Genomic DNA, 121,896 nt, shown 5'->3' on the forward strand with positions numbered 1-121,896 from the left:
GTTTCTTCTCAGAGACAGCTCAACTCTATGGGGAGCATAAGTGAGGCCTGACTGACCAGTGTGACAGCATAAAATGTATGTGATTCGCAAAAACAGCAGGTACTATTTTCTCTTAATTGGGTGACCACACGGGGAGGAGAGCGGAGAAGGAAACCACCATTTCTTGAGCGCTCACCATTGGTCAGACCTGTGCTGTAGCACTTGTTTCTCACCTTCCAGGTCATAGTGGACAGAGGCTCAGAGAGGTGGTGACACACAGTGCCAGGTGTATCTGACTCCAGTGCCCAGGGACAGTCCACAGTAACACCTCAGGCGCCAGGTAGAAAGAAGGCACAGGGGGAAACCGGGGTGCATTAGCACAGAAGCCCTCAAGCCCTAGGTGAACAGCTAAGATGCCATGAGCAGGGTCCAGCCTCCTGTCCTCCCTAAGGGAAGCCCCGGGTGCCAGCTCACAGAGGATTCCATGAGAGACACATGAATGCTTTTCTTTGCCTCCCAAGCCCTTTCCTCACAGAGGTCAAATTAACTATGAGTAGGATGCCAGGGAAATGATTCAATGTAGGTAAATGAGAGTGTGGACTCTGACCTCATGGTTTTAATTACTGGATGATGGAAACACTTTTAAAAGGTACCATGCAACTATTCATCAAGGGATGAATGGATGAGCAAGATGTGGTAGATCCTTACAATGGAATATTACTCGGCCTTGAAAAAGGCAATTCTGACACCTGCTACAACATGGATGAAGCTTGAAGACATCCTGCTTCAAGTGAAATAAGCCAGTCACAAAGGGACAAATACTGTATAATTCCACTCACATGAGTTACATAGAGTAGTCAGGTTCACAGAGACAGAAAATAGGATGGTGGTGGCCAGGGGCTGGGGGAGCGGGGCATAAGATGGGCAGTGGTGATGGTTGCACAACAGTATGAAGGGACTTAATAACACTGAAATGCACACTTAAAATGATGGAGATAGTCAATTTAATGTTATGTGTATTTCACCACCATTTTTTTTAATTAGAAGGGAAAAAAGGGTATATGCAAGTCAGGGCCTGTGCTGTTTCCCAGACCTCCTGGGCAACCACCCAAGTCCAGGAATCCCCAGTGGAACTTACATTTCTGGAACAAGTCCGGTGAGGCTGCAGAACCTGAGGGCAGGTGCCAGCCTGTCTGAATTTCTTCCTCACCCTACAGAAATGCATCTTTAATGAATGCTGAGCCCTCCATTTGGGCTTTACCTGGGACAGTTTATCCTGTACAAGCTCAGGGCCACAGGGTCCAGGGCAGATTTCCAACTAGTGGAACCACTACTGTGGGGACTGTGCTTGGCTGCCCCTGATTTCACTGTCCCCACCCCCCCCACCCCCACCTTCCCCAGGCTCCTGTCACTACCGGTCAGTTGCCCTTCTCATTTTTAGAGACAGACCCAAATTTGATGCACATTGTACGTGGCGCTGTGACTACACAAATCACATACATACGTCGCACTGTGGAATAACGTAGGCTGTCTCCTCCTCTCTCTCTCACACACAGTTAACCCCTCAGTCAACTTCATTAGTCCCTTCCTTCCAGACAGCACCCTGTCATCTTCAGCTTCCCTACTGCCCCTATCACTGCTAGTCCTCAAAGTAATCATCCAAAGGCTTTATCTACAAAAAAAAAAAAAAAAAAAAAAATCTCCTGGGAACACTTGTTGAAAATACAGAATTCTGAGCCTCATCCCAGGAGACTATACTTTTCTGTAAGCCTGGGGCCAGGAGTACACAGTCCCCACTCACAGTTTACGGAGGGTGAGTGAGTAGCACGGGGATCACCGCCTTCCTCGCCCCTGACCCTGAGAAAGTGTTCTCTCCCTGCGCTCCAAGTGTGGAGTTGTTCTTGATACTTGAAGGTGTTGGAAAGTTGGTCTCTGACTATTTGAGGTTCTGCTGTTCTTTAAAGCACCACTACATGTGATTCCCATCAGTCATGGGACGACAAATCATTAAAGAGTGTCACCATGTGGAACTGGTATTGTAGACCACTTTCGACTTAATGACTCGCCCAACCAGTTCTGTGGCATCCTACACTCACACTCCCTCCCTGCAGGATGTCACCCAGGAAGACCCTCCATCAGGAGATCTGTTATTAACCCCACTGTCTTCCTATGGGCAACACATGCCCTTTTTTTCAGACTTTCTGTAATTCAAACTCCCTTCCCATATCCAGTGGCCCAGATTGTGGTTTTTTATGTTAACCAGCATTATTTGACCGCAATCCAGGATCACAGCTGTACCACAATATCTGCCCAGTTTAGATGTTTTCAATTCCAAGTAACAGACAACTCAGATTCAAACTGGTTTTAAAATATGAACATTGATTACTTCCTATAATAGGGTGCCCAGGTTGGGCACTGGTTTCTCAATTCAATGGTGTCTTCAAGGATTGTGCTCCGCTGTCCACAGTCAATTTCATTATAACACTGGTCTCCAGGAAGTTGAAAGATGGTGGCCAGCAGCAGCTGTCCATCAAACAGGTGGGCTGGAAGGTAGACTCCTTATCTTGCAAGAGAGAGAACCCTTCCTCCCTCTGTGGACTCTGGAACTTTCCTCATATTGGCCAGCACAGTTCGTATGCTCCCACCTCAACTCACCTCAACCACCAGGGGACGCTACACACAGATTCCCCTGTCACACTTCCTGCTTCCCACAGCTGTCCCTGGGGCGTGGAGGAAGAGGGACTGGATGCTGGGTAGACAGCCCTAAGAGCCACTGCAGCTGCTATGTCATTGGCTCTTTCAACACAAATGCTGGACCAGACCCTCCTGACAGACACGTGATAAGAAGCCAGCACCTGCTCTGGGTGACATTTCTCTCCAGAAAGATAGCGTGGGGAGTGTCATAAGCTGTCCAAGGCAAAGCCAGCCTCCTCCATCACAGGACCCTTCATCAGTCTTATGGATTTGCAGGAGTTTTTAAAGTGCTTTGCTCTAAGCACCTGATTAAACATTAATAAAAGGTCAAGGTTATGGTCCTAGGGACCTCCTGACAAAATCACTCTTTATCTCTCTTCCTCATGAATCCTCCTGTTGCAATACTTATCTCTTCCCTACCTCCCTGCAAACCCCATGACTATTTAAGGGCTGAGGGACCCAGAGAACAAACTACCTTTGGTTCATTCAGAGGGAGCATTTCTAAAGCCTTGGCTTGAAGGAACATTGTCAGGACTGCGGGTGTTTGTGGCTCTAGTTTGGAGAGTTTTGCTTCCCTACAAAGCACTTACAGAACAGAAGAAACAGCGGGTCAACATGATGGGATTTCTGCATTCAAGGCCATCTTTCCTATAGGTTAGTGTCATTGATTACCTGCACCTCAGGCCCTGACAGGTAATCAATAGACCCTCTGACCCAGATATGTGAGTTGGCCTGTGGGGGGTTGAAAAACAAGAAGTGAACATGGCAACTCTGGTTCATGCTTTGCATACATGAGAATTACATTTTTTCCCCAGAGTAGCAAAGCCATTTCTGCTCAAATTACCCCAGCCATCTCAGGAGCGCATAATCAGAGGGTCCTGTTCATTTTTCCTGCTGGAGAAGAGTTCTGCAACCAACCCCAAGCCATTAAAAGCAAAAGTTTGGAAAAATCTTTTTATGCCTCCAGAGAGCTAGGACTCTTTAGGAAGGGCCACCTAACCTTCTCTGTAAGGGATATAGGGAAACGGTGACTCTTACGGGGGCAGGAGAACAGGAAGGGGTTCGATCACCTGCCAGGGAAAGAGGATGGACTCTAGGAGCCACTGATGTTGCAACTCTCAAAAACAGAAGGATCTTGGCTGATGATAATGACACTGATCCTCAGGATATGGATTTAATGGGATGGGGTCCAGGGGTGCAAACAGTGAAAGACTCTCAAAGACACATAGAAGACAAAAAATAGTCTACAACTATTTCTGGTGTCACTTCCTCCAGGAAGTCAGCCCTGACACAACTTGGTACCCCATTTAGACCAGGAGCCGCCTCTGCAGTGGGCCCAGACTTTCCTGGACATGTCTGTAACACTTTCTGTGGGTCTATATGCATATTGCCATGCCCTCAAGGCTGTGAGTCAATTGAGGTTGGGGGTAAGAATCATAACCTGGTCACATCTCAATCTCAGCCCCAAGCAAAACCCAGCACCTAACAGCATCTCAACAAAGCCTGTTGAATAGGTGAATGAATGAATGAGTGAATAAATTTATAAATGAGTGCGTGTGTGAGTGAGGGAGTAAACTAATGAAAATATAGCATCCAACCAAAGAAAGAACATCAAGGTACTAAGTCCCCAAGGATAATAGCCCTAAGGAAAGGGGCGCCTTTCATCCCTTTCCTGGAAATTTTGCAAAGGAAAAGTGGTTAGATACAATAAAAAGAAGATTGACTTTTACATCCAGAGTTGGGTCCAAATCTTGGCTCCACTAGCAAAGTGAGTTCAGGCAAGGTATTTAGCCTCTTTGTCCCTCAAAGTTATCATTGAGAATAAGACCTACCTTATGAAGCTGTGCTGAGAATCAGAGAAAAGATATGCTCAGTGCCTGGTACACGGTTAGCACTCACTAAGTTGTAGTCACTACCAACATTAACCAAGCCCTGCCATGGAGTGGCATGGCCAAAGCTGGGGCATATGTTATCAAGCCAGAAAGGTAACCACACAAAGTAGGCCAAGGTCATTCTAAGATATCAGACCACTGGACTGAGTGGCCAAAAACAGACCACAACTTCTCTCTTCCAAATTTTGCAAAGGACAATAAATTCTGACCATCCAATAGGCCATCAGTAAAACTTCTCTCAAGGAATGTAAATTGATAAACCATGAAAGGCAAAGACATTGCCTCTGTGTAAGTGAAGTTATGGCAAATATTAAGTTGCCAAAAATTCCAACATTATGTATCAGTCAGGGAATGCTAGGTTGTGCTGCAGTAACAAACAGCTCCAAAATCTCAATGAGTTAAAAATCATGTCACATATCCTTTGCAGGTCAGCAAGGGGACTCTTCTTGGAGATCCAGGCTTACTGAACAATCAGTATTTCAAATGGTGGTGATCACCAATGCCAGGAAGAAAGTGAGCTCTGGAGGGTCTCATACTGTCAATGAAATGTCCCCTCTGTGGGTGTCATGGTCCATGAACAACCATTAGCCTGAACTAATCACTTGGCACCACCTAATCACGGGGGGGGGGGGGGGGTTTGGCCAGGAGGTGCAATCCCAGCATGTGCCCAGACTAGGAAGAAAGGGAAATATTTTGTGGATCATGCTAATGAGCACAATACACTGCAAGAGAAGGAGATGCCTAGGAAGCTCCATCCAAACCAGCCCTGGACAGTGGTGACAAAGACGACTGGAAGGCAAAAGCATCAAGTCCTTCCCAATATCTACAAGTTCAGAGTGGAAGGGGATAAGTGCAGAAGACAGCTTGATTTTCCATTTAGCATGGCCATCATCGAAAAGTATACAAATAATAAATGCTGGAAAGGGTGTGGAGAAAAGAGAACCCTCCTACCGTGTTGGTGGGAATGTAAATTGGTGCAGCCACTATGAAGAAAACTATGGAGGTTCCTTAAAAAACTAAAAATAGAGTTATCATATGACCCAGCAATCCCACTCTTGGGTATATACCTGGAAGAAAATGAAAATTCTAATTCAAAAAGATATATGCACCCCAATGTTCCATAGCAGCACTATTTACAATAGCTAAGACATGAAAATAACCCAAGTGCACATCAACAGACAACTGGCTTAAGAAGATGTGAGATAGATAGATAGATAGATAGATAGATAGATAGATAGATAGATATACACATATATACACACATATAATGGAATACTACTCAGCCATAAAACAAATGAAATTTTGCCATTTGCAGTAACCTGGATGGACCTAGAGATTATCATACTAAGTGAAGTAAGTCAGATACAGAAAGACAAATATTATATGATAACACTTATATGTGGAATCTAAAAAATAATACAACTGAATCTATATACAAAACAGAAACAGACTTACAGACATAGAAAAACAGACTTATGGTTACCAAAGGGAAAAGAGATGGGGGGAGGGATAAATTAGGAGTATGGGATTAACAGATACAAACTACTATACATAAAATAGATAAGCAACAAGATTTACTATATAGCACGGGGAACTATATTCAATATCTTGTGATAACTTATAATGGTAAATAATCTGAAATATATATGTATACACTGAATCATTTTGCTGTACATCTGAAACTAACGCAATATTGTAAATCAACTATACTTCAATTTGAAAAAAAGGCCGCTATTTTGCATTTAGGAAAGTGTGGGCAGCTCCGGATTTGCTCACTGCTCTCTTTAAAAATCAACTGTATTCATATTTTAAAGAAAGAATGTATATATATGTATAACTGAATCACTTTGTTGTACAGCATAAATTAACACAACATTGTAAATCAACTATACTTCAATAAAAAAATGGAAAAAGGAATCAACTGTACTCATACTAATGAGCGTGCACGCCATACCTCAATACCGCCTGTGTTGGGCAAGAAGAGGACAAAACGGCTCAGAGAATTTGGATTCTTGCACGGGGGTGACAAAGTGTTTCTTTCCCTAATTTGGAAGTGAGTTTAAAATGTGCAAAGAAGCAGAAATTCCTCTCGGCACATTCCTCTGCTGGGTATGGCTGTGAGTTCCCAGTAGCAACAAGAGTCCCAGCGCTGCCAGGCTCACACGGGACCCGGGAAAGGCCCTCACTTTCCAGGTCAAGATCATTAGGGAGTTTAATTAGCACCTTGGTTCCAGAATCTATACGTAGATTCAGAATATATATGTCCTCTGAGGCCCACATAAAATTGGCTGGGGACCCCTGTTCCTTGCCAGCTGGAAAGTTCAGTGCTCCCCAAATGTCTTTGGACTCTTGGGGCTTACATTCACAGGGGCCCCCCATTGTGCTGCTTCCTCTCTCCCCTGCTCTTCATCCCACCGCTAAAGGGAAATAGAAACAGGGTGCCAAGGTGGGGAAGTTCCTGGTGTGATGGTAGCAGCAAGGGTCGTGGTGCCACAGAACAAGACATAGCGTGAGAAGAACCCGGGGAGCAGGCTGGAGGCTGTGTCCCAGAGTCTCAGAACCAGAGATGGAGGCTGGATGTTATACAGCCCTTGATGGGAAGGCAGGCAGGGATTTAAGCAAGGAGTGAATGTGATCAGACATGCACTTTAGATGGATCACGGGCAACTGTATCTCTAGAAATTGGTGAGGAAGTAAACAAAAATGGAGAGCTAGTCCAGAGAGGAGGCTCCTGCAGGAGTCCTGGGGAGAGAGAGGTAGGCATCTGACCTGGAAGATGAATGATCAAGTGAAGGGAATAAGGAGACCTGTTAGACAGCCCTTGCCAAAGTTTAGGGAAGACATGTGAGGGGCTGGATGAGGGAGGAGGGAACAGAAAAGACGGGAACGCCCATGACTGCTGAAAGATGGAAACACTATGGATCTCGGTAACTAGTGGATGATGAGAAGTGTAGAAAAGAAAGATCAAGGAGATTATTCCAAGGTTTGGAGCCCAAATGACTGAGAGGGACCTAAAAGCCTTTGAAAAGGAAATTATGTGGATCTGTCATTGTCATCATAAGCATCATCACCATTGTTAGTTTGGGTATTTAGTACAGGTTTCCTTTTTAAAAATATCTTCTCAAAATTGGTGTCTTATGATTTCACTTAAAGGGGTTTCCAAACTTGTCATTTCAATGATTGAAACAGCCAAAGCATGTCTTGTTACACTAAAAAGTTTCCATTTTCCTGTCTTGCTTTCTAAAATGCTTGTAATCATCCTTGAGCATTTGAGGAACTTGAAGCAGGCATGGCCTCTTTCAAAGGTCAAATGAGGAAGATAAAATCCTTTCCAGCAGCATCTTGTAGCACTTTAACCGAGTATGTGTTAACCAAGGAGGTAGCTCACACGCACGCATGCACACAGGCACAGAGGCGCCCACTAGAACTCCCAGCTGAGATAAAATTGCAAGTATGGCATTGATTGACCCATCAACACTTTGGAGCTGAGCAGAGAGAAAGAAACCCAGCTGGACACAGGGAGGAAGATGCAGGGGGTGTTGACAGAGTCTCCTGTAGAGGATTCTTGAATCAGATGGTCCTCTTCCGTTGGACATCACAGGCAGCATATGTATATGCCTTCGCCAAGCTCAAGATACAGCCAAACGCTTGGCACAAGCTGAGGTTGGCCCCCTGGATCAGGCACAAAGAAATCCATTTGCACACTCTCTTTGCCTCCCCTTCAAGGGGCCACGGAAACACAGAGGGAATTCGAGGTTTACTCGAAAAGTGGACAAAATTCAGATTGTAGGTCTGCCACCAAATGAATGCACTCTCCTACACACAGTTATTTCAAGGTGAAGGAAAGGCCAAAACAGAATAACAGGGCAGGTCATTTTGCCCCTTATCTTATTCACTGATACCTCCACCTACCTTTTCGGGCGGTACCAATTGAGAGCTTCCATGATGATCCCCCCACGTTATTAAGACACGTCTCTCTTGCACTGGAGTTTTATCTGGGGACCTGTGGTCAATCACTTTCTCAACAGGCACATACTAAGTGCCATCTGCCAGCTCCACTGGCCTGTGAGCAGGAGGTGACCCTGGAAAGACGCCACTGAGACCCTTCATGCTCCATAAGCTGGGCTGCCTGGGGAAAATTAAGTCGTCTGTCTTTCCCACTGGATCAGTGGTTCTCAAGCAGGGCAACCGGGTCACCCAGGGACACTGGGGAAAGTCTGAAGATATTTCTTCATTGTCAAAACTGTGGAGAGAAGGGAGTTGCTACTGGCTTCTACCAGATAGAGGCCAGGGATGCCGCTAAATACCTTCCAGGGCACAGGAGGCCCCATCACAAAGACTCATCCAGCCCCAAGCTTGAGTAATGTCGAGATTGAGAAACCCTGGTCCAGGTTATCACTCCATCCAGGCAGGCACTGGGCCTTTCCTTGTTCACTCTTTTGTGCCCAGTGCCTAAGACACAGTGACTGGTTCACAGATGGTGTAGAAGGTGGGAAGGGAAGCAGGCAAGGAAAGAAGAGAGGCAGGAAGGGAGGTGGGGAGAGAAGGAGGTATCGCACATTCTCTGGAGAAACTTAAACGTTGGTTAAAGGGCCATTACTAATTTTGGCTCAACAAACGTGCTGTAGTCTTCTATCCAAGAGTTTGAACTCTTCCACAATTTCACCAATCCAAGCCCATTGATGCTATCAGACCAGACACCTCCCCCGCCCCAGCCCCAGTACCTTGGGCAGTATCACTCCTAACTGGGAGCCCCTTCTCCCCAGTCAGAGAGCTGAGCAAGAGGAATCTTTCTTCTCCGCACCGGGTGCACACTCACGGGGGCCCAGGAGAGAACTTCACCCTCATCCCTAGAACCCACACAGCTCTGACCGCCGCACAGCCTATGCACACACACATACACATGCACACACACGTGTGTGCACACACGGAAACTAATGTACAAGGCCACTTGACTCTAGTGCCCTGCCCTAGAGCTGGTGACCTAGAATGGTCTCATTCCCAGTTGTAAACAAAACCTGGTAAGTTCTGAACTCTCACATTCCAGAGTGTGTACAATTTTTTCTTCTCCTCCCAAGTTGCCATCAGAAAACACAGAAACTCCAGTGAGACACAATGCAATGCACAGTCACCATGCCACCCTCTTCTGGAGGGGTCATCGTTTCCTGGGCATCACCAGCCCGTCCGAGGCTGGCATCCTTGGTGGCCACCCTGGTGATGAGTGTGCAAGAAAATGATGAAAGAGAGGCTCTCCACGGGGCATCTGTGAGCACTGCTCTGCCTGCCGAGATTTGTGCCATGCTGGAAGTATCTCTATTCGAATGAAAAGTCCAGCCTTTCTGCAGTCACCCAGGAAGTTTTTATTTGTGGCTGTGAAATATGCATTCTAGAAGATCACAAACACACGCCATGGCCTTGAGGGACCAGAGCACAGCCTGGCTGGGTGGGATCCCCAAAGTCAGACCTTCCTCCTTCCTGGGGATAGAAGATGCCTATATTGACTGTGTCATTTATCCTCTGTTTTCTGATGCCCTGACATCTTGGGCCTTGCTGACCCTGGAAGGACTGCCCCTTCCAGGGTTAACCATTTCCTACAGATAGTTAAGCAATTCCGTGACACGGAGAATGCCTTTCTCATGCAGACCGGCCAATCCAGAACCCACACTCCCAGCCAGCTCCTGTATCAGGCTCTACACTCAGACCCACTCTCTGCCTGCCCTAGGGCCAGGCATCAGACAACCAGGGACAGCCCCATGTGCCCCAGAGCTCTGAAATTACTCAAACCAGCCCATCCCAAGGCTGTGTACCCTGCCTCAATCATTCCTTCCTTGGAAACCACAGTAAAGGCTTGTATCCACATTTCCCCCGCTCCCTCTGCCTCCTGACCCACCCAGTGCTTCCTCTTTGGCCCAGGGTGGAGTCCTATGCCTTCTGTTCCTAGAAAACTGTGAGTATGATCAAATTCTTCTTCAGGACAGCCATCACCTCGGTTTCTGGATGTCTTACTATACCACATTCATAACAAGTCCTGGGTACCCCACAAACAATGCCAAACAGCAAAAGTCAACAATGCCAGGGCAGTGGGAGTTTATAGACACCTGTGCCCACTCAGGCCTGGATGCAGGCGGCACACCCAGCACCTGGGCCTTCTGTTAGGTCTCTCCCTGTCCCCCTGCCAGGGGAGTGAGCAGAAAAGGCAGCCAGGAGGCAGGAGGGGGGAAAGGGCACCGCACTTTGAAGGCACCAACTGTGGGCAGACACGATGCCCATTACACACATTCTCTGTCATTGCTACAAACTTTGAACAGTGAAGAGGCTCTGGAGTACTTAAAGCCCTACATTAGTCAGATATAGAACCAAGATTTGAACTCAAGACTCAAACGTGGGCTCTCCTTCCACGTCCCCAGGCCACCTTCCCAGTGGACACTTTAAAGCATCAAAACAGATGTCTTTTATCTTTCCTGGGACTGGCAAGGACCATGCAGCAAAGGCTGCCCACAAGGATGTCACTGCTGCAGCCCAGAGCCCCTGTGCCCCTGTGCCCCAGCACTCCACGATCCCTCCCCCAGGGACACTCAGGTACCGGGTCATCCCTGGTAGCCCATGGCCGGTAATAGCTTCTTGGGGTGTGAGCATTTTGGCCGCTCTCCAAGTGTTCCCACCAAACCCCTGCCATTTGTGGCATAACACACACTGGAGTGTTTTCAAAACTATGCAGTGACACCACCAAGGAGGGAAAAGGTAGATGGTTCCCTGCCTGGATCTGCTCCTTGGGGAGGACTGGCAGTAAGTCCAGAGGAAACGGCGTTTGGGAAGCGTGGGAGCCGCCGGCATCACTCACGCCTGAAGCCGGGCCTTCCTGTTGGAGGCTCAACGAGGTCTGACAACCACAGCTGAGAAGAAGAATGTTCTCTTTAGAGCCCACATTGGAAAAGAGCCAGCTCCTGAGGCAACAGCATTTGCACAGATCCCATGGAAGCAAAGAAAAACAGAAGAAGGCGCTAAGAGAAGGTGCTCAAGGAAGGTTCTGACTTTAAATTTGCCTCCAGATGTTACACCTGAGAAGGAACAGCAACGGTACTCCATGCTTCAAACACGTCAATGTAATTTAAAAAAAGAAATGTGGAAACACTTAGGGTTAAAAGCCCATGCCATGTGTAACAACCTCAAATGGCTCAGACAAAAAATCACACACAGAACAAATCTGGGCAAAGGACACAGGGGTGCTCCTTGTACTATTTGCATTTTTGCAACTCTTGTAAATTTTCTAATTAATTCCAAATAAAAAGTTGATGTTTAAATCTGATCTTGAGCCTCTGCAGGCTCAAGTCATTAGAGTATTAGTTGGTAACAAGGTGTGATCGGGCAGGGGTGGGACCAGTGTGGGGCCCAGGAGAGGACCAATTCCAATCTTCTCCAGTACCCACTGGGTTCCAGCATCTTCCTTAGGCCCGAGCACAGTGGGGATTGAAACGGACAGTGTCATGGAGCTTACGGAGTAAAGAGGAGCCAAATGGCAAACCAGAGAGCACACAAGTAGATTCATCATCACGAACTGTTGAAAGTTCTAAGGGAGAAGTCCAGAAAGATATAAGAAAGTAAAATGGGGACCCTGTGAGGATGTAAAATCGGAAACCTAAATTTGATCATGTCTCAGTCTTCCCTGGGACAGACCCCCTGCCCCACGTCCTCCACCTGCCTCTTGTCTGTAGAAAAACTTTAGCCTCCTAGGCCTTCCCCAAATTCCAAAGAATAAATTTAATCAGAGAAGTGAGAAAATGCAGAAAAAAAGGAAAACAGTCGAGCAAGACAAAACAGTAATAGTTCAGCCATTAAACAAAGTCAAGGACTTTAATTCCTCCTCAAGGGCTATAGAGAACATTCTTAGCCAGGTCCTTTGGGCAGTTATGCAGATACTGAATCCCCCACCAGGTGGAAGAAGTTAACTGTATGCTGCCCATAAGCATGTAGACCACAGACCGGTTGGAACCAGAAGGTTGATGAGATTGACTCCCGATTACCTCACCACCAACCAATCAAGAGAATGTCCACGAGCTGATCACACACCCCATAATCCCCCTCCCTCACCCTGTCTTTAGAAACCGTTCCCTGAAAGCCTTTGGGGAGTTCAGGCCTTTTGAGCACTAGCTGCCTGGACTCCTTGCTTGGTGCCTGCAATAAACACTGCACTTTCCTTCACTACAACCCGGTGTCAGTAGATTGGCTTTACTGCACAAGGGTGAACAGACCCGACTTCTGTTCAGTAACCCTCAGGAGGCGTGAGGGGCTAGGCATTTGGGGGTGGTCCTGACAGTCTCATGGTTGTGTTTGCTCTGAGGCAGAAGCCAGGGTGGGGCATGGGCTTGAGCAGTTAGGTGAAGGGGTGCCACCCACCAAGCTGAGACCACCTCAGGCTCCCGTGGACATGCCTGGCTCTGGCGGACTGCTTGCCCTGATCTGGGGGTTTCCACTTGCCCTCACCTGGTCTTGCCCCTGCACCTGTGGACCAGGTTCTCTTCTTGAGAAGAAGCCTCATTCTTTTTTTTTTTTTTTTTTGGGAGGGGTATGCGGGCCTCTCACTGCTGTGGCCTCTCCCATTGCAGAGCACAGGCTCCGGACGCGCAGGCTCAGCGGCCATGGCTCACGGGCCCAGCCGCTCCACGGCATGTGGGATCCTCCCAGACCAGGGCACGAACCCGTGTCCCCTGCATCGGCAGGCGGACTCTCAACCACTGCGCCACCAGGGAAGCCCAAGAAGAAGCCTCATTCTAAAGCTGCAGCTTCATCAATGCCTCTGCAGCACAGCCTTTCAGGGGCCTGAGCCCTCTAAAAGAACCTCCCTGGTGGAACCAAAGCTGTGCATTTTGGGAGCTGATATGGCTCCTCAGGCAACCTCAGGACCTTGGAGCTGATCTGGGGGAGAAGGTGGGCCTCCAGCAGAGCAATGTCACCCCACAGCGCTGGGGCCCTCTGGCTCCTCTTTGGCCCTGATGCCAGTGAGAAGAGGTGAATCCCAAGAGGCCCCAATAGGGCCAGCCCCTCCCTCAGTCAGGAGGCAGCTTCCAGGGACCACTCCTAGAGGCCAAGGGCCACCAGCCTTGTGACCAGGAAGCTCTGGAATCGGAGAGCCTAGTGGTGAATCCTGCCTCTGCTCTTCTTTGTGGTGTGGCCTGACTCACCTCTCTGTGCCTCTATCTCCCCACCTGTAAACTGGGACACAGCACTTTCTCCTTCATGGGGTGGGGTGGGAAAACCACAGGCAGTAGTTCTTTTTGAACAGCGCCCTGCACATGGTATGCATTTTATTGTCACTGCTGCTGTTGTGTTTATTACCGTTACAGCCTCATCCTCCAAGGAGACCGCCACGTCCTGGGGGGGGGGGGGGTCGCTGGACGTGGCCCCTCTGCCACCCTGCAATCGCGTGCAGTTCTCGGGCGCTGAGGCTGTCCTGGGCTCTGACCGCCCCAGCCCCACCCCCGCGCGCCCAATCGGCCCTAAACCGGTCCCAGCCTGGCCTTGCCTGCCCTCCCTCGGCCCCCCATCCACCACAGGCCCACTCATGCACGTGCCCGGGCCCCATATCCTCACATCCGGCAGGTCCTTCTTTATCTGCGGGGTCTTCCACAGGGCCCCTGCCAACCTACGGTGTTTTTGCTTTTACTCCCTGTCATGGTTGAATTGATGCACAGACACACAAAAGAACAAGAAGAATGCGCTCAGATTAGAGGTCTCCCCAGAGAAGAAAATAGCCTGTCGCCACTTTTATGAGCGCTCTTCCACCCGACTGATATTAGGGCCTGTGACCAGAACTCTACCAGCGCAGGGGAGCCGTGCTGTGCGTGGGGATAGAGACCAGTAAAGTCCTAAAGGGATTTGCAGCTCCAGTCCCACAGTCCGCGTTCCCTCTGGTCAAAGCCTCCTGGCTGCATATCATGTCCTGGACATCTTAGTGAAACAGGCCTTGGCTCACAGAGGCTCGTTGTTATTTCACTTCGGGGGCCCTGGTGGGAACCGAGGAAGCCGGGAGGGAGCCCGCAGGAAAGTGCAACAGCGCCATCTAGTGGCCGTGTGGGGCAGCCGCGGAGATCCGCGCGCTGTGAGCCGGGATCTTCCCTTCCAGGGAAAATGTGGATCCGTCGCCACAGAACAGTGATACCTCCTCCGGAGCTTCTTAGACAACACGAGTGGCTACCGATGCCACATCATTAAGAGAATTAAAGGCCAAAATGTACACAAGGATGGACCTATTCGGTTTGGGTGCTGATGAAGGACCTAAAGGGGTCGCTGGAGTGGGATTCCCCGGACTCCCCAGCACCTGGAACCTCGTGCGAGACCTCTCAGGTTCTCAGGGACTGCTTCCCTAGGCTAGAGCCGGCCAGCCTGGGGCCTGTATGCTGGGTCTGCAGGTAGGTTAGCAAAGCTGTCATGGGAAGGCCTCCTCCAAATAAAACTGTTCTTTCAAGAAGAGATCATAGCAAGGCACAGGTTCTCAACCTGAGCGTGCATCAATGTCACCTGGAGGGCTTGCTAAAACAAGGATTCCTGGGCCACATCCGGAGTCTCTGAGAACCTGCATTTCTATCATGTTCTCTTGGTGACCGTCGATGTTGCTGGTCTAGGGCCCCACTCTGGGACCCGCTGTTTAAGCTTAATAGTTATTTACGCTGAACCGCTTCCTCCTAACATTTGGAAAGCTCCCGTGGTCTGCACTTATCTCGCTCCAGTTATACTGACAGAGTTCCAGGGCCTCGGTATGGGAACTCTTTTAGGAAAAGCCGAGGAGGAGCTGGGGGGACATGGGAGAGGAGATAAGATAGAGCAGAACATCAGGACTATCTTTCCCACCCCCATGCCCTTGCAGGCTGGAATCCACTGGGAGACAAAGTTGGTCCCAGCCCCAGACCTGCCACGCCGTGAAGGCCCTTGGTTCTAATCACAGCATCCAGACAGTCAATGAAGTTAGGATACCTACAACCAACTTTCAGGGACAAATTTAGGTCATCTCTGCATAATGAATGTTCCTGGGTTTTCCATAACCTTTACAGAAAGACTTGTATTGGGGACATTTTAAGCTAGAGATTTATTGACACAGATGGGGAGCTTCTGTGCTGGTACAACCAGCATGATGCCATGACAGTGTGGTTTTTTTCAGCCTGCAGTCTTGAGCCACTATTTGCATTCAGCCAATCAGAAGTGAGCAGTGCTCTTAGTACCAGCCTATCACATTCTAGTAAATCAGACCAAGTGTATTCAGCCAATCAAAAGTGAGCATTACCCTAAGCCCCACCCCATCACAGTCAAGCCAATCACACCACAAATGCATTCAGCCAATCAGAAGTGAGCCAGAGATCTGTGCGCCACCACAACACCCACCCTCCCCATCGCAGTAAATCTGACCACAAATGAATTGACCCAATCAGAAGTGGTCAATGGTCTGAGCCCCTACCCACCAGAATCCACAACATTGCTTATACCTGTAAATCAAGAAATGGATCTCAGTTGATATGGCTCTTAATTGCATCATACATCAATTGAAAAAGCAACTTGCTTATAACTAGAAACTATCTGTTCATTACAAATGTATGCCCACAACAAAAATGTATACAAGCAGGAGAAAAGCTCACCCCCTTAGAGGTGACTTATCCATCAGCACAGTAGGCACCATGCCTAGGGCCCAAGGAAATGTTCTGATTTATTTTTAACTAAGAAAAAAAAAATGAATACAATCTGTCCTGGTTTAGATTCATCTTTATGCTAACACAGTAGCAAAATGGGCTTTTTGGTTTGGTTTTTCATGGAAGAAGGGGCCCACAGAGGCAAAAGTGACAGGTCCCATGAAAGTCATGTGTCAGACAAATGGGCAGAATTAGATGGTCCTGAAGGCCTGTAGAAAACTAACCATCTGTAGTTCCATGTAACCTTCCTTTTCCTTCCATTATTACAAAAGACAGAAAATTGGAGAAAAAGAATGTATCAGTCTGGACTCTTGGAAGGAAGGAAAGCAAAGAAAGGAAAGAAAGAAGGGAGGGAGGGAGGGAGGGATGGAAGGTAGAAGGAAGGAAGGGGGAGAAAACTCAAACTGGATTAGGCAACAGAGGGGGATTTTTAACTCTTGCAACTGAACACTCTAGGGATGGAGCTGGCTGGATTCAGGGACTCAATCACTGGGATCTGGTGTCTCTCCCACTCTTAGCTCCAATTCTATCTTCTGGCCCTCCTCTGTAGCCACAGTACGGCAGCAGTCTTCCCACACATTTCCCACCAGCCTCTTTTTAGTCTGTTTAGACTGATTCTATCTCAACCAGCTCCTGCTCTGACTGGCTTAGGCCTGGGTCACCCACCACACTCAAACTGCATGGGGCGTCCTGCACTCAGCACAGCCAGTGTGGCAACCCAGTTGCACACGCCTTACAGCTGAGAAGCCTCCGCATACATCAGCTTATCCGACCGCCCAACAAACCCTGGGAACCAGGATCTCATTATCCCCATTTCCCAGATGAGGAGACTGAGGCCCAGAGAGGCTAAACTCGCCCAAGACCACCTGCATGCAGAATGGCACAGTCAGAACACAAAGCCAAATCTTCAGACTCCGGGTACGTGTCCTGCCATTTTACTGCTATCTCCTTGCAGTGTAAGAATTGAGGAGAAAAAATTATCACAGACCCAAGAGAGATGTAAGGGAGAAAAACAGGAAGGACGGAAAATCCCTACCAAAGTTGTACCGTGGCCCTTGCTGGTCAGTTCACTGCTAGGAGTTTAAGAAACTTCCTTCCAGGGTGAGTCTTCCTGATGTTTTCCAGCTGTATTTATATCCATATCACCCTTGCAGTTTTGCCACTTGTATTATTGCTTACTTATTTTTCTTAAGTCAACTCACCTCTTATACATAGATTTTAAACATCACCTTCATATCACAATTGTAAATCAAAACAGTATCACTTGCCTCAAATAAAAATCAACCCGGAACTATTAAACTTAAAAATGGTCATCAGCACACCAATCCAAACATCTCACATTCCAAGCAGGGTCCACAGGCTCTCTTGGGGGAATCAGAGCCGGCTGGTCACACCAGAACGCGGGCAACCACTGTGCTATATTCTGCTACAGCTCTTTCCAGTGTGCCCGCAATCTCCCAAAGACCCTGGGATCCAGGTGAGGGAAGTCAGCCTCCTCTGGAGCAGGAGCCATGGACAACCTACCCCGAATTGTGCCGCCAGCTTACCCTCCTCACAAGGCTGCTGGTTCTGCCACAGCATCTGGGAGAGCTAATTTTATGTGTCAACTTGACTGGATCGTGGGGTGCCCAGATATCTGGCTAAACATTATTTTGGGGTGTGTTTGTGGGGGTGTTTCCAGGTGAGATTAGCGTCGGAATCAGTGGTCTGAGTAGAGCAGATTGCTCTCCCCAGTGGTAGGGCATCATCCAATCCACTGAGGGGGAAGGGAGGATATTCTTTCTCTCCTCACCCCCACCCCCAGCCCCCTGCCTAACTGCATGAGCTGGGTCCTCACTCTTCCGCCCTTGCATTGGGACTTACACCATCTTCACTCCTGGTTCTCAGGGCTTCAGACTCGGACTGCAATATACACCATCACCTTCCCTGGGTCTCCAGCTTGCAGATGGCAGATCTCGGGATTTCTCAGCCTCCAGAACCGCAGGAGCCAATTCCTCACGGTAAATCTTTCTAGAGATAGAAAGGTAAGTAAGCAAGTATCAATAGATAGGGTAGGTAGATAAATATCCCATTGGTCTGTTTCTCTGGAGAACCCTGACTCATACAGCACCCTTAGCCTCCTGCCCTCACTGATACAAGATCTTATTCAGGAGCCACTAGGCCCTCGGTGGCTTCCAGCATCTTCTTTCCTGGCCATTTACTCATTAGATCCCTAACTTCTTCCATGACTATCGCTGGTTTGGTGCCCTGGGCAGAGGAAGGTAAGCTTGCACGTGGGCCCGGGCAGCCAGGCAGCCCTGGGGTGAGCCACAGTCCCACCTGCATCTTTGTCCACTGTCACTCTGGCCAGCTGTTTCTCAGGTGTATGCTGGTGGCCAGTCTCCATGGGGAGACAGGAGCCACTAACTCCAAGAACTGGAAGTGCCTTAAGAGCACCCAGAGGGAGGCCCTCACTGCTGGGACAAGAAAGCCAGTCCAAGGGACCGTGTCTTCCCATCTCACTCGCCAGCTCAGGGCAGAGATGGGCTAGGTCACAGCCCCCCAGCTCTTGGTACAATTTTCCCTCTTACTTGATCAAGAATATTCCCACCCCAAATTAAACTGGGTCAATTAAGTTTCCTACCTCCAAGGAACCTCAGTGTGCCTCAGCGGAAGAATCTAGAGTCTCTGTGGTACAGCCATGTAGCCACGAGGACATTGTCTCACCTAGGAGGGTACCGTGGACCACGCACTGGTCACCTTGTAGGAAGAGAAACCAGAGGCTGGGCCATCAATGTAGCCCGAACAGTCCCCATGCCACCCTCACCCCAAAGCTCCAAGATTCCCCATCCTGTGGATGGGGATGCCCTTGCGGGACTGCATGGTTAGAACCATATTTATGGGCTAAATTTCATCTTTCTTGGGCAACAATACAGAAACGGCATGTCTGCCAGGAAGCAGGCATGGTCTGTGCCCTCTTCTCTTGCAACTGGACGTCTCTGCTCCACGGTTCTGAGCGCTGCCTCACAGCTGAGCGTCAGTCCAGTCCGTGCCTCTCCTCTCCCTGTGCTTCCCATCCACCCAGGAGGAGAGCTCAGAGCTGGGGGTCCCAGGCAGAGAGAGGCTGACGGGGGAAGGGGGTAGACTCTTAAAGCCAAAGCTTGTGCCAAGGAAACAGAATCCCCAGGAAGGGTGGCCTTGGGAGGAAAGGGTCTCAGAGATATTGGAAATCCTCCCCAACCAAATACATCTCCCCTATCTCCACGCTTTGCTTTTATTCCTTTGGATAAGATCTCTACATTTGGCAGATAGTTCTTTATAATAGCTAAAACCAGGAAGCAGCCTAAATATCCAAGAGGAGGAATGTGGTCGTGTAAATTATGGTATTCCAGGAGATCTTGGGCAGTCTTAAGTATGATGGTTAAAACACTGGGGTAAAACAACTCAGGTAATTTAAAAAGCAAGAAGCAAATTGCATGTACAATATGATCACTACTCTGGTCTTTTAAAGAAAAAGATCTAGAAGTATAAACACCAAGAAATTGCAGTGTACCTCTGGGCCAGGTAGAAACGTAGCAGGATATGACTCCCTTAAAGGCAAGGGCACCTGTTCCCACGCAGAGCCTCAGGGCTGCTGGGTCACCCAGCCCTGCCCTGCAGGCCCCACAGAGCTGTCGCCTGGAGCACAGGCCTCCTAACCTGGGTGTGTGCCCACCCACCCAGCCCAAGGGCTTCTCCACAGGGGACACCCACCAGATTTGACAGCATCCAAGTTCTCTGGGCTTTCTTTCCATCTATTCTGGCTGTCAATTGATAGCCACAGACCAGAGCCGACTGCCTCAGTGCTGTAGGGTCAGGAGCCTCCACCATGAATTCAGGGAGCTGGCAATCAAGGTGAACATCCAAGTGGACTTTCGCTTCCAGGCTGCTCCTTTAGCATCATAACAGAAAGTCCAGGGTGGCCAAACAATGCCACCAGCCACTGCCACAGACCTTATCCACCACGCCCCAAATCCTCCTCTGCTTCCTCCCCCCTCCTTCCTGCCTCCCCCTCCCTCCTTCCCTCCCTTTCTCTGCCCCTCCCTCCTCCCCCTTCCCCTCCCCTTCTCCCCTCCCTCCCCCTTCCCTTTCTCTGTCCCTGCCCCTCCCTCCTCCCCCTCTCCCTCCCTCTCTCTCTTTCTCTCTTTCTCTCCCTCCTTCCCTTCTCCCCACCCCCACCCCACCAGCAGCACCCTCTTCAGAAATCCCCCCCCCCACCTCTCTGCATTCACCTCACTGGCTGTACTTGTATCTGGCCCTTGAAGCCCAGAGCAGTGGGAGGACGATTCCCCCCTCCCCCTTCCGTCTTCATCTGCGACAGGCTCTGTGCTTATTCTCCCAAAGGAGCTCTTTTACCAGCACTTTTTAATGTCATGTGTCACATGCTGATTATTCAGGCCAGGAGGAAACCAGAACCCCTGTCCCCATTACCATCATTGCTTTTTGCAATAATAGCAGCTGCTACTCACACTGGCCAGAACGTTCCAGGAGGGGAGGGGCCACGGCTCCACGTGCATGAGGCTGTCCCGGCCTCAGCTCAGCGCCTGGCCCACAGAGGGGATGAACGCACACGCACTGTTTCATCCCAGGAACAAGGACCCCCAGAGGCAGAAAGCATGCTGTCCCCGTGTGGAACGCTGGCGCTGGGCGGGCTCGGCTCCTCTGGGAGCTGGCCCAGCTTGGCTTAACTTGGGGGTGGGTGTCAGCCAGAAGGGTGTCCCCACCCGTCCCACCCGACCTGAGGGCCAGACTTGCTCCCCATCTCACCCCCACACATCTCTCCCTCCATGGGGTAGACGGCCAGGCAGCAGCTCTGCTTGCTATTCTGCCTCCCCTCTTCTCACCCCCAAGTCCATTTTTCTCAGCATTACAGCCATGGCCACCAGGACCTGGGCATCCCTGTATATAGGGCATTTAACCTTAAGCCTCTCAGTGAATCCTGCAAGGGGGACACTATTCCCATTTTATAAATGAGCAAAACTGGCCCCAAAATGTTTTAGATGCTGCTGCTGAGAAAAGGCCGAGTAGCATATCAGAAAACTAAAGGTGAAAATGGGGCCACACTGATGACACAGAACAGAAGGGAGTCCAGATCACAGCTGGATGGTGACCTGCTTCTAGGAGCACGGGCCCCAGGGCTTCCTGAACCCCTCCTCCAGGGAGGATGCTGAAGGGCCGGGGAGCTGAGAGCAGGGACGGGCAGGGGCTGCACAGGAGCACAAAGGACCCCACATGTGTTCCTCCCCAGAACCCTGCTCTGGGTGTGGGGGGGTCAATGCACACTTACCCAGAGGTAGGCATCGCACAACCCCACCCCCACCTCCCTGCAACACAGTGGTGCACAAAAGGAAGGGAACAGGTTGCATAAGAAAAATAAAATGGGGACTTCCCTGGTGGTGCAGTAATTAGGAGTCCTCCTGCCAACGCAGGGGACACAGGTTCGACCCCTGGTCCAGGAAGATCCCATATGCCACAGAGCAACTGAGCCCAAGCGCCACAACTACTGAGCCTCCGCTCTGGAGCCCGTGCTCGGCAACAAGAGAAGCCACCGCAATGAGAAGCCCGCGCACCACAACGAAGAGTAGCCCCCGCTCGGAGCAACTAGAGGAAGCCTGAGCGCAGCAACGAAGACCCAGCGCAGCCAAAAATAAATAAAATTCAAAATAAATAGTCATTTTTTAAAAAAAAAAAAGAAAGAAAAGAAAAATAAAATGCCATCAAATGCAAAAAATGAGTCTGACTGAAAGAGTCCTGCTCTGGGAGGTACCATTAAAGAGAAAGAATCGAAATCAGGATTTTTTCAAAATTTATTTGATTGAAGTATAGTTGATTTACAATGTTGTAGATCTCTGCACCCCATGTTCACTACAGCATTTCTCACAATAGCCAAGACATGGAAACAACCTAAATGTCCAATGACAGATGAGCAGATTTTTAAAAAGTGATATATATATGCAATGGAATTCTTTTTAACATCTTTATTGGAGTATAATTGCTTTACACTGGTCTGTTAGTTTCTGCTTTATAACATAGTGAATCAGCTATACATATATATGTATCCCCGTATCTCCTCCCTCCTGTGTCTCCCTCCCCGCCTCCCTATCCCGCCCCTCTAGGTGGTCACAAAGCACCGGGCTGATCTCGCTGTGCTATGCGGCTGCTTCCCACTAGCTATCTATTTTACATTTGGTAGTATATATAAGTCCATGCCACTCTCTCACTTCATCCCAGCTTAACCTTCCCCCTCCCCATGTCCTCAAATCCATTCTCTACGTCTGCGTCTTTATTCCTGTCCTGCCCCTAAGTTCTTCAAAACCTTTTTTTTCTTTTTTTAGATTGCACATATATGTGTTAGCATACGGTATTTATTTTTCTCATTCTGACTTACTTCACTCTGTATGACAGACTCTAGGTCCATCCACCTCACTACAAATAACTCAGTTTCATTTCTTTTTATGGCTGAGTAATATTCCATTGTATATATGTACCACATCTTCTTTATCCTTTCATCTGTCGATGGGCACTTAAGTTGCTTCCATACCCTAGCAATTGTAAATAGAGCTGCAATGAACATTGTGGCACATGACTCTTTTTGAATTATGGTTTTCTCAGGGTATATGCCCAGTAATGGGATTGCTGGGTAATATGGTAGCTCTATTTTTAGTTTTTTAAGGAACCTCCATACTGTTCTCCATAGTGGCTGTATCAATTCACATTCCCACCAACACTGCAAGAGGGTTCCCTTTTCTCCACACCCTCTCCAGCATTTATTGTTTCTAGATTTTTTGATGATGGCCATCCTGACTGGTGTGGGGTGATACCTCATTGTAGTTTTGATTTGCATTTCTCTAATTATTAGTGATGTTGAGCATCCTTTCATGTGTTTGTTGGCAATCTGTATATCTTCATTGGAGAAATGTCTGTTTAGGTGTTCTGCCCATTTTTGGATTGGGTTGTTTGTTTTGTTGATATTGAGCTACATAAGCTGCTTTTAAATTTTGGAGATTAATCATCTATCAGTTGCTTCATTTGCAAATATTTTCTCCCATTCTGAGGGTTGTCTTTTCATCTTGTTTATGGTTTCTTTTGCTGTGAAAAAGCTTTTAAGTTTCATTCGGTCCCATTTGTTTATTCTTATTTCCATTTCTCTAAGAGGTGGGTCAAAAAGGATCTTGGTGTGATTTATGTCATGAAGTGTTCTGCCTATGTTTTCCTCTAAGAGTTTTATAGTCTGGCCTTACATTTAGGTCTTCAATCCATTTTGGGTTTATTTTTGTGTATGGTGTTAGCAGGTGTTCTAATTTCATTCTTCTACATGTAGCTGTTCTTCCAGCACCACTTATTGAAGAGGCTCTCTTTTCTCCATTGTATATTCTTGCCTCCTTTATCAAAAATAAGGTGAGCATTTGTGCGTGGGTTTATCTCTGGGCTTTCTATCCTGTTCCATTGATCTATATTTCTGTTTTTGTGCCAGTACCATACTGTCTTCATTACTGTAGCTTTGTAATATAGTCTGAAGTCAGGGAGCATGACTCCTCCAGCTCCATTTATCTTTCTTAAGATTGTTTTGGCTATTCGGGGTTCTTTGTGTTTCCATACAAATTGTGAAATTTTTTGTTCTAGCTCTGTGAAAAATGCCATTGGTAATTTGATAGGGATTGCATTGAATCTGTAGATTGCTTTGGCTAGTACAGTCATGTTCACAATGTTGATTCCTCCAATCCAAAAACATGGTATATCTCTCCATCTGTTTGTATCATCTTTAATTTCTTTCATCAGTGTCATATAGTTTTCTGAGTACAGGTCTTTTGTCTCCTCAGGTAGGTTTATTCCTAGGTATTTTATTCTTTTTGTTGCAATGGCAAATGGGAGTGTTTTCTTAATTTCACTTTCACATTTTTCACCATTAGTGTCTAGGAATGCAAGAGATTTCTGTGCATTAATTTTGTATCCTGCTACTTTACCAAATTCACTGATTAGCTCTAGTAGTTTTCTGGTAGCATCTTTAGGATTTTCTGTGTATAGTATCATGTCATCTGCAAACAGTGACAGCTTTATTTCTTCTTTTCTGATTTGGATTCCTTTTATTTCTTTTTCTTCTCTGATTGCTGTGGCTAAAACTTCCAAAACTATGTTGAATAACAGTGCTGAGAGTGGGCAACCTTGTCTCCTTCCTGATCTTAGTGGATATGGTTTCAGTTTTTCACCATTGAGAACGATGTTGGCTGTGGGTTTGTCATATATGGCCTTTATTATGTTGAGGTAAGTTCCCTCTCTGCCTGCTTTGTGGAGGGTTTTTACCATAAATCGGTGTTGAATTTTGTCAAAAGCTTTTTCCACATCTATTGAGATAATCATATGGTTTTTATCCTTCAATTTGTTAATATGGTGTATCACATTGATTGATTTGTGTATATTGAACAATCTGTGCATTCCTGGGATAAACCCCACGTGATCATGGTGTATGATCCTTTTAATGTGCTGCTGGATTCTGTTTGCTAGTATTCTGTTGAGGATTCTTGCATCTGTTTTCAGTGATATTGCCTGTAGTTTTCTCTCTTTGTGACATCCCTGTCTGCTTTTGGTATCAGGATGATGGTGGTCTCATAGAATGAGTTTGGAAGTGTTCCTCCCTCTGCTATATTTTGGAAGAGTTTGAGAAGGATAGGTGTTAGCTCTTCTCTAAATATTTGATAGAATTCGCCTGTGAAGCCATCTGGTCCTGGGTTTTTGTTTGTTGGAAGATTTTTAATCACAGTCTCAATTTCAGTGCTTGTGATTGGTCTGTTTATATTTTCTATTTCTTCCTGGTTCTGTGTCAGAAGGTTTTGCTTTTCTAAGAATTTGTCCATTACTTCCAGGTTGTCCATTTTATTGGCATAGAGTTGCTTGTAGTATTCTCTCATGATCCTTTGTATTTCTCCAGTGTCAGTTGTTACCTTTCCTTTTTCATTTCTAATTCTATTGATTTGAGTCTTCTCCCTTTTTTTCTTGATGAGTCTGGCTAATGGTTTATCAATTTTGTTTATCTTCTCAAAGAACCAGCTTTTAGTTTTATTGATCTTTGCTATTGTTTCTTTCATTTCTTTTTCATTTATTTCTGATCTGATCTTTCTGATTTCTTTCCTTCTGCTAACTGTGGGGGTTTTTTGTTCTTCTTTCTCTAATGGCTTTAAGTGTAAGGTTAGGTTGTTTATTTGAGATGTTTTCTGTTTCTTGAGGTAGGATTGTGTTGCTATAAACTTCCCTCTTAGAACTGCTTTTGCTGCATCCCATATGTTTTGGGTCGTCGTGTTTTCATTGTCATTTGTTTCTAGGTATTTTTTTTATTTCATTTTTGATTTCTTCAGTCATCTCATGGTTATTATGTAGTGTATTGTTTAGCCTCCATGTGTTTTTATTTTTTACAGATTTTTTCCTGTAATTGATATCTAGTCTCATAGTGTTGTAGTCAGAAAAGGCACTTGATACGATTTCAGTTTTCTTAAATTTACCAAGACTTGATTTGTGACCCAAGATATGATCTATCCTGGAGAATGTTCCATGAGCACTTGAGAAGAAATTGTATTCTGTTGTTTTTGGATGGAAAGTCCTATAAATATCAATTAAATATATCTGGTCTATTGTGTAATTTAAAGCGTGTGTTTCCTTATTTATTTTCATTTTGGATGATCTGTCCATTGGTGAAAGTGGGGCATTAAAGTCCCCTACTATTATTGTGTTACTGTCGATTTCCCCTTTTATGGATGTTAGCATTCGCCTTATGTATTGAGGTGCTCCTATGTTGGGTGCATATATATTTACAATCATTATATCTTCTTCTTGGATTGATCCCTTGATCATTAGGTAGTGTCCTTCTTTGTCTCTTGTAATAGTCGTTATTTTAAAGTCTATTTTGTCTGATGTGAGAATTGCTACTCCAGCTTTCTTTTGATTTCCATTTGCATGGAATATCTTTTTCCATCCCCTCACTTTCAGTCTGTATGTGTCCCTAGGTCTGAAGTGGGTCTCTTGTAGACAGCAAATATATGGGTCTTGTTTCTGTATCCATTCAGCCAGTCTATGTCTTTTGGTTGGAGCATTTAATCCATTTACATTTAAGGTAATTATCGATATGTATGTTCCTATTACCATTTTCTCAATTGTTTGGGGTTTGTTATTGTAGGTCTTTTCCTTCTCTTGTGTTTCCTGCCTAGAGAAGTTCCTTTTGCATTTGTTGTAGTGCTGGTTTGGTGGTGCTGAATTCTCTTAGCTTTTGCTTGTCTGTAAAGCTTTTGATTTCTCTGTCAAATCTGAATGAGATCCTTCCTGGGTGGAGTAATCTTTGTTGTAGGGTTTTCCCTTTCATCACTTTAAATATGTCTTGCCACTCCCTTCTGGCTTGCAGAGTTTCTGCTGAAAGATCAGCTGTTAAACTTATGGGGATTCCCTTGTATGTTATTTGTTGTTTTTCCCTTGCTGCTTTTAATATTTTTTCTTTGTATTTAATTTTTGATAGTTTGATTAATATGTGTCTTGTCATGTTTCTCTTTGGATTTATCCTGTATGGGACTCTCTGTGCTTCCTGGACTTGACTATTTCCTTTCCCCTATTAGGGAAGTTTTCAATTATAATGTCCTAAAATATTTCCTCAGTCCCTTTCTTTTTCTCTTCTTCTTCTGGGACCTCTATCATTTGAATGTTGGTATGTTTAATATTGTCCCAGAGGTCTCTGAGACTGTCCTCAATTCTTTTCATTGCTTTTTCTTAATCTGCCCTGTGTTAGTTATTTCCACTGTTTTATCTTCCAGGTCACTTCTCCGTCCTTCTGCCTCAGTTATTCTGCTATTGATTCCTTCTACAGAATTTTTAATTTCATTTATTTTGTTGTTCATCTTTATTTGTTTGCTCTTTAGTTCTTCTAGGTCCATTTTAAACGTTTCTTGTATTTTCTCCAATCTAATTCCAAAATTTGGCATCATCTTTATATCATTACTCTGAATTCTTTTTCAAGTAGACTTCCTAATTCCTCTTCATTTGTTTGGTCTGGTGGGTTTTTACCTTGCTCCTTCATCTGCTGTGTGTTTCTCTGTCTTCTCATTTTACTTAACTTGCTGTGTTTGGGGTCTCCTATTCGCAGGCTGCAGGTTCATAGTTCCTGTTGTTTTCGGTGTCTGCCCCCAGTGGCTAAGGTTGGTTCAGTGGGTTGTTTAGGCTTCCTGGTGGAGGGGACTGGTGCCTGTGTTCTGGTAGATGAGGCTGGATATTGTCTTTCTGGTGGGCAGGACCGTGGCCGGTGGTATGTTTTGGGGTGTCTGTGACCTTATTATGATTTTAGGTAGCCTCTCTGCTAATGGGTGGGGTTGTGTTCCTGTCTTGCTAATTGTTTGGCATAGGGTGTCCAGAGCTATAGCTTGCTGGTTGTTGAGTGGAGCTGGGTCTTAGCGTTGAGATGGAGATCTATGGGAGAGCTTTCGCCGTTTGATATTATGTGGAGCCAGGAGGTCTCTGGTGGACCAATGTCCTGAACTTAGCTCTCCCACCTCAGAAACACAGGCCTGACATCCGGTCGGAGGACCAAGACCCTGTCAGCCACATGGCTCAGAAGAAAAGGGAGAAAAAAAGAAAGAAAGAAAAAAAAAGGAAATAAATTTATTAAAATAAAAAATTATTAAAAATAAAAAATTAAAAAGTAATAAAAAAAGAAAAAGACAGGAAGAAGAGAGCAGCCAAACCAAAAACAAATCCACCAATGATAACAAGCGCTAAAAACTATACTAAAAAAAAAAAGACAGACAGAACCCTAGGACAAATGGTAAAAGCAAAGCTATACAGACAAAATCACACAAAGAAACATACATATACACACTCACAAAAAGAGAAAAAGGAAAAAATATATATATATCATTGCTCCCAAAGTCCACCGCCTCAATTTTGGGATGATTCATTGTCTATTCAGGTATTCCACAGACGCAGGGTACGTCAAGTTGATTGTGGAGATTTAATCCGCTGCTCCTGAGGCTGCTGGGAGAAATTTCCCTGTCTCTTCTTTGTTTGCACAGCTCCCAGGGTTCAGCTTTGGATTGGCCCCACCTCTGTGTGTAGGTTGCCTGAGGGCATCTGTTCCCACCCAGACAGGACGGGAGTTAAAGGAGAAGCTGATTCGGGGGCTCTGGGTCACTCATGCTGGGGGTAGGGAGGGGTACAGTGTGCAGGACGAGCCTGCGGTGGCAGAGGTTGGCGTGACATTGCAACAGCCTGAGGTGTGACATGTGTTCTCCTGGGGAAGTTGTCCCTGGATCACGGGACCCTTGCAGTGGTGGGCTGAACAGGCTCCTGGGAGGGGAGGTGTGGACAGTGACCTGTGCTTGCACACAGGCTTCTTGGTGGCTGCAGCAGCAGCCTTAGCATTTCATTCCCATGTCTGTTGTCCACACTGATAGCCGCAGCTCATGCCCATCTCTGGAGCTCATTTAGGCCATGCTCTGAATCCCCTCTCCTGGCTCACCCCGAAACATTGGTCTCTTGCCTCTTAGGCAGCTCCAGACTTTTTCCTGGACTCCCTCCCAGCTAGCTGTGGCACACTAGCCCGCTTCAGGCTGTGTTCACGCAGCCATCCCCAGTCCTCTCCCTGGGATCTGACTTCCGAAGCCCGAGCCTCAGCTCCAGCCCCCACCCGTCCCCGCAGGTGAGCCGACAAGCCTCTCAGGCTGGTGAGTGCCGGTCAGCACCGATCCTCTGTACAGGAATCTCTGCTTTGCCCTCCGCACCCCTGTTGCTGTGCTCTCCTCCATGGCTCCGAAGCTTCCCTCCACCCCACCATACCCCCGACCATCTCCGACGGCGAAGCGGCTTCCTAGTGTGTGGAAACCTTTCCTCCTTCACAACTCCCTCCCACTGGTGCAGGTCCCGTTCTTATCCTTTTATCTCTGTCTTTTCTTTTTTCTTTTGCCCTACCCAGGTACGTGGGGAGTTTCTTGCCTTTTGGGAAGTCTGGGGTCTTCTGCCAGCGTTCAGTAGGTGTTCTGTAGGAGGTGTTCCACATATCGATGTATTTCTGAGGTATTTGTGGGGAGGAAGGGGATCTCCACGTCTTACTCTTCCGCCATCTTGCAGGTCTCTCCATGCAATGGAATATTCTTCAGCCTTGAAAAAGAAGGAAATCCTGCCATTGGTGACAACACGGATGAAACTGGAGAACATTACGCTGAGTGAAATAAGCTGGACACAGAATGAAAAATATTGCATGATTCCACTTACATGAGGTACCTAAAATAGTCAAACTCATAGAAGTAGAAAATTGAATGGTGGTTACCAGGGGCCAGGGGAGTGGGGGATGCAGGAGCTGTTGTTCAATTGATATAAAGTTTCAGTTACATAAGATGAACACATTCCAGAGAGCTAACGTGCAGCAGCGCCTGCAGTCATGACTAGCGTATTATGCACTTAAAAATTGATGAAGAGGGCGTATCTCCTGTTAAATCTTCTTACCCCTCCCCCAAAAAAAGGGACACAGGAAATGTTTGGAGGTGATGGACATGTCCATTACCTTGATATGGTGGTGACGGCTTCACGGGTGTGTGCATATGTCCAAACTAACCGAATTATATACAATAAGTATGTGCAGTTTACTGTATATCAATTATATCTCAGTAAGCTGTTTTTTTTTTTAAAAGAGAGCTTGATGGAATGATCTCCCTGTTTCTCTGCACCCAGTGCTGATGGGAACAGTGTGAATCCCACATGCGGGTGCATGGAAACCGAGAGGGAACAATTCCCTTTGCTGGGAGCACACCAGACCTCCACAGATGGTTCAGTGTTCACCCAACATTTTTTTCTTCTTTTTTTTGCGGTATGTGGGCCTCTCACTGTTGTGGCCTCTTCCGTTGTGCAGCACAGGCTCCGGACGTGCACGCTCAACGGCCATGGCTCACGGGCCCAGCCGCTCTGTGGCATGTGGGATCTCCCTGGACCGGGGCACGAACCCACGTTCCCTGCATAGGCAGGCGGACTCTCAACCATTGCGCTACCAGGGAAGCCCCACCCAACATTTTTCATTCTCTCCCTTTAACCGCAGCATCGCCCAAACGCTCACCCTGTGAGCTACCCGGGGAGCAGGTGAGCCTCACAGCCTCCTCTTTCAACCTGTGGCGGAGGGAGGTAGGGTGAATTTTAGTGGGTTGGCAGCTCCAGGTCCTATTTTTTTGCTGGCAGGCCTACCGGGTGAGTGAAGAAATTAGGAAACTTTGAAATCTGTCTGCACTCCTGGACTCACAATGAAAGATAAACATTTTTTCCTTAAAAGAAAGAAAGGAATAGAGATTTGAGCTCTCTCAAGAATAAGTCTAACTTATTATCCGTCTTGTTGCACACTGAAATGCCAGAGAGGCGGAGCGGGGTAGGGGGAGGGGGGAACTAGTTCCATACTGAAACCGATCAACAGAGGCAGGCATGAGCAGTTTGCACGGCTGTTTCTTTCCCTTGTAAAGCACCGAGTTTCCAGCTGCGATTAAAGATGCCCACCCAGGCTGGGCGTCCGCGGATTCTACAGGAGGCAGGCTGGGTCCACTGCCTGGGGACACACACCAAGGGCTGCCTGCCGCCTGGGCTGAGCGGGCTTTGGTTTGTGCAAGGCTGCCATCGTGTGGCCGCCGTGGGTATCTCCCTGGGAAAACTGCCCACGCTCTCTGGAAATCTAAGATCACCGTTTTCTGCCACCAGCCAGAAGGAGGGCTCAGGACATCGATTACGAGGAAAATCAAGTTCTAAGGTTCCCATCCAGGTCTGAATCTTCTCAAAAATACCCGATGCTGAGGCAGCCTAAAACTCTGAGGGAAAATCTGTCTGAGGTCCAGTGCATAGCAATAAGTGTCACCACCGCTGCCAGACACTGAACCCCTAAGGCAAGCTTCTGCATGACCCTGGGTCCCCAACGTCCTCTGCCCACCTTGCATCTGGTTTTCTTTACTGAGCAGGATTTTAAGGTTCATCCATGTTGTAGCATGTATTAGCACTTCATTCCTTTTTATAGCTGAAGAATATTCCATTGTATGGCTATACCACATTTTGTCTATCCCCACTGCCAGTTGATGGATTTTTTAGTTGATTTCAGTTTTTGGTTATTATCAACAATGCTGCTATGAACATACGTGTACAAGTTTTTATGTGGACATATGCCTTCAGTTCTCTTGCATATATACCCAAGAGTGGGATTTCTGGATCTTATGCTAAGTTTGGGGTAGAGCAGCCCACAGGGCACGGGCCCAGGATCTGGGCATAGCTTTCTTCCAAGTAATGACTTCCCTGTGAATTTTTCTATATATATTCATTGTAGAGTCAAATAACTTCCTCCCCGTTAACTCCCTTTAGATGGGAATATAAGGACATGCATTTATAAAACACAACTATTACTACTGCAACACAGAAAGCCACCAAAGGAAAAGCAGATAAACTGGACTTCATCAAAATGTTGCACTTCAAATTACATCACCAAGAAAGTGAAAAGACAACCCATGGAATGGGAGAAAATATCAATATTTGCAAATGATGTATGTGATAAGAGACTTGTATCCAGAATATATAAAGAACTATTACAACTCAAAAATAAAAAGACAATCCACTTAAGAAATGGGCAAAGGAACTGAATAAATGTTCCTCCAAAGAAGACATAAAAAGGGCTGACAAGCACATGGAAAGTTGCTCCACGTCACTAGTCATCAAGGAAATGCACGTGAAAACCATTACAAGATACTAGTTCTCAAGCATTAGGGTGGGGCCATAATCACAAAGATCAAAAGCAAAGAGTGCTGGCTGGGATGGGGAGAAACTGGAACACTCCCCTATTGCTGGAGGAAACGTAAAATGGTGTATCACTTTGAAAAATAATTTGGCAGTTCCTCAAAATGTTAAAAATAGAGTTACCATATGACCTGAAATTCCACACTTGGGTATAGACCCAAGAGAATTGAAGGCATATGTCCACATAAAAACACAATGTTCATAGCAGCATTATTGATGGTTGCGAAAAACTGACATCAACCCAAAAGTCCATCAATCAAGAAATGGATTTTTAAAAAGTGGTATATCCATACAGTGGAATATTCTTCAGTTATTCTGATACATGCTACGACATGGATGAACCTTAAAAACATTATACTAAATGAAAAAAAGAAAAAGATGCAAATGACCACACGTTGTATGATCCCACTTCTATGACATGTCCACAACAGGCAATTCTGGAGAGAGAAACTAGAATTTGTGGTTGCCTAGGGCTGGGTGGTAGGTGGAAAGGGAGAGGCTGCTAACGGGTACAGGGTTTCTTTTTGAGGTACTGACTGTGGTAGTGGTTGCACAACTCTGTAAACATACTAGAAACCACAACAGTATATACTTTAAAATAAACTTGATGGATTGTAAATTATATCTCAACAGAGCTGTTATATAATAACAGGCAAGAACATGGAGGAATGGAATAATAAATTTTAAAACGGTGATTTAATAAAACAACACACCAGAGAAGCAGAGTCAAGATGGCGGAGTGGGAGGACGCAGAGTTCACGTCTCCCCACAACTAGGGCATCTACCAGGTGGGGACTCCGATGCCCAAGGAAAAAGGAGGAACCCCCGAGTGACCAGGTAGGATGTGGGGGGGAGTGAGGGGGGAGGAGAAGTGGAGATCAGACAGGACCGGCACCCCTGACGGGTGGCTGGGAGAAGGGAGGGGTTACCACACCTGGGGGGACCCTCAGAGGCTCAGAGGATCAGGGGGTGTGTGGCTAGCGTTTCTCCTGCCCACTCGGGCCCTGAGAAGCCTGCAGGGGCCCCGGGCCTGGTCCTCCACCCTCCGAGACCCCCTCTGGCAGCATGGGTCCTAGGGGCATAGGAGGGACAGAGGAGGGGGAAGAGGAGGAGAGGCAGATGAGGTGGGGGTACCCACCAGGACCAGAGGATCAGGGAAAGTGCAGCTGGTGTTTCCCCCGCCCACTCAGGCCGTGGGAAGCCTGCTGGGCTCCCAGGTCAGGTCCTCCGCCCTCCAAGGTACCCTACAGCCGTGTGGGTCCTAGGGTTGTGGAGGTGTGCAGGGAGAAGAGAAGCGGCGACCGGGGAGGGACCCTCCAGGTCGGAGGATCAAGGGAGATGCAACTAGTTTCCCCTGCCCACTCAGGCCCCAGGAAGCTTGCTGGGGTCCCAGGCCGGGTCCTCCGCCTTCCAGGGCCCCCTCCAGCCCCATTGGTCCTAGGGGCATGGGGGGTGGGGAGGAAGAAGAGGAGAGGCAGATGGAGAGGAGCCCTCTGGGATTGGAGGATCAGGGGGGAATGCGCCTAGCATTTCCCCTGGCCACTCAGGCCTAGGGAGCCAGCTGGGGTCCAGGACCTGATCCTCAGCCCTCTGAGGCCAGAGGCACTTGTGGGCCCCACTGGCTGTGCTGAGCCTAAGCCCCGCCCCTCACCCCCACCCCCACCCCCAGGGCCTTTTCCTGCATGTGGGTCCTAAGCTTAGACCTCGCCCACCACCAAAGCCCTGCCCCCCACAGCCAAGGCCTTTTCCAGCTTTTTTTTGCTTTCCTCTTTTTTGCTATTGTGGTTCTGTTTTACCTTCTGGTTGTTGTTTCATCTATATTTATTTTTTCTAACATAACTGTTAGTCTTCTAATCTTATTTTATTTTTTACTCTGTTATTGTTCTGCTTTTTTTTTGGCCGCCCTATGCGGCTTGCAGGATCTTGGTTCACAAGACGGGGGTCAGGCCTGAGCTCTGGCAGTGGGACCTCTGAGTCTGAACCAAACCACTGGACTAAAAGAGAACCACAGACCCCATGGAATATTCATCACAGTGAGGTCTCCTGGAGGTCCTCATCTCGGCACCAAGACCCAGCTCTACCGAACAGCCTACAAACTCCAGTGCTGGAAGCCTCAGGCCAAACAACCAGTAAGATAGAAACACAATCCCACCCAACAACAACAAAAAAATTAGATGACAAAAAAATATGTTACAGATGAAGAAGCAAGGTAAAAACCTACAACCAAATAAAAGAAGAGGAAATAGGCAACCCACCTGAAAAAGAATTCAGAGTAATGATAGTAAAGATGATCCAGAATCTCAGAAATAGAATGGAGGCACAGATTGAGCAAATACAAGAAATGTTTAACAAAGATCTAGAAGAACTAAAGAACAAACAGAGATGAACAACACAATAACTGAAATGAAAAATACACTAGAAGGAATCAATAACAGAATAACTGAGTCAAAAGAACGAATAAGTGAGCTGGAAGACAAAATGGTGGAAATAACTGCCAAGGAGCAGAATAAAGAAAAAAGAGTGAAAAGAATTGAAGACAATCGCAGAAACCACTGGGACAACACTAAACGCACCAACATTCAAATTATAGGGTTCCAGAAGAAAAATAGAAAAAAAAAAAGTGTCTGAGAAAATATTCGAAGAGATTATAGTAGAAAACTTCCCTAATGTGGGAAAGGAAACAGCCACCAAAGCCCAGGAAGCGCAGAGAGTCCCAGGCAGGATAATCCCTAGGATAAACACACCAAGACACATATTAATCAAACTAACATTATATTCAAAGAAAAAACATTAAAAGCAGCAAAGGAAAAGCAAAAAAATAACATACAAGGGAATCCCCATAAGGTTATCAGCTGATTTTTCAGCAGAAACTCTGCAGGCCAGAAGGGAGCGGCAGGATATACTTAAAGTGATGAAGAAGAAAAACCTACAACCAAGATTACTCTACCCAGCAAGGATTTCATTCATATTTGACATAAAAATCAAAAGCTTTACAGACAAGCAAAAGCTAAGAGAATTCAGCACCACCAAACCAGCTTTACAACAAATGCTAAAGGAACTTCTCTAAGCGGGAAACACAAGAGAAGGAAAAGACCCATAAAAACAAACCCAAAACAATTGAGAAAATGGTAATAGGAACATAACGATAATCACCTTGAATGTAAATGGATTAAATGCTCCAACAAAAAGACACGGACAGGCTGAATGGATACAAAAACAAGACCCATACATATGCTGTCTACAAGAGACCCACTTCAGACCTAGGGACACATACAGACTGAAAGTGAGGGGATGGAAAAAGATATTCCATGCAAATGGAAATGAAAAGAAAGCTGGAGTAGCAATACTCGTATCAGATAAAACAGACTTTATTTAAAATAAAGACTGTTACAAGAGATAAGGAAGGACACTACATAATAATCAGGGATCAATCCAAGAAGAAGATATAACAATTATAAATATTTATGTCCCCAGCATAGGAGCAGCTTAATACATAAGGCAAATGCTAACAACCATAAAAGGGGAAATCAACAGTAACACAATAGTAAGGGACTTTAACACCCCGATTACACCAATGGACAGATCATCCAAACAGAAAATAAATAAATAAACACAAGCTTTAAATGACACAACAGATCAGATAGATTTAATTGATATTTATAGGCCATTCCACCCCAAAGTGGCAGAATACACTTTCTTCTCAAGTGCACACAGAACATTCTCCAGGATAGATCACATCTTGGGTCACAAATCAAGCCTCAGAAAATTTAAGAAAACTGAAATTGTATCAAGCATCTTTTCTGACCACAACACTATAAGATTAGAAATCAATTACAGGAAAAAAAACTGTAAAAAACACAAATACATGGAAACTGAACAGTGCGCTACTAAATAATCAAGAGATCACTGAAGAAATCAAAGAGGAAATTAAAAAACACATAGAAACAAATGACAACCCAAAACCTATAGGATGCAACAAAAGCAGTTCTAAGAGGGAATTTTATAGCAATTCAATCTCACCTCAAGAACAAGAAAAATCTCAAATAAACAATCAAATCTTACACCTAAAGCAACTAGAGAAAGAAGAACAAAGAAAATACAAAATTAATGCACAGAAATCAGTAGAAGGAAAGAAATCATAACGATATCAGAAATAAATGAAATAGAAAACAAGAAAACAATAGCAAAGATCAACAAAACTAAAAGTTGGTTCCTTGAGAAGATGAACAAAATTGATAAACATTTAGCCAGACTCATCAAGAACAAAAGGGAGAGGACACAAATCAATAAAATTAGAAATGAAAAAGGAGAAATCACAACTGACACCGCAGAAATACAAAGGATTATAAGTGATTATTACAGGCAACTGTATGCCAATAAAATGGACAACCTGGAAGAAATGGACAAATTCTTGAAAAGGTACAATCTCTCAAGACTGAACCAGGAAGAATTAGAAAATATAAACAGACCTATCACAAGTAATGAAATTGAAACTGTAATTAAAAAATCTTCCAACAAACAAAAGTCCAGGACCAGATGGCTTCACAGGTGAATTCTATCCAACATTTAGAGGAGAGCTAACACCTGTCCTTCTGAAACTTCTCCAAAAAATTGCAGAGGGAGGAACACTCCCAAATTCGTTCTACAAGGCCACCATCACCCTGATACCAAAACCAGATAATGATATCACAAAAAAAGAATATTCCAGACAAATATCACTGATGAACATAGACACAAAAATCCTCAATAAAATACTAGCAAACAGAATCCAACAACACATTAAAAGGATCATACAACATGATCAGGTGGGATTTATCCCAGGAATGCAAGGATTCTTCCATATATGCAAATCAACCAATGTGACACACCATATAAACAAATTAAGGAATAAAAAACATATGATCATCTCAATAGATGCAGAAAAAGCTTTTGACAAAATTCAACACCAATTCATGATAAAAACTCTCCAGAAAATGGGCATAGAGGGAACCTACCTCAACATAATAAAGGTCTTATACGACAAACCCACAGCAAACATCATTCTCAATGCTGAAAAACTGAAAGCATTTCCACTAAGATCAGGAAGAAGACAAGGATGTCCACTCTCACCACTATTATTCAACATAGTTTTGGAAGTTTTAGCCACAGCAATCAGAGAAGAAAAAGAAATAAAAGGAATCCAAATTGGAAAAGAAATAGTAAAACTGTCACTGTTTGCAGATGACATGATACTATACATAGAAAATCCTAAGGATGCCACCAGAAAACTACTAGAACTAATCAATGAATTTGGTAAGGTTGCAGGATACAAAATTAATGCACAGAAATCTCTTGCATTCCTATACATTAACAACGAAAAATCAGAAAGAGAAATTAAGGAAATAATCCCATTTACCATCACAACAAAAAGAATAAAATACTTAGGAATAAACCTACCTAAGGAGGCAAAAATCTATATTCAGAAAACTATAAAACACTGATGAAAGAAATCAAAGATGACATAAACAGATGGAGAAATATACCATGTTCTTGGATTGAAAGTATCAATATTGTGAAAATGAAAATACTACCCAAAGCAATCTACAGATTCAATGCAATCCCTATCAAATTACCAATGGAATTCTTCATAGAATTAGAACAAAAAAAATTTTACAATTTGTATGAAAACACAAAAGACCCCGAATAGCCAAAGCAATCTTGAGAAAGAAACACGGAGCTGGAGGAATCAGACTCCCTGACTTCAAACTATACTACAAACCTACAGTAATCAAGACTGTATGGTACTGGCATAAAAACAGAAATATAGATCAATGGTACAGGATAGAAAGCCCAGAGATAAACCCACGCACATATGGTCATCTAATTTATGACAAAGGAGGCAAGAACATACAATGGAGAAAAGACAGCCTCTTCAATAAGTGGTGCTGGGAAAACTGGACAGCTACATATAAAAGAATAAAATTAGAGCACTACCTAACACTGTACACAAAAATAAACTCAAAATGGATTAAAGACCTAAATGTAAGACTGGACACTATAAAACTCTTAGAGGAAAACATAGGAAAAACACTCTTTGACATAAACCACAGCAAGATCTTTTTGACCCACATCCTAGAGTAATGGAAATAAAGACAAAAATAAACAAATGGGACTTAATTAAACTTAAAAGCTTTTGCACAGCAAAGGAAACCATAAACAAGACAAAAAGACAATCCTCAGAATGGGAGAAAATATTTGCAAATGAAGCAACTGACAAAGGATTAATCTCCAAAATATACAAACAGTTCATGGAGCTCAATATCAAAAAATCAAACAACCCAATTAAAAGATGGGCAGAAGACCTAAATAGACATGTCACCAAAGAAGACATACAGATGGCCAAGAGGCACATGAAAAGATGCTCAACATCACTAATTATTAGAGAAATGCAAATCAAAACTACAATGAGGTATCACCTCACACCAGTCAGAATGGCCATCATCAAAAAATCTACAGGGCTTCCCTGGTGGCGCAGTGGTTGAGAGTCTGCCTGCCAATGCAGGGGACATGGGTTCGTGCCCTGGTCCGGGAAGATCCCACATGCCATGGAGCGGCTGGGCCCATGAGCCATCGCCGCTGAGCCTGGGCATTCGGAGCCTGTGCTCCACAACGGGAGAGGCCACAACAGTGAGAGGCCTGCGTACCGACAGAAAAAAAAACAACTCTACAAACAGTAAATGCTAGAGAGGGTGTGGAGAAAAGGGAACCCTCTTGCATTGTTGGTGGAAATGTAAATTGATACAGCCACTATGGAGAACAGTATGGAGGTTCCTTAAAAAACTAAAAATAGAACTATCATATGACCCAGCAACCCACTACTGGGCATATACCCTGAGAAAACCATAATTCAAAATTCAAAAGGACATATGTACCCCAATGTTCATTGTAGCACTATTTACAATAGTCAGGACATGGAAACAACCTAAGTGTCCATCAACATATGAATGGATAAAGAAGATGTGGTACATATATGCAATGGAATATTACTTAGCCATAAAAAAGAACGAAATTGGGTCATTTGTAGAGATGTGGTGGACCTAGAGTCTGTCATACAGAGCAAAGTAAGCCAGAAAGAGAAAAACAAATATTGTATATTAACGCATATATGTGGAATCTAGAAAAACGGTACAGATGAACCTATTTGCAGGGTAGAAATAGAGATACAGACGTAGAGAACGGACGTGTGGACACAGGGTGGGAAGGGGAGGGTGGGACAAATTGGGAGATTAGGATTGACATATATACACTACCATGTGTAAAACTGATAGCTAGCGAGAACATGCTATAAAGCACAGGAAGCTCAGCTTGGTGCTCTGTGACAATCTAGATGGGTGGGATGGGGGAGGGAGGGGAGATCCAAGGTCCAAGAAGGAGAGGATATAGGTATACATATAGCTGATTCACTTCATTGTATAGCAGAAACTAAAACAACATTGTAAAGCAATTATACTCCAATAAAAAAATAAATAAATTTTTAAAAAATAAAAATAAAACACACCACGCACACAGCCTATCTGACAGTCTTCATGCACCCCTGCCACTTGGAAGGAACCCTGCACAGAGCCCCACACCGACAGGGCTGTGTGCTGCCAGGGAGAGGCTGCTCTGAGCTCCACGTTTCTCTCTAACGCCACGTGGTTTGTTCGTACATCTTTTTTTTTTTTTTTTTCGGTAGGCGGGCCTCTCACTGTTGTGGCCTCTCCCGTTGTGGAGCGCAGGCTCAGCGGCCATGGCTCACGGACCCAGCCACTCCGTGGCATGTGGGATCTTCCCGGACTGGGGCACGAACCCGTGTCCCCTGCATTGGCAGGTGGACTCTCAACCACTGCGCCACCAGGGAAGCCCTGTTCGTACATCTTTAAATGAATTACATCAACACATCAGTTTTTCTTCCTTGGGAGGATTCTCTTATTGATAGTAACTTCATCAAACCCCTGAGCCACTTTGATCAGTTCATTTCCTCATAAACAGAAAGTACCAGTGATTTGTCTCAAACAGTGAAATGTTCACAGCTCACATCTACACCACGTGTGAAAGGTTACGTCTGACGTCACACACAGCAGCCCCTCCACTACAGACTTGAGACCACTGTGCCTCCTTCCCAGAGAGCCTACATGCACTGGGGGACTTTACGTCTCCGTACGGAGCTCTAAACTTTCTGTTCAGTTGGACTCATCCCTCTTTCTAACGAATGTAAGAGAGACAAGCGTATTGGAAGATTCCAGGAGGGACCCTTCCAGAAAAGTTTCCTTGAGTCCAGGGACCATGCTTCACTTATCTGTATGTCCCCTGTGCCCAGCACAGGGCTTGGCCCTGAGCAAGCATACTGAATGTCTATTGTACAGCAGGATGGATAGATGGATGGATGGATGGATGGATGGATGTGAACAAATGGGTAAATTCGTGGGTGGGAAGATGAGCGGAGAGATGGAGGGAGAGAGCAAGAGAGGGACAGGGAAATGGATGGGTGGGAGGATGGATGGATGGATGGACACATGGGTGAGTAAATAAGTAACAGAGGTCCCACCCCATGTACCCTTTAACCACTCAGGGAAGCAGCAAGTAAGTATCTTGCCAGCACTCGGCACCGGTCGTCTTCTTCCCACCCCCAGCCTCCAGGATGGACTTCACTAAATCCCTAAAAGGTTGAAACTGTCCTTCCACCCACCTCTCCAGGGTCTAGCAGCAGAGGAACAGAAGGAAGGTGTCACCCCTCACTCCTGAGGTGACATGTCACCATCCACCCCCCACCAGTTACCAAGGGCCAGGTCGGAGCTGACACTCAGCCACCCCAGGCTGACCCTGGTGGAGGCTCAGGGAGGCCCAGCGAGTGACGAGTGCTTAGAGGCCATGTGGGAAAGAGAGGACACCTGAGCTGAAACCAGATGTGTAAGCAGGAATGAGCCTGACTAACGTGTGTGTGTGTGTGTGTGTGTGTGTGCGCGCGCGCGCGCGCGCACATGCATGCGTGCAGGAGGGAGTGGTGAGGGCAGGGAAGGCAAAGACCCCCAGCAGACCCTAAGTGAGACCCTGGTGTGTCTGAGGATGGAGAGGCCCAGGCAGCCAGGCAACAGAAGACAGGGCGGGCGAGCCCAGAGGCAGGTGCGGCGTCAGCGGGGCCCTCTGTGACAGGCCCTGAGTGCTGCAAAGACAGTGTCGAGCCACAGAGGGGGTGGGGTGTCCTTGGTGATACAATCAGGTTTGCACTCCCCAGAAGTCAAGGCGGCACTTGGGTTGCCCGCCCCAGGACGACCTGACCAGCCTTCCCTGGAAAGAATCCTGCTGATCCTGGGAGAGCCCATGCTGACTGCGGAGAAAGCCCATCCCGATCTCAGGAGACAGGCTCTGAGACCTCGTGAAGCTGCCTGGACTGTGCCTTGCCCTGTGAACAGGCTTCAGCACTTGCCACGGCCAGCCTCGCCTGTCCTCACTGAGGTCTGGGGGGGCAGGAACCCTGACGGCGGCTGGGCACGTGCTGGAGCAGGGCTGTGTAGGTATGTAGAAAGGGGGGCTGCTGTCACATGCAGGCCAGGATGTCACCTTTACAGTCACCTTTATTAGCACAAGCCTGTCCGCTGAAGGCACCAATACTATAGAAGGGCCATCAGCCTGAAGTCCCCTCTGGTGGTTCCCTTGGGAAGTAGGTGCTGCTACGATCCTGGTGCCCGCCTGGAGTCCACTCTGAGCGCCTCCTGCACCAGCCAGACGTGAGCCAGAGGCCTGGGTGTGCACCAGGCAGCCTGGTCCTGACCTCAGGGATCTTCCGACGTGGCTGAAGCTTCTCCAGAAAGAAACATGTCTCCTTGGAAACCCCTCTGGTGTCTGGGGTCTCGCAGTTACAGCAGAGCTGTGGGCAAACCCCAGAGGGATTTCTGCAGTGTGGACGGGGCAGCCCTGGGCTTCCTTGTGCTGAAGAAAGAGGCGTAGTCATGTGGTTCCAGTGCAGTCTTCACAAATTCATCCTGAGCAAGAGAAACCATGTTAGGTTTAATGAATGGGCTTCTGAAATCTGAGCGTGGGAAAATGATTACTTGCCCCTGTACAGCACCTTCGGATTAAATGGGGGGCTTCTCAGGCTTCCCATCACCTGAGCCCACACATCAAGCCTGAGGTAGGAAGGTCTGTGTGGTCATTTGCTCCTCAAATGACAGCACAGCAAGGACAGAGGCCAGCTCCCAGCGGCAGGAGCATGGAGTGGCAGGTAGCTCTCAAACCCACGTCCCCTGGAGCCTAGGCAAGCCTCTCGGTGGACTCAGCTCAGCCTCTGCGAGTTAGGGGTTAGGAGCTGGGACGCATGTGCTTCCGCCACGACCCTGGGGGCAGCCCAGCATCCACCGCCGTCCTCTTGGCTTCCTTCCCCTCCTGCTCAGCCCAGCATGCTCTCGCAAGCCACCCAGCTGCTTCTGTCACTGCGCAATCTTGATCTTTCTTCTCCACTTCTTCTCCACTGATCCTCTCCTGAAACCAGAAAAGAATCAACAGAGCATCCCAATTAACACAGGCCTGGCTGCGCCCCGCACCGCGAGCTCAGAGTCAGAGCAGGCGAGCCAGGTTCACACACCAGGCCGGCCGCGGGGACACTGTATTCTGTACATAAGATGCTCTGAGCACAGATTTACTGATGGGAACATATATTTAGTGGTGGGACATGAAGTCCTGGCCCGGGGAGATCCAAGAGAGAACAAGGCAAGGAGGCACTACTATAAAAGTGGGGAAGCGCAGACTTCCCCAGACACACGCCCGCAGGCGTCAGGTCACACTGGACACCTCCTGCTTCCTCTAACGGCCTTCAACGTTTAAAAGGAGAGTCAGAGATTAGCACAGAGGCAAAGCACACGCTCGGTTCAGTAGCCTGACAGCCCATCTTTCCACTGTGACCCAAGGAACAGGAAGGCCCTCCTCTGCCAGATGGCTAGAACTGATGTCAGACACTAGTCAGCTTTTCTAAGATAATCCGGCACTTTCTGAGATGTTTTATGCCTTTGATGTTGAGTCTTCTATCCCAGAACCATCTGTTTTCCAATATAAGCAGCATTCCCCACAAAATGCATTTGTAAGTTTTGGAGTTTAATGTCATTATCGTTTCTTTAGGGATTCCAGAGCAAAGGCCCTTCCACGCCAGCAAATGGATGTCAGCACAATCACCTTGTGTGGACAAGTGTCTGGCTTGGCCTCAGGAAAATACTCATGGAATCGTATCACTCCAAAATCTTATAAACTACTGACGACAACAGGCCAGCAAGGAATATTCAGGAACCATCCTTACCCGCGGTTCTGTCTACCATTGCTCTGAACCATCTCATAACCTAATGCCCTATTCCATTTTCTAGCATCTGGGCTTGAGGGGCGGGGAAGGAAAGAAAGATAAATTTGTCCACACATTAGTTCTGCTTGAAAGATACTGGTCCATCACAGAATCTGAAATTCAGATTTTTCAGTATTTCCTTAACAATGCAAAATTACGGCTCATTCCCATGTGTTCTCTGTTTAGTTTTGGCTTTGTCAGAGCTTGTCTAGCTTAGAGAAGAGGACCGTGAAAAGTCTAATTGCAATGGCCTCTCCTTCCACTGCAGCTCGGAGATTCTGAGCGTAAATCAAGGACCTACTGCCCCAGAGGAGCCCAGAGCAGAGGTGTTTAGGAAACTTCATGAGCATGACACAATGACTAGTCCTAGAATGACACACATTTGTCACTGTACCTTGTTGTCTTCTCCATTATGGGATATTCCGGGTCCACCGTCTTGAGAAGTGCACCCAAGAGCAGTCACTTCCTCCTTGGAATTTCCTGGGTGAGCTGCCCTCCCCAAGCAAGAGAGTGGGGTGAGCAAATAGGGTGACTCCCAAGGGACTGGACAGTCAAAAGATTAATAATATAATGGGGACACTTCCAAAAGCAAGGAACCCCACGACCCAGTTCTATCCTTTTGACCTTCACCCTGACACCTGCTACATGCCCCCCAAGGACAGGAAAACCTTCCAGGTATTGGGAGAGTGGTTCTATTCAAGCATTTCTGAGCTGGAATTTTGATCTATTCTCCCAACTATTCAGGCATTAAATGCAGTCAGATCTCCCATTCTATTCCTTGGCCCCCCTCTTTGCTCACTGGAATTCTTACTCACAAGAGAGACCATAATCACACATGTTAATTCAGCCTCTCTCCCCGCTCCTACCAAATCAGTACCAACTTGGAAGGGGGTGACTTTCTTATCCTACTGTGCACCTCCCCACACCCCAAAATCCATATGTGGAGGTGTGGTGAGGGGTTCAGATCCTTTAAGAAACAAATATGCAGTTTTCCATTTGAGCTGAAAATACAAATGAAACACATGAAAATACAAATGAAACACATTTTTCGAATAAAGAATATTACTTGTTACCTATATAAGTAAATGTTTAAAGTTTATTTCCAGACTCTATAAATGAGGAAAATTTGGTTTGGCAAAATTGAATCATAAGCATCTAAAAATGCCAGCCCTCTTTAGCCTTCTCTGATATGTAAGATTTTATATAATACAGTAGTAGCTGCCCATGTACTTTCCTTCACAAAAACCATAAGCTCATAAATGAGCTCAGATACTTCTCAGCCAGCCTCATTGACTACTGTATCCGGATCACCTGGACACTTCCCAGTGCTGAGAAATGCTCTGTTAACAGTAATCAACTGAATGAGTGAGTGAATGAATGAATGAGAGAATGAAGTAGATAACCCATTATCAACTTTCTTCCTTTCCTGATGTGTGAAACTTTGGTGTCATGTGTTATGGATGGAAGTATGTTAATAGCTATCAAACTTTCCCTTGTACTTTATTCCTAAGCAATGAAGGTGCAATACTTTTTTTTTAATTAATGATAATTTGGACTCACGAGGATGAGAATCTGAGAAGCAGTCACACAGGTAGGTCAAAGGCAGATGCCTATGATTTACCATCCGATGCTGCAGCAGATAACAGTGGCCACTAGAGGGAGCCACACAACCTTTCAAAGAGCAGCATTAGACCAAAAAGCCCATCCAGCGTGGTGGTTCTGTTCTCTGCCCTTCCCAGCCTGGCTCACCCCCATATGCTTGCTCTTGCTACTGCTCTGTGTAATGCCTGACTCTCCAGAACAAGCTGAAACAAGTTAGAGCTGCAGTCTGCTAAGCATCAGGCTTTTAGAAAAATGACCCCACTTCCTCAGCTCAAATATTTCACATCTCTTTATGTACATTCCCTCCAGCTTTAAAAATTAAATACAAACAGAAGAAAAGTATTTTCCCCATGGATGACAGCTGAATCTATTAAAACTTCACCTGGAAAGAAAGCAAAAATATAACCTAAAAATGAAAAAAAAATTCTTTTTTAATCTGTGTGCAATTACTTCCTGCCTCCAGCAACTTTTTCCGTTAACAACAACAAAAAAAAAATCGACTGTTGACGTATTCAATTTCATCCCCCCCCCGCCAGTAAAGAAACTTAGGCATGTGCAAGCTAATGGGGAAGTCACATCGGACAGAATTCTGATCCTATTGGTCAAGTTTCAAAGGCTTCATATGTAACTGAGTATAGGAAGAAAAAAGTTTCCCACAAACTCCTTCTCTCAAAAGGTCTGAATAACCCTGTAAATATTTTCAGGGCCTTTATAAGCCACAGATGTTATCAACACTCAGGACCGTGCAAACTCTAAAATCCCCAGTCCACAAATGACACTGCTTCAAAAACAGATTTTAAAACATTTGAAAGGAGAAGTTAATTTCCCGCTGAAATGTTGTGGAATATTGTAATATGTCCACACCTTAGTTAGAATGTGAAAAGCAACGGGCCCCACCGGGCTTCTGGCTTATAGTTCTATTTCTGTGGCCCATGAAATTGTAGGAAACCTCCTAAATAATAGTCAGAAATAAAGGGACAAAAGATAGAATTTGAAAAACAGAACAATTCAAGAAAGCAACTCTAAGAATAACTGATTAAAACTAAAATTAAAATAAGTGGCCTCGTGACATTTCCAAGGAAGAGAAGATTCCAGAATCTGCATTGTTTGGTGATGGGTGGGAAAACCCAGTGGGCTAACATTTGCTGATTTCCGTGAGGAGAGAATCAGACCAAAAACAGAGAAACTGCTGAGCATCTGGGCTAATCTGTGATCGCATCTGTGGCCCCCACTAGCCGGCCGGCCTGGAAAAAACCTGAATGTCAGCGTCGACTGACAAAATTGTTACAAAATGAAGCTGGTTGGCGGAAAACCTTCACGAGTGAATTAAAATCCTGACTGCTGGCCCTGGGGGGATACAGGAGGTGTGGGTGAAACTGGGAACTAGCCATGATTTACACAGGGAGTGAAAAGACCACAACTTAGAATTTTTCAAAAAATTATAGTCTCGGTAATCTAATTATATCCCTAATTATAATGATGACCCTTCTTCCTTCAAGGGACTCAAGCATGCTTCTGGAACCTTCTCTGTGAAAGTCCCCTCATTTGCCGTTTTAAGGAGAGAGTTGGTGCATCTCAGAGTGAGTTAAAGTGACAGGGCTGGCATCTGAATTCTAGCTCATTTCCTCTGACCAGACCACACCAACTCTCTCAGCTCTTGAAATAACCCCCAGTGGAATTCTCCTCAGAGGAAGCCATCTCCCCAATTATGCAAAAACGTCCTCCCCTGCAAACCCCCTCCAGCCCATGCAATTTCCACATGATTTCCACATTCTGATGGGCAAACCATTTTGTTTTCCATTTCCAGCCAAGGAAATGCAACATCCAAGCCACAAAGGCCAGGAGGCATGGGGGCTGCAGGATCCTTTGTGAAGCCCAGTGAGAAACTCACACGGCTGGTCGGCCAAGGGCCTGGGACCCTGGCTGGCTTCCCATCATTTCCAACTTTCTACGCCACAGGGCAAGTCACTTAACTGCTTCATTAGGATCACAGTCACAGCCCTGCCACAGCCTCCTTCCCAGGTGCCCGGTCACCCCATTAATATCTGTAAAGACCCATTAAGCCTCCTAGCGGAAAGGCACCAGAGGAGCAAAACCTATCACCATCATCATCAATAAACTCCCAGGCACTCTCCCCTGTCACCACCTCAGGGGAATCAGTCACCATGGGAAGAGAAAGCCTGGCACCTCAGCCTGCCCATGCATCCCCTAATGAGCTGCCTGCAGCCTCGGAAGTGGCACTCGACCCTGAAGGTACCTCAGCCATGCTTTCATCGTGGCCGGTGAATCTAAAGAGACGCTCCCTCGCCCCCATCTCCCCTGCAGCCCTGCCCCCAGCTGCACCTCCAGCTGCAGCTGAGGCCATCCTCCCCTACCTGGGAGAGGTGGAGGGAACGCGGACAGAAAGCAGCCTGGAGACCTAAAGACAATGTGTGTCTGCCACCCTGTTTGCCCCTCCGGCCCTCAGACCCACCACCTGGGCACAGACACCATCCATCAAAAACCCGCCACAGGGCTTCCCTGGTGGCGTAGTGGTTGAGAGTCCGCCTGCCGATGCAGGGGACATGGGTTCGTGCCCCAGTCTGGGAAGATCCCACGTGCCGCGGAGCAGCTAGGCCCGTGAGCCATGGCCACTGAGCCTGCGCGTCCGGAGCCTGTGCTCCGCAACGGGAGAGGCCACAACAGTGAGAGGCCCGCCTACCGGAAAAAAAAAAAAAAAAAAAACTCGCCACAAACTCGCTGAAGACGGCCTGTGTGTCTGTAACAGGGCTGCCTCACACCCACGTGAACCCTCCCCGGAGGAGAAGGGACAGAGCTCGCTCTTCCAGCAAACCCTCGTGTGTCTTAGAATTTTTACCAGATGCACACATTGCCTACGGGAAACAATGCTTTCCAGGGACCTTCTGCTAGACAGAGGCAATTAATCCTCTTGCATGTTTCAATGACCCTTTCCGACTGGAAACAGGGAACCCTTAGTCCCAGGCAGTCTCTGATTTGGCTAAAGTGGGGGAGATCTATTTGAGCAAGAGGGTCTGGAAGGTGTGGTTCGTTCAGGATGGGAGGTGGAGGAAGGCCAGGATGCCACCTCCCGGGTTTCACCCCCTCCTCTATTCCTGCACCAGCAACAAACAGAACGTCTGCGCAGCCTGACTCGATCCGCACCAGTGAATCTGTGCTTCCGTTACCGACACTGGAAAAAACCAGACCAAAGGGCATGCTTTCACCCCGACTCACAATCTGGACGCCTTGCCTGTTGAAGCTGAACCTTCAGCCAGATGTTGACTCGCTGGCCCCAGGCTCCTGGGGGCTCCGCCTCCCACAGGCGCCCCCGCTCCTCTGGATGCGCCGCCAGGAACTTCCTACAGACTGAGGGGAAGTTGCACACAGGAGTCAGGGAGGCCCACGCAGCCCTGGTGCACACACGCCGTCCCTCGTCTGCGTCCCCAGGCACGGCCACTTCCGTCCTTCCTGCAGCCTGGCCCGGCCCACTCCCAGCTCTCTGCTCTGCCGCTGGCCCACGCCAACCCCCACCACCCCACCCACCATCCTCCTCACCTGCCTCCCACTTTCATCCATCCCATTAAGCCTGCTCAGGCGGCCACAACAAAACACCACACACCCAGGGCCTTAAACAATAGACATTTATTGCCTCGCAGCTCTGGAGGCTGGAAGTCTGAGATCGAGGTGTTGGCAGGCTTGCCTTCTCCTGAGACCTCTCTCCTCAGCTTGGAGATGGTACCTTCTTACTGTGTCTTCACACCGTCTTCCTTCCGTACCCATCTGTGTCCTAGTCTCCTCCTCTTACTGGGACCTCCTCTTACCAGTCCTATGGGATCAGGGCCCACCCTTATGACCTCATCTAACCTCACACTCAGTTACCTCCTTATAGACCCCATCTCCACATACAGTCCCCTTGGGGGTTAGAATTTGGGGGGGATCCAATTCAGCCCATAACGGCACCCCACTCGGTCCTCTCCACAGGCACTGTCCTTCCTCTTTCTGAGCTTCCACAGCCCTCTTCTCCCAGGGAGCCTTCCAGCTCATCCACAGACACCTTGACTCCAGAACCCCCTCAAGGTTGTAGACTTTTATGTTCACAGCATTTCCACGTGGCAGGGCCCCGAATCCAGCCGAATGGGAAGCTGCTCCTGGTAGTGCAGGTGCTGGGGGCTCCATCAGGCCCAGGGCAAGAGCACAGATGGAGACCCACAGAGCATGATGCTAAGTACTCAAAAGGCGTAAGCCAAGCTAGCCGAGTGCTAGAGAGAATGTTCTGCTCTCCTGTCTTGACAAATATAACTTCTTAACAGCAGGAAAAGCCAGTTTCAAATTTAGAATTCTTAGACTCCTTGGAGTTTTGCACCTGAATGTGGCGATGCCAAGAGAGCTGGCCCCCAGCTGGCAGCCCACCCCCTCCTCCCATCCCAGCTCCCAGCCCATGGCAAGGGGCCTGTGCATGCAAATATGGACACCACGCCCACGCTCCACCTACACCCCACCAGTAGCTGTCCCAGGGCCTAAGGATGTGCAAATTGGTGGCATCCTCTGCTCTTGGGGGCACAGATCCAGGACAGAGTCCACTTGGGCCCTTGGCAGCCCCTGACAGGAACCCTGGGGTTCTGGTAGCCTGACCTGCTTTAGGAGTGGCCTGCACCCAGGCGAGAACATCCTCTTGGACCCGCAGATTCCTCATCCCGTGGAGAGAGGCGCAGCTTCAACAGGGTGCTAAAGCGTGGGGCCCTGGGCGGGAGGCCCTCCGGGCCATTCCAAGGGCAGGACTGTACTGGATAAAAGGCGGTCAGTGAAGCCTGAAGCAGCCACATCCGGCCCGGCCTTGAGCCTCCAGCTGCTGCTTTGTCCTGCTTTGTCCACACTCTGCCTGCTCACGCATGAGCCCAGGCACAATCAGGGTGACGTAGAAGCTCAAGGCCCCAGCACCCTTGGCTGGGCCACTGAGACCCCAAGTGTGATTCAGAATCAGTACCTTCAGATCTTCTTTCTCTACCAGGTGGAGATACAGGCCCCTGCGAGGGTCTCTGCAGTGCTGGCCTGGGGGTGGCCCCCGCCCTTTGGAGCCTGCTCGTCGCCAGGGGAGACCTAGGTGGCTGCCCTGGGGGCCAACACACTCAAACAAAGTCTCAGAGCTGAAATGAGAATGAGGGGAGGGATAGACAGCAGGTGGGCATGGACAGAGAACCAGTGCCGGAGTTCCAGAACTTTCCAAGACCTCCAAGTGAGCAAACCAGTGCAGCAAGCCTCCAGTATTCTTTGCACAAATTCAGGATCTTCAGAGTTTCGTGAGAGATGGAGAGTTTGAAAATACAAAGAAATGACCAAACCCACTTGAGGAAAATATGTTTTCGCCTGGTTTTCTTATGACTTCCGAGCAACAGAAGTTTCCTTGCCTTTCGCAGCTTTTCTCTCCTATCTGTTGTTCTCACACCATAAGGACACTGGAAACTCAATAGTAAGGGTCCAAAAGTATCTGTTTGACAAGAAGTGAGGCAGGGCCCAGTGTGGGGTGGATGTGCTTCATGGGGGACCGTGGATCCTGGGAGATGCTCCCCAGTATCTCCCACCCTTGCTGATTTGGAGTGAAACATTTAGGATAAGGGTTTTCTGAATTTCCTCTGGCAAATACATATTAAGATTTCTTTTCCAGAACCTGGAGAAGGATTGTGGTAGTTCATGTTATACGTCAACTTGAGTGGGCCAGGGGTATCCAGACATTTCGTCATACATTATTCTGGGTGTGTCTGTGAGGGTGTTTTTGGATGAGATTCACATTTTTAATTAATTATTTATTTATTTATGGCTGCATTGGGTCTTCGTTGCTGTGTGAGGGCTTTCTCTAGTTGTGGCGAGCAGGGGCTACTCTTCATTGCGGTGAGCGGGCTTCTCATTGTGGTGGCTTCTCTTTTTTGCAGAGCATGGGCCCTAGGCGTGCAGGCTTCAGCAGTTGTGGCACATGGGCTCAGTAGTTGTGGCACATGGGCTTAGTAGTTGTGGCTCATGGGCTCTAGAGCATAGGCTCAGTAGTTGTGGCACACGGGCTTAACTGCTCTGCAGCATGTGGAATCTTCCCACACCAGGGGTTAAACCCATGTCCCCTGCATTGGCAGGCAGATTCTTAACCACTGCGCCACCAGGGAAGTCCCAGGATTCACATTTGAATCTTAGACGGAGTAAAGCAGATTGCCCTCCCCATTGTGGGTGGACCTCAGCCAATCAGTTGAGGGCCTGACTACAAAACAAAAAGTCTGACCCTCCCACAAGTGAGAGGAACTCCTCCTGCCTGACTGACTGAGCTGGGACATTGGTCTTTTCCTATCTTTGGACTCAAACTGAAACACTGGCTTTTCTTGGGTCTCAAGCCTGTTGGCATTTGGACTGGAACCACACCATCAGTCCTCCTGAGCTTCCAGCTTGCTGACTGTAATCTTAGGATATCTCAATCTCCACGTTGTCTGAGCCAATTTCTTATAATAAATCTCTTCTCTCTCTTTCCCTCTCTCTCTTTCCCTCTCTCTCTTTCTCTCTCTCTCTCTCTCTCTCCCCCCTCCCCCTCCCCCTCCCCCTCCCCCCTCCCTCCCTCCCTCCCTCCCTCTCTCCCTCTCTCTCTCTCTCTCTCTCTCTCTATATATATATATATATATCCTACCAGTTCTGTTTCTCTGGAGAAGCCTGACTAATACATGGACTCGGTAGGACAAGAGCAGATGTGGGGAGCCATCTTCTGTAGTAAGAGCTACACAGGTGCCCAGGGCTCAGTGCATTTGGAGCTTGCCTTCCCTCAGCTCCTGGTCCCCCTGGGGCTCCGAGTTGGAAAGGCAAAGTGATGACTAGCATCTTCCCGTGCAAGAGCAAAGGCCCTCTGAGGCCCAGCAACAACCAGCAGCACAGTGGGTTCCCTGGATTCTGCTTCTCTCTGACGCTGTGTTGATTTGGTTCTTATTACTTCTAAATCCAATTCTTCTCAGGGACTGGGAAAGGTTTGCCCCTTGTGATCAAGCTTAAAGTCTCAGTGCTGAAGCAACAGGAGATTTCTCAGAGGAAAGAGACAACTCACAGGTGTGTCATGGTGCCAGCGGCTCTGAGGGACCTCCCACCCCAGAATCATCGGGAACGCATATGAGTTACCCATCCCCGTCACCCAAGCGCTCCTCCCGATGCAGTGATTACCTTGGTACATGGCAGGGGAGATGGGCCAGCTGATGCCCAGGGCCTCGTCCTCTCGGAACGTCTGGCAGAAGTCCCTCAGCATGGCCAGGCCCAGGCCCTGGCGGCGATGGCTCCTCCGGACAAACACGGTGTCTAAGACAGGCAGCAGGTAGCACACACCCGTGCCATCACCACACAGGCTGCCTGCGGGGAAAGCAAGAGACACGTGCTGTCCCCTGGGCTGGACTAGCCTGCCAGGACCCGGCGGGACTCCCACTTGCCAGGTCACTGGTACCATCCGGAAGCAGTGCAGCCTCACAAACTAAACCACTAAAGACCAAACAGCAGATCACCCTAAACCACCAGCTCTCCAGCTTACTGGGCAGCCCACACATTGTCAATTACTGTGAGCAAGGCCACTAGGCTATTGCCCTGGAATGAAATGCAAACCCAGTGACTGAGCAGAGCGAGGCCGTCGCGCACCCATACTCCTCACACCCCTCCCTCACTGTGCACAGTTCAGAGACCCCCAAAACGAAGGAGGAACATCTGGGCAACATCAAAGTTCTCCGTGATGTGGGCTTGGAGACCCAGCCAACGCATCTCCATGGCATGGACTTGTTCAGAGTTCACCATGGCCAATTATGGCAAAGCACGCCTGACCCAAACAGCCTAAGTCCTGTTTCCCATAGAACATCAATGACCCTGCTATTGCAGAGCAAGAGAGGCTACAGCTGGCACCGCTCCCACTTTTCTACCCTGAATTTAACTTTACCGCAACCAGCACTAACAGCAGCAAAGTTGCTGCTTCTGCAACAGGAACCTACCCTTGCAGTCAGTCACCTCTGTTGTCACCCTAGCTAGAAATGCCACACACACCCAACTATATCACCTTCCTCACTTCCCAGCTGCACAGCTGCCTGTGCTCTAGATGCACTGGAATCCAGGAAAAGAAATATGTCGCATAGTCAGCTCCTATTGGAAGAGGTGGTATTTGTGTCTGCAAAGATTCAAAGGTGAGTAATTTCCCAAATAAACAAAAAAATGATTCTGAGTCTAATTAGCCAAGCTGAATTGCAGAGCTACATGCTACTGTAGTGAACTGTTTGAAAAATGGCCACAGTTATTCCCTGTCCTATATCCACACACCTTTGCATGTGATTTTGAAGGTCCTCCCATCAAGATATGGGGTCTACTTCCTCTCCCCTTCAATCTTGCTGGCCTGGTGACTCACTTTGAGCAACAGAATGAAGCTGGCAAGAGCACACCAGTTCCGAGCCTAGGCCTCTCGGGGTCCAGGGCCCCTCCATTCTTTCACAGATCCCTATCACTCAACACAAGAACAAACCCAGGCTAGCCTGCCACCAGGAGAGAAACATGGCCCAGGCACCCTCGTGGTCCCAGCCAACATCTAGCTGGTCTTAAGAAACAGGTGGGCAGGTGACCACAGACGCATAGGCCAGCCCAGCCTAGAGCAGAAAACCACCCAGCTGAGCCTCAGCAAAATCGCCAACCAAAAGAATGGTGAGCTAAATAAATAGTTGGTTTTGTGCCCAATATGAATGAATAAATAAATAATCTGTGACCAACGAGCAACTCCAATTCACTTGAGATGGTAATTGTAAAGAATTTGGAATTTACCCTAAATGTGCCTGAAATAACAGCACCAACTGGGTTGCAATTATATAACTTCCAATTTTATAGACAACAAGAACAATGGTCCCCAAACAGTGAAGTCCTTCAAAGCTAAGAATGTTTAAAATTAAATAAAGATACAATTCCACTCACAACAGCATTAAAAAGTAAATACTCAGGAATATATTTAACAAAAGAAGCATAAGCCTTAAATACTGAAAAGCACAAAACATAGTTGAGGGAAATTAAAGAAGATCTAAATAAATGAAGAGAAATTCCATGTTCATGGATTGGATCAGGGTCCCCAACCTCCAAGCCACAGACCAGTACCGGTCCATGGCCTGTTAGGAACCAGGCCACACAGCAGGAGTTGAGCAGCGGGCGAGCGAGCGAAGCTTCATCTGTATTTACAGCCGCTCCCCAACACTCGTATTACCGCCAGAGTTCCATCTCCTGTCAGATCAGTGGCGGCATTAGATTCTCACAGGAGCACTAACCCTACTGTGTACTGTGCATGAGAGGATGTAGGTTGCACCCTCCTTATGAGAATCTAATGCCTGATGATCTGAGGTGGAGCTGAGGCAGTGATGCTAGCACTGGGGAGCGGCTGCAAATACAGATTATCATTAGCAGAGAGGTTTGACTGCACAGAGATCATAATAAATCAATTGCTCGCAGAATCATATCAAAACCCTATCAGTGAGTGGCAAGTGACAATTAAGCTGCATCTTACATAATAGACTGGACATAAGCAACACACTTCAGGTGTCACTGTCTCCCATCACCCCCAGATGGGACCATCTAGTTGCAGGAAAACAAGCTCAGGGCTCCCACTGATTCTGCATTATGGTGAGTTGTATAATTATTTCATTATATATTAAAATGTAATATTAATAGAAATAAAGTGCACAACAAATGTAATGCGCTTGAATCATCCCCAAACCATACCCCACCACGGAAAAACTGTCTTCCACGAAACCAGTCCCTGGTGCCAAAAAGGTTGGGGACTGCTGGATTGGATGACTCAATACTGTTAAGTTGCCAATTCTTCCCAAACTGACCTGTAAGTTTAACAACAGTCCTATCAAAATCCCAGCAGGCTCTTTTGTGGAAATTGACAAGCTGAGAGTAAAATTCATGTGAAATGCAAAGTCTCTAGGATAAAAAAAACAGAAAAAAAAAAGAAGAAGAACAAAGTTGGAGGTTTTATATGAACCAATTTCAAAGCTTCTTATAAAATCAAGGTAATCAGACAGTGTGATAATGGTGCAAAAGTGGGCATATAGATCAATGGAGCAGAAGCGAGAGTCCAGAAGTAAACTCTTACACTCCGAATTTCTACAAAATGCCATGGTAACTCAGTGGGGGAAAAGACAGACTTTTCAACAAACTGTGGTGGAATGACTGGACATCCATAAGCCAAAAATTAATTAATTAATTAAAAATGAACAAATTAATGAATGAAGCTGCAACAGAACAGAGCCCAGAATGAGACCCACACAAACACAGTCAACTTATCTCTGACAAAGGAGCAAAGCAAAGTGAATAGAGGAAGGACAGTCTTTTCAACAAGTGATGCTGGGACAGTTGGACATCCACACGCAAAACCATGAATCTAGACACAGACCTTAAACCCTTCACAAAACATAGCTCAAAATGGATCACAGACACAAATGTACAATGCAAAACTACAGAACTAGAAGATAACATAGGAGAAAATCTAGATGACCTTGGGTTTGGCAATAAACTTGTACATACAGCATCAAAGGCATGATCCATGAAAGAAAAAATTGAGAGTTGAATTTCATTAAAATCAAATTTTTCTGCTCTGTGAAGAACACTGTCAAGAGAATGAGAAGCCACAAACTGGGGGAAAAATATATTCAAAAGACATATCTGATAAAGAACTATTATCCAAAATATACAAAGAGCTCATAAAACTCAACAATAAAAAAACAAACAACTTGATTAAAAAGTGGGCCAAAGACCTTAATAGACACCTCACCAAAGAAGCTGTACAGATGACAAGTAACATAAGAAGATGTGCCACATCATATATCATCAGGGAAATAAAAATTTTTAAAAAGTCAGATACTACCATACACCTATTAGAATGGCCAAAATCCAGAACACTGAAAACACCAAAGTGCTGTTGAAGATGTGGAGCAAAAGGAACTCTCTTTCATTGTTGGTGGGAATGCAAAATGGTACAGCCACTCTGGATGACAGCTTAGTGGTTTCTTTTCTTTCTTTTTTTTTTTTTTAATTTTTGGCTGCATGGAGTCTTCATTGCTGCATGCAGGCTTTCTCTAGTTGTGGCGAGCGGGGGCTACTCTTTGTTGTGGTGCACGGGGCTTCACATTGCAGTGGCTTCTCTTGTTGTGGAGCATGGGCTCTAGGCGCACGGGCTTCAGCAGTTGTGGCACACAGGCTAAGAAGTTGTGGCTCACAGGCTCTAGAGAGCAGGCTCAGTAGTTGTGGTGCATGGGCTTAGCTGCTCCGCAGCATGTGGTATCTTCCCCAACCAGGGATCGAACTCGTGTCCCCTGAATTGGCATTCTTAACCACTGCGCCACCAGGGAAGTCCCAGCTTGGTGGTTTCTTACAGAACTAAACCTACTCTTACCATAGGATCCAGCAATTGTGCTCATTTATATTTACCTGAAGGAGCTGAAAACTTATGTCTACTCAAAAACCGGCACACAAATGTTTGTAATGCCTATATTCATAATTACCAAAACTTGGAAGCAACCAATATATGCTTCAATGGGAGACTGGATAAATAAATTATGGTACATCCAGATAATGGAATACTAGTCAGTGTTAAAAGGAAATGAGCTATCGTGCCATAAAAGGATATAGAGAAACCTTACAGCACATTACTAAGTAAAAGAAGCCAATCCACAAAGGCTACATAGCATACAATTACAATTCTATCTTCTGGAAAAGGCAAAACTACGAAGGCAGTAAAAATATTAGTGGTTGCCAAGGGGTAGGGGAGAGCAAGGGATGAATAGGTGGAACACAGGATTTTTAGGGCAGTGAAGCTACTCTGTATGATGGTACAATGATAGAACATGTCTTTATACATTTGTCGAAACCCACAAAACATACAACACAAAGAATGAACCCTAATGTAAACTATGGACTTTAGTTAATAATAATGTATTCTTATGGACTGAATTGTGTCTCCCCAAACCCTCAGTACATCAGAATGTGTCTGTATTTGGAGACAGGGCCTTTAAGAGGTGATGAACTCAAAATGAGGTCTTTAGATGGGCTCTAATCCAATCCAGTTGGTGTCCTTATAAGAAGAGGAAATTTGGACACACAGAGGGACACCAAGAATGCACACAACACACAGGAAAACCGTGAGAGGACACACTGAGCAGACGGCCAAACTTGCCTACACCCTGACCTTGGAATTCCAGCCTCCAGAACCGTGTGAAAATTAATTTCTGTTGTTTAAGCCACCCAATGTGTGCTGCTCTGTTACGGGAGCCCTAGTCAACTAATACATGCATCAATATTGGTTTATGAATTATAATAAATGTACCACACTAATGCAATATATTAATAATAGAGGAAACTGTGTGTGTGGAGGGGGATGAGAACTCTCTGCACTTTCTGCTCAATTTTTCTATAAACCTAAAACTGCTGTAAAAGGTAAAATCTGCTAATTTTTTAATGTATAAGATATTTTTAAAAATGAAGCTGGACCCTTACTTCACATCATTTAAAAAATTAATTCAAGATGTATCTAGACATAAATATAAGAGTTAAAACTGTAAAGCTTTTAGAAGAAAACACAGAAGGAAATCTTCACAACCTTGGGTTAGGCAAAGAGTTCTTAGCTTTGACATCAATGGACACAACCAACTGGTAAATCTGACTTCATCAAAATTAACTTGGTACTTCAAAAGACACCACAAAAAAAAATAAAAAGACAAGCCACAGACTGTAAGAAAATGTTGCAAATCACATTCCTGATAAAAGACATATCCAGACTATATAAAGAACTCTTATAATTCAACAAAAAGAAAACCAACAACCAATTAAAAACGGACAGATGATCTGAACAGACATTTCTTCAAAGAAGACACACAAATGGTTAATAATCAGTGAAAAGATACTCAACACCATTAGTCATTTAAAAATGCAAATTAAAACCACAATGAAATGCCACTTTTGACCTACTAAATGGCTATAATCAAAAAGACAAGCGCTGACAAGATGTGGAGAAATTGGAACCCTCATATATTGCTGCTGGGAATACATAATGGTACAGAAACTTTGTCAAATAATTTGGCAGTTTCTTGAGAAGTTAAAACATATGCTAACCAAAGACCCACCAGTTCTGCTCCTAGGAACCCACTTAAGAGAAACAAAAACATGTCCATACAAAGACATGTATGCAAGCATTTATACCAGCACTATTCATAACAGCCAAAAACTGGAAACCATACTGGTAAATGCATAAACAAAATGTGGTACAGTCATACCATGGAACATTACTCAGCAATAAAAAGGAATAAAATACTAATATATGCTGTAATTTGGATGAACCTCAAAAACACCAAGCTGAGTGAAAGAAGCCAGACACAGAAGACCACATACTGTATCTTTCCATTTATATGAAACATCCAGGAAAGGCAAATTGATGGAGACAGAGAGCAGAGCAGTCGTTCTCTAGAGCTGAGATGGAAAGAGACTGACACCAAAAAAAGGCAACTTTTTGGGGTGATGGAAATATCTAAAATCTGGATTGTGGTGCTGGTCATACAACTCTCTAAATTTGCTGAAAAACAAGTCACTGAATGGTACACTTAAAATTGGCAACTTTTATGGGATGTAAAATTATACTTCAAAAAAACTGATTTGAAAAGATACAATGAATTGTATTAAATTGTATTAGAAAGATACAATTAAATAAGGAAAGGGAAAAATAATAACTTTATAGTATAGAAAGGGGGTAGACACCCCCTTGAGTGATCAGGGTGAATATCACCAGTAGTAACGTTGGCATCTTGTACCCCACACCTGATATGACCACGTGAGAAGAAGCATGCTTCACTGTGCCCCAAACCCATAACCTTGGTAAATAATGAGATAATATCATACAAATCTAAATTAATGGACATTCCATAAATCTCCTGACCAGTACTCCTCAAAAGTGTCTAGGTCATGAAAGACAAGGAAAACCAAGAAATGGTCCCAAATTGGTAGGGGAGGCTAAGAAGACCTGAAGATTAAAGACAACAAAGACTCCTGATCAGATCCTACAAGAGAAGGACACTGCTGGAAGATCAGCCAGTGTTAGTTTCTCAGTTTTGACCACTGTGCCATGGTTATGTACGATGCTAACATTAGGGCAAGGTGAGTGAGGGTATAACAGGAACTCTCTGTCCTATCTTTGCAACTCTTCTGTAAAACTAAAATTATTTCAAAGTAAAAGTATGGGGTGGGGCAGAGGAACACTGCACCAGCCCTTCCTAAAGGCTCATCATACTTTCAAGTTGGTCAAATAAAACCCATCTCAATTCACAAAGCAACAAATTGGCCTCTTAAGAATATTAATGAACTGTAATAAGAATATTGCAGCCTGATTGTGAACGGGGCTGAGAGAGTAAGCTGGTTGCACACAAATGGACTCCCCATTCATAATCAGAACATAAAATCCTAGGAAACCTTCCCACATACAATAGCACAGAACAGTTGGTAGGAACCCTAGCCATGATCTCATCCACTCTACCCATTTTATAGACATGGCAGCTGACAGGGGCAAGAAAGGTTAAAAACATAGGACTTGGCTCCTTTTTGTCAGTAACAGCTGCCCAACTGGCTTTCATCAGCTCATGGGGAGTGTTGATACCACAGCAAAGAAGTTAAAGGGAAGGAGACAAAAAGGATAGAAATGAATTAAAACAAAAACAAAGATACAACATAAAGTATTTTTTTTTAAATTCAAGAGTTGCTAAAGCCAGAAAGAAGACAATTCATAAAGCACATTAGGAATTAAAATAGATATATCACTATAGATGTGGCAGAAATTTAAAAGGTAAGAGAATACTGTAAATAACCGTAGGCCAATAGATTTGAACAGATGAAAAGGCCAAATTCCTAAGATAATACAACCCACCAAAACTGACTCACAGAAAAACAGAAAAACTAAACTATCCTATGACCATGGAAATCTGAACGCAGTAGTTTAAATCCCTCCCACACTGAACACGCCAGGTCAGGTGACTTTAGAGATAAGTTCTGCCAACTTTCCCAGGAAAGCCTTCCAGAGCACAGAAAAAGAGACATTAGTCCATGACTCAGCCTATGAGCACAGTGTAACCTTTTCAGAGAAAAAGATAAAAAGCAAATGAAGATCAGATAATTAAGCAAATAACAGTAGTTCCTGAACATAAGACAAAAAACTTAAACCAACAGTAGCAAACCGAACTCAACAAAGTTACTCCACTGGTAACTGGTTTCTCTGCTCATGCCCCAGGCTGTTCTGGGGGAGATACAAACGATCAATAAGGTATCCAGGGTGAAACTACCACCCCCAGGCATGAACTAACACCACACAGAGGTCTTTTCCATCAACAGCCTGGGAGGACCTGAAGAAGGAAGATCTGTGAGGATAAGATGAAGCCCACCAAAGAGTAAAGGAGGGGGCACCAGCAGGCTATCCCCCTAACAATACGTACCCCAACAGATCAAAGACAAAGAGGAAGACAGTTACTCTAGGAAGAGAGGAATATATTCTTAGGACACCTAAGACAGACGGTGCACCATAGGGCAGTGATAGCAGCAGACAGCCAGGAAGTAGCGGAATAAAGAGTATCTGCTTCAAAAAGATTTGTCAGAAGGAAGACGACATAAGAGACAAGTGGGCAAGACAAATGCCATAGTGTATTTCCACTGCCCGGATGTCTTGACACTCAAGACCCGGGCACCAGGAAAGTTAAGGTGTGGGTCCACAGAACTCAAAAGAGCCAAGCGCCCGGCCAAAGCTCTCTTCACACTTCCTTTTGCAAAGCTGCATTTGTTTTGGCTGTGAGCACCTGTCCGGGTTTGTACTGCTAATGCCCAAAGGCAATACGCTGACAGTAGCTGCTGCAGACACTTGGCTCTGTGGAGCATTTTAAGTATAATTGCTCTAAAAATCCAAATGCAGGCCAAATAGTCACAGTTGCTAGTCCAAGAGATTAAGTGCAAACTATAAAGATATTTGGGATACTCTTAAACCTGGGAAACTCAAAACAGTAGTAGCTAAAAGTGTTAACTTTTGCTAACCATTGACACTATCTTTTCATGACAATCATACTGCATGTCTGTCATGAGCCCACTTCACAAGGTTAGAGCCACACTCCCTGGGCACCTGGGGCAGCTGAGCATCTATTGACAATACCACTAAATGGTCTGGATGTTCCCAAATTCTCCCCACCGAGGAGCATTACTAACATCAATTTGGATAAAATCTTTTTTTTTTAATATGAGACATTTAAACTGTATTCTCTAGAACAGGGGCTGGCAAACTATTTCTGTAAGGGTCAGGTAGAAAATACTTTAGGCTTTGGGGACAACCACTCACCCCTGCAGTTGTAGAGCAAAATCAGCCATGAACAATACGAATGCGCGAAGCTGTGTTTCAATAAAATTTTATTTACAAAAACGAACGATAGGCAGAATTTGGTCTATGGGCCATAGCTGCCAACACCTGCTCCAGAAAAACATCACTTTTGGGGGCTTCCCTGGTGGCGCAGTGGTTGAGAGTCCGCCTGCCGATGCAGAGGACATGGGTTCGTGCCCCAGTCTAGGAAGATCCCACATGCCGCGGAGCAGCTGGGCCCGTGAGCCATGGCCGCTGAGCCTGCGCGTCCGGAGCCTGTGCTCCGCAACGGGAGACGCCGCGACAGTGAGAGGCCCGTGTACCGCAAAAAAAAAAAAAATCACTTTTAACAAGCAAGACTAAGTGTTCAGAATCCTATTTGTATAATAATCATCTTTTCTCAAAAACAACTGAAAATAATGCATTAACATGAACCACCCCAAAACAAGATATACTGGGAGATAAGCTTTAGTTATATTGTTTCCTCTTTGAAAAGTATCATTTCTTTCTATATGTTTGATTATTATAACAGGAATTTATTTATAAGGTGCCATAAAATTAGATTCATTTTTAAAATATTGAAGAAAAACTTATTTGCTTAAAGGAAATAACCTTGGCCAAGTTGGATTTATCCCGGGTGGTTTAACATAAGAAAATTTGTACCAGTAATTCATCTCATTTGTCAATTACAGTAGAAAGAACTGCTTCAGTTTAATATAACACTGGACTCTGCACATTATCCAGTTCATATGACACAGAACATAGAAAAAAATTTTTTAAGCAAAAGAAACTACCACTGAAAATGCATGCCTTAGGTGAGTGGGTCTCAAACTCTAGAATGAAACATGAGAATCACCTGGAGGGCTTGTTAAAACATAAATTGTTGGGCCCCATTCCAGTGCCGGTGTCTGGTGCCGGGGGTCTGGGGCACAGCCCAAGAACTCCTGTGGCCCAGGACAGAGAAGCAGCACAGAGTGTGCTGCTGGAACATTCTATCCATTAGGCATTATGCAGCAATGAAGGGCTGCCTGATGGTCCTGACTGGAGGTGTTCCAGCCCAGGCTGAGACTTCATCAACTGGATCCTCCCACGGATGATTATGGGGTGTCTGCTCAGCCACGGTATTTCTTTAAAACTGCCCCTACCACAGCCCCAGTTAAAGAGCTGAGGCTAGGTGGCCATATCGGAAGCACGAAAGCCTGCCCACCAAGGTGGACCCATGATCCACAAGAACTCAATCTGCAGGCCAGCTGGATCAACCTGATTCTTTCAAGAGGTTTTGAATGAAGTGAAACTGGCACTATAATAGGTCTCAGCCCTTCAGGGCAGTACAGGTAGAGCTGGGTGGGCATCATGGCAAACTACAGTCAAGGTTATGAGGAAACAGGAAACATAAGTGAGCAAAGGAAGATGACTTGCAAAGATGAGAATGGAGCAGCAGCTGGGTACCCATCCCAGCACAGGAAGCCGGTCTGCATCCCATGAACTTCCCCTGCACCCTTCCAATACCCCATCTTGCAAGCCCTTCGCTTCCACACAACAGCAACCCCTTTCTCATCGGACAGCAGAGGTGGTACCTGAACCTACACCACACTCCCATTACTCCATTTTTGCTGCTTATGTCTCCACTAAAGTCCAGAACATGGCATGAAGGCCCCCTGCTTGAGGGGACAACAGGGTAGGAGTGGCCTGTGACAGGGAGTATCAGGGGGAGGGGAGAGCAGAAGGCCCTGGTGACCAGCAGGGCAGCTGAGGCCACTTCAAGGCATCACAGCCATCTCACAGGTCACACGCTTGTCTAGATGGCAAGTCACTTAATTGAAGACTTTTAAGTGCCATTCCTGTTTTTACGATTTGCATGAGTGTTGGGCTTTCAGGAATCTGAGACACAAAGCTGTTCGTCATCTATTTTTATACAAAAGCAAAATACTTACTAGCCCTGCCTTAAATCGGCCGACTCTCCACTTACCAGTCCAGTGTTTTTTTCCTTGAATGCTGTCTTGTGGACTAATGGTTTGAGGGCAAAAGTAAAGTAAAATCCCACTAATTTTGGTTATCTAGGGAGAATTTCAGCACAAAATAATGAAATGACTAAAGTGTCAATATTTTGTAAGAAAGGCAATTATGGAACTATCAAATGAAGGGAGAAACTCAAACTGGCCCATTAACAAATGTTCCCAAAGAGAGGTCTACCTGAAAAGATCTCATTCATTCTATACCAAGGCACCCACTTGTTTCAAAACTGAATGTTCTCCTCACACTAAAGAGGCACAAACTACTGACAGACACAATGATTTGGGTGAGTCACAAAAGCATCATGAAAAAGTGAAACAAGTCAGTCTCACAAGGCTACATACGGTCTGATTCCACTACGTGACATTCCAGAAAAGATAACACTACAGTGATAGAGAACAGATCAGTGGTTGCCAGGGGTTACGGGTGGGGGGCTAAGGGGTGGAAAAGATTAGAACAAGAAAGAGTTTTAGAGGGGGGTGGAGAACTATCCTGTATTTTAATTATGGTTGTGATTATAAAATTCACAGAACTGAAAAGCCAAAAAAGAGATCAATTTTACTGCCCGACAATTTTTTTAATAATACTTAAAGACACACACATATAAAAATGAATGTGCTTAGGAACAATGTATACTCTTAAAAAGGTGCAACCTGCCCCCCCATGATCCAGTTTATGCAATGAATCTGCATATTTTCTTTTCGTCACAGAATGAAATTATAAGCTGCAGCCTAGCTGAAACTAAATTAACAGATATTCTGAATCATGTGGATCTAAGCTAATGAAGAGAAATTGTACTGCTGCAAAGTTGGAAAGCATGCCATGTGCTACGCCCATAACCTAGGTATCAACACAACACTACATGAAGCTGTGACAAGCACCAAGGACAGGGCCACGACTGAAGAAACACCATTAACTGTTCTGAACTTTTGAACTATTAACTCCTCCTATAGTCAATTAAACCACAAGTATTCGCCAGTGATTTTTTTTCACAAATCATATGTTTAAAATAATAAAACATTGTAAATAATATCTGTTCACTATCTAAATTATTTTTTGCTTAATTTATCAGCATGTTGCTAATATCAACCATTTTTTAATTCATCAGAGCAAATCCCTCTCTCTACTTATAGAAAGGGATAGGAAAGCAAGGAATAAAATTCTATGATTCATCCCTGGACAGAGTCCCCATCAGATGATGATGGTAAATTAAGTGGTCATGCAGAGTCTCATATATAATAACTATTTTAGAAACAAATTTTAAAAAATTACTCACAGATACCATAAGGCATTCAAAAGCACATAGAAACCAGAAGAAATTTTAATTTCAGAAAACTGCAAATGAAATAGGTTAAAACCTGTGAGTTTGCAGCTTACTGGCCACAGGGTATAACTCAACCCCCAAGGCTACGGAAAATATTGGTGGGAAACGCTGCAGCCTTACCAGCTAAAGGCAACAAAGATCAAATTTTAGGACTAGGAAAGTAGTTGGAAATTTAAAGGCTCAGTAGCAACATGGAAACCACAGAATGAATGAAACCTTAATTCAGAGCAACTGCCCAAATCTCTGGCTCATAAATAATCTACACATGAGTGAAGGAGAATCCAGAGGACTCAACCAAAAGAAGTCAGAAACCAGAGAGATATCCAACCTTGAAAGATGGAACTACACATGATCAGATCTGTGACTCTGTTGCTTTTCTTAACCAAGCACATTCCTCAACTTGGGCAGCTCAACTGGCAGAAAGCTGAAACCAAATGGGTTTGACGGGTAAGGGTAAGAGCCCAAAACCAGCAGACGCAAGGAAACCACAGGGATCAGCAACGTCCATACCCAAATCTTTGTCTGGCCATCAACTTTGCAGGCACAGGGAAGACCTCTACAGAGCCAGGCTACAGAAGCAGCCATGAGACGTCATACTAACACGTGTCAGCAGTTACATAGCAAAGGAGACAGAGTTTGTGATTTGAATCCAGGCAAGCTAAATACCTCCCAGATCAAAAATCCTCAAAAACACACATAAAAAGTCAGAGTTGCTGCAATCTGCAACATCTAGCCTTCAACCAACACATGCAAAGAAACAGGAAACTGTGACCCACACTCAGGAAAAAAAAAAAAAAAACAGATATAGTCAATATAACTGATTTTATCTTTTTCTTTTTTCTTTAGATTTATTTTTTATTGAGGTAACATTGGTTTATAACATTATATACATTTCACATGTACAATATATTTATACTTTTGAATACCCTACACTGTGCTCATCACCAAAAATTTAGTTTTGTCACCATACAGTTGATCCCCTTTACCCATTTCACCCTCCCCCTTCCACTCCCTCCCCTGTGGTAACCACTACTCTGTTCTCCATATCTAGGTGCTTGTTTTATTAGGTTTGGTTTGTTCATTTATTTTGGGGTTTTGTTTGTTTGTTTTTATATTTCACATATGAGAAATCACGCAGTACTTGTCTTTCTCCATCTGACTTATTTCATTTAGCATAATGCCCTCAAGTTCTATCCTACCCATGTTGTCAGAAACAGCAAGTTTTCATCTTTTTATGGCTGCATAGTATTCCATGGTGTATGTATGCCACATCTTCATCCATTCATCTGCTGATGGGTATTTAAGTTGTTTCCATGTCTTGGCTGTTGTAAATAATGCTGTGATGAACATATATCTTTTTGAATTAGTGTTTTCATATTCTTTAGAAACTCAGATGTAGGATAGCTGGATCATATAATAGTTCTATTCTTAATTTTTTGAGGAATCTCCATACTGTTTTCCATAGTGGCTGCACCAGTTTACATTCCTACCAACAGTGTATGGGACCATACAAAGGTTCCCTTTTCTCCACATCCTCACCAACACTTGTTATTTCTTGCTTTTTTGATAACAGCTATTCCAACAGGCATGAGGTGATATCTCACTGTGGTTCTGATTTGCATTTCCCCAATAATTAGTGATGTCAAACATCTTTTCATATGCCTGTTGGCCATCTGTATGTCTTCTCTGGGAAAATGTCTATTCAGATCCTCTGCTCATTTTTTTTAATCAAGTTGTTTATTTTTCTGTTGTTGATTTGTATGAGTTCTTTAAATATTTTATATATTAACATTTTATAAGATGTACATTTACAAATATCTTCTCCCATTTGGTAGTTTATCTTTTCATTTTGTTGATGGTCTCCTTTGTTGCATGGAAGCTTTTAAGTTTGATGTAGTTTATTTTTGCTTTTGTTTCCTTTGCCTGAGGAGACAGATCCAGAAAGATATTGCTAAGACCAATGTCAAAGAGTATACTGCCTATGTTTCCTTCTAGGAGTTTTATGGTTTCAGATCTTTCATTCAAGTCTTTAATCCATTTTGACCTGATTTTTGTGTATGTTGTGAGATAGTGTCTAGTTTCATTTGTTTGCATGTGGCTGTCCAGATTCCTCAACACCATTTATTGGAGAGACTATCCTTTCCCTATTGTATGTTCTTTGCTCCTTTGTTGTAAGTTAATAGTTCGTATACATGTGAGTTTATGTCTGGGTTCTCAATTCCATTCCATTGATCTATGTATGCTTTTCTGCAAATACCATGCTGTTTTAATTGCTATAGCTTTGTAAAAGAGTGTGAAATTAGGGAGTGTGATACCTCTAGTTTTGCCCTTTTTCTCAGCATTGCTTTGGCTATTTGAAGTCTTTTATGGTTCCACATAAATTCTAGAATTTCTTTGCTTAATTTCTATGAAAAATATCCTTGGTATTTTGATAGGGATTGCATTAAATCTGTAGATTGCTTTAGGTAATATGGATGTTTTAACAATTTTAATTCTTCCAATCCATGAGCACAGAATATCTTTCCATTTATTTTTGTCTTCTTCCATTTCAGGTCTTCCACCTCCTTGTTAAATTTATTCCTAGGTATTTGATTTCTTTTGTTGCAATTGTAAATGGTATTGTTTTCTTAATTTCTCTTTCTGCTAGCTCATCGTTAGCATATAGAAACATAACACATTTTTGTATGTTGATTTTATACCTTGCAACTTCACTGTATTTTCTTGTTATTGCTAATAGTTCTTTGGTAGAGTCTTTAAGCTTTCCTATATATAAAATCATATCATCTGCAAATAGTTTTACTTCTTCGTTTCTAATTTGGATGCCTTTTATTTCTTGCCTAATTGCCCTGGTTAGGACTTCCAATATTATATTAAATAAGAGTGGCAAGAGTCAGTACCCTTATCTTGTTCCTGATTTTAGAGGGAGAGCTTTCAGTTTTTCATGACTGAGTATGATGTTAGCTGTGGGTTTATTACATATGGCCTTTATTATGTTGAAGTATGTCCCTTCTACCACTTTATTAAGAATTTTTATCGTAAGTGGGCATTTAATTTTGTCAACTGCTTTTTCTAGATCTACTGAGATAATCATATGTTTTTTATCCTTCATTTTGTTTATGTGCTGTATCATGCTGACTGACTTGTATATGTTGAACCATCCTTGCATCTCTGGAATAAATCCCACTTCATCATGGTGTATGAACCTTTTAATGTATTGTTGGATTTTGTCTGCTAATATTTTGTTGAGAATTTTTACAACTATGTTTATCAGAGATATTGAACTATGTTCATCATAGACATCATCACTGTGTGTGTGTGTGTGTGTGTGTGTGTGTGTGTGTGTGTGTGTGCTGTCTTTGTCTGATTTTTGTATCAGGATGATGCTGTCCTCGCAAAACAAGTTAGGAAGCACTCCCTTCTATTACATTTTTTGGAAGAGTTTGGGAAGGACAGGCATTAAAGCTTTGAATATTTGGTAGTATTCACCTGTGAAGCTGTCTGGTTCTGAACCTCTGTTTTGTGGGGAGCTTCTTGACTACTGTTTCAATCTCTGTACTAGTGATCAGTCTAGTCAGATTTTCTGTTTCTTCATGATTCAGTCTTGGACAGTTGTATGATTCTAAGAAGGTGTCCATTTCTTCTAAGTTGTCCAATTTGTTGAATATAGCTTTTCATAATATTCTCTTGTAATCCTTGGTATTTCTGTGGTATCCGTTGTTATTTCTCCTCTTCTGACTTTATTATTTCTTTCCTCCTACTGACGTTGGGCTTTGTTTGTTCTTCTTTTTCTAGTTCCTTTCAGTGTAAGTTTAAATTGTTCGAGATTTTTCTTGTATCTTGAGGTAGGCCTGTTTTGCTATAAACTTCCCTCTTAGTACCACTTTTGCTGCATCCTATAAATTTTGGTATGTCATCTTTTCATCTTAATTTATCTTCAGCTGTTCAGTAGCACTTTGTTCAGTCTTCATATATCCAATAGCTGTTCAGTAGCACTTTGTTCAGTCTTCATATATCTGTGATTTTTTCCATATTTCTTCTTGTAGTTGGTTTCTAGTTTCATACCATTGTGATCAGAAAAGATGCTTGATGTGATTTCAATCTTCTTAAATTTACTGAGACTTGTTTTGTGTCTCAACACATGGCCTACCCTTGAGAAAGTTCCATGTGCACTTGAGAAGACTGTGTATTCCACTGCATTTGGATGGAATGTTCTGTACAAATCTATCCAATACATCTGGTCTAATGTTTCATTTATCACCTCAGTTTCCTTGTTGATTATTTTGTCTGGACGATCTATCCATTAATGTAAGTGGGGTGTTAAAGTCCCCTACTATTATTATGTTGCTGTCAATTTCTCCCTTTAGGTCTGTTAATAATTGTTTTATATATTTTGGTGCTCCTATGTTAAATGCATATATATATGCATTATATATACATATATATATATATATATATTAATCACTTAGTTTCCTTGATAAATTGTCCCCTTTATTATTATATACTGTCCATTTTTGTCTCTTGTTACCTTTTTGGGCTTTAAGTCCATTTTGTCTGTTGAGTATGGCTACACCCACTCTCTTTTGACTGGCATTTGCTTGGAGTGTTATCTTCCATCCCTTCACTTTTAACATATGCTTGTCTTTAGAGCTGAGGTGAGCCTCCTGTAATGTATGGTTGTTTCTTGTTTTTTAATCCATCCAGCCACTCTGTGTCTTTTCATTGGTGAATTCACTCCATTTACATTTAGGGTAATTATTGGTAAATGAGAACTTACTACTGCCATTTTATCTTTTGTTTTCTGGTTTCTCTATATCACTGTTGTTGCTTTGTTCTTGTGTTTCAGCCTGCCATCTTGGTTTGGTAGTTTTCTATGATTTTTTTCAGTTTCCTCCTTTTTTATGTTTATTGTCTCTGCTCTAGATTTATGTTTTGTGGTTACCATGAGGTTTGTATAAAACTCCTCATAGATAAAATAGTCCTTTTTCTGCTGATCACATCTTATCTTCATTTACCTATAGGGTTTCTGACCTTTTCCCCTTCCCCTTCTGCATTTTTGTTGTCTCAAATTATCCCTTTTCACGTTGTGAGTTTGTTGCCAAATTGAAGTAGCTATAATAATTTTTTCTGATTTTCCCCCTTTAACCTTTATGCTATAATAAAATGTTTAATACCTATTCTGATAAAGAGTTACAATTTTCTGATTCTATGTATCACCTTACTCAAAGTTTTGTGTCCTTTTACCTTCTTGTTTCTGGTACAAGAGCTCCTTTCAACATTTCTTGTAAGGCACATCTAGTGTTGATGAACTCCCTCAGTTTTTAGTTACCTGGGGAAGTCTTTATTCCTCCTTTATATCTGAGTGATAATACTGCTGGATAAAGTATTCTTCGGTGACAGTTTTTATCTTTCAGTATCTTAAGGATGTCATTCTACTCCCTCCTGGCCTGTCAACTTTCTGCTGAGAAATCTTCTGATAGCCTCTGTGGGTTCCCTTGTAGGTTACCATCCTTTTTTTTCCCTGGCTGCCTTTAAAAATTCTTTCTTTGTCATTGACTTTTGACAATTTTAATATGATGTGTCTTTAAGAAGGTCTTTTTGCATTGAGGCAATTAGGTGTTCTCTTAGCTTCATGGACGTGTATATCAAGTTTCTTCTGCAGGTTTGAGAATTTCTCAGCTATGATTTCTTTAAATAATCTCTCTGCTCCTTTTTCCCACTCTTCTCCTTCTGGGATACCCATAACCCTAATATGCACCCTTCTTAAAGAGCTAGATAGCTCTCGTAGAATTTCTTCATTTTTTATATTTTAATTCTCTTCCCTCTTCTACTTGCATCATTTCTAGATTTCTGTCCTCAAGCTCACCAATTCTCTCTTCCATGTGGTCTGATGTATTTCCAGTGCTTTCTAATGCATTCTTTATGTTGTTTATTGAGTTCTTCAGCTCCAGAATTTCTTCTTGGTTCTTTCTTAGAGTTTCAATATCTTCAGGAAAGTATTCCTTCTGATCATTAATTTTACTCCTGAGCTCACTGAACTGTCTTTCTGAGTTTTCTCATAGCTCAATGAACTTCTTCATGACACCTATTTTGAATTCTTTGTCAGTTAAATTGCAATATTCTGTGACTTTAAATTTGGCTTCTGGAGAACTGTCATTTTCTTTTTGTGGCATAGCGTTACTTTGGCTCTTCATGGCACATGATGAGTTGTTCCTCTGCCCATGCATTTGAAGTAGCAAATATCTTTCTGCTTGATTCTAATGATTCAACAGGTTAGAAATTAGAGGTCTTTCTTCTGTTTTCCAGTAGGTGGCGCTATAGCACAAGTTTATGGTTTTCCTTACCTGAGCTGCCTCCAGTTATGTTTGAGAGTTGGCACATTCTACCTTCCACCACCTCTGTCAGAGGTGTGGCCTGTGTCCTCATTATTGCTTCTTGTGTCTCCAGGGGTCAATGATGCCTTCCTGCTGCTAATGTCACTGGAATGATGGGCTCTTCCCTGGCATCCAGGATCCCCTGAGTTGTAGACTCTGCTGCCACAGGGGGAGGATGAGGGTGGGCGGAGCAGGGGTTGCCCAGGCACCTGTGCTATGCCCAGTGTTGTAAGGTTCACAGACTCCATCACTGTGCATGGAGGAGTAGGGGGCCTGAGTTGAGAGCACGTCAGTGGCTGGAGGAATGGGGTCTCAGGCCCCACTGCTGCTGCTGCTCAGTTACCTGTGGCTGCAGCACCACTGCGGCTGCGGGGCCAGAGTTGTGCTCACTGCCTCCCCTGCTGTTATGTGTTCTCTGGGGCTATGGGCTCAGCTTCCATGGCCAGAGAGCTGGGCTGCTGTTCCCTCAGTTCTGCCTCCCCTATGTGTTCCAGTCCACCCACCTTTAAATGTGCAGATATGTGGAAATCTCTGGCATCCCAGTGGGTTCAGCAGAGGCACCTTTGTTGAGCTGTGGATGCTTTACTGGCTGTTGACTGAAAGGGAGCTTTTCACTCTGTCATGTTGCTGATGTCACTCTAATATAACTGATTTTAAATAGGCCCAGATGTTGGATTTGGTAGACAAAGAACTTAAAATAGCTTTACAAATATGTTCAAAGAATTAATTTTTCAAATTAAAGGGAAATATATGCTCAATGAATAAATAGAGAATCTCAACAAAGAAACAGAAACTATACATAACAGAAATTATACAGCTCAAAAGTACAGTAACTGAAAATTTTAAATAGGTTCAACAAGAGTTTGGAGATGGCAGCTAAAGTTGGGAATATGGTTCAAGAGAAATTATCCAGCCAAAAAAGAGAAAAATGTTTGAAGAAAAATGAACAAAATTTCAGAGAGCTGCAAGACAATGTGAAGCACCCCAAGTACATATAACTGGAATCCCAGAAAAAGAAAAGAGAAAATAGCACAAAAATTTGAAGTAATAATGGCCAAGAACTTCCTGAATTTGGTAGAAAACTTTAAAGATTCAGAAAGCTCAACAAACTCCCAAAAAGATAAACAAAAATAAAATCACTCCTAGACAAATCAGTTAAACTGCAAAAGAAGCTAAAGAGAAAGTCTTAAAAGCATTCAGAGAAAAATGCCATGTCATGTAAGACGAACAATAGATTAACTGCTGACTTCTCACCCAAGACTATGAAAGCCAGAGGATACTGGAACAACATATTCAAAATTCTGAGGGAAAAAAGCTAACACTAAGGGCTTCCCTGGTGGCGCAGTGGTTGGGAGTCTGCCTGCCGATGCAGGGGACAAGGGTTCGTGCCCCGGTCCGGGGGGATCCCACATGCCGCAGAGCGGCTGGGCCCGTGGGCCATGGCCGCTGGGCCTGCGCGTCCAGGGCCTGTGCTCCACAACGGGAGAGGCCACGGCAGTGAGAGGCCCGCGTGCCACACACACAAAAAAAGCTAACACTAATTATTCTACATCCAGCTAAACAACCCTTCAGATATGAAGGCGAAATAAAGGCATTTTCAGTAAACAAAACCTGAGAGAATTTACTGCCAGCAACTCCACTACAAGAAATGCTAAAGGAAGTACTTTAGCCTAAAGGGCAACTGGGACCTATACAAAAAAATTGTAATGGTAAATATGTGGGTAAATATTTTTAAACTATGTATTTTTTCTTAACATCTTTAAAAGATATAACTACTTAAATTAAAACTTATAAGTCAGTAGCAACAGATTTATAACAAACAGATCTAACATATAACAATAGCAGTTATGTAAATAAAATGATGGGTACATAAAAATACACTATTGCAAAGTTTCTATATTTTAACTTAAGTAATTCAATATTCACTCTAAGTTAATTTAAGTTTAAGATGCATGTGTAATCTCTAGAGCAACAACTTTAAAAAGTACAAAAATATAAAGCTAGAAAGCCAAGAGAGAAATTAAAATGGAATAGTAAAAAATATCTGATTAAGGGCTTCCCTGGTGGCGCAGTGGTTGAGAGTCCACCTGCCGATGCATGGGACGCGGGTTCGTGCCCCTGTCCGGGAGGATCCCACATGCCGCGGAGTGGCTGGGCCCGTGAGCCATGGCCGCTGAGCCTGCGCGTCCAAAGCCTGTGCTCTGCAACAGTGGAGGCCACAACAGTGCGAGGCCCGCGTACCGCAAAAAAAAAAAAAAAAAAAATCTGATTAAAACAAAAGGAGACAGGAAAGGAAGAACAGAAGACACAAAACAAATTGCAGCAGAGAAGATCTAAGTACAATCATATCAATAATTAAATGTAGGGGACTTCCCTGGTGGCGCAGTCATTAAGAATCCACCTGCCAATGCAGGGGACATGAGTTCGATCCCTGGTTGGGGAAGATCCCACATGCTGCGGAGCGACTAAGCCCACACACCACAACTACTGAGCCTGCACTCTAGAGCCCATGAGCCACAACTACTGAGCCCACGTGTCACAACTACTGAAGCCGCATGCCTAGAGCCCGTACTCCACAACAAGAGAAGCCACCGCAATGAGAAGCCCGCGCACCGCAATGAAGAGTAGCCCCCGCTCGCCACAACTAGAGAAGCCCACGAGGAGCAACATAGACCCAACACTACCAAAAATAAATAAATCTTAAAAAATTGAATGTAAATAGACTAATGTTCCAATCAAAAGGCAGAGATTATTAAAACTAGATTTAAAATCCAAGACCCAGTTGTATGCTGTCAACAATACACATGCTTTAAATATAAAGACATAGACTGAAAGTAAAAAGCTAGAAAGAATATATTCTGTGCAAACAGTGAGCATAAGAAGATGAAGTGGCTGTATTAAAAACAGACAAAATAGACTTCTTAACAAGAGATATTACTAGGGACAAGTGGAAGGACACTTCATAATAACAAAATGGTCAATACATCAGGCAAATATAGCAATTATAAATTAGATGTGACTAATAACAAAGCTCCAAAATACACAAAGTAAAAACTGACAACTAAAAGCAGAGATGAATCCACAATCATAAAGATTTTAACATACTTCCCTCATAAATTCATAGACTCAGACAAAAATATTAGTTAAGAATATAGAAGATCTGAATGACACCATCAGTCACTTTACCCTAGCCAACATTTCCTAACCAAACAGGAAACCTAATACCTACAGAATACACACACTCTTTCAAGTCCATATGGAGTGTCTACCAAAATAATATACAGGGCCGTAAAACAACTCTCAACAGTTTTCAAAATATTAAAATTTAATAAGATAATATAGTTAGAGACTATATTATCTTATTACAACAGAATTAAATTAGAAATCAATGAAAAATAAAACATCTGGAACAGCTCACAAATATCTGGAAATTTAAAACTCACTTTTAAAGGAACCACAGAAATCACAAAGTAAATTGGAAAATATTTTGAACTGAATTATAATGAAAATTGGTAAATGATAAATTAGACCACTAAAATTTAACACTTCTGCTCTTTGAAAAAATTATTAAACCAAAATGAAAATGTTTTCAAAATATATCTAAGAACCAATATCTAAAACACATAAAGAATGCTCAAAGCTCAATAATAAGAAAACAAATAACGCAATAAAAGTAGGCAAAAATATTTGAGCAGACACTTACCAAAAAAGATATATGACCATAACAAAAGCACATGAAAACATGATCAATATCATTAGTAAAATGCAAATTAAAACCAAAATTAGATACCACTTCCCATCTTGCAGAATGACTAAAATTAAAAATACAACACCAAGTACCAGCAAGGATGTAGAGTGATTGGAACTCTCAAACATTGCTGGTGGCAAGGTCTATATAATTATTCCATGGAAATGCTTTTATTCTGTCTCTCCAAAAATAAGCTAATCCAGAAATAGGCAGTAAAAAATGTTTTTAATTGGCAATGTATACCTGAAAAATATATTTTATTTACTTAACTTTCTACTCATTTGATACTTTTTAATATATAAATTTATTTATTTATTTATTTATGTATTTTTGGCTGTGTTGGATCCTCATTGCTGCGTGCAGGCTTTCTCTAGTTGCGCGAGCAAGGGGCTACTCTTCGTTGTGGTACAAGGGCTCCTCATTGCAGTGGCTTTGTTGCGGAGCATGGGCTCTAGGCATGAGGGCTTCAGAAGTTGTGGCACGCAGGCTCAGTAGTTGTGGCGCACAGGCTTAGTTCCTCCACGGCATGTGGGATCTTCCCAGACCAGGGATTGAACCCATGTCCCTTTGTTGGCAGGCGGATTCTTAACCATTGTACCACCAGGGAAGTCCCTCATTTGATATTTTTTAAACTAACTCAGTTGTTGAGTAACTAAGTCAATTGCCACTTAAAAAAATCAGTGCATGGATGAAAACAACAATACCTAGTAAGCAGCTTCAGAGAACTTTCCATCAAATTCGTGGAATTCGTCAGAAATGAAGAGGAGGCAGAAATCCAAGCACCTAGACTGATCTGCCTCAATTCAACACCATAATATCCTCCTTCCACTCCAAGGTTCTGGGTCTGCCTTGGGAAGAATGAGGCAGCCACATCCAGCCTCTGCTTAATTCTCACAGAACAAAGTCTGGGGTATCACTGCAACCAGGAGCAACAGCAGCAGTGGGCAAGACCAAGGTCAAGCTCCTTCTGCCCCTTAGCTGCGGTTCTCATACATCAGGTTGGAATCTGTTAACAGTTTTTGTTTCTATTAGTAGGACATCTACAGCACAAATGATTTAGCTACAGATTTAAGACAAGCCATTTGGTAGAAAATGACAACAAATGGGTCTCCTAAGAAAGAGGAATTAAAAAAATACTTCCATTTCAAGTATTCTCCAGATCCTTGGTCTATCTAAATAATGACTAAAGAATACAGCCACCCCAAAAAGTGAAACAGTACATCAAAACAAAGGACAAAGGGCTTTCATGACCCAAGGAGCTGAAAGACACAGGTGCTTCAGCCTCTGTGACTGACCTTGACAAATAAGTAATTACATGACTTGCTTGCGTGGGAAACTGGTCATCTCACACCACATCGAGGGAAAAAATTGAAACGCAGATTTACTCCACCCTGGACAGGTGGAACACATACACAATGTGAACACAGCTCAAAACCATAATCATAGCCTTTTTATCCCCAGAGAAAAACACTCAACTCAGACAACAGCATATCTATGGTGGTGTACCTGGAAATTTTATTTTTGCTAAAATTCAGAACTTTGTAAGAATTAAATGATGGGGCTTGGACCAGCTGGGTCAGAGATGTTGACAGCCTTTCAAAATCAAAGAAACTATTAAAGAAAGCATCATTAAAGAAGAGACTGATCTCTTAGACAAAATAGTACAAGTTCCACACTCCCTGCTCATCACAGCCCCTAAAAATAAGCCCCAGGATTTTACCCTAACCTCGTTATCGCGCCGACCTCCCTCTCTTCTGAGGTAATGTCTATAAATCTTGGCATCCAGTGTGCATTTGCACCACATGTCAGCTATTACCAATGGCATTTTTCCTGACAGCTAATTGGTAACATTAAAGAAAAGAAATGAAAAGCATTGAGCTTGCAAAGTCATTTTACAACCATTAACAGCAACAAGTATTTTACGGGGGCCATGGCACTGCCTGGGAATCCAAGGACCATGATGAATATTCACTCTGCCAGTAAAACGAGAAATGTGGTGAAAATGAAATCCATACCTTCGGCTTATTTACATGACAGCTGAATTAGTGATACTTCTCGTGCCAGAAGATTCTCTCCAAGTAACGCTTGGGCTCAAGGAGTCCTCCAAGGCAGGCAGACACCCAGAAGCCTCCCCCCCGGAGCCTGAAGTGGCAGTGACCCCACACGGCCGCGTGGCCCTTACCTTTCCTTTTGGTTGTGTAAAATCCAACAGCTGCTCCATCTCTCCACAGAATTTTAGCCTCCTCCTTCACAGAGTGAGGTAAAAAAAACATGTCATCATCATCCAAATTCCTCTCCAGTCTTCCAAAAATAACGACGTTTAGAATAAAAAGCACAATCCTTTCCCCAAATGACTGAACCTTTGAAGGAAAAACAAAAAGAACATCTAAGTGAGACAAGAGGGGAAAATCAGACACAATAAATTCTATGCTTGGAATCAACCCACACCCCGGGGCCAGGTGGGCTCCCCCACCATACAGTTCTTCTCATGCTCAAGATCCAAAATGCGGATCATGGTTTCTCACGGAGGTTTTCCCACCCCTGACCTTTCACATGCACTGGCCTCCAGGAGCGAGGAACATGGCCAGAGGGGCCTCCTGGGTCTCCAGGACCACAGACATGGAATGTGAAGAGACAGAGAACAATCAGTCCCATGCCAGTGAAACAGGAGGTTACATAGAGGCAAGCAATTTCAGCAGAAACCCTGGATGTGTCCAGAGATAAACCCAGTCTGCCATTTTTAACAACAGCCCCAGAATTCTGACCCTCAGAAGGAGGGTAAATAATTGGGGATAATTATTGGTGTCCAGTTGCTACACCAAGAGCAACTGATTTTCAATGGCTTGTGACTGATTTTGAGCACATACTAGAGTCCCAACCCCAGAGAGTTACTGGGACTCAAGGCCTAGCCCATCCTAAGGCTACAAAATGGAACTGTCTCTCACCCATTGCAATGTCATGACAATTGAGGAAACTGTATTGTGGTCAAAGTCAGGCCCACAAAAGAGCTTGACCATTAACAAGTCAAAATGATTTCCTGCTCCTGCCTGTTCATATTCTCTGCATTTGTATAGCCCACGGATGGCACAGGTGTGGCATAAATGAAGGCCTCCCACTCCTACACCCACAGCAGACATAACTAATCAATCCCCACTCTATGTGGCTGAGCCTGGATATGGTCTCAGGATCCTCCTAAATGCAGTCTCCCGGACAACTACAAGCAACCGCTAAAATGTGGCACTTGAGATGAAACCAATCAGCTAGCGACAAAGTGATGGTATTGTTTTATTAGCTTTTATTTCAACAACATTGCTGTGTGACAGCCTAAGGGTGTGGGTGTTTGTCGCCCCTTCCTATGCAGCACCGTGAAATCAGCAAGAGTATTACCTGGGCTGAGATTGCCCCCCACCTGCTACCATTCGATTCTCACCACCCACCAGAGAGGTCCTAGTTTATAGGTGAGGAAATTGAAGCTCAAAGAGGCTAAGCAATTACGTGTACTGATTTCCCTGCCTTATTCTGAAGAGGCCTTAAGACAGCTGGACAAGGGCTCTGTCAAAGGCAGGCAGGTTTACAGCACCAGACCAGGACTTCTGAGTCCCAGGCCAGGGTACCTGCTACAGCCCAGCCAGTGGCTCCCTTCTGCACTTTCATCCATTAGAGCTTTGGGAAAGGGAAGTTTGATATAAATATGAAATGTTTGGTTTTGTATTTAATACTGGACCCTTAAATGTTTATTATCATCACCATCATCATTGTGGTCACGGCTTCTTGGCCTAGATTTGCTGGGAGATCTTCAGCAACTCACAACGCCTTTCAGTTTCAGTTTCCTCCACTAATCAAGGGAGAAGACTGCCTAAGTGGTCTCTCAGACATTTGTATGTTTTTCAAATGCTCCAATAATAAAAATAAGTTAGCTTGCAGCCCTCTAGCAAATGGCACAAAGTGTTTAGTGCCAATAAACTTATTAACTGGCCCAGAATGCAAAATGTTTCACCTTCATCTGGAGCCAAATCTTAGATGAGAAAAAGATTTGCAAAAGCCACACCAGCTTAACTCTGAGAAGCCACCTCAATTTTGTATCTCAGACAGTAGCAGCCAAATCAAGTTCAGACTTTAAGAATAACTAGTTCATCACAAAACCCAAGGGGTGTAATGTGGGAGGCTATATTTTTCAACTTATAAAACCAAAAAGTTCAGAGGAAAGCCAGAAGAGAAAAACAGATTGCATCTGGCAGAAGGGAAATATCCAATCAAAAACTGGCAGGAGAAAAAAGGAGAAAAAGAAAATGCACTTAATTTGTCCAATTTCATTACAGGGGGAAAAAAATGTGTGACATGTGATTCTGACTTAGAAATGTTTCTCAAAACACAAAACTAAGAACCAGTTCTAATCCCTCAATTAGGACCACTAATTATGTTCACAGAAAGAACACTAAGAAAGTTGGTGTTTTGTTTGGTTTGGTTTGGTAATTTGTAAAGAAGAGCTGGCTAAGAAACAGAATGTAATTAAAAGAAAAAAAGGTCAAGACACCAAGTTCTGTAAATGGAGAGGGAAACTATCCCTACATACAGCTGGGGCAGACAGATCTTTACAACCTGCTTCATTAAGTGGAATCTCTCTGTTCACAACATAAGCCACATTTTCAGAAAATGTGAGGGTTTTCCTCATCTAAATTTAGAAGAATTGATACACAAGGGAAGTGACCACTCTTGTTCTGAAAAATATATATATATGTTTAAAAAGCAAATCAAACTCTTCCCGGGATTCAGAACACCCAACCGCTCATACCACCTGCTTCATGCACAGACAATGACACACACAGGCAGATGTGTGTGTGTGTATGCCAGGCAGCACCCATTTGCTGAATCTCCAGCCATCGTTAACTTACTGGAAGAAAACCCTTTTCAAAATAATATCTATTGGGCTTCCCTGGTGGTGCAGTGGTTAAGAATCCGCCTGCCAATGTAGGGGACACAGGTTCGAGCCCTGGTCTGGGAAGCTCCCACATGCCATGGAGCAACTAAGCCTATGCGCCACAACTACTGAGGCTGTGCTCTAGAGCCTGCGAGCCACAACTACTGAGACCACGTGCTACAACTACTGCAGCCTGCGTGCCTAGAGCCCATGCTCCGCAACAGGAGAAGCCACCACAATGAGAAGCCCTCGCACCGCAATGAAAAGTAGCCCCTGCTTGCCGCAGCTAGAGAAAGCTCACACGCAGCAACGAAGACCCAACGCAGCGTAAAATAAAATAAAATAAATAATAATAATAATGTCTATCAAGTCAATTAAAACCAGATCTGAAAACATCCTGCAATTTGTGACAACATGGATGGAAGTTGAGGGTATTATACTGAGTGAAATAAGGGGAAAGACAAACACTGCATGATCTCATACATGTAACAGGAAAGAGCCAAACTCATAGCAACAGAGACTAGAGTGGTTGTTGTCAGGAGCTGGCGGTGGGGGAGAGGGAAAGATGGTCAGAAGGTTCAAACTTCCAGTTATAAGATGAACAAGTTCTGGGGATCTAATATACAGCATAGTGATTGTAGCTAATGATACTATATTACATACTTGAAAGTTGCTAAGAGAGGAGGTCTTAAATGTTCTCACCACAAAAAAGAAATGGCAATTATGTGATGTGATGCAGGTGTTAACTAACACTGGTGGTAATCATTTTGCAGTGTATCAAATCAACGCATTGTGCACCTTAAACTTACACAGTGTTATATGTCAATTATATCTCAACAAAGCTGGGGGAAAAACAGACTTGAAAAAGACAACCCATAGACTGGGGAGAAATATTTGTTAATCATATATGCAATAAGAACTTGCATCTAGAATATAGAAAAACTCTTACAACTCAACAGGAAAAAGTCAATCCAATTACAAAGTGGGCCAAGGGGGCTTCCCTGGTGGCACAGTGGTTAAGAATCCACCTGCCAATGCAGGGGACACGGGTTCAAGCCCCGGTCCGGGAAGATCCCACATGCCATGGAGCAACTAAGCCTGTGTGCCACAACCACTGAGCCTGAGCTCTAGAGCCCATATGCCACAACTACTGAAGCCCACGTGCCTAGAGCCCGTGCCCTGCAATGAGAAGCCCGCACACTGCAACAAAGAGTAAACTCGCTGCAACTAGAGAAAGCCCGCGTGCAGCAACAAAGATCCAACACAGCCAAAAATAAATAAAATAAATAAATTTTTTAAAAAGTGGGCCAAGGATTTTAATAGGTATTTTCCCCAAAAGGACACACGAATGGCCAATAAGGACATGAAAAGATATTGAACATCCTTAGCCACAAGGAACCCTCACCCTTGCCATCCTAGGTCTCTATAAAGCCACAGTGCTTCAAAGACCACCAGGCCTGCTGTCAGAGAGACTAGCATTTGTGTCCATTTAAATCACTTACAAGCTGTGTGGCTCAGCTTCAATTTCTTTGTCTGCAAAACAAATACCTTAAAGATTCTGAAGTCAGATAATCCCTGTGAAAAGTCTGGGTAATACACAGGCTAGCATCTAACGTAATATCTACCTCATAGTAAGTACCAATAAACACTACTGGAATGCAATAAAGAGAACCTCCCTACACTCTAGAGAGATGATGTGGATTAAAGTTTCAAAATTAAGATGTGAGAGGCCACTCAGGAAGGTAAGAGAGATTTACCAATAGCCAGGTATCTGTTGCATATAGCCATTTACTACTATTTTCCTTGCTGGCAGGGTGTTACAGATTGAACTGTGTCCCCCAAAAAGATGTTAAAGTCCTAACCCCCAGTACCTATGAATGTGATTTATTTGGAAATAGAATCTTTGCAGATGATCACGTCAAGATGAGGTCATTCGGGTGGGCCCTAATCCAACATGACTGCTGTCCACATGGAAAAGGGGAATTTGGACAAAGATAGACAGACAAAGAGGGAAAAGGATGGGAAGACACAGGGAGAATGCCATTGACAAGCCAAGGAAAGCTGAGGCCACCATAAGTTATGAGAGAGGCCTGGAACAGATTCTCCCTCACAGCTCTCGGAAGAAACCAACCCTGCCAACACCTTGATTTTGGACTTCTAGCCTCTGGGACTGGGAAATGATACACTTCTGTTGTTTAAACCACCCAGTTTGTTGGCACTTTGTTACAGCAGTCCTAGAAAATGAATCCACAGGGGTAGACTGCTTAAATTATTAACATGATAATAAGTACACTGACCTTTAAAACCTGTTTTGCAATGTCCACTTAAATTTGCAATACCTCACCTTCATCAGACCTTCTCTTGCAGGATCAGAGGTTCTTAGTACATCTTCAGTGGTCCACCAGGACTCCTTCATGTAAACAGCCACAACTAAAGAGGAAGCCAAGAGAAAACAATGATATACACATGGCCAACTGGCCACCAAAGGGGCAGTTTTAGCAACATGCAGCCACTGTGAAGGTGCAAAGGAAAGTTATGTGCGGCAAAAGCAGGCGATGTTTCTAGAGCTGAGTTGTCTGAGAGCACTGACCAGGACAGAGTGACCACTGTCACCTCAAAGGACTTCACAGGTGTCTGCAGAGATGGCCTGTTGTTGACCCCAACACAGGATGGACCCCAATGCTACTGGGCGCAAGAGGCTACACACCAATATTGACAAATTCAATGGGTGAGAATTATATTTTTTTTCAAAGTCCAACTATGTGACACAACTTGGAGCTCTGCAAATTTAGTCAAACCCAACATTATCTAAGGGCATGGAACACACCATCTTCTTATCACCCTCGGTGCTGGGTTTGACGCTGGCTTCTTTCACGTGCTTTTCTTTCATTCTCATGATGAAATTGTCATCTGCCTTTTTCTGAGGACGCTAACATTCTGAGAAGGGAAGGCAAACAGCTAGGAGGGCTGAGGTCGGGTCGAACCCTCAGCCACTGGACTCCAAGTTCAGTGCTCTTTCCAAGAGGCCAGAGGTGGGTCAGCTGTTGATGAGGAATAATCATGCAGGGGTTGTGGGGGGGCTTTGGATAAGAAGACTCTGGGGCTGGGACCTGCAAGAGAGGAAGGGTAGAGACATCTCTCCTACCCCACTCATGCCCCGCCCTTGTCTAGACAGTCACTGAGGCCTGTTGATTCCACCCACCCTGAGTTTAGACATGGGTCCTGCTGCTTAGTAGAGGTGATCCTGGAACACTCTCAACCTCACTAAGCCCCAGATTCCTCATCAGAGCTGCCCAAACTGATCACCCAAGGTGGCTAACACATTCCAATGAGGATCAGGTGTGAAACACCCAACGCAGGGCCAGGCAGGTAGGATGCCCTCAGCACCTGCTGATGAATGCGTCAGTTCTCCCCTGCTCATGCTGCAGTTGCCAGGTCCCATCATTCCACCTGCTGCCCCAGGACAGGATCCACTCCCTCCCCAACCCTGAATGCTACTGGTCCATCTCTCCAGGTAACTGAGAGCACTCCACCTGGTCCCCTGTCCCCCCAGTCTGCCCTGCCAATCTATCCCTCCTGAGGGGCCACTCCAAATGCAAATGCAATCATGGCCTCTGCCTCTTGTCTCTCCTTTCCTTGCTTAAAAATCACATTTTAAAACACTAAAGTCACTTTGGTTATTTTCTGGTATCTTTTTTTTTTTTTAAGATTGTTTTCAAGAGAAGTTTTAGGTTCATGGCAAAATTGAAAGGAAGGTACAGAGATTTCCCATAGTCCCCCTCCCCCACACACACATCCCCCACTATCATCACCCCCCACCAGAGTGGTACATTTGTTACAACTGATGGACCTACACTGATACATCATATCGCCCAAAGTTCTAGTTTACATTAGGGTTCACTCTATGGGTTTGAACAAATGTATCTTCACATGTATCCATCACTATGATATCATACAGAGTATTTTCATTGCCCTAAAAACTCTCTGTGCTCTGCCTGTTCATCCCTCCTCACCACCCCTTACCCCTGGCAACCACTGATCTTTTTTCTGTCTCCATAGTTTTGCCTTTTCCAGAATGTCATATAATTGGAGTCATCAGATTAGTTTCTTTCCCCTAGTGAAATGCATTGAAGGTTACTCTATGTCTTTTCATGGCTTGATAGCTCAAAATTCTTCTCAGCACCGTATCTGGTGCTAAAACATTCCATTGTCTGAAGGTACCATAGTTTAGTTCTCCTCCACTATCTTTTTATACCCCTTTAATTGCCATTTTTATGCCTGTTTCTCAAGCCAGGTATCTGAGCCCAAGGGGTCCAAAAGCCACAGATAAAAAGATACATCTTCCCAGTCAAATCTTTTTGGCTGAAGAGTTGAAGGAAAATAACACAGAGTAGAAAACAAAAGTCCCTTGAACATTTACTATAAGGCTCAAGACTTTAAAACAAATTTTGTGGGGCAATCAAGTTAGCTGCCACCACCTTCTTCCCTATTCCTCTCTGCTCTTTGAGGAACTTTCGTAGAAAACCCTATGAAGACCAGGTGATGACATTAGCTATTGTCAAGCACTAACTCTGCACAGTCCCTCCCTCCTCTCCGAAGACCAACAGCATCTAATCCACTGTCAGTTTCATACCATTGGCGAATTTTATCTTCTCCAACAATAGTTCCAAAATTGATACAGCCGACTGAGAGAGAAGTGCCAATTAAATGCCTGACATCTGCCTTCACTTATTCAACTAAATTCATGTTCCAAATGGCATCTACTAGAACTTGCAAGAGGCTTATAAAACCATAAGGATTATTTCCCTGCTTAACAAGGTGAATCAATAAAAGATGTTCAATTGACTAATACAGTGTATTACTGTAATACAGATGTTCAATTTACTAAGATAGTTTCAAACAGGAAATGTGTTATGATTTGGTGTTTGTGTGGTGCCTTGCAAGTTACACAGTGCACTGCAGAGCATTAATTAGCCACACAAGTTGTCATAAAATAGACTGAATTTTTTTCAAAACTAATAGTAAGCTGTTAAGTGTACATAACAATGAAGGTGAAGTCTGATCAAATGTAATAGATTTAAAATGAATTGTCCTCAAACAACTCTTGAAAAAGAGTCAGCCTTCCAAAGAATACCAGCTTTTGATCAGAAAAGACTGCTACCTAGTCAAGAGGAAAGGGGCCAGAGTCCTCGGAGAGAGGCTGTTTCCAGCTCAGCAAGGACAAAAGATGGACCTGGGGGACTGGCAGGCATTGCAGACCCAGCCTTGGGGCATCGCTTTTGAGACCCTGGAGCCAGCAGGTTCCAAGAGTTAGAAAGTGGAAACTGGGGCCTTCCCCGGTGGTCCAGTGGTAAAGAATCCGCCTTCCAATGCAGGGGACGCAGGTTCGATCCATGGTCGGGGAACTAAGATTCCCACATGCAGCAAGGCAACTAAGCCCACGCACCACAACTACGGTGCTCGCATGCCTCAACTAGAGAGCCTGCGTGCCGCAAACTACAGAGCCCATGCACCTTGGAGCCCACGTGCCACAACGAGAGAAAGAAAATCCCACACACCACAACTAGAGAGAAGCGCGTGCTCCACAATGAAAGATCCCACATGCCGCAATGAAGATCCCATGTGCTGAAACTAAGACAGCCTAAATAAATAAAAAAATAAAATAAAATAAAATGAAACTGGAAACCACACATCCATACTTTTAAAAGAAAAATACAATCCTGATCAGTACCCTCTGGCTCTCCACCATCTAGGACCTGGGAGACTGGACCCCTGCAAAAGGCTGAGCAGTGGTGACAGCAGTCGATGGGGCATTGTGGGTCACAGGCCAGCCTTGCTTCACTGATTTAATTCCCCTCTCCCCTTGAGTGACATGTAACCACAAAGAAGATGCCAGTAATGGATTTCATTCTATAACACCCCAAGGTCTTCCAAACATGTTAAGACAGTGAGGTCCCTAAGGCTGACTCCCAGTGGCCTGGTTTCATCAAGGCTCAGCAGGATGAACTGAATTCAACTACCTGGGGCTGAGTTCCCGAATGCACAAACGGCCCTGTCCCAGGTCTCCAGAGGCTGATGAGTAAGTCTCCATCCTTGCCCCTGGGAGTTGGTAGCCTGCAGAGAAGAGAGAGCTAGACAAGCTGATGTGATATAGGGCAGGACATGATAGGTGCTAGAATCGAGCTGGGAGCCACAGAGTCCAGAGGACCCAGAGGAGGGGGTCAGTTCTGCTGAGGGGTTTGGGAAAGCATCCCTGGGGAATTTGCCAGCTCAGGCTCTGGATCACTGTGTAAGGCTTCAAAACAGGCAGAGATGACATGAGAAGGCAGAGTAACCCATGAGCAGAGGCACAGAGCCCTAAAAGTCCAAGGCCACACTCAGGGCAGCCTAAACATTGGGGGTAGCTGGGCAAGGCTTAAACAAGGGAGAGGCAGAGCTGCAAACATCGATTATAGCAAGGTTGCAGGATACACAGCTAATATGCAAAAGCCCACCACTTCCCTGTATGCCAGCAATGAACAAGTAGAATTTGAAATTAAAAACAATACCATTTACATTAGCACCCCTCAAAAATGAGATACTTAGGCTTATACAAAATGAAATACTTAGATTTATGCAATCTAACAAAAATATGTGTAAGAGCTATACAAGGAAAATTACAAAACTCTGATTAACAAAATCAAATAAAAATTAAAGAGATATTCTATGTTCTCGAATAGGAAACCTCGATATTATCAAGATGTCAGTTCTTCCCAACTTGACCTATAGGTTCAATGCAATTCCAATCAAAATCCCAAGAAGTTATTTTGTGGATTTCACCAAAATGATTCTAAAATTTACATAGAGAGGCCAAAGACAACACTGAAGGAGAACAAACTTGAAGGACTGACACTACTCAACTTCAAGACTTACTATAAAGCTACAGTAAACCCAGGCAGTGTGGTATCAGTGGAAGACAGATCAATGGAACAGAATGTAGAGCCCAGAAATAGACCCACGTAAATGTAGTCAACTTCTATTTGGTCAACTTTGACAGAGAAGCAAAGGCAACACAATGGAACAAAGATAGTCCTTCCAACAAATGGTGCTAGAACAACCGGACATCCACACACATAAAAATAAATCGCAACACAGACCTTTCACTCTACTCTTCACAGCCATCTCAACAAACGTAAACCAGTGCTGACGGAGAGCAAGACAACATAAGACATTTTGGATACATCCCTATGGACCTGGTGTAGGGAGAACACAGACTTCAGAGCCAGGTGGGGTTCAGATTCCAGCTTCTTCAAGGTGTGACCTTCACCCTTCCCCCACCTCGAGTCCCCCACCTGTCACATGGAGCCCACAACATCCTCTCACCTGGCCGTTATGCAGATTTGGTGAAAGAGCTCACTTCACCAAACTGCTTTGTCCAAAGGGAAGCTTTTCAGTGGTGTCCAAAAGCTTCCTCCACCTGCTTCAAGTGTTGCTCTGGGATTCCAAAGAAGTATGAAAAGCCCTTTGTTATTTGCTGGCTTTTGTCAGCGACACAATGGAAGCTGCTTGCTAACACTGGGTTTCTTCCTGGGAGCTCCCTCTCCAAACTTTCTGCTCTGGTTTGCAGGGAAATGTCTGTCTTTCTTCCTCAGCTTGATTGCTGCCATCCTATCCGCTGCCTCCCAACGTGAGTGGGGACACATTCCTACTCACTACGTTTGCTCACGACTGGTCCTTTTCCATCAGGGTGCATTAAGCCAACCATCATGTCCCTCACTTCCTCCTTCCAGGGCTGTGGGGACACATCATGCCTGATCAAGGCACACACTTTCACCTGCCCAGAACCTCCCAACAAGATTTTTTTTTTTTTTAAAGGGCTTCAAATGCTTGGCTTTTTATTTGTTTATTTATTTATTTATTTATTTATTTATTTATGGCTGTGTTGGGTCTTCGTTTCTGTGCGAGGGCTTTCTCTAGTTGTGGCAAGCGGGGGCCACTCTTCATCGTGGTGCGCGGGCCTCTCACTATCGCGGCCTCTCGTTGCAGAGCACAGGCTCCAGACGCGCAGGCTCAGTAGTTGTGGCTCACGGGCCCAGTTGCTCCGCGGCATGTGGGATCTTCCCAGACCAGGGCTCGAATCCGAGTCCCCTGCATTAGCAGGCAGATTCTCAACGACTGCGCCACCAGGGAAGCCCCCAACAAGATTTTTAAAATTTTCATCTTGCCTAAGATTTCTTAATGGAGCTAATTCCTTTTTTATTTAAATATTTTTAAATCAATCAATACAACAAACATTTTTTAAAAGTTAGTGTGATTTTTCCACAGTACAGGTCAGGGAGAGCTGATTGTCACCTGTCACCTTGGATGGGTGGGCTGTGGCAGTGGGGAGCTGTCCTGACAAGGACTTTGAGGCCACCGTCCAGCTCAGCAAGGAGGAGCACTGTAGAGATCAACACCCAGCGGGGAGCACTGGGCTCATGTGGCCGTGCTTGCTGTCCCTCCTCATCTGCCCAGCACCAAGGATGCAGGAGGCAGCAAAGTGGCTCAGGACCCTGCAGAGGTCACAATTCTGAAGCACATGGTGCTCATCCAACCCACATGTTGAGCAGCTATTATGTACAGAGCACATAATAAATCCACTGGAGGAATTAAATTTAGACTCTGGCTTAAGACACTTACAGCTTGGAGGAGGAGACAGTGCCTGGGACGCAAAGCACCTCTGGCCAGGGAGGGGTTGGGGGCCGTATCCTGCAGACCACCAGTGGCCGCCATGCTTCAGAGGAGAGGGACATGACCTGATTACTGTTTTAAAGTAATAATATTCACCAGAACCACATGTCCAAGCATCCACCAAGCGTCTGGCTGACTTTTTTTCAGGTGAGGCTCAGAAGGGTTAAGAACTCAAGATCAAGTGCCTGTAAACAGCAGTGTTGGGACTGGATGAGAACTGGCTCTCACTGACTCCAGAGCCCCCGCTCTAACCTCTATACTCCAGGTGAAGAATGGACAAAGAGACAAGGGGACAGAGTTGAGTCCAGACTCCATGAAGGCCGACAGAGTAGGGAAGACAAAGATGAGAGGAGAGACAAGGAGGCGACAAGCCAAGACAGCGATGAGAAAGGAGAGGCCGGCACAGAAAGACCTGAACAGAGTGGACCTCGTTTTGCACGTCAAGACGGGGAGGAGGGCTGCCATTTACACAGCAAACACTGACAAGTTCAGGCACTGTACTTGGCACCAGGGATCTAGGGCAGAAGACACTGCCCAGCAGGAGTGAGACAGGCCACCAGGCCAGGACCACACAGACCATGACCAGCGCCCAAGATGGAAGCAGCATCAGGCACCAGCTCAAGGGCTACGTCTTCATCCATTCATGCTGCTGTGACAAAATACCACAGTCTGGGTGGCTTATAACAACATAAATTTACTTCTCACATTTCTGGACTGGAAGTCTGAGATCAGGGTGCCAGCATGGCCAGGTTCTGATGAGAGCCCTTCTGGGTTGCAGACAGCTGACTTCCCACGGTGTCCTTATTCGAGGGGACTCCACCCTCATGACCTAAGCACCTCCCAAAGGCCCCACATCCCAACCCCATTACATGGGCTTAGGATTTCAACATATAAATTTGCTGGGTGACACAAATATTCAGACCATAGCAAGCTGTCTGGAAGGGCTAGGCAGAGTTCCAAGAATAGGCCTGAGCCAGACGGGGCTCCGGTGCTGGGGTCTCTGGGGACCAGGTTGAGGTACTGGCTTTGTCAGTCTCTGGAGGAGTCCAATCGATGCGAGACATGATCAGAGTGGTGGTTTAGAGAGAGAACAGTTGGGTTATGCCCAGGTGGGAAGAATTAGTCCTTTAGAAATTAAGAAGAAAAAAAGAAAAAGGTTATTTGAGAAGGATCACACTGGATTCGGGTGTAGGTAAGGCTGGAGACAAGGAGGGCAATGGGAGCCTGTGGTCATCCAGCCAAGAAGTAAGGAGGGGATGAGTGCAGCAGTCATGCTGGCAGGGAGGGAGATGCTCGGGTGGCAGAAAAGACCACCTGGGAATCAAACTGGTCCTAAGGCAGAAGAGAGAGGGAAGGCAGGACAGCAGCCAGCTCCCAAGCTTGAGAAGAAGCACGCAGGTGTCTTCACCAGGAGGAAGTGAGGACGAGGAAGAGGTGTGAGGGTTTCAGTTTTGAAATGCCTGTTAGAGATAGCAACGTCAGGGTGGCCAGCAGGTGGCTGGATACACAGCCAGAGATGAGCAGAGACAGAGAAGGCCCATTCCCCACACCATCATAGCAACCAAGGAGGGAGGAGCTCTCATGCGCACGCTTGCACATGCGCACACACCCCTCCCACACACACACACACCCTACCTCCCCACAATAACTGCAAGCTGTTTACATACTGGCCCATGGTTTACACTTCTTCAGTCACAACCAAAGGAGCTTCAGGTCTGCCTGTTACCCCCCACCAGCCTCCCCCAATGGCTCCCCTGGAGTCTAAGCTGCCACTGCCCTGTTACAAATCTAAGAAATATGTACTTCCCCCAAAAAAGAGCACAGTTAAACCAAAGTGACAGGCCATCTTCCCAAAAGCAAAATACACGTAGGAAAAAAATGCTGAAAAGTTCTGGCAGAGGACAGCACATAAACACATTCCAAGGCATTGCATGACTTTTATGCAACATTGACTGAGCCGGTCAATAATTTAAGGGGAGGGGAAAAATACGCAAGTTGACATAGCAACTGTCATATCGCATTACTCGGGCTACCATTTCCATACAGATGTCTTCCTTAGAGGAAAACGCTTCCCCAGATGCCCTGTGAACTTGGGCACCTCTTTGCCAGGGAGAAGGAAACATCTGGTTTGTAGTATATCTGCATCAGCTTCCCTGTGGTTCTTAGGCCCTTCTTGCCTTCGGCGACTTTGTTTCCGTGAGTGGAGATTTTAACTCCAGGAAGACCAGGTAAGATGAGGTGCCTGGATCCTGAGGCACAGCTGGACAGCAAGGTGTTGGAGGCCGAAAGAAGCCCACACCAGAGCTAGTCTATCTAGGAAAGGCATCTTAAAATCACAGGCCGTACCAAGGCAAGTACAGCAAGTTTCTCAGGGTTGGGGGAAGCACAGAGAGGTGCAGACAGCCCAAGCTGCAGTGGTAAAGCCCTAGGATGCCTCAGAGAAGCGCCCCCAACCCCGCACATCCGTGACTCTCGGAATATTTTCCTTGGAGCTTCTCTGTTTTCCAAATACCATTAGTCCCTTGGTAAGAATGACATGTTTTTTGTTTGTGGGATGCTGTTTTCCCCTACATTGACATCCAACTCACAGTAAGTGTCATAAATTAATAGGGAATAAAGAAGGAAATCCCAAACAATAGCCAACATGTGCTCCCAAACACACAGCGCTGTCACTGCAAATAGCTCTTCCATCCTCATCCGTCACGGCCCACGGAAAACAGAACTCTCCTGGTTTCTAGCACGGAGCTCTCTTAGCTTATGTGAAGTCAGGTCCCACTCAACCTGGGGGCCACCTGACACCGGCTGAGCTTGCACAGCCACACGGGCGCCTTAGCCACCACGAGAAGCAGGTATTTAAATCGAGCCTGAATTTCTGGCCAGAACTCTTTTCCCCCAAACTGTCAAACCCACTTAAGCGGGACTCCCCCATGTAGAAGGTTGGGAGGATGGGATCCATTTCAGGCTAATGTCTACCTCTCCTTTATTCAAAATGCAAGCACAGACTTAAACGTAAAGATTCAACGTCCATGGGATCACGGGAGGCTGCACCAACGAGGCTGCTAATCAGGCGGTCCCTGAACCCTTGGGGTTCGTGAGTCCGCGGGGGTCATCACACTTCAAAGCCAGGAAAACTGTAATTAGTTCTCCACATGCTGAAACTCAGACTTCACCAGGGCAACGAGCCTCTCCTCCACTCCTGCCATATTAGCTTGGTTTTTACCAGAGATATTAAAAACCACTTCACTGACTCAGGTCCACAGGTTCATCCTGCTAACAGAGCTGGGTTTAGCCCCATCCATCCCACTCACCGGGAGGCCTGACCTCTCCCTTCAAGGCCAACAGGGGACCAGGAGCTGCTCTAGCTGGGTGCCCCCTTCCTGAAGGTCAGAAATTCACAGCGCCTCCCCCTACCCCATCTTCTGGCCTTTCCCCCAACCCCTCCCCCAAATCTGGGCAGCCTTCTCAGGGGTGAGGAACGTCCCAGAAAGGGCCTTCCAGTTCTGCAAAAGTTCTCTGGGCAACTCAGGGCATCTCAGTTTCCACCCACCCACCCCTCCTGAACCACCACCCACCTGCCCCAAACGCAGCCCAGAGAAGGCCTGGCCCCAGGCCCGCTGTGTCACAATCACCTCTCAGCCCACGACAGCCACCAGGAAGGCGGCTACACAGCGGCTCTGGTTTCAACTGAATGTTTGCCTTGGCTCTCGCTGTCACTGCAGGCCTAGAATGGGCATGCTTTTCCAGGAAAAAATCATCATTTTTTGATTCCCTGCTTGTTTTTCTCAGGGTGCACATGACACGCAATCACCAAAAGCCATAAATAAATTAGCAGCAATTTGAAGGATGAGTGTTATGCTTGGTCACAAAACGTCCTGGAAGCAGGCTGGGGGGATAGATGTTCCAATCAGGGAAGCCAGCGTGTGGTAACAAACACAAACAGCCGTCCCTCTGTCCTCTCTCTCCGCAAGGACCCCGCTTTCTGTTTCTCAGCCTCGACACTTCCCCTGCACAGGGAATTCACAACACACCCTCCAGGAAGAAAGAGCCAAGAACGGCTGCAAAGTGATGTACACCTGGGATCCAGGTCCCTGCCCGGACCCCTCCTTCAATTTGACAGCCCACAGACCCTGCAGAGGAGCTCAGGTTGCCCTTGCCCCAAGCTCTTCCTTCCAGATCACCCAGCACTGTTGCCCCAGCCGGAACCCCAGTCATTTCCAGGCCTCCCTCCTTGGCCCCTCCAATTCATCCCAAATCCTGTCGTTTCCACTATTTCACCAACCCGAGTTCTCCCCACCGGGCGAGGCCTCAGCATCTCTCCTGTGGGCGCTCCCAGACTCCTGGACACCCAACACTTGTCCTCCCTTCTCTCCATCCTTCCTTCCGATCATGACTAAGGCATTCTTCGAAGGGCTGAGATCCAAAGGTGGACCCCTCTCCAGCCCCAGTCCCCACCCATCCTCCATAACGTCACCAGGCAACTGGCCAGCTCCCCTCAGCATGGCCTCCCCACCAGGCAGGGGCCAGGAGTGTAGAGAAGGCTTTATGAAAGGAAGCTGCAAAGCGTTCAGAGAAGGGGTCAGTAAGACTCAGGGCCAGAGTCTGTAAGGTGGGGCACTGCCTGGGATGAGGGGGCCTACTTTCCAGATTCCATGCGCCTCCACGGGTACTGCTTCACGTCCAGAGCACCCAGCCCTGCAGGGCAGAGGAGCAGCTGTGTGACCACTGTGTGACCACCGTGTGACCACCAGTCGGCCTGGACAGTGGGAGAGGAGAACAGAGGTCCCGGTGAGCGGGCAGTGGAGAACTTCTCAGGCCTCCTACCCCATATGCTAGCCAGACAGGCACTTCCCTGCCAAGAACTCATGCTCCTCCTACACCCAGCAATACCCAAGAGTCCCCTTATTCTGGAAGCTTCCATAGCACTGTGGCATTAGGTCTCTTTCATTTGACTCAATTATAAATAGACTTTTTTTTTTTCTTTTTTTGCGGTACGCGGGCCTCTCACTGTTGTGGCCTCTCCCGTTGCGGAGCACAGGCTCCGGACGCGCAGGCTCAACGGCCATGGTTCACGGGCCCAGCCGCTCCGCGGCATGTGGGATCTTCCCGGACCGGGGCACGAACCCGCATCCCCTGCATCGGCAGGTGGACTCTCAACCACTGCACCACCAGGGAAGCGCTAAATAGACATTTTTTAATCAGCCTCTGGACACTCGTTGCTCTGTCCTCTGATCATCAACCACTACGTTTTATGGAAGAAAAAAAAAATCAAACAGATATTGTCATAAGGAGAGCTGAAAAAAACCTGACAAGTTTCCTGACAAGGAAAGCAGGAAGAGATCATCTAGGAAAAGTATCCACGTGGCCTAGGAGCTTGCCAAGAGGGCTTCCATCAGAAAGGGTCAGATGTTAAAAGGACGAGTGCAAAGGGTGGAAGAGGCCTCCCCACAGCCAAGGTCCCCAGGCCCAGCACCATCCTGTAAGACCAAAGTAGGAAAAGCCGGGCACTGAGGAAGTTCAGGCAGGCTGGGAAGACGTTCAAGGAAACAGGACAGCTGCCTGGGTAGGCTGGCGGGACTCGGAGGGGAGAGCCCGAGGAAGAAATACAACTTAGCCAGAGGCTCTACTGGCCACAGAGAAGGCAAAGGGCCTCCAAATTAGGAGCAAGCAGCTGGAAACAGTGGAAAAGCAAAGGAGTGCATTAGCTCCTTTTAGAGAGGCATAAGCCTCAGTGAATGTACATCCCAGGGGCCAGAAGTCCTGCGAATGTGATCCTGAAGTTGTAACCTTTAGTCGCTGAGAGCATGAGATGCCGGAAGGGGCCAGAAAGACACATGAGCCAGTGCCATCCTGGTGTGTGTGGGGAAGGTGCAGGTCTTGGAACTAATGCCTGGTTCCCTGAACATCCCTTCCTAATGGTGGTCTAGAGTGAATTATGAAAGATGATCTGTAAGTACCCTAGAAAAGAAAGACTGGACTTAAAATCAGCATGAATTCACCAAGACCAGAAGAGACAAATTGGCCTCACTCCCTTTTCTGACGAGTGTTCTAGGCAAGTGTTAGGAGAATAATTAAACATAAGTCATCTTAATTTCAGCAGCCAGATTTCCCTCCATTCTTTTTTTTTTTTTTTTTTTTTTTTGCGGTACGCGGGCCTCTCACTGCTGTGGCCTCTCCCGTTGTGCAGCACAGGCTCCGGACATGCAGCCTCAGCGGCCATGGCTCACGGGCTCAGCCGCTCCGTGGCACGTGGGATCTTCCCGGACCGGGGCACGAACCCATGTCCCCTGCATCGGCAGGCGGACTCTCAACCACTGAGCCACCAGGGAAGCCCTCCCTCCATTCTTAACTGCAGGCATGTATTTCATAAAGTCTCTTGACTTGCATTTTATGAAAGTCTCTTGAAATCTCCAGAAATGTATGCTAAATAATGGGTTAGGTGTGTGTTTTGTGGTATAATAATTGCATGAATTTTTTAATAAGCATTTTTAAATACTTGTATTAAAAATAAAGAATGCACACCTTCAGAACTTCAAATGATATTAGCTACACAGCCAGTAGGAAGAGTTAATATAACTGGATGAAAGGACTTACTCTTCAAAACAGGCAAAGTTTTCTTAGATTTAACAACAAAAGCACAAGCAACAAAACAACAACAAAAAACAGATAAACAGGACATGATAAAAATTTTAAACTTTTGTGTTTCTAAGGACACCATCAAGAAAGTAAAAAGATAACCCACAACATAGGAGAAAATTTTTATAAATCTGATAAGGGATAGTATCTAGAATACATAAAGAATTCTTACAACTCAAGAAGATAAATAACCCAATGCAAAAATGGGTAAAGGATCTCAATAGATAGTTCTCCAAAGAAGATATTAAAATGACCAACAGATACTTGAGAGGATGTTCAACATCATTAGTCACCAGGGATATGCAAATCAAAACCACAAGGACCCCCTGACATTGGTCTTGGCGATGATTTTTTGGACTTGACACCAAAAGCAAAGGCAACAAAAGCAAAAGAAAACAAGTGGAACTACATCAAACTAAAAAACTTCTATACAGCAAAGGAAACTGTCAACAAAATGAAAAGGTAACCTACTGAATCGGAGAAAATGTTTGCAAATCATATATTTGATAAAAGGTCCAAAACATATAAAAACTCATACAACTCAACAGCAAAAAAACAATGTGGTTAAAAAATAGGCAGAGGATCTGTGTGATGCTGTGATTTACATTAAGAAATATATATATTTGGTCTTCTTCCCATTTCTGGTGTAGTACTCCTAAAACCCTTGGAATTTCTTAAGTGATGAGAGCAGGGAAGGTGTCTCTTGTTATGTTACTGAGGTGATGTTTGGACCCACCTAAGGATGGGGGCTGGTTGCCAGAAGAACCAACCACGTGATTAGAGGGTTGGAATTTTCAGTCCCATCTGCCTGGCCTCCGGGGAGGGGCGAGAGCCTGGAGGTTGCATCAGCTGCCAATGGTCAGTGATTTCATCAATCATGCCTTTGTAATGAAGCCTCCATAAAAATCCAAAAGGACTGGGTTCAGAGAACTTCTGGGCTAGTGAACATGTGGAGGTACTGAGAGAGTGGTGAGCCTGAAGGGGGCACAGAGTCATGGGAACCTCTGATTTATAGCCAGTTGGTCAGAAGTACAGGTAAAGCGTAGGCTTGAGGCTGGTGTCTGAAGTGGCGGGCAAGGGAGTCTGGTAGGACTAAACCCCTAACCTATAGAATCTGATGGTATCTCCAGGTAGTGTCAGAATTGAGGTAAATGGAAGGACAACCAGCTGGTGCTAGAGAACTACTTGGTGCTATGGGAAACCACACACTTCCACACATTGGAAACTGAATCTCAGAATACATTTAATCTGAAAAGACATTTTCCAAAGACATACGGATGGCCAACAGCTACATAAAAAAGTGTTCAACATCACTAATCATCAGGGAAATGGAAACCAAAACCACAAAGAAATATCACTTCACATCTGTTAGAATGGTTATTATCAAAAAGACAAGAGATAGCAAGTGTTGGTGAGGATGTAGAGAAAAGGGAACCTTTATGCACTATTGGTGGAAATGTAAGTTGGTGCAACCATTATGAAAAACAGTATGGAGGTCCCTTAAATTTTTTTAAATAGAACTACCCCATGATTCAGCAATCCCACTTCTGGGTATTTATCTGAAGAAAACAAAAACACTGACTTAAAAAGATACATGCATATATATCTACACAAAAACCTGTACAAGAATTTTCACAGCAGCATTACTCATAATAGCCAAAAGGTGGAAACGACCCAAACATCCATCAATTGGTAAATCGATAAACAAAATGTGGCAAATCCATACAATGGAATAGTATTCAGCCATAAAAATAAATGAAGTACTGAAACATGCTTCAGAATGGATGATTCCTGAAGGCATTATGCAATGAAGGAAGCCAGACACACAAGTCCACATACTCCATGATTCCATTCATAGGAAATGTCCAGAACAGGCAAATCTATAGAAATGGAAGAGATTGCCTAAGGCTAAGGAGGATAGGGAAGTGGGGTTGGTTCCTTTTAGGGGTAATGAAAATTAAGTGTGGTGACAGACGCACAACTCTGTGAATATACTAAAAATCACTGAATTGTATGCTTTAAATGGGTAATTGTATGATATGTGAATTACAGCTCCATAAAACTGTTTGTTTATATATATCTATATATATAATGGGAATAATAGTAGTCCTTCCTGTGGGTTCAAAACATTGGAGGACAGAGCAATGTCTTGATAACAAGTTTGTGATAAAAGCCCAGGGGCCGGGCATGCATGGTAATGAGCCGTCAGCTAGAGGTGAGTCAGCCTTGGGCTGGTTCTAAGGAAATGCCAAGGTAAACTGAGGCTAACTTTGTGGAAACTGAATGTCCAAGAAAAGTGAGGAATGCTCTCACCAGCCACCACTCTCCTCTCACGGTTCTCTAGAGCGCATTTCTCAGATGGCTTCTGGAGATCTTGTTAAAGGACAGATTCTGACTCAGCGGGTCTGGGTGGGGCACAAGTGCCTGCATTTCTAACAAGCTTCCCTGTGCGGTGCCATCTCGCTGCTAGGCCACGGGCCACACCTGAGTAGGAAGACAGGAAACTGAAGCTCAGAGGTGCTAAATAACTTAACCCAGGCCACCCACTCATAAAGGGCAGAAGATTTGAACTCAGGTCTACTTGACTCCAAAACCCAGCTTCTTTCCACCAGACCATCCATGACGTGGTATCTACACACCATGTTCCAAGAGAAGCCAGATCTGAAAGAAGGATCCAGGATGTGATGGGCTCTGGAGCCCACAACAAAGGAGGAACAGCTAAAGAATGAGAAACGTGTGAGTGATCTTAAAAGAAGACTCAGGAAACATGGCAGCTGGCCTCAGGCCTAGGAAGATCTGCCCTGTGGAGCAGCCATGCCCACCTACCTGGATGGCCCCCGTAGGGGCACGAGGCCAATGAGGAGACACACGAGCATATCAGTTTGGGCTCTTTAAGAAGAACGTTCTAATAGAGCTGTCCCGGAACAGGCCAGGCTCTCCCAGACTACAAGCCGGTGCCCCAGACAACACCTTCATGATTCTGATATATCTCTATACTACCTTCTTAGCCCTACCATAAAAGAGGCATCATTTGCTATGATTATAAAAATAAATCTTACTATGATAAATCTTTAAAGTCTAGCTAAGGGTGCTCAGCTGGGAGACCTATTTTCTTTTTTTTTTTAAAAGGAGATTAACAAGTGTTAGCTAAGCATTAAAGCCATATTAGTAGGAAACAGAATCTCTTTCCTTGATATATTTAAAATTGAAATAAAATTCAAAAGATCATCCTTTTTCTCCTTCTGAAATTCAGCTGTACCACCTAAAATCATCTTGGAAAGCACTGGACCTAATGATCTAAACACCCTTTCAACTGTGAGCTTCTGGAACCTTGTCTCCCTTCTCTAAAGCTAAATAGCCCTAGTTTCCTCGAGCCTTGTTCAAATGGTTTCAAGCCCTCTCAACCCCCCCAGTTGCTCTCCACGGATAAGCACCAGTTTGTTTCAGCTGCATCCTGAGCAGCAACCAAAGAGAATGGGGCTGTAATTGAGCTGGAACATTATGCTTCCATTAAGGCAGCCCCAGGTTCCATCTGCTTTCCAGCAGCCCACTGCAATGTCGAGGCTCACTGCGCTTCCAAGGATGACAACTGCCACCTGTTTCTTTTTAGCCAGGTGGTGTAGAGGTACATCCTCCCCAGCCCATCCTTGATCTCTGGCTGCTTTTGGATGGACTGCATGACATTATCCAACGAGGCAGTTTTGGATTAGTAGAAAGAACAATGGTCTTACCATTAGAGTAGTTCAAAAACAGATTAGATTGCCCTAGTGTGGTGTTACCTTCTTCTCCGTGATGTTTGCAAGCAGAATCCATCAGGGAGGTAATTCAGTTGCCATAGTTTGGCCAGCAGCTGACAAGAAGGCCTCCCATTCTAAAACCCTGTGCTTCTATAACACAGCACTCAAAGACAGAGAAGAACATGCAAAAGTGCACCACGATGGAAGAATACTTCTAATTTCACGCCTTCTAATTAGAATACTTCTAATTTCTAATTTCTAATTAGAAGAATACTTCTAATTTTTTGCCCTAGATGGTCCAAAGCATCAGATTTTCTGCCACAAATCATTTCATCCTCACAACTACCTTGTGAAGTAGCTAAGATGCCCCCATTTTGCAAATGACCAAACTGAGACTTGGAGAGGCCAAATCACTTATCCGGGTCACTCAGTCAGTTGTCAGAGCCAGGACGCCAAGTCTGTTGAATCTGATGCCAAAGTCCGGGTTCATCAATTCTATTCTGCAGGTCCCAGGAAGAAATGAGAGAAGCAAAAGGCCATCAGTTGATGGGCATCTGGAATGCCAGGATAAGCAGTTTTGATTTAATATAGGAGGTAAGAAAAGACTACTTTTTTGATGAGGAGAGTTATATTTTTAATCTTTGTAAACACTTGAGTTCAGTTAATAATTTAAAAATAAGAGGAATAGTAAAACAAGGGGAAATAAATGAAAGATAGGGCCGTGGGGAGGTACAAAACAACTAAGGAAGGGAGGGTTCTTGGCAGCCTTCGGCTGTGTGCCTTCGGCTGTGTCCCCTCGGTGACAGAAACCAGCCACTGATTAGAGAAACAGTCAAGCATGAGCCCCGCAGGGAACAGCCAGACAGAACGAGGGCACGTACTTCACAAACCACCTTCACGGAAGGCACATCCCCAGTTTCTTACAGGGGAAAGCTGGACAGCTGCATTGCAGGCAGACCTCATTTTACTGTGCTTCACTTTATTGCATTTTTTTTACAAATCGAAGGTTTGTGTCAACCCTGTGTCAGCGTCATTTTCCCAACAGCAATTGCTCACTTTACATCTTTGTGTCACATTTTGGTCATTCTCGCAATATTTCAAACTCTTTCGTTATTATTACATGTGTTATGATGATCTGTGATCAGTGATTTTTGATGTTACTATTACAAAAAGATTACTATGACTTGCTGAAGGCTCAGATGATGGTCAGCTTTTTTAGCAATAAAGTGTTTTCAATTAAGGTGTGTACATTGTTTTCTTAGACATAATGCTACTGCACACTTAACAGACTACAGTATAGGGTAAATATAACTTTTCTATATTTGAGAAACCAAAGAATTCGTGTGACTCTCTTTACTGCCATATTCGTTTTACTGCAGTGGTCCGGAACCTGCGCAACGTCTCTGAGGTCTGCCTTAACTCAGTAGCCCGCCAGGAATATTAACTACTTGCCACCAGGGAATTCACAACTCCAGGATGTTTTTCATTTGCTCGCAGGGTTATTGGAAGTTACTATGATGGATTCAATCAGCTTACCAATAATTAACTCATACACGGGCTTATCAAACAGCTCTGATCCCTTTAGCTTCCATCTAACCACACAAACACAAGGCCTTCACAAATATAATTGGAAAATTATAAAGTAACCAGGGACAGCCTTCTTGATGGTCACAGCTAAGCACATAACTGAAGTGGCACATGTGTCAAAGCTGTGAAGAGGCTCTATGGTACCATCGGCTGCTTCGGAGTCCACGTGTTTCAAGGCACAAGAGGTGCATTTACATATCGTGCCTGCTTCAAAATACCAGACTAAAGAGCATGAGGTGTGGATAACACCTGAGTGCTTTTTGGAAATCACGCAAAATTGCAGCAACCATCATAGAGCCCCAGCAGCAGGAAAACGTTTGGAAACTTTATTTAAAGTTCTATGAAATATAAAGAAAGGTCCAGAGTGAGATTTCTTGGAGCTTATGAATATTTATTATAATACATTCTTGAAAACGATCAAAAAATTAAGTACAATAGAAATAGGAAACAGATTTTTATGAGTCAGTCATATATTTGCATTTTGCAAATTGCAGTTAAAGACCTATAACCAGAATAGTGTTAAATGCCAAAAAAAGGCAGAGGGAGGGCTGCTGATATTTGGACATTTTCTTAAAACTGGCAAATGAGGGGCTTCCCCGGTGGCGCAGTGGTTGAGAGTCCGCCTGCCGATGCAGGGGACACGGGTTCGTGCCCCGGTCCGGGAAGATCCCACATGCCGCAGAGCGGCTGGGCCCGTGAGCCATGGCCGCTGAGCCTGCGCGTCCGGAGCCTGTGCTCCGCAACGGGAGAGGCCACAGCAGTGAGAAGCCCGCATACCGCAAAAAAAAAAAAAAAAAAAAAAAAACTGGCAAATGATATTTTCAGAGTTTTTTGACAATCTGTTTCCCAAGGAGTGCACATCCTGTTACTTTCACTAACCTGGTGCCAGCTGGAGTCACAAATTCAAGGCAATGTCAAAGGCCTGGGGTTATCATAATCCCTTTGTTCAACCAGGGCTTGACCTGACAGGAGTAGGAGATGTCCTGAACCTTGACCAGAAAGCTCTCACACACAGCTCAGCCACCCCCAGCCCTGGAGCAAGGAGGAGGCTTCGCCAACATGCCCAAAACTCCCAGACAGCTAGCTAAGCACACTCGTGTCTCAGGATTAGTAACAAGAGAAGCGTTAACAACCGTCTACGTGGTGAATAACGTTCCCCAGTCAAGGAGGTCACCTTGGGCTTTGTGACACCCATCAAACAGGGCATCCTCTGACTACAAACCCCAGATGGACATGCGGTGTTTAAGGCAAAACTCCATCTCCAGGGGAGCTGGAGAGCTGAAAGAGGCCCCTTTGCAAATTGTAAAGACCCATAACCCCAAACTTTCACCAGACACCACAACACTGAAAGAGGGCTAACTCACTAAGGGTTTGTTTTTTTAATTTCTTATTAGGAAAGCAATATATGGGAATTGTAGGAAATCTTTAAAACACATTAAAGTATACTAAAGGAGTAAATTTCTAAATAGGATTGAATTTGAATTGGGACTCCCTTGAGGTCAGAGACGAGGAGTTTGCTTCCAGCTCACTGGTGGCCTGGGCTCCAGGTGGACTGATAGCCTGGAACCCTCTCCAACCTCACACTGCTCACTGCCAACAGCCCCAGACCCCTGCCCTATATGCAACTGAGCACAGCCATCCACGTGTGCTCAGAGCACTCACTCCAAGAAGCTGAAATTGGTCAAAAATAGGCTCTCGATAATGCAGAGGGAGAATAAATGAGTTACAGATTACATAAGTTTCACCACCAGAAACAAAACCCCACCGGATAATCACCTTGCAAAAATCCCCTACCCTACACCAGCTGACCATCAGAGGCCTCATTTCCTCATCTGTCTGGCAGGGATAAGAATGGTCCCTGTGCTTTGCAGGGCTGCGGTGACACTCCAACAAAAGGGCTCCACCCTGTGCACACAATGTTATTAATAAGAACAGTAAATGCTACCCTTAAAAGCAGCTTTGAATACTGCCACTATGGGCAAGAAGGTGTCTGGTGTCTTCAATACAAAAATCAATGTGTGTCAATAAACAGAAATCATAATGCCTTACCAGATCTCTAAAAGCTGAAAATAAACCAGTTCTGCCTTGATGTCCTTCTAAGTCCAGCCGAAGAGTACAACCATCATTTCTGAGGTGTTTGATTCCATTTGTTGTAAACAAATCAGAATCCTTGTTTATTAAATTAATGAATAACTACCAACCTGTCTTTGTGTCCTGGGGATTAACCAAGACCAAGATTTTATGTTGAGGTTCATCACAGTGCACAGTGCAAAAGCAAACAGACGAAGCTTCAAGTTTAACCTGAAAAAATAGTAAAAGCACCATTTTGTTCTGTCACCACAGTAAGGGCACAAGAAATTGCTTAACAATTAAATTAGCACAATGTTCACTGAAAGAACACTGTTGCACAGAAGTTAATTTGACAGGACGGGGCTTCCCTGGTGGCACAGTGGTTAAGAATCTGCCTGCCAATGCAGGGAACACGGGTTCAAGCCCTGGTCCAGGAAGATCTCACGTGCCGCAGAGCAACTAAGCCCGTGCGCCACAACTACTGAGTCTGCGCTCTAGAGCCCACGAGCCACAACTACTAAAGCCCACGTGCCTAGAGCCTGTGCTCCGCAACAAGAGAACCCACCACGATGAGAAGCCCAAGCACCACAATGGAGACCCAACACAGCCAAAAATAAAGTAAATAAAAATAAATAATTTTTTTAAAAAATTGACAGGATGGAGGCAACATGAAAATGGAAACCTTACCCACTCTGAGCTAAACACGAGGGCAATCTGACAACGGCCCTTCCTCTATCTCCCACCCAGCAAACCTGCTCTTCCCCTTGTTCACCTGTCTGTCTATCCAAGTAATGACTGAACATTTCCTCATCTGACCCCCTTGCGGTCTCTCCTTCCATTCACTTCCTGCCCCAGCAGCCTTCCCCACCCGAATCCCTGTCGGGCCTCCACCTGCCAAAGCAGAAGGCCACATCCCAACCTCAGGCTGCACCTGCCAAGCCGACCTCAACTGTCCCCCTGCAGCCACTCTATGCAAACAGCCTAGACAAGCCTGCGTCCACCCACAATGCCACTCAGGCTGCCTGCTGCCCTGGCTCGGATCCCTGCAAGCAGCCTCAAGAAACCCACACCCTCTCTGGGCCCTGCAGTCTCAGCTCTGGCTCTGAGGCAGCCCCGGGGGTAAGATCCTCGGTGCCCAGCACCCGTTTGCTCATGACCACAAGGAATACCAAGCAGCACATGCAGGGTCCCTGATGCTGGGCTGCCCCAGAGCCTTCTCTCAAGCACCCACTTGCCAAGTTCTGTTCCCGGCCATTGAACCCACTGGCATCAGCTCCCAAAGCAAAAGGACAACACGCTCCACTCCAAAGTCTGTTTTGAAAACCGAGGAGAGTGTAAGAAAATGAGAAAAGGACGTGTCGGCTGAGTGAGGCAGGCAGGCTGCTTGTAAAAGTTTACAGCAGGCCTCCTTGGTTTCAGAGAATTGTTTCTTAACAAATCCTGAGACCCATAAACATCTTGGTGGCTCCCAGTCTTCAAGTCACCTTAACGAAGAGTCCCCCAGCTGGCTCCCCGTGGTGGCTATATGAAGCACAATTCACCCATCAGATGGCCGTTACAAGGCCATTAAAAACAATATGTACAAAGCATTGGATTAACATAGAAAGATGCTTATTATAGACAATATTGTACTCTCAGTGTGATCTGAATGTTAAAAAAGCATGCCCAGAAATAAAATCCAATGGAAACACATCAAAATGTTCACAGCAATGAACATGGGTGATTTTATTTTCTCTGTCCTTGGCTATAGTTCCCAAATAGTATACACTGAGCATATACTGTTCTATAACCAAGAAAAATCAGTAAGTATTATTATATTTTAAATATGATAAGACAATTTCAAGACTGAAAACAGAGTTAATTATGAAAAGAAAAGACTTTGAGGAGAACCAGAGTGATGTGGTGTGGTACATCCTTGTCTTTTTTGTTTGTTTGTTTAAAAAAATGTCTCTGGTTTCAAAAAGAAAAGTTAAATTTGCTAAAAGCAATGAGGAGGTCTATCATCATCGCAAATCAGACTATTTCAAAACCTGCTAAATGGTAGGAAACTGCTACCATTTCTTAATTAATTGCTAAATTGGTAGGAAACCAAATGATTATTTTCAGGACTCTTTTTTTAGAAAGGGGAGAAGCAAATAGGTAGAAAGACATTTCAGCATTTCTATCACATTAAAACAACTTAATTTTAGTAACTGTCTTATTTTATTATGTTTTTGCTAATAACACTAAAATTATTCACTCTGTGAGCATACTACATATTGGGGGGTTTTGTTGTTGTTAAGCGATGTAATCCATAAATAAATGTGAAATAAAATCAGATAGATGACTGAAACTGCACCCTAAAGTACTTCAGCGCTAACTCTTGTATTTCGCCACACTTCTCAGATTACCTAGCATTCCCCCCCTCCCCGACTCCATCCAACAACCCTGCAGCCCACCAGCCCCGCAGTTCCCCAAGAGTAAGCCCCTAGTCTTGACTGAGAGCTTGCTTGCTTGCTGGTTTAGCTGTCACTAGGGGGCGCTGAAAGCGTGTGAGTACAGCCACCTCCCTCGGCAGATCAACAATAAGGAATCACCCATGGGAGCTGGATTCTTCCAGGAGTTAATTACAAACTAGCATCTCCAAAATCTCAAGGAAGCCACACTATATAAACTGTACAAGCCATTGTTTTAATTAACTCTGGAACAACTTCAATACAGCAAAATAAAACCCTGTCTTCCTCAACCAACTTTGCCTGCCAGAGAGCAATGATTTCTGTTATGAGTGAAATCTTATTCATATAAAACAAGAAAATCTTGCCTCTTTCAACGGATCAGCCTCAAATCTGAAAAACAGGTAACCAATTTAGGTACAGCCCAAGATTCACATATTCTTTTTATTTACTTCAGGGGAGGGGGGAAGGCCTTAAAAATAACACAATTATTAAATTTCACCCACAATCCCACTGTCCTAACAAATAGTTTTCATTTCTGTCTTCTTCCAGCCCATATTCAAAATTGAATCTTATCATTGCTAAAAATCATAATTGATACAACTTCATTCCAAGTCAGAAACTTTTAGGACTAAGTCAAACCTTAGAGACTAAAGGTCAGTCAATCCCCTCATTTACAAATGGGAAAACTGAGGCCAGTCAGGCAATACACACAGCATCTCAATTAGTCCTCATAACAACAGTATGAAGTAAGCGCTGTTATTGTCCCAACTTCTGAGATGAGAATAGCAAGAGCAGAGAGGTAAAGACACTTGCTCAAGGTCACACAGCTATTAAATGGTAGGCATGGGATTCACAGCAGGCTATTTGGCTGACTGCTTTATAGAACTGGACTTATCCTCAAGACCTCAGAATCCCAATCCAGGATTCCTTTTGCTTCTCAAAGTGGAATTATTCTAGTATTTACCCCAGAAGGATTTTTTTTTTACTCTGTAATGCTCTTTCACTAACATTCTCCTTTTTAATAATTTAGATTTTACAGAACTCTCCACCAATGAGGAAGACCACACATACCTGCTCCCCAGTGGGAAGAGAGAAAACCTCTGGTGAGGGCCATGCTCCTTCCCCAAGAGTGGCACGGTAAGCCAGAGCCGCTTCCCGATGCCCAGCAGGGTCATCTTCCAAAATATCCACTGGGTAAATGCCTGCTAGGGGAAAAAGAAGGCAAGAAATGACATGAGCTTTCCTCTATCATTGAAATAAAAGTCACTTATTTCTTGAATATGAAAAGAAAAAAGCAGCCAATTGAAACTTGCTTTAAAAATTCTGTTCACCGGGCTTCCCTGGTGGTGCAGTGGTTGAGAGTCCGCCTGGCGATGCAGGGGACACGGGTTCGTGCCTCGGCCCGGGAAGATCCCACATGCCATGGAGCAGCTGGGCCCGTGAGCCATGGCCGCTGAGCCTGCGCGTCCAGAGCCTGTGCTCCGCAGTGGGAGAGGCCACAGCAGTGAGAGGCCCGCGTACCGCCAAAAAAAAAAAAAATATTCTGTTCACCTGTTTTTTTTTTAAGTGAAAAAGAAAAGAGCAGTGTAGCAGCAGGAACCAAAAGAAAATAGAAGACATTCCTGATGGTGGGGTTGGCACCAACCCCAAGGAGACATGAGGTTCAATGCGAACCCTCTTAGACCACTGCAGAAACTTCCTTTCATACCCCCTAACTATCAAATGGTTTCCCAAGTATTTTCTAGTAGTGTCCTCCACCACAGCCACATGTACAAACAGGTACCCTGAGAGCTGACCCCAGCTGCTTAGAACCTTGCTAACTTTGACAAAATCCAGCCTGAGTTTTTAGTTTGCCAGCTTACATTTGCCACGAAGTTAAGATTTGTCAATTCTTCTCCTTTAATTGGACTGCTTTATTGTAAGAGAGTTTAAACGTACTAGTTAGTATGAACTATAAAACTACATGTGTAAACCGACATGGCCATTCACAGATAGACTATTGCACCTATTAACTTGCAAGTTATCTCCCAGCTCTACTCAGCATCTCTTTCTTATCACAGTACTTTTAGAGGAAAATTATATCCTCGAATAATCATACAAATTGAGAGCATACAATTCAGCTTGGAAATGGCAGTTGGTTTTCCCAGGAGGTGCTGGCTCATCTCTGGCTGGCACATCCCTGAGTGGGAGGGGGCTCTGTAGCTTCTGCCCTTCCATGGTCCCCTCCTCTGATGCATTTCTGGGTCTCCTATGGTGGGAAGGGTGCCAAAGCAGCTGTCTTCTTCTTCTTCCTCTCCTCCCCCTCCCCCTCCCCCTCCTCCTCCTCCTCCCCTCCTCTCCTCCTCCTCCCCATCCCATCCCCCCTACTCCCCTCCTCCTCCTCCTCCTCTTCCTCCTCCCCCTCCCCATCCCCCTCCTCCTCCCCATCGCCCTCCCCCTCCTCCCCCTCCTCCTCCTCCTCCTCCTCCTCCTCTGCCTCCTCAAGGAAGATAAGCCTGTGCATAAACACCCACTGAAATATCAGCTTCCTACTTTCTCTCAGAATCTCCATTCCTTCTGCAGACACTTTTCAGAGAAGAGAGACTGCTCTTAGCAGCAAAAAGTTTCACGTCTCCAGTTCACCAAGCTTGCCTATGATGAATTTTACTGCTGTTGATTGGGGGCAGTGCTCATAGAAAACAGAGGATGTCAAGAGCAGGGGTGGACTAGGCCTCAGTCCTGCATGAGCCCCTCCCCCTGCCCCTGACTTTTCATGGTGAAAACATCACCAGCACACACACAGTGGCAAAGAGATGAGTAAATACTCTCCCACTATTCAATTTTTTTAAGTATTTATTTGAGTGTGAAGTGCACACCAAAAAATTACAACTATAAATGCACTGATTAAAATGTTTCAAATAAAGACATGAAAAATTAACAGTCCATTCAGTGACAATGAACAGTCAATGATGAACTTGGGGGTCTCTTTCTAAACAAGGTTGTGCCTCTAGGTAGCAGGGATATTCTGCTGTTCAAGGCACACACTTGTGGTGTGTGTGCGCATATGTGTTTTCTCTCTATACACACACATTCAAGGAAGCCCAGGCTCCTTCCCACTGTGATGGGCCAGGAAGCCCCCAGCAACTGATCAGACACAGCCCTCAAGCTGAACCTCTACGCCCTCCCTACTCCTTACTGGGCCCTCCAGGAATACAGCTCAAAGCCGATGGATCCAAGCCAAGCCAGATGGTTCCTTGCTCAGGAACCACTTCAAACCTGCCACCAAACCCTCAGCCTGCATCACCTATCTCCAATCGTCCTGATGCTCTCAGTTCAAGGCCTCAGCATCTCACAATAACCTCTGGCCTCACCCCTTTCCACCCATCCTTCCTCTATCTGCCACCAATAAAAATATTGTAGCTATACCCTGGCCCCAGGTGCCAGCAGGTTGCTGAGTGCTACACACCTCTTATTTCACTGAGTCCAGCCTAACTCCAATTTACAGATGAGAAAACTGAGGCCTAAAGAGGAAACCATTTGGCTAGTCAGTGGCAACACCAGGGCATGAAGGTCTGTCTGATTTCAGAATGTGTAAAACACTCAGATGATGTTAGTGACCCCATCCAGACGGTCTCCTCTACCAAGCCTCAAAGGCCCTTTACAATCACATGCCCCCTTCCTCTGCAGCACCCCTACTCCCCAGCTCCTTCTGCCTTGCCATCTTCAAGGCCCATCTCAAACTCTAGCACACCCAGGGGCCTTCCTGGAGCCCCAAAAGGCAAGGGCTCTGTGGGTTATTGAGTCCCGTGTTAGAATCCAGCTTGGCTCAGGATGGGAATTGATACACCTTGGCCACTTCCCCTGTGCTGCAGGGCCTTACACACCTGAACTCGGCCTTTCACATGGGTCAGCAGGTGAGGCAGCCTCACCCCACCAGCAACGTGAAGACTCCCTCCAGGCACACTGAGTGCTTGTTCTCTCCTCTCCTGGCCCCAACACCCCTCGCCAACAAAGGCCTCTCCCTATGCCTTTCTCATCCTGAGCACTTCGGAAATGTGGGTGGTTGTTTAGCTGAGCTCTCTGTTCAAACTGCTATTCATCCAGTTGGTCTAGTGGCTTCCCACAGGTATGAAAAAAGATTCAGTGCACGTTCAAATAAATTAAGAAAAACATACTGGGAAGTGGGCTGCTTCAGCCCTAGGGCACCTGACTCATGCTGCATGATTCTCCCATGAAAGCAACTTCAATAGCTACCTTTCTCCAGACGCCCCCAGGAATGCAGTCTTACAGAGCAAGTAAAAATCCCACCTGAACTTTTACTCTCTGGCGCTGGCCCTGTGTCTTGGGAGAGATGTTTGTCAGAGCCAAGCCTTCAGTCCACTCCAGTGAGGTTGAGGTTTGACTGACAAGCCTTATCAATGACACCCCCCCCAACCAATACACACACACACACACACAAGCTGAGACCTCTGCTGACAGGGCACTGGGAGGACAGCATAATCGTCCACGTTTTGCGGAGGGGCACAGGGTGGGGTACCTCACCCAAGACCACTGGGCCTAGGGGCCTCTGCCTGGCTCCCCCAGAGGCTGCCACAGCTTGCCTGGCATTGGCTCTGGCCGAGTGTGGTCAGGAGAAATGCAGTGAATGTATTTTGCTCCTTGTACACCATGAAATCACTTCCCTGGCCGGGTACGCTGCTGGAGCTGTGAGAGCCCCTCAAAGAACCTGACGGACAGTATTCCCAGGGCACCCTGGCCCCTCAGGGCTCTCCTGCCTTGCAGCCCAGGCGCGGGTCCCTGGGGGTCTGCCCGCTATCAGCCCGATAGCGTGAGCATGGGGGCTGCATCGGGCCTGGCTCTGGGGATAAATTAACCCTCCACGAAAAGGAATTTCCAAAGATCTCTTAAAGGTTCCCTTTTAAAACCTTTAAGCTGGGCCAGACCCCTGCACCCCAGGGAAAGGGCCCCCCAAGCTGGCCGGGGACAGGAGGAGGCTGCTCCAGCCTTTGGGGTTTTAATTCCTTCTCATCTCTCTGGGGAAACTGCCCCATCAGAAAAGTTCGGGCAGACTCCTCCTTACACGGAAAATGTTTGGGTTAGCTTTCTGGAAAACTGGGTGGGAGTGAAAAAAATAAAAAGGGAAATGCTTAGGGCAGGAGAGGGGAGGGGGCATCCAATGCTGCAAGGGAGACCCCTTCCCCAACCCAGGACGGACGGACACACACACACACACACACACACACACCAGGACGGACGGACACACACACACACACACACACACCCCGCCTCCACACACACACACACACACACACACACACACACACACACACACACACACACACACACACACACACACACACACACACACACACACACACACACACACACACACACACACACACACGCCTCCATTGCAGGGAGGAAGGAAGCCCCGCCCCCGCCCACCCGCCAACCACAAGGGCACATTTGGGCCTTGCAGAGGGGCCCTCGGGAAGTAAACAAGTCTGGGGCGTCTTCTGCACGCGCCGGAGACCAGCCTGGCCTCCGAGCTGCTGATGGAAGGCAGACTCGGGCAGGAGCTTCCAGATGTGAAATGCTAACAGGCTTTAATGGTTTGAACCCAACAGGAAATATTTTTCCAAAGCCAAAAGAATGTAATCTTTTCAGTACAATGCAAAATGCTTTTATGAAAAACGGCACACAGTTGAAATGATAATTCATTGCAGACAGCAAAGAAATAGAAATCCCCCAACGAACCCCGATTTTAAGAATTCACTTTAAGCATAAGTTGGTTGTGGTCACCCGAAAAACAAAAGCAGAGGTCTATCTTAAAGCATTCTTCCAGGGAAAATGCTGAAATCATTCAGGATCTTTGTACCAAATCTTGAGTTTCCAGGGTACAGAATTTTTTTATTTTTGCTTTTCTTTTTCACATAAGCTATCTGGTGGTTTTCTTCACAAAATAATTTGCTCCTAAAAGGAAATTATTAGAAGGAATCCTTATTATAGAAGAAATACACTGAGTGGGGCTAAGCGCCTAATTCTGAGCTTAGCAGAGAGTTTGGAGCCTAGTTTCTAACCCGAGAGAGGGCATCAGACAAGAAGTGTCTGAACCCAGGTGTTTTGCACACCCACGGTGGTAGGGTAGTGCCTAAAGGGAGAAGATTTCCAAATGCCACCTCAATGGCTCAGAATTCAGCACCAGGAATTCACCAGGGTCCCTGATGTCCAGTGAGGCATGCACTTCAAAGCTGCCTGCTTTAAGAAAATTCAGTATTCACAAATGCAAACTTCATCCTGACCCTCCAAAGCATTCACCACAGGATGCCTTAAAGCTGAGAACTACTCTTAAAGTATGATTACATTTAATTTTTCTTTTTTAAGAGGGCCAAAGAATCCTACGTTCCTGACTTCCCTTGTAGCATGCATTTTCACACATATATTCTGTGGAACACTAGCTTCACAAGATATGCTGTGGAAGGAGGTTTCTGAGGCCAGCAAGTTTGGAAAAGGGAAACTGCTGTGATGCTCAGAGCTCACTGCTGGGGGTTCTTTGTGCCTATCACCAATCTGGACATTTAGAAACCCTGCAGCAATGAGATTTGATTAATCCAGCATTTATTTCCCAAACTTATTTAACTAGGGACCCCCGTCCCAGAACACTGATGGACAGATGACAAACAATATCTTAGAGAACAGTGCTTTGACATAATGTCAGGGCAAGAGGACCCATCACTATCAGACAGATAGCAAATATGCAAATACCTGGAGCTCAAGGACCACAGGCAAGGGGGCCGTGGTGTCAGCAGAACAATCCTCCACATAGAGGAGAAGAGAACAGAAGGTGAAGTAAATACACACTTGGATATTTTTGTTGGTTTTTGAAGAGCATCTGATTGCCAAAATATTCTTAGCAAAGAATTGAAAAAAAATGTTGGAAGACAGAATGTAGAAAATGTTAGAATTTCTGAGCAGATGAGCAAAGTTGTCAGGGAACGGAGGAAGCTCTGGGAGAGGTCTGCAGGTGGTGGCAGGGTAGGTTTCATTACTGGTAACTGACAGGGAGCCTGTTGCTCTGTTATCACAGATTTAGTACTGGCCAACTTGCAACTTGTCATTGCCTTGGCTGAGAATAAATCACTTGTCCCAAATCTAAGATGGTAAAATATGCAGATGACTTTGTGTGCCACCCACACAAAGATTTATGTAATCCTAATTGCTTTTAATATGAAGGTCTCATAATCTGAGCACTGGTGCATCTTACCCTTAGGCAAATGATACAGAGATTAAACTATTTTTCCCCCTGAATCATTCAAAAGGATATGAAGTGGGTCTGAAACATACTGTTCCTTTTGCATTCAAAGAGGTGTCACATTTGGGGACAAATGTGGAGCCCTATTTGGGGCAGACAGGAGGAAACAGCATCTCAAATGTCTGCTTCCTCATGAATGGTAACAGAAGAGGGGTCCTCATCTGATACAGCTGCAGGAAGCTCAGGTCCACCCTTTGCCCCTGAACCTGAACTCCTCCATCCCATGTGGTCATCATTATGATGCCCTATTTGTCTAACCTTTACCAGAAGGAAGAGAGCTTTGGCACATACTCAGGAGAACATGGAGAGCCTGACTCTTTGTATCCTGAATTTAACTGACCAGGAACTTGTAAAAATATCAAATCCCAGTGTCAGTAACATCACCACAAGATGTGGTGGTCCTGAAGCTGGTGGGGAAAGGCTGGGCGGGGTGGGGGTGGGGGGCAGTTGGCCCGCAGGAAGCAGAGCCCTAAACCACACAGCACACGAGAGGAAGACAAATAACTCATCACCATAATGTTCTACCCATTAGTCACAGAATAACATTTCTCAGAACTTACCCAAAAACTGTGGTTGTTAATGGACTTTATAAACTTTCATCCAGAAATCACATCCCTATATGTCCATCTATTACACTGCTAACAATAATATTTCTGAAGAGGACAAAGTTAGGTCTCTATCTGGTATGCTCAGCCCTGTGCAAAGCAACAAGGAGAGCTGAAAGTAGACTAGTCCTCAGTCTCCATGACCCAATTCTAGATTAAGCTGGTGCCCCCTGTTTAAGCACTCAGCCTCATCACCCGGACTACCCCACATGGAGAATGAATGGAGAAGAATGGGATTACCTTAAACCTAGACAATGAGTCGCTTAGGGAAAGTGTAGTTACTTCCCAATGTCTGGAAATGTGTTGAGAAAGCTACATTTTACAAGGGCACGGGTCTCTTCTGTGTAAAACTGAAAAGTAGATGAAGAGGTACCTGCCTAATAGAAATATTTGCATCCACGTTAGTACCAGCCCAGTTTTAAACTGAAGACATATAAAAGAAAGTTAACATTCTGCCTTCTGTGGATAAACAAAGTTTCTCAAGTACTAGTTGGGAGAGAAAGCATTAGAAAAATAGCGATATGTTCTCACATTAAAATGTACCCTTTTATACCTTACATTTGTACAGTATTTTCCAAATAACAAAAGGGCTGTCACACTTCCTCGTTTGTTTGAAACTTACATCAACCCTTTGAAGTCAAGAAAGAACAAAGAACTGACCCCATTTTTCAGAAGTGGAAACATTCTCAAAATGGAAAGTTAGTAATGGGGCTGAGATTCAAACCCAGATCTTGAGATTTCCAGAAGTACTTTCACCAATTTGTGTACTTACTAATTTATATTGTGTCAAGGACCACACATTGTGTACTAGCACCAAAAGGCAGCTAGTGCTCAGTATAGTACTGTTTAAAATACCTGCCTTTTTAAGGCTGAATAATACTCCATTATATATACACACACACCCCATTTTGCTTATCCATTCATCTGTTGATGTTCACTTGGATTGCTTCCACCTTTTGGCTATTGTGAATAATGCTGCCATAAATAGAGATCTAGAAATATCTCTTCTAGTCCCTGCTTTCACGTCTTTTGGGGATACACCCAGAAGTGGAATTGCTGGATCATACAGTAGTTCTGTGCTTAATTTTTTGAAGAATTGCCATACCCCACAGTGGCTGTACCATTTTACACCAGCAATGCACAAAGTTTCCAATTTCTCCACATTCTCACCCAACACTTGTCATTTTCTGCTTTTTCTGATAACAGCCATCCAAATGGATGTGGTTTTGATTTGTATTTCCCTAATGGTTAGTGATGCTGAGCATCTTTTCACGTGCTGACTGGCCATTTGTGTGTCTTTGGAGAAATGTCTATTAACTCTCTTGCCCACATATTAATAACTTTTAACAACTACTTTAAAAGCTTGTAAGAATTAGAATGACATGAATTCACAAAGAGATAAGTGGCAAGGCTGATGTGGTCTAAATGGGCTACCTACACAGGATTCATCACAGCACCTGCATCACAGGGCAATGATGCCACCTCTGCCCACTGTCCATCTGAGCCATACTCCCAAGAAAGAGGCAGAAGCTGGGAGGTGGCAGCAGTGAAAAGAGGACAGACTGAGTGTGCATTGTCATTTGTACTTTAAGGCTTGGGGGAAAAAAAACTACTTTTTAAAAAATATAATATATATATATATTTTTTAATATAATAATAGTAGTAATAGTAAAATATAATAATAGTAGTAATAGTACTGTAGTAGTGGTGATGGTGGTAGTAGTAGTAGTAGTAGTAATACCCTGAGGCTTCTATGATATCTGCTCCCAGGGTCCCTGCCCAAGGGTGACCTTAGCTTAGACAAAGGTCTTCCTGATACCCTACGGTCCTGGAAAGAGGTCTAATCAGACCCTGATCACATTCAATACCAACACCACAGCAAAGGTTTGAAAAAACTTTCTGCTATAAAGCTATTTTATAATGTATAATATAAAACAATCATGGTCATCATTTAGGAACTTTCCTACTATTGCCAGACACTGTGCTAAGTGCTAGTCGATACAGTGGTGAAAAAGCAGAAGTGGCCTCTGCTCTTATAGAACTTACCGCCTGGGCGGGAGACATAAAAACAGTTAATACCCCCATGGCATGGAGGGAGGCGAGTGACAAGGGAGGTGGGAGACAGGACAGGATGACCAGCAAAGGTCTCTCTAAGGAGGTAACCTTTAAGCAGAAGGACTGAAGAATAAAATGTTCGCCTCATGCAGAGCAAGATCAAGAGCCACCCAGACTGAAGGAACAGCCCCTGCAGGAGGAAGAAAGGAGTGGAGGGAGTCCAAGCGCTCAAGGGTGGCCAGTGTGCCTGCAGCATGGCTGGCCAAGGGGAGAAGAGCAAGGTCACAGGAAGCAGGCAGACAGGGGCTAGAGTAATAGGACGCTGGCCAAGTTCCGACTTCAGGTTTCAAGAAGAATGCAGTAGGAGGATGCTGAAGGGTCCCCAGTGGGGCATGATAACTGGACTGTGTATTTGCTGCCTCCTCCAGATCACACTGCAGCAGGAATCCGAACCAGGGGCAGTGCAAGTTGAGTCAAGTGATGATGATGGCTTAGACTAATGATGGCAGTTTAGATGATGAGAAGGAGATGGCAGGCTTGAGCTAGATGTTAGCAGTGGACATGGCAGAACCTGCTGCTAGATGGATGTGTGAGGTGAGGGGCTAAGCTGACTTTCTGCTTTAACCCCTCCACTTCATATAAGTCAATGAAATTCAACTAGTAGCTTTCATATTGTGACATTTATAAACTAACATTGGAAACAGTCTAATTTCTGTTAAGATCCTAGCTCTTTCCAAAGGGGGAAATTGATGAACCTGCCAACAGAAGAATAAGATGTACATTATTCAAAAATACTATTTTCCTTGAGGTATTACAAACTGAACCAGTATAAAAACACAGATGAAGCACCCACAAAATGATGCCACCTCATCAGACCTCCCCAACATCAGGCCACATAGAGAGTGAGGTTTGGGCACGAGGGCAAGAGCTTCGGGGTCATTCAGACCTGATTTCAAAAATCTCTAACATATGATGAAATAAACTGCCACAAAAGAGCACAAACTATAGACTCAGACCCATAAAGACTGCAGATACTGAAATTATCTAATACAGAAGATAGAGATATGAAATATGTTTGAAGAACTTTAAATAGGGAATATAAAGGGCCAAGATTTTTTAAACTGTCCCATAACATTCTAGGGGGAAAGAAAGTAGAGCTTCTAGAAATTTATGTCTGAAATAGCCAATGAACAGAAAAATAGATCTGAAGAAATTACCCAGAAATGCAGCACAGAAGGACAGAACAAGTGTAAAACATGGAAGGCAGGTTAAGAGAGATGGAGAGTAGAATGATATGGTCTACCAACAATGTAACTGAAGTTCCAGAAGGAGAAAAAACAGTAAGGAAGAGTCAAGATTTGATGAAATTTGTTTGAAATTTTTCCAGAATTAATGAAAGACACCTGTCCTCTGACTTTGGGATCCCAACCAACCCCAAAGGAGGAAAAATAAAGAAAACTCCCCTCCTAAACACACTGTGGTCAAGCTGCAAAACAACAAACATTGGGTTGGCCAAAAAGTTCCTTCAGTTTTTAAGTAAAAATAAAAGACACATTTTTCATTTTCACCAAGAAATATATTGAACAACCTATACACCGTTTTGTTCCACTACCTTCTGCCATTTTTCAGGCAACTTCATAATTCCGTCTTCCCAAAATTTTTTATCTTTTTGAGCAAAGAACTGTTCCAGGTGCCTTTTACAGTCTTCCAGGGAATTGAAATTTTTTCCATTAAGAGAATTTTGTAAAAACCGAAATAAATGGAAATCTAAAGGTGCTGTGTCTGGTGAACACAGCAGATGAATCAGAACTTCCCAGCCAAGCTGTAACAGTTTTTGCCTGGTCATCAAAGAAACATGTGGTCTTGCATTATCCTGATGGAAGATTATGCATTTTCTTTTGACTAATTCCAGATGCTTTTCATCGAGTGCTGATTTCAGTTGGTCTACTTGGGAGCAGTACTTGTTGGAATCAATCATTTGGTTTTCCAGAAGGAGCTCATAATAGAGGACTCGCTTCCAATCCCACCATATACACAACATCATCTTCTTTGGATGAAGACTGACCTTTGGTGTGGTTGATGGTGGTTCATTTCGCTTGCCCCACAGTCTCTTCCATTCCACGTTATTGTACAGTATCCACTTTTCATCGCCCGTCACAATTTGTTTTAAAAACCGGAATGCTTTCGTTACATTTAAGTAGAGAATCACATGTGGAAATACTGTCAAGAAGGTTTTTTTCCACTTAACTTATGTGGAACCCAAACATCAAAGCCATTAACATAACCAGGCTGGTGCAAATGATTTTCAATGCTTGATTTGGATATTTTGAGTATGTAAGCTATCTCCCAGCATGGTATAATGTTGATTGTTCTCAATTAATGTCTCGATTTGATCACTATCGACTTCAATTGATCTACCCAACTGTGGAGCACCATCCAGTGAGAAATTTCCAGCACAAAACTTCACCAACCACTTCTGACACGTTCAATCAGTCACAGCACCTTCTCCATACACTGCACAAATATTTTTTTGTGTTTCAGTTGCCTTTTTACCTTTCTTGAAATAATAAAGCATAATATGCTGAAAATGTTGCTTTTTCCTTCTATCTTCAATATTAAAATGGCTATACAAAAATTCACCAATTTTGATAAGTTTTTTTAAATGCATGCTGATATGACAGCTGTCACAACACAATCTAACAAAATTGTTTCAAATGAAGTTAAAGCCAACTAAGTGCTACTAGAGCCATCTTATGGAAAAAACTGAATGAACCTTTTCACCAACCCAATACAAAAAGGAGACCATGAAAGCAGCCAGAAGGGAAAGACACATCCTCCCAATAGGACAGCTTCGTTGACAGCTGCCTTCTCAACAGCAACTATGGAAGCCAGGAGACAATGGAAGAACATTTTTAAAGTGCGAAAGGAAAATAACTTTCACCCTCCATTCAGCAGAACTAACTTCCAACAATGCAGGTGAAATAAAAAACATTTTAGAAAAACAAAACCTGAGTTTACTACCAACAGATCCTCCCTAAAGTTATTTCTAAAGGATGCCTATTATCAAGGGAAAGGAAATTGACCTCAAGAGGAAGTCAGTCAAGAAGGAATAGGAGGGACTTCCTTCATGGCTCAGTGGTTAAGAATCTGCCTGCCAATGCAGGGGACATGGGTTCGAGCCCTGGTCCGGGAAGATCCCACATGCCACGGAGCAACTAAGCCCGTGTGCCACAACTACTGAGCCCGCGTACCTAGAGCCTGTGCTCCACAACAAAGAGAAGCCACCGTAACTGAGAAGCCCACACACCGCAACAAAGAGTAGCCCCCACTTGCTGCAACTAAAGAAAGCCCACACACAGCAATGAAGACCCAACACAGCCAAAAATTAAATAAATAAATTTATATTAAAAAAAAAAGAAGAAGAAGGAATGGGAGCAAAGAAAATGAGAAACATTTGGATAAAACCCAAGCCAATGCTGACCATACAAAACAAAAACTTCTAATTTAAGGAGGTTTAAAAAAAAATAATAACAGAACTAAGGTGCTACATAACACATAGCACAGAAATTGGGAAGGAAGTAATCTGAGTGAAGGCATTTCAAGGCCCTTATATGATTCCAGAGAAAGTTTAAAACTGATTAATTTCAGAATTAATTAGAATTAACATGCACATTAAAATGTCAAACCCCTAAGAGAATAGAAATATAGATATTAAATTTCAAAATAGGAGAGAGAAAAAAATGGAATTAGAGCCAGGGTGGGGAAAATCTCAATATAAAAAAAGGCAAGAAATGAAAACAAGATGATCTGTCAATATTCATATTTAATTCTTATGATTAAAAACATATTTGTCAAATTTCACAATTTGTATGGAACCACAAAAGACCCCGAAGAGCCAAACCAATCTTGAGACAGAAAAACAGAGCAGGAGGAATCAGGCTCCCTGACTTCAGACTATACTACAAAGCTACAGTAATCGAGACAGTATGGTACTGGCACAAAAACAGAAATATAGATCAATGGAACAGGATAGAAAGCTCAGAGATAAACCCACACACATATGGTCATCTTATCTTTGATGAAGGAGGCAAGAATATACAATGGAGAAAAGACAGCTTCTTCAATAAGTGGTGCTGGGAAAACTAGACAGCTACATGTAAAAGAATGAAATTAGAACACCTGCTAACACCATACACAAAAATAAACTCAAAATGGATTAAAGACCTAAATGTAAGTCCAGACACTATAAAATTCTTAGAGGAAAACATAGGCAGAACACTCCATGACATAAATCACAGTAAGATCCTTTTTGACCCACCTCCTAGACAAATGGAAATAAAAACAAAAATAAAGAAATGGAACCTAATGAAACTTAAAAGCTTTTGCACAGCAAAGGAAACCATAAACAAGACAAAAAGAATGGGAGAAACCTCAGAATGGGAGAAAATATTTGCCAAAGAAGCAACAGACAAAGGATTAATCTCCAAAATACACAAGCAGCTCATGCAGCTCAATATCAAAAAAAGCAAACAACCCAATCCAAAATTGGGTGGAAGACCTAAACAGACATTTCTCCAAAGAAGATATACAGATTGCCAACAAACACATGAAAGGATGCTCAACATCACTAATCATTAGAGAAATGCAAATCAAAACTACAATGAGGTATCACCTCACACCAGTCAGAATGGCCATCATCAAAAAATCTACAAACAGGGCTTCCCTGGTGGCACAGTGGTTGAGAGTCTGCCTGACGATGCAGGGGACACGGGTCCATGCCCCAGTCTGGGAGGATCCCACATGCCACGGAGCGGCTGGGCCCGTGAGCCATGGCCGCTGAGCCTGTGCGTCCGGAGCCTGTGCTCCGCAACAGGAGAGGTCACAACAGTGAGAGGCCTGCGTACCGAAAAAAAAAAAAAAAAAATCTACAAACAATAAATGCTGGAGAGGGTGTGGAGAAGAGGGAACCCTCTTGCACTGTTGGTGGGAATGTAAATTGATATAGCCGCTATAGAGAACAGTATGGAGATTCCTTAAAAAACTAAAAGTAGAACTACCATACGAGCCAGCAATTCCACTACTGGGCATATACCCTGAGAAAACCATAATTCAAAAAGAGGCATGCACCACAATGTTCATTGCAGCTCTATTTACAATAGCCAGGACATGGAAGCAAACTAAGTGTCCATCGACAGATGAATGGATAAAGAAGATGTTCATTGCAGCTCTATTTATAATAGCCACAATGTTCATTGCAGCTCAATTTATAATAGCCAGGACATGGAAGCAACCTAAGTGTCCATCGACAGATGAATGGATAAAGATGTGGCACATATATACAATGGAATATTACTCAGCCATAAAAAGAAATGAAATTGAGTTATTTGTAGTGAGGTGGATGGACCTAGAGTCTGTCATACAGAGTGAAGTAAGTCAGAAAGAGAAAAACAAATGCCGTATGCTAACACATATATATGGAATCTAAAATTAAAAAAAAAAAAACATGGCTCTGAAGAACCTAGGGGCAGGACAGGAATAAAAATGCAGACATAGAGAATGGGCTTGAGGACAGGGGGAGGCGGAAGGGTAAACTGTGACGAAGTGAGAGAGAGGCATGGACATATATACACTACCAAATGTAAAATAGATAGCTAGTGGGAAGCAGCCGCATAGCACAGGGAGATCAGCTCGGTGCTTTGTGTCCACCTAGAGGGGTGGGATAGGGAGCGTGGGAGGGAGAACGCAAGAGGGAGGAGGTATGGAGCTATATGTATATATATATAGCTGATTCACTTTGTTATACAGCAGAAACTAACACACCATTGTAAAGCAATTATACTCCAGTAAAGATGTTAAAAAATATATATATTCGCCAACAAGTAACTAGACTATGCTTTTGCACAAGGACAGATTTTTATTAGTGTATTGACCAAGCATTTTTGAATATCTTAATAATATTTTTACTCAGTTATCATGTATTCTGAAGAAACACAGAGCAATTCTTTTCCTTCTGCATAGCTTACAAAAATGTTTTTCCAGGACGTTCTAACAGACCAAACATGGGCAACACACATGCATTAAAGAAATCATTTGCTGGAAAACATAGGTCAAAATGAACAACTGTGTATAATTCACTGCTTGAGCCTATATGCCTCGCCCCACATACATACACTCACCAAGCCTGGTCCACTAAGCAGCATTTCACAGAGCACAGTGGGCGGTGAGACAGCACTGTGAGCAGAAGTCTCTGCAATGATGGCATCCCCACAACTTTGACTTCTCAAGCACTTATCACTGAATGAAACACTCAGGGACTCCAATTAGGGGTTATTTCAGCAAAATGCACTGAGTAAATGAATACAGCTTTCTCTGTCAGTGGAACTTGCGAGTAGTGGTTAGAGACTCGGTTTCCAAGAAAAACACATTTGTCTTAATTTCTGCAAGACAAGGAAACCAAGCAGTCTAGGAGGGTTTGGGCCTTGGGAGCCCCCAACACACACATGGACAGAACCTTCCCCTCTGCCCTCCCCAGGAGCCCCCAACCCTCAGCCTCAGGCCATTCCCAGTGGCCCCCGTGGCTGCCCAGATTCGGAGGAGCAAAGAAGCATCGAAATGATTCTGTGCCTCAACAGATCATAGGCACTGGTTTAAGCAGGAAGCGAAGCCACTGCCTGGGCACAGGGAATGCAAAGGGTCTGCTGCGAAAGGGTTCCGAGTGGTCCAAAGAATCAGGGAGAGAGACATGCCCGGATTTCGGCAGACAGTGGCCTTTATATACACATGCTGTGTGTCCCACCCCCACTGAAGGTTGCTGATCGTCGGCCTTGGAAAAGGAAACACCCACAACAGAGGATGGGTGCACTAAAAGGCATGGAATTTGTAAACCACAGCTGTTACATCCTAACAAACGTTATTCAAAGGCCCTGGACCTTCAGTTGCTACTGACAGTCACTTAACCCCCACAATAACCCTGACTTTAAAAGTCACGGGACACCAGGGGCATCTGACCAACAAGTG

The 121,896-nt window shown here is 44.9% G+C and overlaps 1 protein-coding gene and 1 long non-coding RNA gene across 2 annotated transcripts; both read right to left on the reverse strand.

The window, feature by feature from the left end:
* Window positions 1-18,115: 18,115 nt before the first annotated feature.
* Window positions 18,116-20,562, reverse strand: LOC132596746 (uncharacterized). Its single transcript, XR_009562755.1, has 4 exons — window positions 20,491-20,562; window positions 19,973-20,101; window positions 18,864-18,979; window positions 18,116-18,250 (listed from the first exon to the last, which is right to left on the reverse strand). It is a non-coding gene; the product is annotated as an uncharacterized lncRNA (long non-coding RNA).
* A 20,934-nt stretch (window positions 20,563-41,496) lies between these two features.
* Window positions 41,497-106,103, reverse strand: FAM169B (Protein). The gene is given in 8 exon segments (XM_030873161.2): window positions 41,497-42,532; window positions 43,774-43,868; window positions 48,216-48,347; window positions 52,164-52,346; window positions 77,022-77,199; window positions 82,102-82,187; window positions 106,000-106,024; window positions 106,026-106,103. Coding segments are annotated over 8 exon segments (957 nt in total). The 3' UTR covers window positions 41,497-42,352.
* Window positions 106,104-121,896: the final 15,793 nt, after the last annotated feature.

Source organism: Globicephala melas, chromosome 2 (assembly GCF_963455315.2).
Source record: "Globicephala melas chromosome 2, mGloMel1.2, whole genome shotgun sequence".
Classification (NCBI taxonomy): domain Eukaryota; kingdom Metazoa; phylum Chordata; class Mammalia; order Artiodactyla; family Delphinidae; genus Globicephala; species Globicephala melas.